This window comes from Oreochromis niloticus, linkage group LG20, assembly GCF_001858045.2.
Source record: "Oreochromis niloticus isolate F11D_XX linkage group LG20, O_niloticus_UMD_NMBU, whole genome shotgun sequence".
Classification (NCBI taxonomy): domain Eukaryota; kingdom Metazoa; phylum Chordata; class Actinopteri; order Cichliformes; family Cichlidae; genus Oreochromis; species Oreochromis niloticus.
In genome coordinates, this window is record NC_031984.2 from 8,248,572 (window position 1) to 8,349,876 (window position 101,305).

Consider the following 101,305-nt stretch of genomic DNA (forward strand, 5'->3'; position numbering starts at 1 on the left):
TCATTCCCTACGGTCCTCTGTCCGTCATGCTGGATTCATAGGCTACGTCCACACGTACACGGGTATTTTTGAAAACGGAGATTTTCCGTTTTCGTTTAAAAAAATAATCCCGTCCACACGTAAACGCAGAAATGAAGGAAAACGCTGCTAGGAACATGGCAAAACAACAGGTGGCGATATATTCCTAACCGTGTAGAAATGTTGGCCAATCAGAAGTCTAGAAGCCTCGGTAGGAAATAGTAAACAAAGATGGGGCATAGAAGCAGAACCGAGTCGTATGTGTGGAGGGACAGTAACTGTGTGTGTGTATGTAAGCATTTAAACACTGCAGAGAGTACAATTAACAGTATTGTAGAAATTCATTTCACCGAAACAATAACGTGGCGCACAGTGTGACGTCAAAAAAGGCGCACACCTTTGACGCTGCGTTTTCTCCGTTTTCCTCGTCCACACGTAAATGCAAAAACGGAGTTTTCGAAAATATCCACCCTGGCAGGCGTTTTTAAAAATCTCCGTTTTCAGTGACTGAAAACGCCGTTTACATGTGGACGAAAGGTGCAAACGCATAGAAAAATCTGCGTTTTCAAAAATACCCGGGTACGTGTGGACGTAGCCGTAATCGTAGAGCACGGAGCCATGGTAAGTTTCCTTCAAAGTTTTGTACATTACACTGTGATTAATGACGAAGCCAGATCACAGAAATATCTCACTCCTCATTAGGAGCAGCAGCAAAAACCAGAGTGAATGACCATTTAGCTAACAATGACTGTGCTAGCTAACTAGCTATCCAGCATAGATACACCAGCGCTCCGGAGATTTGACGTACATTGTGTCCACTTCCCAGCGGTGTCTTCTCACTCAGTTTGGCTCGGTGTTGGTAGTAAAAGAGGACTTTTTAAACATTTTACAATGAAAATTTCAAAATACCAGTTTAAATTTTTTTTCTACCACATTCTCACTATTTATTCTGCAAGCGTTCCTATTTTTACTTTCAACATATTTAACAGTTATGTTTTAACTTTGTTCAGTGGAACAAAATTAAAACATGACCTTTTTTAGACATGGTACCTTTAGCAGATGTTTCTTTTAATTACTGCATTTCAATGTGTCAGTCTAAAACCTGCATTTAAAAAGTAACTTTAAGTTAAATTTAGTGTCATTTAGTATCTTAAAGTCATTTGACCCTTCAATAATCTAAGAACTCAGATCTGGCAGATTTTTCCATCAGTGTGACAAATTCTAGCACAATGATGGCTCATTGATCAGTGTGTTATGTATCTAAAGCTTCATAAAGATCATTTTTATTTAAACCGTGTTTGCAACAGTAACATGTAGTAAAGGTAGGGGGACTCCTAGTGTTTATGTTGATGTGTTACAAAGTAACATGACTGAGATTTCAGTATTTGTAAAAAGATAAACTAAATGTAAATTAATTTTCTCTGTTCTGAGCTTTTGAGAGGAGGAATCAGAGAGAAATGTAAGAGTTTGTTGAAGAAAATCTGCCAGTGAGCAGGTTAAGTTCACAGACTGATTCTGTTTAAGTTAACCCTCTTTTGTAAAACAGAAAACCCTAAGTTTCCCTCATTTTGGAGTTAACAAACTCAGTTTTCACTAAACCTGCGTCCTGGACCTAGGTCCTTGACTGCCACTGTTTTTTCAATATTTTCCTCTTGTCATCATTCCCTTCCTCTCCTCCACTTTTTTTTCTTGTTCTGGTCAATTGTCTGTATCAGAAATGACTGATTCATCATGTTCAAAAGCATGTGGGAACTTATCGTCTTCAGTCTGAAGGCTTAATTTATGCTCTGCCCCGAAAACCTTGATGGAATTCAGGAAAAGGGCTCATTTTTAAGCTGCTCCTGTTGCAAATTTAACTAAATCTTCACCTGGTTTAACTATATGCCTTTCAGTTGATTTTAACCGACCTGGACCTTTTTAAAGTTTTAGTGTTCCACACTAAAAGTTCAAACTCATGTAAATCACCTTTCTTCTTCATTCTGATGCTTAGTTTGAAATTCAGCAGGTTGTCTTGACCATGCCGACGTGTATTGAGTTGTAGCCATGTGATTGGTTGTTTAAATATAACCAAGCAGTTGAAAAGTTGTTCCTAACAAAGTGGTTGCCTTCTGTGCACCATGGTATGTAATGTGTAAAAGTATCGTGTTTTTAAAGCACACCCGAGGCCCGGATCCTGTTTTAATAAGGTTTTTATTGCGTATATACGGGTTAAGGTTCATTGTGTGTTCTATGTAATGTAGCACTTCACAACACAGCAGGATTGGAAGAACAACCATCATTTCACCAAACCAATGATTTGCTTAGAAGCAGTGACATACTGAACATCAATTAATAATTTTTTTTTTTTATATAAATTGTCCTTGTCAGATTTGATTATTCACTATTAAAAATGCAGCACTGTGAATTTTTTAATCTAAATGGCTTCAGCTTCTACGTATGCGATACCCAATTTCATTTTATGTGCACGCTTTACTCCACAGACATCACTTCACAAGACAAGAACTTGTACATTTTCCCAGTATTATTAATGTGTTTGCCGTACAAATTAAACATTACTAATCTGTCTACAAACCAGCGTGGCTGCAGATTACAAACCTCCCCTGAATGCTACTCCATGTCAGACACATGCAACCTTAACATTAAACTAAAAAAACAGACGAAAAGAAAGTCTCCTCTGATACACCTACTCTATGCAGAAATGCATCATTCAGTATACCAAACATACAAATATAGTCAAGTTAAAGGCCAGTACTCAAACAATAAAAACACACAGACACGTCATTATACAGTACAGTACGCCGCTTAGTCTCCATTAGCTTTTGTAATATAGTACAGGTAAAACACACACATACATACAGTACATTCATAAATAAAACATAAAACACAGCAAGGTAACTTATCACAATGTGCAGACTTTTAAATTAAAAGAAAATGGTATAATTAAGTGAGGCATTTGTTTATATGTAAATGTGTCATTTAACCCATTATTTGATGAATGTGATGATTATTAATATAGCAGCATAACAGTAGAGTTCCACACAGCTTTCATAAAATCAAAGTATTAGATTGATATGTGACAAATAAATTACAGTCTGTAAGTAGATTTAGCTTTATCTTCTGCTTGTGTGCTCACGGCACGCTAACCTGTGACATATGACGCAAAGAAACCTCAAAGGTAGAGAATATTAAAGTAAAACTTGACAACGATTAAAATAGTAACACACTCTGGAGCTGGACGGGAAAAAAAACAGTTGAGTTGAAGAAGAAGAAAAATAATAAAAAGAGTCCGATCACAGTCGCCTGTGATGAGCTTGTGCTCGTCTCTAGTCGCGGTCTAAGTTTGGTCTTCATCAGTGTTCACAGGTAGGGATATTGGTTGAGTTTTCGCTGGTAAGCAACACCGGAGCGGTGGAAAGGCTGTGCTGCCAGCTGTTGTTGCTGCTGCTGCTGTTGCTGTTGTTGATGGTTGTTGCCGTACTGTCCTGGAGCAGACCCCCCGAGGGCTAAGCTGCTGTTCTTCTGAAGCAGAGCCAAAGAGGAGTAAGCCCCGCTTGCCCTGCCATGGCGGGATGTACCGCCCTGCATCTGGTCTACAGCCTGAGACACTGAGGCCAAGGCGGCAGAGGCCGGGTAGGCATACAGATTTGGGGTCGAGCCAAAGAGGGTGCTTTCGTGGAGCCGGTAGGACGAGTGGGAGGAGACGGGAGGGGGATATGTGGGCTGCCTCCTCAGGGAGCTACTGCTTGCTGTTTGCTCATGAGAAGATGGCATCACAGACTGCTGCAGCTGAAATGAAAGACAAGAATGGCCTCTGAAGTGCAGATTCAGTCTACAATACCTTTGGCCAGAGAATGCTAAGTAACGCCGTGCACAGAACATCATGCTTTTGAAAGCCATTACCTGACTCAGATTCAGAGGCTGAGATCTGCTGGACGCAGCGCGCTGATTGCGCTCGGTTGTGGAATCTCCTGACCGACCGGATGCTTGTGTGGATGCCTTTTTGGACTTTACTGAGCCACTTGTAGCTTGATCTAAAAACAAAAAAAAAAGACAGCCAACTGTTAGCACTCAGAAGATCAGAAAGATCAATAAAACATAAAATTTTTCTTTTTAAACTGCTGTTGAATAATCTTGCATTTCTCCAGTTTTGCATCTGTAGTAGCTCAATCATTTATGTGCTGCCTTTTAATAGGCTGGTTTGTGTACACATAGGTATGTCTAAATGTTTTTCAACCCCAAAACCAAAGAAGAATGTTGCACACAGTTTTCAAATTAAATGTGTCCCTCTGTTTGAACCCGTTTTGGACCTGAAGCTGCTGGAGCCTTGTGGGTTGTGCTTTCTCCAGGCTGGCTCTTTACTGAGGGCATGATGACTGCTAGAGACTTTGTAGGCTGAGAGGAGGTTTTGGAGCTCAGGGGGCTGCTGGTAGAGGAGTCTGAGTCATGGGAGTCGTGCACAGTCACACAGCTGATCACATTGGTTCTCTGACTTGTTCCAGAGCTGCACGAGAAAAGGAGTAAAAAGTTTTAAAAAATAAAGTTTTTATTAGACACTACTAAAAGTTAGGGGAAAAGAAAGCAGTGCAACATAAGGTGACCAGATTGAATACGAGGCTCACCAGGCGGCAGGAAACTTTGTATCATCCTCATCTTCAGAGTCGCTGTGAATGGTGATGATGCTGACGGCAGGGCTTGGTGTGTCAGAGATAACAATGGGCTGAGACTGGTCACCGGCAAAGGAAGTGCTGTTGACCACATTGGTGGCTGATTGTACTGAGGACACCGGCCTGGAGGAGAAAATAAGCAGCACACTGACAGTCTTAAATCAAATATAAACACATGCGAACAATAAGGTGAGAAATGAAAAGATCGACAGGATACCTGGGTCTGCTCTCAGCGTGTCGAGCCTTTGATCTCTTGCCCTGTTGGGATCTCGAGTGAGCGGCCCCTGAGCTGTGGTTTTGGGTCCCGGTATGACGGCCAGCGCCAGAGTCGTGCTGGTTAACGCTATCGTATTGGCTGCCATGGCGACCCCTACAAAATGGAGATATCACTTCAGTACGAGTAAGCAGTTACATTTGTGAGAGATGCTGTTCCATTTTAACTCGAAAATGAGCACAGAATAAACTACCTCCAGCCTGAAGTCTGCTGACTGTCTGAGATGGGGGCTCCCATGGGTGAGTCTGGCACCACAGCCTGCCCCGGGTTGTGAATGGACATGCCAGGCATCTGTTGCCATGTGGAAGGGATGAGGATCTGCTGTGTTCCTGCTGGCCAGCCCTGCTGTGTGAGCACATGTACACAAGCATGCTGAAAAACTGTAAGAAACAGGTGTTAAGTGCAAAACAGAAATCTGACAGAGAAGACTCAATGAGCACATGCCTCTGTCACTATGCCAGCTGAATAAAAAGCATCATGGGTTCAGCTTACATATTGTTTTCAGATTTATTGCTGTGTGTAGAGAGAGATGTATTTTTAACTGCTAAAAGGAAAAGAGAAGTGATCCAAGCAGCTTAAAAAGAAAACATTTCACATGGATTATGATGCCAAGCATTTATGCCACATGAATCTGGGCCGAGCAAACCTGAAACTGAAATGTGTTAATCTGAGATAAGAACAAAGAGCAAAGACATTTGTCAGAGCTTTCTCTCACAGCTTTCTTTGTAACAAGAATAATCACTAAAGCTTAAACACAGACATGCACTGCTGTCTTCCACCAGGTGGCACCAAAGGTCTGCTGTATAAGTAAGCTAGTAGGCTAACTTAATAGGTTAGTAATAAAGAGTCACAACTGTGTTTCCCACAATTACGTAGGAAAGAAGAAAAAACGGAAAGGAACTTGTCCCCTTGGATTGAAAACGTATGTCATCAAAGATTTCTTAAGCAAGACAGGAGGGTCTGGCTAGACACAGGCTTAAGCCAAAGGACCACTTAAGCCCCTTTTCCATTAGTACCTACTCGGATCGACTTGCCACGGATTTCAGGGTTTTCCATTTAGTCATAGTTCCTGGTACCAGGTTCTAAAATAGTACCTGTTCAGCCGCAGTTACAAGCAATCCGATCATATACTAAAAGGTGATGTTGTCAGACTGCACGCCACCAATTAGTTGGTCAGTGACGCCACTCAATCAAATGAGCATGTTATTCACGAAATTCAAAAATTTGAAACCTGGCAATGAGGAAAATGGCTACAAAAAAAACAACACCGTGGTCCCCCGAGTCTGACAAAAAGCCACAGACCGAGCAGCTGGAATATCATTGCCTCAAAGTCCACCTTTGTTGTAGGGTTTGTGTTGCATACTAATTACGCCAAGGATGCTCGGACACATTGCTATAACAACAACCACGCACATTAGCTGGTACTCGATTATAATGGAAAACCAGTCGATCCGAGTTGAGTCTTGGCAAGGCGATCCAAGTAGGTTCTAATGGAAAATGGGCTTTAATGAACGATAACATTAAATGATCTGTAATGCAACATTTTCTGTAAGAAAACTGTAGGCATTTCATTTTAAAGGTGTCAAATTTAGCTAGATTTCCTTTTTAAATCATAAACAAGTACTTGTAAATGTCACATGAGTAACACATGCTAGTAATTTAAGCATTTATAGTATCCTACCCCTGCCAGCATGCTGGGCTGGATGTGAAGAGACTGGGAGGACTGGTTCTGAGGGACTAGGGGTACTGAGTTTTCCATTCTCACTGGGTAAGCAGATGGCTTGTTGGAGGTTTGAAGACCTGCACAAATGTCAGATATAAAGACCTTGTCACAAAATATAGGTGGCAAAAGAGAGAAAACATAACTTTTTGTTTAAACTGTCCCATCATTTTCACCCTGGATGGTTGGTGGGCAAACAATAAGTGTCTGCTGGAAGGGTTCGGTCTGGGTGCAGAGCTGGGTGGGTCTGGTTTGCAGAGGAACTCCCTGCTGGGTCAGACCAGGGATGTTGATGGTGGCCTGCTGGTAGAGGCCAGGCTGATAGTTCAGCAGTGGGACATTACTACTGAGAGACAGGGACTGGCCTCCTGTAGAGGTCATCTGGAAGACACAACAAAGGAAAATTTTAAATTAATGCCTAAAAAGATGAGTTGAGATTTTTACATTTTTGTATGAGAGCTGCATTTACAAGCATACAATGTCAAATTCTTCAAGTGCCTAAAGCCAGGCTATGAATCAGAAATGGAAAAGTTTGTTTGGTGCATTCCTACATCTAGTACTTGTAAATAAGCTGTTTTTAAATGTCTCGCCGTTTGAATGAAAGAGTCTGTACATAGAAGTGTACAAGCTAATAAATTAGCATTGTTCTACAAAATAACCAATTAGACCTTCAACAGAAATGATGTGAATAATCTTAAGATCAAACTGTTCCTGAGGCAGTTAAGAGAAGATCTTCTCACTTGATTGTGCTGATTAAGTTGGCTACTGAATGTGACGGTGAGGTTTGTTGCTGCACTCGGGGTGTTGTTGCTTGCAAACATATTTTTTCCATTCTCAAAGGCGCTGCATCGGCGTTTACATATATCCATATTTTGGAAGCAGGACTTCACACTGTGGAATAAAAAAAATACATATAAATATATACATTTAAATCAGACAGAAGCTAAACAACAGTCATCACAATCTGTAGCTTCATTTCTTTATCCACGCAGGTCTTACTGTGAGCTGTGCGGGAAGTGCAGCAGGTGGGTCATGGTAACAAATGGGTGGTTCAGCGTCTTCATAGGTGTGATCCTTTTGTCAGCGTCGAGTGTCAGCATCTTCTTCAGCAGGTCTATAAACTCCCGTCTGTCAGCCTTCTCTGCCAGGATGTCTGTGCCCTCCAGGTTTGTCATGTTCACCTGCAGGAAGTCACAGCCCATGTGACATGTTCACAGCACAAAAAAGTACCTCCTTTCAACTTTTACTAATTATTTTTCCCTGGCCTACATGGAAAACATGAGTCTGGTTCTTTCCACCATGCTCCTTTAATATGCATAGCAGAACCTCTGGTAAGAAATACCATATTATTCCCAAGGTTGTTATTTAAGTAAAAGGGAAAATATAATGCTTGTCACATCGTTGCTCATGCTGTGCATCATTTTGTTTCCCTGCTCAGACGATTCAGTGTAGCTCCTGCCTTTCCTAAGCTTTTTGATGACTGAAGACAAATTAATTGATCTGACTGGGGCTTTACCTAGAACAGTGTTGTTGTCTATATCTAGGCTACAGTTTTTGTCATCATGCCATTTTGGCTGCTGTTTGGGCCATGTTTGTGAGGGTCCTACTTTGCCCCAAACGGGGAGCAACACTTAAAATAACTGCTTACAGCAGCTGTCTCTTAGACAGTATAGCTCCTCACCTGCATCATGTCATCCAGACAGTTGAAGATGTATTTTCTTGCCTCCTTCGACTTGATGCCCATCTCTGCCTCGTGCTCTGCAGGTGTCTGCAGAAAAAAGAACCACAGCAACACTTCAGTACATGAAGTGTTTTTTCTCGTTTGGGGACTCATATCTGTGTCACCTACTTTGAGCCTCCACAGCGGGTAGCTCGAGTCGGGGCCTCGGTTGAAAAAGCGGCTGGTCTTGGTTCCTGCACTAAGGAGGTACTCTGCTGGAAGACCCTGGGTCTGAGAAATGTAGCGAATCTGAGAGAAAACAGTGAAAAAAAGTATAAAATGGTGGTTAAATGATGGTTAAAATTAAAGGCACTGCCTCTTTGATTGACAGGTGTCCCAAGACAGGCAGCTGTGTCTGATTTTTATGTAAATGTCAGTGTGTATAAGGGTGCTGCAAATTACCTGGTCATACTCTGAGGCACCGGGATAAAGGGGCCATCCCAAGAACAGCTCAGCAATGACACATCCCAAAGACCACATATCGATGGCTTCACAGAAAGGAAGGCCCAGGATAATCTCTGGAGCTCTGTAGGCCCATCAAAGCCGGTAAATGTCAAGATCACAGCAAGTAATTCACAAGATATTTCATAGCTCTAGGCAAAAATACTCACCTGTAATATCGAGACTGCAGGTAAGTTGAGCATACAGCTTTGGAAACATGGCTCGCCGAGCCAAAATCAATGACCTTCACCCTGTATGGCTGCCTCAGAGGGTCTACCAGCATGATGTTTTCAGGCTTCAGGTCGGCATGGATCAGCCCCAGGCTCTTCAGCTTCATTAGCGCGGTGGCGACCTGCTGCAGGATTGGCCGGATGCACTTGAGCATCAGAGGGCTGAACTTGCTGTGCTTCAGGAAGTCGTAAAGGTTCTGCTCCAGCATCTCAAACACAAGGCACGTGTGATTCTTGTGCTGGAAACACTCGTACGAGCGGACAAAGTTGAACTCATCGGCATTTTCCGTGCTCAGCCTGCTGAGGATACTCACCTGCAAGTAGGAGGAAGATGATATTATGTGGTAATAAACAGAAAAATGAATGAGTAAGTAACATCTTCCTAAACAGGCCAAAACATAAAGGTTCACAGAATTTATCTTCAGTACCATCCAGTACTCAAACCACATATCAGCCCTATGGCAGAAACAACACATAGGATCAGAGAATCAGAGAAGTCAGTAGGATTCATCCACCAATTAAAAAATACAAAACAAAACCTGTACAAAATTCTGCGGCAATCAAATAGATTAGATATTTCAGTCAGTGGCCAAAGTTCAGGTTACTGTATCTGTACCCGTAGATGGATGTTGGCTGATCTCAACCATAACTGCATACCATGCAGCCAGACCACTAACACTGCTTACAATATAAAGCAAATAAAAGGAACCTGCTTTTGGCTGCTCCCATTTGCACAAGGGATCACCACAGCAGATAGCCATGCTCATTTGATTTGGCAGATTTTCATGCCGGATGCTCTTCATATTGTGTTATATTGTGAGCGCAAGTGTCTCTATGGACGTCCACGTGCCTGACAACTCCACAGGAAATACGACAGCTGTCCGTGACTACAATCAAGTAGAATCCCTGCCATGTATCAGTGCTTCAATTCGCTGTAGTCTACTCCTGAGGTAACTATTGATGTGTTATTAAAAACAAGGTGGAGGCTGATGCAGCCAAACAAGCTGAAACCAAAAGCACAAAGCAGGATAGCATTTATGATGTCACAGACACGCACCGCCATTCCCAATTTTCATAAACTACCTGTTAGTTTCCCAGGTTAGTCACTCACTATCAGCTGTACTTTGGCATTAAAAAGAATTTATACTCACACTACCAGTGAAAAGTTTGGACACACCTTCTCATTTTATGGTTTTTCTTTATTTTCATGACTATTTACTGTACTGTACAATATAAAGCGCCTTGAGGCGACTGTTGTTGTGATTTGGCGCTATATAAATAAAATTGAATTGAACTGAATATTTACATTGTAGATTCTCACTGAAGGCATCAAAGCAATGAATGAACACATGGAATTATGTAGTAAAGAAAAAAGTATGAAATAACTCAGAACATGTTTTAGATTTTAGCCATAATATGAATTCTAACAGCTTTCAAATAGGGCTGTCAGCTCTGTACCAACTTGACTTCTGCACAACACAACTGAATGTCCCAACCCCATTAAAAATCCAAGAAATTCCACAAATGAACCCTGACAAGGCACAGCTGTGATGTGAAAACCATTTCAGGTGACTCCATCATGAAGCTCACTGAGAGAGGGCCAAGGTTTTTCTGCGCCGTCAGCAAAGCAAAGGGTGGCTACTCTCAAGAATCTAAAATATAAGACCATATTTAGAGTTATTTATCTTTTTTTTTTTTTTTTTCGCTACATCTCGCTTAATATATTTGATGTCTTCAGTATGTAATTACAGTGTAGAAAGTAGTAAAAAATAAAGAAAAAACCTTAAAATAGAAGGTGTGTCCAAACTTTTGACTGGTACCTACCTAAACCTTAAACTGATGCATACCTTCATAGAAATGTAATTATACATCACATCCAGACAGCTTACAACAACTGGGCCCTGTCCCAAGACAGTGATTTTCGGAAAGCTATCACTAATTATTTTTTATAATAAAGAAAACTTTCCAATGTGATCATTTTATGCAATTCTCAGATTTCCTCTTATATAGAAATTTGTTTAGGAATTATATGTTAATAAAGGCTCCTTTTATCAATTTTAACAATATGTACTCACCTCAATTTGCCCTTGCCGAGCATAAGAGGGATGGTTCTTCAAGATTTTAATCGCCACTATCTCGTTTGTGCCCCGCTTCCAGCATTTAGCCACCTGACCAAAGGTGCCGCGTCCCAGAAACTCGAGCACCTCGTAACTGTTGGACATGGAGCACAGGATCTCGTGCTGGACCAGCTGATAGTCGCCCTCGCTGTGGGAGTTGCTGCTCTTGGTGGTGGAGGTGGAGTGTGCTATGGACTGAGCTGTGGTGGTTCCCCCGCCGCCGCCACCATTGCGGTTTGTGACCACAGGGGCGGAGAGCTCCTCCAGTATCTGCACGCTGTCGCTGCTGTCCACCTCCTCACTCTTCCTCTTCAGGCTGTACTGCTTGTGGTAGAGGTCGGACGGCTGGGAGGAGGACTCTGCATCCTTGATTCGCCGGCTGGAGGAGGAAGATGAAGAGGAGGACGAAGGAGGCCCGCAAAGGCTGCCCGTGCTGTCTGCCGCCCGCACCACTGTCTGCTCCCTTGAGCCAGCCGTTGGCGCATGGACCTGGTTGGAAGTGTACACTTGGTTAAAGTTGGAGCCGGAAGTTGAGGGTGCAGCTCCCTGGGTAGGGCTCTGCTGGTAGTAACCATTGTCTCCCAGCTGGCTGGATGCATCCCAGGAGGGGTTCTCCACTTTAAGTCTCTTTGAGCGAGAGTAGGCACTGGAGGACACAGAGGGGGAGGAGAACACCTGGAGCTGCGACGCCATGTCTGTGGAGGAGCAGGAAGTGGGTTCGTTTTGTATGAGAGCCTCTCTGTGTGTGTGTGTGTGTGTGTGTGTGTGTGTGTGTGTGTGTTCTTGTATGTTACACATTTATTTATGTTTAATTATGTGTGAAAGGACGGAAGCAGTTAACTGTTTTTATCCTCACATATGGCGCTACAACAATAAATCAATTAAAGAATTACCTAATTAGTGCTAAACATCAAAGGTGGTCAGTGGTACTATTTACGCTTGACTTTTGACCTACTTTAACCTCCTAAGACCCAAACTCTTCCACAGCATGCATTTTTAATTTCTCTTTGATATTTGGGCATATTGGGGCCCAATGAATGTAAAAACAAAGAATTTCCAGATTTTTTTTTTTTTACCTTATTTTTGTTTTTAAGAAAAATGAGAGCCACAAATGAGGATATTCATTTAAAATTTTGATAGAAAAGTAGCAGTATAATGTCCTCGTAAGTGGATATAAGGCCCATGTAGAGCAAAATTGAGTATTTTGGTCAAAATAACCAAAAATGTGATGTCCACATATGTGGACGGCAGGTCCTAGGAGGTTAAATCCCATTTGTTTTATATTTTCCTCTTCTGGAGCACTTGGCAGCAAAAATCATCCTGCAGGAATAGATTTCACCAAAGAAGGTAAATGATTCTCGTATAGTCTACCTAAAATCAGGTCTTGAAAAGGTCTTTTAAACCCAGTGACTCTTTTTTTTCCGAATTTGTTTTCTTTTTTGGGGGGGGGGTATTAATTCCAACAAGTCATTGGGATGTTATTTATGATTAAAGTGGACCTATTAAACTAATTTCCAGCTCTGTATTTTTATTCTTGGATTGTACCAGGGTAGCTCTCCATAATTCCTTAAGTATGAAACAACCCAATCTGGCTCCCTTAAGGCAACTTTCTTCTGATTGGTGGCCCCTCCCAAACAGCAGGTGGGTGGAGCTTCCAGGCACACAACTAGAGCTGTACTCTGCAGATGACCGTACATCACAGAGCCAAGAGCAGAAAGAAAAACTGTGATGATGAGTGTTTAGAGCAGAGTGGAGATTTTGACTCACATGAATTACTGGTACTTTTTTCAAATTCAAATAATCTGTAGGCTGATTACGCATGAGTTTCATCAGTTAAAGTTAATTGTGAATGACAAGTTGTTGGTAAATGTTAGATATTTGGGGGTGGACATTTAAATCTCCAGAACTGAAACGCGTATTTGATTGGTTTAATGAAATAAAATGACAAAAATGATCACATTTTCACAAGAGACCTGGAGTGAGCTAAATACTGTTTATTATTCAGATCTGTGATGCCTTTATTGCATTTATTAGCACAGAAAAGCGTGATTCCAGTGTTTTAACCCCATAGAAACTATCAAGCTGGGGCTACATCCAAAACCACTTAACCTAGACATCATTAACGTGTTTCCGCTAACTGGCAGTAACTAACCCCAGCAGCATTTTCCCAAACCTGACTGACAGTACCTGTATTTGCTGACTCTGCACACCGTTGCTTGTGTGATATTAAGGCCTCGTCATCTTCTCACCGGGCTCCGTGTGGTGCAGCAGCGGGTCGGCGAGCTGCTCGCTGCCTGCTCGGAGCTGGAAGGATGAGAGCTAACCGAGCTAACAGCCAGCTAGCTTTTTCACGAATATCTGAGTCATACCTGACTCCGATCCGCTGTCTCACATCGCGCGACAAACCCGCATTACGCTTGTCGTTTCTCTCGAAATGTCAGATAACATCCCGATGAGCACCGTCTCCGGGGCACAGCTCCATCATCACAGTCTGCTCGCTCCACTTCCTGTACTGCCGACGTAACCGGCGGCGAGATGTGACGGACGTCAACGGCCACGTGCGTCGGCTGCAGTCAAAGATCGTGTATCTCCCAAGTGTATCTCTCTGCCTTATTTTCCTATCTTTATTAAACCGATCTGGTTCTCTTATAATAACCCTGTGACTATATATGTAAAACTACATTAGTGACATTTTCCCTGTAGTTTCTCTCTAATAGCACTGGCTGAACGGTGTCTGTCCTGGGACAAGATCTCTATGTGGTGGAGGAGTACAAGTACTTGGCTGAAGTAAAAGACTACTACAGAGGCTGTATACAAGAAGGGGATAAGCAGGCTCTGTTTACTAAGGAAGCTGAGATCCTTAATGTGTGCTGCAAAATGATGGAGAGTTTCTATCAGTCAGCTGTGGGGAGCAGAGTGTAGTTTCCTGTAGTTAGTTTGGCTCTGTGATTGGCAGCAAATTGTACATTTCTGAAGCTGTGATAGAGGTGGACACTGAACAAACTGTTGTCCAGAGTCTGTAGTCCTGCCCACCCTCTGTGCCACTTGTACCTTCTCCAGCACTGGTGGAGCCTCGACGACCTTCTATAAGGTGGTAGCACGAGGTTGTTAATGTTGTTATTAACAGTTATTTATATTGTATTATTATTATTATTATTATCATTGTATTATTATTTTTATGACATGGAAACTAGTGAAAAATCATCAGATTAAGTCACTAATATCCAGTATAAATTTATAATTCTCTATGGAGGACCTGAGAGGCAACATTCATGGCTGAAAAATTAGTCCTGCAGTTCCTCCAGTGGTTTGCTGAGACTGGCTCCAAAAGGAGTTAAATCCCCAAGTTAACAATATTAAGAAAACAGTCAATATACACTGGATGATGATAATGATTATTATTATTGTTATCATTAATATATTGATTTGATTTACATTTAAATGTAGGAGTGTGGCTGCCTTCATTGACAGCTTCAGCCAACAGCTGTCAGAGAGGCCTCACCTCAGCTAAAGTCACTTAACTTGACCCCTTGACTGTCCGGATTTCTCTTTTGGTGAGTGAAATTATAGAAGTTTATATCTGTGAGATGCACTCATTACAGTTTATAAATGCACACTGCTAACTCCGCAATGCACCTTTTTGTCTAAATATGGTCACTTCTGGTTCTAAAACGAACAAACCCCACCTCCAGATGCAATGTTCAAAATATGATGGGTGATGCCACAGTGGCTACGCCTATCTTTTTTAAACAGTTGATGGACAGTTACCATGGAAATAAAGCATTAAATTATGACTTTAGTATTTTATTTCTTAAATAGCATTTTAAAACATTCCATTCTTTATTTATAAATGTATTTTTTTTTACCCATGGCAATTTAATATTGTTTTTGTACACCTTTTAAAATCAAACCATTTATTGATAGAGTATCATTAAACTGGATTTAAAAGAAAACATCTTTCACCCATCTATCCTTTAATGTTATTACTTACAAATATATTAAACAGAAAAATAATTTGTAATCAATTCATTTATCAGATATTAATTAATGACAAACTGTATTACTGAATTTTATAGATAGATAGATATACATATTTATATGTATATATATATAGAGAGAGAGAGAGAGAGAGGGAGAGAGAGAGAGAGAGAGATGGAGTTAGATATAGGTGTGTGTGTGTGTGTGTGTGAGACAAATCACATTTTAACCACTGATACCTTGTTATTTATTTACATTTTTTAAATTTAGAATTTTGTTCTCATAATTGAAACTTGTGATAATGCTATCCTAGCTAAATATTCCATGGAAAGGTGCCTGTAACTGTCATATTTACCTGGTCAAACAAAAATAAAGAGTTATTGGGAAATTAGAAATTATTAGCAGACATTTAGGCTTCACTGTATTTAAATAATTCCCTAATTTAAAAGATCAATTTGTCACACATTTCAACACAAGGAGGCGCTGTTGTCTCATCCACAAGGAAAAACCGAGTGAGTCGAACAGATGATGTTTATTTCCATCCATCTCTCATCTTGCCTTTTCAGATATATTAGCATTTTTATTTTTGTCTCTACAGCATGTTTACAGCATCAGAAGCACTGTATTTCATAGTGGTACACCACAGTAGACAAAAATACATCACCAAGACTACACCAGCATAGTCGATGCAAAAACAAAAGAAACAGAGAACATGTTTCAGATCAAAACTGCTTATCGAGATGATAATAACTAATGATATTAAATTTCTTATCCTTGAAATATAATAGGAGTACATGCATGCAGTACATATACAATCAAACATACTGGAAAGTATTGATGTAATGAATCAGCAAACAAATGATGGTTCATACAAAACAAGTGCTTATCTAACAATGTATTTATACACACATTTATTTGAGAGGAAAAGACCAGCAGATCCTCATAGAACAAAACCCTATCAAAATAAAAGTTGTAACTGAACTAAAATGCATTAATTTCTTCACTTTAATGAACTTAAAATGTGACTTCTATTTATTTATGCATTTTTTGTAGCTTTCTCTGTGGAATAAAACGGACTGTATAATATACTGTGATGGCTGAATTTATTCAGCAGCATCAGGCTCCTCCTCAGGGTCACCTCTCATTGAAATCCAGCTGTGGTGAATGTTTGGAAAGCTGCATTTTTCAAGTATTTTCTCCCTCTCTCGACTCTTGAAAGACTACCTGAAGGAGTGTCGGAAGTGCAAACTCCTTCTTTTCAGCTTTTCTGGGTTGTGGGAAGCCATGTGCGAAAATTCTCGGAAGATGTCAAGGTACGTGGTGTCTCCTGATGAAGAAAAAGAGAAAACACAACAGGAAATGACGGTGAAAACCACAGCCTGAGACCCGAAGCTCTTTGAAGAGTCAAAACATCTTTCTAAATGAAAGTTAGGAAGGAAACAACAGAGGAGCCTTCTGAATGAAGGGCCGAGGCACCATGAAGCTTCCCCTCTTTCAACTTTCCAAATACTGAGCCTCTACTTTTCCTGTTGTCATGGTGACCGCTGAGCCCACCACCGCTACTACCACAACAAAAGCAACTCAAGTCTTTTGTGTCCGTGAGAGCTGCCAGGCTCAGAAAATTAAAAAGGGGATGAAAATTCCTGGTTTTCCCAGCTTGTTTCTGAGTGAGTCAGAGAGTTCAAGGCTTCTCGTATATATGGAGGTTTCCTTTCCTCTATAGAAATTTCCTTATTGAGCTGGTTTTCCTATCTGTGTTTGGCCTTTGCTCTCAGAATATTTTACAAATGTTTGTTCCCACAGTCTTAAGAGAATTGGGGTAGTAGAAAGGATTTTGGTGCCTCTTTTTTTTTTTTTCTCGAATAATGAAGAGAAGGATTTTTTAAGTAGTACCACTTTATTAGGTACAGCTGTTAAGTTGCTTGTTCATGCAACTATCTATTAAGCCAATCACCTGGCAGCAACTCAGTGCATTTAGGCACCTAAAACTGGTCAAGATGACTTGCTGAACTTCGAACTGAGCATCACAATGAGGAAAAAAGATGATTTAAGAGACTCTGAATGTGGCATGGTTGTTGGTGCCAGCTGGATTGGTCTTAGTATTTCTTTGCTGACCTGTTGGGACTTTCCCTAACAGTTATTTCTAGAGTTTATTGAGAATGGTCATAAAAAGAGAAAATATCCAGTTATCCATACTATTTGATTATTTCGCCTGCTGAATTACTACATTTGCTCACTTACAAAGAAATGAGCAGTCTCTGATTTTTATGGTCGTCTCATATTACTGAAGAGAAATTGAATATCTACCAAAAATCCCCCCTCCCCCCAAAAAACACATTACATAGAAATTATAAATTTATTTGTTGGAATGGAAGAAGCTGATTCTGTGGACTTAATGTCCCGACTTAATGAGCTGAGATCAGGAGTATCTGTTATTGATTGACTGTCTAATCAAATACTTAAATTACTCAATGACACACAATTCAGTTTATAACTTTTATATAATGTGTTGTTGTTTTTGTTTGTTTTGTGTGTTAGATATATATCATACTGTTTAATGCATTAAACAGCCCCCCTCCAAACACACACACACACACACACACACACACACACACACACACACCACTTCAAATTGTAAATATATTAGTTATAGGATGGATATTTGCTTCATAGTTCTGTTTTGTGGTAAAGTTAGTAAACGTTTGTTAAAGCAAGTGAAAGAAGAAATAAAGCACAGAAGAAAGAGAGAAGTTAGTGATTAGTCAGACCTTTTATTTTTTAGTATCATATTAGAAGACACAAAGAGGAAAACATAGGTAGAAGTTAGTGTTAACACACACAAGTACTGTAAATTCTGAGATGCACGGTTTTTTGTTTTTTTTTCTTACAATATTCAAAGAAATTGTACAGAAAACAGTCAAGAGACAGGAAAAAAGAAGTACAGGAAAGTTAGAAATGGCCTGTTAGAAGTTAAAGTGTTAATAGTTTTTGCGTTTATATACACAACAGTCACTGTAGACACACTGAGCTGTACAACACCTAATCCTTCAATGGCTTAATGCTTTGTCGACGACATCGTTCATCTCGTAAAAACTGAGACCTTTTGGAAAGTGTTTTGGTGGTGTTGACACCACGTACTGCACAAAAAAGGAAAGGCTGAGAGACGGCATGTTTTCAAAGTGCTTTCAATCCATCAATGATGAGAAACAAGGCGGAAATAAGCGAGCTACTCTTCCTGTCAATGTCATATCGTTTAAACAGTTTTACCTGGCAAATAAAAGAATGGGACTGTACAAAAATTATTAGGAAGGTTTGTGGAGTCAGAAAATAGTTGGCGGCAAAATAGTTTCTCCAACTAAATTTACTCAAAGGGGCTAAACCAGTAGCTCTAAGCATTGGCATATTATACTGTCTAAGCTTATAACACTTTTTCTATAGTGTCTATAGTGTCAATTACAAAATAACACCATTAGAGTAAATAGAAGATTAACAGCAGTAATGATGCTGAAATTCTTTGCAGTGGATGGCGTTTTATGGTGGTGTTTTATAAACTAATCTGGAAATCATAAACATCCCTACTATAGTCATCTTTAGACAGTCCCAGATTGTTAAGATTCTCCATATAAAATTAAAATTGGTAAAAACACTTGTGCTCTCTAAAAGCTCTGCTAGCTTTCTTTGGTTTTATCTAAACCCCAACAGTCTGTAGCATTTCTGAAGGGAGTTTGTCAGTATTTTTATGTAGGCTTTAGATAACACACTCCCGCTAACTGCAAGCTAGCAAGCGGGTCAAACAAAAAGTGTTGAGCTGCCAGGTTCACTGTTCTTGTCACGCAGCCAACAGATGATTGCAGGAGAGGGTGTTCAGTCTGTTTGCATTAACTGATTTCTGCCATGGATGTCACCTCATGCACTGTTGTCGTGATTTGGTATTATATAATATGGATATTAACATTTTCCAACAATATTCAATGTTACATATTCACATATACTCGGTACAGAACTTTAAAAATAAGCAACTGGGCTTCAGTGGACCTGGGCATCAGCCACCCATGCAATATAAACTAACAAACAATATAAGCCTAGGCGTGACACATCTGATTACCATAAACAAACATTTTAACATACAAATACTGTATATACAGTAACACAGTAGTTTAGAGTGACTTATCAAAAACCTTCCAGTGCAGTTTCTCCTAAAGAATAACTCCACCAACAAGTGATTTTTATATCATATTGGGAACATAATATCGTTCTGTGTGGTAGTGGTGTTAACCCCCCCCCCCCACAAAAAAAAAAAAACTATATCCAGCTTAAAAAAATACCATCTGCCTTGCTGTTAAGCATAATACAAAAAAATACTGATTATCTGTACTGAAATAGTCATTGCACTATGGCTCTGAGAGTCCTGTCATATATTTTAAAAAAAGAAAGAAAAGTGCATCATTTTGCGTTTAATGAAAAATAAAAGCTTTACTTAATCGATCTTTTAATCACTATGCAGAAATAACTCTCACATCATTTTCTCTCATTTACAGTTATTGCAGCTTCAGTTTCCCCTCATGAAGTTATTTAAATAAAGAGTTCCTCCACTATTTTATTCTCTTATTAAATAATGGAGGTTAATTTTTGAAAAACTGATTTAGTTAAAAAACAAGCAGGAAAGAGAAACTGGCTGAACCCCCCTCTGGCTGTTTTTTTATTACTGGGAAACAAACACATGCTGGCTCCTGAAGGGTCTTTCCTCCTTTGGTTTCAATATTTATAAGATTTTTCATTTTAGTATATTTATAATTCAACCAATTTCCTATTACAGTGGCTACAGTGGCTCTTTATGTCATGCTAACTTTCATAATATAGTTTTTCAGCATTTAAATGAACACAAACAGCTGCCCCTAACAGCTATTTTGCTCCCTGAACCATCTTCAACTTGCTGGCTGACCTTAAAACGTTTATATCCATCAGTTTATTTGCACATGTGAGGCTGTGGATAGCATTCTGTGTACCATTTCACACTGTAGAGGTGCAAGTTTCTGGTTTGCTAATAAGATGAGAAGCTACCATATTAACCCCTAAGACCCAAACTCTTTCATTGCATGCATTTTTAATTTCTCTCTGCTATTTGGGCTGATCGGGACCTGATGAATGTAAAAATAAAGAATTATCTTTTTACCTGATTATGCTCTACAAGGGCCTGACATCCACATATGAGGACATTCGTTTTAAATTTTGATAGGACAGTGGCACTATAATGTCCTTGTAATTGGATATCAGGTCCTTGTAGAGCACGATTTAGTATAGTTAGTTAGTCGTTAGTAGTATTTAGTCTAGACAACCCAAAATGTGATGTCCACATATGGGGACGGCAGGTCCTAGGAGGTTAAAGTTGGACGCAGCTTATGGAAGTCTATGGAAGACATTGCTGTGTACTTTCCTCACAACTTTATTGGCTCAAACTATAGTTTCAAGTCATACTGAGTAAAACTTGCATGCAGTTAATGTTGTACATTATGGTCATTATTCAAACCAAAAAACTCTATATATGACTTGTTGTCTTGACCTTGAATTGGGAATAATACCATAATGGTATTAGAAACTAAAAGTTTATAACAATTTGACTGTGCATACAACAAGCTTGGGATTGACAAGCAGATCAGATTTTCAGCTTTAAGTAGATGGCGACCATGTTTTCAATCTGCATGTGTGGAATTATGGGATTTATAGCAGTATGTGCTGTTTGGAGTTCAGGTCCATAAAATAAAGCACAAACCTAATGATCTGGTAAAGTTTTGTTTCTGTGTACAATTCATGGGATGTACACGCTGACAACTGGAGACATCATATGTAAGTTGTTATTCTTACTGTAGTACATCCTAGCTCACTTTGAGGACATGCATAATTACTGGTCTGTTATCTGGAAGGTCAACATTCACACTGTGATCACAAAATTTACATGACCGGCACCCTCACTGATAAGTCTTAAGATTTCACACGTTTTGCTGTGCTGTGCTTTGTTTCAAACAACTTCTAAATTCCTGGAAAATCTTTAAAAGAAAATAGAGTGTGTAAAGTTAGCATATACCAAAGAGCCACGTGACAGAAAAATATACAGATATCCTCATCACTTTGATCAACATCATCATTTTTCCATGGCACACATCTCTAATACAACACCTCCATGTGTCTTGGGTAGTGTTACCATGTCTACTAGAAAAACTAAAGAGGCTTTTACTTCAGGAACCAGACGTGTCTAGAACAGGGAATCCCACAAAATATACACCCTGACCACATGATGAAATGAAACCTAATACTTTTGAGTTCTTTGGTTCAGAGCTCCCTGTATCCTCTGAAACCCTCAAAGTCCTAGATTGGTCCCAAATACTCTGCTGATGACATTATTTGAGGTCCAACAAATAGATTCCTAACGTTTCCCTGGCAGTGATTTGTCTGCTGCCCAACACCTCGCCAATTTATTTCTGTTTTTGGTCCAATCTGACCTCGTTAAAGTAGATTAGGAACACGGAGTTCCTGTTAGAACCTGAGAAGGGAGCGGCCGGCTGCCAGGTTTGCGGAGAGGAACATGACAGATGTAGAGAAGAAGAAAATTGGCTGGTAAAAAGTCTTTCAGACGAACATGAAGCCTAAGATCCCCAAACATGTGTCTTCATGCATCTATTGGCACCCCCTACATTAGTTAAACCTGACCTGATTATTATGAAGCTGCTATATTGAGACAGATAAACTCCTGAATGCATTTCTTATACTGCTGCTCAGTGGGGCTGCTGATTGGGTATTGACCTGGCTGTCCAAAGGGTCCTTCTGACTCCCGCATCTCATCGTTCATCCGGGCAAGACGCAGCCTGAAGATAAAAATGAGAAATCAAAGAGAGGAAGTGCAGAATGTTAATTATTTGAAAAATGCTTAATCGACTCTATAGTACGTAAGTAAAACAACATACAGTGTGACTATATCTGCGTTGGCTTGCTGCACAGCTATACTCAGCGGATCCTGGCCATCTTCATCACCATCGTTCTGTGTAGCTCCTCGTTTGAGGAATAAACACACCTGCCTGGAAGGACAAAAGAAAACAAGATCAATTATAACTAGACCTCATTGGTAATCATTTTTTTAAATATTTTAGCCACAAGTTAGGTCACATTTCTTTCACACTGGATGTATCTGTAAAAGTTAGGAAGGTTTAGTCTGTTTCCTTGTTGCAACCAGAGCCCACACAAAAACTAACCAAGGGCCGTGCTTTGAGAACCCTGGCACTATTGGAGTGAAAATATGATTTATAGCCCCTTTCAGTCAAACAATGGTTTTCCCGGGAGAACAACAAGCCTGAACTTCTCATAAAAGGAAAAGTCAATTCTTTTAAATCACTCATGCATGCCTTTTAAATAAGGTTCCTGCACGAGGCTCATTGTGCTGGACAAGCTTAGCATCCCTCCAACAAAGCTCGCTTTACTAAACTGTAAACCATGTGTGAAGTGGTTGGAAATGCAGCGGGGAGAGTAAAACTCCTCATGACTCACCCCGTGTGTCCCAGATACGTGGCATGATGCAGGGGCCCCCTCCCTCGCGCATCTCTTTGGTTGACGTCAGCAGCGTTCTGGAGCAGAAACTCACAGGCAATCAATGAACCCTAAAATAAAGCAGAAGTGAAAAGATATTTACATTGGATTATGTCATAATCAGATTTTCTGTCTAATGAAAGACCAATGTGAGAAGTTTTCAGACCTCTTCGGTCGACTCACTCACCCCAATCACAGCCTGTATGAGGGGCGTCTTTCCTTCGTCTTCCTCGTTTACTAAATTGACATCAGCTCCATGAGCTAGCGCTGCAGCCATGACGGGGAGGTTACGAGCTTTCGAGGCTTTATAGAGCAGGGCTCCGGGGTGAAGATCCCTTAGGTCCTCCAGGTCTGACGTCTCTGGCTCGGCCTCCAGCTCAGCCTCTCCGCTCGAGTCCTCTGACACCTCACACTCTGAGGACAGCGTAACAAAACTCAGCAACAGCAGCCAAATACAAACAAAAAAAGCAGCTCGTTACAGTTATTCCTCCCCTGGACTCACCCTCCTCTGTGACGCTGTCCACTACTGAGCCAAACACCAGGATGTCTGTACTACCGTCTGTACTGCCTCCCAACCCGCTGTCGCTGCTCAGACCTGCCGGACCGGGAGGCGCCACAACATGGACACATTAGTCACAGCTGTCTCTTTCAGGGCGATTAGTGTCATTTTAATGGTGCAATGGTGAACACACAATCCAAGCTCTGTATTCCCATGCTTTAAAATGTGTGGTACAAAGGTGTGAACATCACAGTAGGGAGTTGCTTACTTCGAGGCCCAGATCCCGTATCAAAGTAGGAGAAGAGGGAGTCCAGCTCATCGGGACAGAACAGAGATTCTCGTCTGAACTTAGCAGCTGCTGTGAGATAAAGAGAAAGAAAGCTTTTATATGGTGTTCAGTTTGTATGAAAAACACTGGAAAACTACATCACTAAGCTGCATTTCACCTGACATACCCGAGGAGAAGGTGGAGGGGGAGGTGTTTCCAGGCTCCTGTCGGTATCTCCGCCGTGTTTTGGGCACCGTCGTAGCGCTGTTGTGTCTTCGGCATTTCTTCACGCTCCACCGCCGCTCCGACTTCCTCTCCCCATTGATGAGTATCTCAGTGGAGCCCAGCTTCTTCAAGAATTTCTTCTCTACGTATTTTGCCTTAATCCAGGCCTCTTTTTCTTGCCTGAACAGAACCACATCACACACGACTTTTGATGTTAGTTCCTCAAAGGTCACATGTTTATAGATCAGATTAGCTGCACCTCATCAGCTCTCACCTTGAGCTGGATGGTAATGGTTTCTTCAGACCCTTTTCTTGGCAGGACCCTTCATAGATGTGGTTGATGACGCTGTTTCCGAGTTCACACATCAACTATGAGGAAATATGATAATGATTATGAAATTAAAGTAATACTTTGATAGTTTAGGAAATATATTGGGCTTTTTGCTAAAGGTTAGCTGAGATAACCCAGATCATTCTCTTGTCTTTTTGTAAAATATAAACGCTTGCTAGCTTAGCATAAAAACTAAAAATGGAAACTGCTAGTTTAGCTATGTCCAAATGATAACTATTTCTTGTTGTGACTTTAAGGCGGATTATATATTTAATAGACCATTTTTCTGGTCAGGAGCAATTTTAACACAAGATGTTAATTTGCTTCTTTAAAAAAACAAAACAAAAAAAAAAAAAACAGCTAATAGATGAGATAGCTCAAGTTAAGTGGAGCTGTTAAACCTTTTCCTATTTATACTGTTATTTGGTCATCTGAGCCTCGCTCCGGCTGTGAATGGTTTTCCTCAAAGTACGATGACAAAATTAACAATTGATGAGGTAAATCACAGGGTCTCCACTGGTTGGATGGCATCTTATCTAAGCAGAGTTTGTCCTGCACAACTGAAAAACTCACCATTGATTTAACATTTCTGTTTTTAAACTAATTAAACAAACAAAGCTCGTGTTGGTTTCAGAGATATATTTTGATATACTTTTTGTGTATTTTGACTAGTTGCCTTTGGACCAGCATTAATATAGTTGTATATTTTTCTGTAATTTCTTAATGAATTTGAACTTTCTTTTCATTATAGTTTCCAAAGTAGAGTTTCCAGTTTAGTTTTTAATTGTTACAGTGTCAGTGACATAGAAGCTTTTTTTTTTTAAATTGATACATTATATACAATATAAAGTGGGTTATTTTATAACAACCAACTTTAAAATATATTATGTTACGATATAAATACTTAAGTAATGGTCATGTAGATATCACACTCTCAAGAAACATGTTCATAAATGGTTTTGAAGATCAAAACAATTGCTGTATTTTTCTCTATTTAAGATCATTTTATCAGTGCTAACTATCCTTTACTTTTATAAAAGTCTTATTATTTTTTTTATTTCAGTTAATTCAGTGTTTTTAAACCATTTTTTCTACATAAGGTGTTCATTTTAGCTGGTTACAAGGACTCTGCTTTGGAAAAAGCCAAACAAATAGGTTCCTCTTTAGTCTGACATACTATCATATCTTATGTTTTTAATGTTTATGGAGGTGTGCATCCACGACGGTGTTTGTCTGTTTGAACAGGTACACTTGTGTTTTAATGTGTGATTTTATCCAAACTGAAGCCTTTTGTCACAGTAGGTTTTAACAAGTGCTATAAGACAGTGATATCCATTTTCCATCTTCAGGTTATTCTAGTAATGCATTAAAAACTGCCCCATGGCTGTTTAGCTGAGGGTAATGGTACCTTTAACAACTCTGGTTCCCAGGAGTCCAGTGTGAGTGAGCGCACCTTTGAGCAGTGAACTCCAAGACTCCTGCAATAGAAACATATTCTGAGTCCAGAGTTCTGTAGTCAAACTGTTTAGTGCTTAAAGGGAAAGAATTTCACTTTGTTTGGACTGTAAAGCAGCAGATGGCGTCCAGCTCGAGAAAACAAAAAGCAGTTTATATTCTTCTAATATGAAAAGATGCACCATGGCGTTGTGTGGCGACCTGATTTGAATCCCGGGCTCCTAATGTCATGCAAATCACTGTCTGGTATCTAGGCAACTGTTGCACGTTAGAAAAAAACTGCACTGAGCCACAAGAGGCCACGTCTGATCTCTCTGTGAGAAGACGAGTCCAAAGGAGGAGCATGAATATTCAACAGGTGGGCATACACACACACACACACACACGCATACACACATTCAGGGACGGGATTTGAGATTACATAAGCAGTGAAAATTGTGGCTGCAAAATAAACAAAACTCCTGAGGGATCGGATGCCTGAAAACGACCCTCAATGACGCCACAGTGTGATGTAATGAAACAAAAGTGCAAAGGAGGTGTTTATCTACAAACATGGTACCTCCATTCAGCAGCATTACATCATATCCAGCACTGAATTCAGCTATTCAATGGCTTTTTCACTCTGTGAAAACTCTCACTCAAGGCACGACTGATCCAATAAGCAGTGTCCTGCACTTTAATCTGTCAGCAGCGTGTGTGGCAGAACGTGCTCTCCCAACTTTAGCAGTGCAAAGTAACAGGCGGCTGGCACCTCTTCCTGTCCTCAGAGCCAGCAGCAGCCACACAGCACGAGGCAGGTTTAGAGGAAGCACTCAGATTCTTTAAGTCCACCCTAAAGATGCTTATCGTGCTTAATTGTGCGGTTTGACCTTGTAAGGCTGTTTTCACACTCGTCTTCTGTTGGGAGGTCAATATGACTATGATGAGCTTCCCTTTAATGTGACACTGGCAGACTCCAATGCCAAGCTAAAAGTGACAACCTACGGAAAATATGACAAAAACAACCCGGGACTGTCGAGCTGCTAGAATACTATCAGACAAGAATGAGTCAAGGTTCCTCTTCCAGAGGACTCAGTTCCCACGTGTTTACAGACTGTAGTTAAAAGAAGAGGAGATGGTATACTATAGTAAACATGGCCCTGTCCAAACTTTTCTGAGAATAATGCAGGTGTTTTTTCTACCTGTGGATGCCGGAGCACTCAATGCACAGCAGGATGCCCAGGTTGATTGAGGCCCAGCGAGGGTCGGCCTGACCGCAGTCGCAGCACTGCTCATTCCCCGGCAGACACTGGATCCGCTGCAGGATGGTCTCGCCCCGGGCACTGCGCTCCCGTGGCTCACTGGCTGAATCGATGCTGCTTGTGGATGGAGAGGCTGTTCTGTCCAGATGCTACAAACAAATCCTATCAGTTAGGACTGAATTTCATTAAATTTTAGTGAAACAAAGTATTATTTGTTATGATTTGAGAGGGAGTATGTGGAGTTGTGTCGATGTGAATTGAACTTTACCGATTAAACAAATAAGATAAAATGATTAACGGATCATAGAGCAACTGTGGGTGTTAGATAAATAGATTATAGTGGAATAAAAAGTACCATATTTGAATTAAAACATGGAAAAACATCTCAAACAAGCATTTTTTTCCCATTAATTTTGACTCACCTCTATGTAGTACGTGTCTGGGCTCTCTCTGTAGGCTGAAGCAATGCTAGCTTGAACAGCCTGAATCCACGATTGTCTTAACTTCTCAGACTCAGCCTGAAGCATACAGCTCCTGAAGGACGCCCACATTATATTCATGAATCAGAAAAAGGATTGTTGTAATATATTTATGATTACCTAAAGCACAGATTAAGAAAGGATAAAGTAAAGCAAGCCACTTGCTGATGCTGTACTTAGGCACAGCAGTGATTTGAGCAAAAGCGGTAATACTTGGAAGCTTGTTTCTGCCACTGAAAAAAAAATCTTGCAGTCCTCAAGTCAAGATTTATTTTATTTTTTTATGTCAGTTTAAATTTAGAGATGCTTAGTAATAATAATTCTTTATTTAAAAGGGACAGTGCAGTTTAACATAGTCCAAATATAAAACAGCTATTGCTAATTTCCAACCATGGTCCCTTGTTGGGCTTACTAGGGATAATTAGTAAAGTGGAACTTTGTGATATGTAACTTTAAAATTTGAGATAATAGCCTGAATTCCTGTAATTATGACTGAGGTAGGCTCTAGACCCTTGATGACCCTAAACTGGGTGGATGGATGGGACTGATTGTTGTCCAGTCATTTTCTCTTTCAGCTATAAAAGTCTCACATAGATGCGTGCTAATCTTGGCTAAGATTATCACAAAGCAACAACTTCTGATGGGAAAAATCTAATCCAAATATGGTGACTTCTAGCTCTAAAAAACAACATGGTGGCAGCTAAATTACTATGTTGTGGCTTCAAAATGCAAAACCCAGAAATCAATGGGTCACTTTGCTACAGTCTATGATTATTACTAGACAAATAAACATGAGACTGATGGAACACAGACACACTTGGTGGCGTCTCTAGAGGAAAAGTTACGGGATCACTATAGTCAGACCACAGTGATCTGAGCCATTGATCCCAGTATGGTTACCGGTTTATCATTATCATGGCATCGTGCTTATTTACTTGGAAGGGGAGACGACTTCAAAGCAGAACCTCCTCTCGATGTCCTCACATGGTTTAACAGAGCATAGCCGGAGGTCCTCCACTACCACCGTCAGAGAATCCTGCAAACACAAAACCATCTTCTTATTCCTGCTATCATCAACACAGAAAACAGCAGTTTTCCTTCTAGATCATACATTTTTCCTGACCAGCTGTTGGCTCCCCCTGAGGGTACACTGAGACCCGAGAGGTTAAATATTCAGGCCAAAACAGACAGAGCAGTTTTTATTTTATGTTTTTTACTCTCTGACCTGCTTATCATGCGTAATTCAATGTAGATCACCATAAACAGCACTACTAAACTCTCACAAGCCACATCATCCCTAAAGAAAGCTGACATGGACTGAAGTGGACTTGCCTTGAGCTTCTTCTGATAGACCAGCTGACTGTTTTGTATGGAGAACCACCGTCTAGACAGAGGGAGAGAAATAAAAACATTTGAAATCCATAAAATGCTAGGGGGATGCATTACATCATCACAACCTTGTTAAACCATAAGTATTTTACTCTTTATTATTAGTATTATAAAAAGTTTCTAAAGTAGGTCACCTCCTCTGTTTTTTGGATTATGTTTGGAATAACTGACTTAAAATCACGGAGCCAAACAAATCTCCTGTTTTATAAAGAGATTCTCTAAGCCTTAAGAGATACAGGACCTTGACATATGGTTAAAAGCTCTCATCCCAGAGAACAAACCTTTGAGCTTCGTCTGGCTCCGTCAAAGTTTGGCTGGCTGCTCTGACATATTCATCCCTCTATATCAATAAAATCTTAATAACACTATGAATTCACCTTTAACAGCTTCTGTCTCTCCTAATCTATCCTTTGCTTAGGAGAAAGAGTCAAGCAAGCCTCCAGCAGGTCCTGGTGATGTATTGACGTCACAGTTTGCGTGATTAATGCATTATGCATAGCGCGAGCTAGAACTGGTCCCCACTGAGGATTCGGTTAAATGCAGAGAACACATTTCCCTACATTAATAAAGGATAACATAAAACATTTACTATGTATTTATTTACAAATGTATTAACTATGACTATGCATCTAGTCTAAAATAATGTTCCTTCTGCTTAAAGGAAGGTGATAAAAATCTTCCAGGCTTTCTGACTAGAAATTCAAGATTTTATCCTCTTTAATTCAATCTGAGATTTTATTTTATAAGGACAATTCATTATATTTTCTAAATTATTTAATTAAAATGAACTACTAATAAATTCTAGTCCTATTAGTAAATAGAAATTTTCTTTATTTCTACTTAACCTTTTTCTTTCATGTAATTCATGCCTATTATGAAGTATTCTATTGAGCCTGCTTATTAATGCCATTTTGTTTGGTTGTGTTTATTGTTTAGTCCGTAACTACTCGTGTTCGTGATATTTTCCTAACTTTTATTATGTACTAAAACTACTTTCTATAACTTTGACATCTTTATGACTTAAAGTGTTTCCTTTAAAACGTCACTCGGTCTTCAGAGAACCGGGGTTACCCTGGTAACCAAACCTTTCTTTATTGTGTGACATATTGTATAATGTAAGTAAAAATGCTTTGTCAGATCTCTTTGAAAAGGAGATGTTTCATCTGCGTAACATAAATGTTTGTGTGGATTTTTGTAGTTACCTGTTCCAGGTCTTAAAGGCATTGCTGGCCCTCTTGAACAGGTAGCCCTCCATCACCACACCATTAGGAGCATCCACGTTAAACTCCACCTTCGATTCGTCATAGGAAAAGTCCTGAAGGAGAAGAAGGGCAAAATAAATCCTGGCTGTCACAGATGGAAGCCAAAGGCCTGTTTACTGCTGGCAGGGTGTCGTTTTAACCTGTTAATGGCCAAATGAGGAAAACCAAACATTTTCCTGTAGTAGAGGCTGCATCTGAGGTATTCCTCGAATACCAGCATACATACTGTATATAAACCATCTGAATCATCATAACTCGTGTGATGTAGAAATGGTCACGTGTGAAGCTGCATGCCTACTACCTCTGTGGCACATTGGGAACAGATGTGACTGTGATGCAGATTATTACATAAACACAGTGATTCATGTGAAATTAGCCTTCAGCCTCTTTCATGACTGCCTTTACTGCTGGCCAATGGAAAACAAAAGCAAGCAGGTATGCAGGGGTGAAGGCCAAGTCGAGGCCCTGAAGGGTTGGAGGAAGAAATCATTTAAACTTCAGTGTTTTGGTAACCTACATTCTTAAAAGTAATTTCATATGCAGCAGGACAGAATATTAACTTATCCAGTATTAAATTTCAGCTTTGCATGCATGCAGCCCGGAGAAAATAGCAGACCTAAGCATCAGAGCGAGTTTTAGGCTGTTTCTTGTTCAAATGTAGAGAACACATGAGCGTTTCTGCTGACACGACCCATGTAAAGACAACCTTCAAACTACTCTGCTGTTTCATAACAGGAGATATGCACACCATTAGCTTCTCGCTGCTTGTTTAAATAATAGAACAACTTGCTGCATTACACACGTCCCCGTTTTGAATATATACACATGAATGAATTCCAGAGCAGAGACAGAGACTTTGAGCAGAGTAACCAACAACTCATGGAGGCTCATAGGAAACAAAAAAAACAAACAAATGCACTTGAAAACTTAAAAATAAGTCAATTATAATCATTTTGTACGTACCTCCTGCCTAAGCTTCATCAAACAGTAGACATAAAATTTGTCCAACTCCCAAAACTTTCAAAAAGGACTGCACATGAGAAGTCCTTCAAAATCTTTCAAAACTCAAATCTGTTGCTTTCCGTTCCATTAGTATTATCTAACATTCTTAGTTATATTATATTTACAGGATAACAGTTTTCCACAAGAAAAAGGGAAGTTAGATATCCTTACTTTCGATGTAATTTTCAACCATAGTTACAATTACATGACAACACAATTTCAGAAGGGACAGTGGCACCCCAGAACCCCCCTTTTAGCCCAGCCCATGCACAGACAGAGAACGCTTCAGGCATTGATATCACAGAGTCACAGTCTGCTGCAACCAGTCAACACAAATCTCGGCTAGCACCTGAGGAAACTATCACATCAGCAACTCTTTAATATGAAAAACTCATCATGTTATTTCTTTCCACATCCTCCACCACTTCTCCAAGTTTAATGAAATATAGTCAGGTAGACTTACAGCAACTTTATTAAACAAAAACAGCAATGAAAACATACCTTTGATTAGGCTTCCACTCAACAACACACGCCAGAAACCAAAATGAGATGACAAAACAAACCTGCTACAAATGGGTGATGCAAAATTCCCATGCAAATCCACACTTCAAAGTTTGCATGAATTTAAGCTTTATCTGCATGACTGCATTTTCCTGTGCACGTCTGCCACTGTCCATTGCTCTTAACATGAAATGTATCAGAGACTGTGCCAAGGGACAGCTATGTTAGAGAATAAGTAAGCTAGAGATAAAGGGAGAAAGCGACAGGATGTTATAGCACAAAGCATTTACCAGCACTGCTTCCTTTAAAGTAATAGAAAACAAGAATAAAGATGAATAGTGTGCAAAACCACCTACCAAACTACGGTCAAATCGGCAAAAGATCTTCATTCTCAAATGCTTCGTATGCTCCAATAACATTAAAATGCACAAAAAAACTTGTAAAAAGGCTCCTGAAAAGTGGATTCCTCAGAGTAAAAGCATGTCTGTCTCCGTGAAGCTGCTCTCACGCTCTGTGCTGCTGCAGTCCGATGAGTAATTCCAACACTGACATGTGTGTCCTCCACTACAGCCACCTGCCTGCCACCCTGTGAGCTTCCAGATTATGGCTAATTACCATACAGCTGCCAATGTATCCCTGGCAGGGAGGCGTGGACTTTGCTATGCCGTCCTGTAGCTGCTCTTGACCCTCCAAAAAAGCAAGCTTCAACTCCCTAAACAGACCTCCCTTGCTGAAGAGGACCTACTGAGAATCCAACAGGCAGCCACCCAAGACCCCAAACAAATCCTACAACTGAAGGCTTGATTTACCGGCCACACTGACAGCAGTTCTGCCCACTTAAATCCCTGAAACATAACTGATAAACCAGCGAGAAATCAAGTCGACACAGCTTACCTGCACATCGCCGCACGCTGGAGGAAACACTGAATAAGCTCTGCACTCTTCGAGCTTTCAAATCCACAACAAAGATCATCTATTTTTAATGAAGCAACGTCACACAGACCAAAAAAACCCATCAGTGAATTATTAAACAAGCAGACGGCCTCAAAGTATTACGAGCAAATATGTAAACTGATGTGGAACAGCAGGCAGGAAAAAGAAAAAACAGATGGGAACACTGGATGATGAAGACACAGTGTCCTGATACTTCATCCACCTGCTGCTGCTGTACGCAGGTTGGTGTGCAAACCTAATACACCAAATGGTGAGCCCAGTTGGCTGTAGTGATTACACAGTCATCACTCATCTGCAGCATCCTTCTGTTCTCATTAGTACTACAGTCTGACTGCTTTCATACATGTAAGACATCTGCTTAGCCACTCCCCACTAATCCTCAACCAACCTGCTTGGTTTTTTCTACAAGTTTCCTGAACATCCTTTAAAATACTAAACTGATACTAAACAGTCTCCTGGAACTGATCTGTTGTGCCAACATGAAGGAAACTGCCACAACAAGACAACAAAGAACTGCACTGGTCAAACATTCAGGTTAATGCTTAAATTAAACAATGAGATTTAACAACATCCTCAATAGCAGATGTTGATGGATTAGCAGCCACCTAAATCCCCGACTGGGCTATAAAAAAAACTTTCCAGTGGAAATAAAGCTTCTCCCCAAATGCCTGGAAATGTGTTTGATGAGGTCTGAGTGTTTGGACATCATCTAATCTGAGAAAGGAGAAAAGTATTTACACAGGGCAGATCTGGGGCACCTATTGCTTCAAAAAAAATGTTAAACGGGACAAAAAAGAATGACCATTATTTCACTTTTTGTTTAGAATTTTAATAAGCCAATAAGTTATGAAACAATTCTTTTTTTGTCTTCTTTTTTTTTATTTAACAAGCTCTCGAGGAAAATATCATTTAACTGGAGTGACATAACCAACATACAGAGGAAAATATTTCATCACTACTAAATCACAAACAGCCATGTGGAACATCTCATAATTAAAATAAACTTGGTGATGCATAAGGGGCAGCAGGTAGAACTCCGCTGGTTACCTATATCTAGGATAGTAGGCAGAGCTTAGACAGGACTTCTCCATTAAACCTGTGGTTAAAAATGAATGGCTCTGGCATTTAGCTATCTGCACTGTGCAATGTGTACCCACACAGCAATAGTGACAGTTCTCAGCTGGAGTACTTTTAACTCCCTTTCTACCCCCCAGTTGCCCCTTCGCCCTGTGTAAGTTTACACAAAGCTTATTGCACATGCTCGGTGTGATGAAGAAGAAAAGAGACCAAATGACAAAGTAGGCCAATACTGATCTAAAAGCAGCTGACAGCAAAAGAGGCTGAACATCCTACGGCTGGGTCCATTCAATACATCAAATCATACTTAAGCTTCAGGGAAACTAGACATTAATTATAAGGTATATAAATGAAATAACTCAGGGAATCAGTTAAAAAAAAATAGAGAAGCTGACTGATTTATATTGTACAGGAGAAGCACATCCTGTGGTAAAATGTTAGACCGGTGTCTATTTTAGTACAGCACCATGATCTCTCTGCAGAGGCCCATGTAAGAGACAGGTTCTACATAGGCCTTTCAAGCTAACTTCAGTGTTTCTAATTGTTTCGTATAAATGATTCAGGATGCACTTCAGCTTGCCCTCAAGGCTTCAGGAGTCCAACTACAGCTGCAGAGAACTTCAAAGGAGTTTGCTAATGTTCCCTGCTAACACTGTGGGCTAAGCTGCAGCCGCCTCCTCTCACACTAAAATAAAGAGGTGCTTGAAGTAGAAAAACAGAATTCACATGGGAAGACAGATGAAGGCCTACTCACCTGCATGAGGGTCTGGGAGGAGATGGTGGCATTGGAAACATACGAGAAGAAGAAAAGGGAGGAGAGCATTAGTACCACCAGCAGCAGACTGGTTAAAATGAGGATAATAAGCTAATCTTTCAGGTTCAGTGCGTCTCTGATTATCCTCATTACTGGATTTCCATCACTTTAGGAACGAGAAACATCACACACCAACTGAAATAACAAAATGTTTTCATTCAGTGTGGTTTCAGCTTGTTTATTTACCACTACAGGCCCCTTGGTGATCAATGTTTGATGAAGCTTAGTGTCTAACAGATCAATAACTGGCCCCACATGCTACCCATCCCTTCCCTGTGGGTCTATCCTCAGCCCAGACCACAACGCCTGTAGGCTGACCAGAGCTGACTGACAGATGGCCACTGTTCCTGGGGTCCAGACGATCAAGACCCGTGCTGAAAATAAGGCTTTGTAAATTATTAAACATGCCTGCCATGCCTAACCTTGTCGATTTTGTTCTTTGGAACAATAAGAAAGCCAATAGTACTGACAATTAAAAAAAAAAAAATAAGGTAAGTTATACTCTATTTACTCCAAAAGTTGGAAAATTGAGTGTCACAGCAGACACAACCAAAATAAAACAGAAAAAAAGGCAAATTTTTGAGACAATTGATGATTTTAAAGGGGGAAAAAGCTCCAATTTAGTTAAATTACAAGTTTATAGAAAAATTAAAAAAAAATTAAAAATTTGTGAAGCAAAAATAAATAGTAACTCAAAGAAAATACAATAGCTTAATAAAATAAAGTAAGCAAGCCAAATAGTTCAACAAGGTAAAAAAAGAATACAGTAAAGAAGGACCTCAATTAAAATATGTTAAATATGAGAGCTCACTGAATAAAAATTTAACAATAAAGTAGTATTTAGTAGATACTACTTAATAGGATTGGTATTTTGTTATGAAACGGTAGAGTACTCTACTTAAAGCTGACAGTGCTTTGACTCTACAATATGCTTGTTGCCATGCAACCAATTAAACAAAAGACTTGATGAGATGAGATATAATGTTTAACCTGAACAACATTTTTATTTAACCTGTTAGCATGCTAATGTTAGCTTATTTTCACTAGTACTAATAGCAGTTTTTGTTCACTACAGCTAGCTAGTTTATGATTCTTTATTTCTGGTTTCTATTGCACTTTTTCATGACTGCTCAGCTACAAGTGTTTGCAGACAAGTCCACATCTTCTATACGAACTACAGACCACCGCAGCAATCTGCCTGTGATCAAAACAATCACAGGCGGTGTGGCTCAGCACCCTCTGTGTGACAGATTTCACCCATTTACAGCCAGAAGACACCCGGAGGATACAGTGTTGGTAGAGTCAAGTTTTTTTAGAGAGTCTTTTTATGGCACCAAAATACAACCCATACAGTCAGCACTTTACATGACAGCTTATAAATCAGTTTATAAAAGTGCTGATAGTTACCATTGACAGCAGACAACAGAAGGATTAATATCTGTTAAAACACTTAAATCTACCTGCTTTAATGCTTTAATCAATGCCTGGAGTTTGTTAGGGGGGATTAATCAAACATTTCTCAGCTGCACAAGTCTAATCCTTTTCCAGTCACAACAGATCAACTGGTCCAACTGGCAGACTGGATCTCAGAGGTGTGATATAGTAACAATGTTACTGGAAAGTCAGTTTTAGTAGTGTTTATTTTTCCTGAGTGAATTTGAAATATTTTATTTCAATTCATTGTATCATAATCAGCTTTTATCTATTTAAATTAGTTCATATTTTACTTTTATTGCATTTAATTTTATTTCACAATATTCTATTACATATTTTCTTATTTATCTCCTTCAAACTATTTTATTTTACTCCTTCTGTTATATGTTTTTGTGTGTGTGTGTGTGTGTGTGGGGGGGGTAATCTGAATTTCATTCATCTTTATATTATTCTGCATATTTGAGATTTTGTTATATGGCAGATTTTTTTTATATATGGCATGGCAAAAAGGAAAACAGGGGAAAAGGGACAAAAAAATCAAATCTCTGGGAAAAATTAGTAAGGAAAAAGCTGTAAGTTTACAAAAGAACAAGTGATACAATTGCTAGAATAAAGGTTAATTTACAGAGACAGGATGAGAAAAAAAAATGGCCAATGTATATGAAAAACAACTAACAAATTTGTGAGAAAAGGCTATTTTGCAAAAATAAAAGAAAGAAATAGGGAATTTTATAAGAAAAAAAAGGTTAATTTATGTGTGAAAACAGCCGAAATTACCAGGGGGAAAAAACATGCAAATTTCTGTAATAAACTGGGAAGAAATAATCTAGCATGGCATTTTTTTTGGTGAAAGATACTACACGATACAAAGCCCCCAGAGAAATGGTGTTGTAATGTTGGCTCAGTGATGAGCACAGATGCCAACATTACAAAGCAGAAGAAACAATTTTAAATGAAAACTCCAATCCAAGACCTCTGACCTGTGACATACTTTCTTTTAAAATCAAACTTAGTTTATTAACTATGTACACGTTCTATTTAATCAATCGAGGGAAAACAAAAAAAGAGGAACTCACCCTCTGCTGAATCGTTGCATGTTTGTGCTCCATTTCCCTCTTCTCCATGGCTGAATCAATCACCAGCTGATCCAACTTAAAAGTCAATTCACACAAAAACAGAAAAAAATCTGTTGTTTCAGGATTCATTCTGCTGTTAAATAACTAAAATATACTGTAAATACAGTCAGAGCTGGGGTGATTCAGATTAGCTGACTGTAACTGAGCCTTTTCGGGTAACCGAGAGAGTCACTAAGTAGAAATTGAAATTATGTAACAGGCTGGTATCAATAGTTAAAATGAGGACCAATCAATTCAGGGTGCCTGAGGAAACGAGCGGTGGTGAGAACAATCACACCTCTCACCTCTGCGGCCAGCTTCTTCATGTAGGGGTCAATCTCATCCAGCAGGTTGTAGCCCTGCTGGAACAGCGAGTACTGGGCGTTCATAAATGACAGCATCTGTGTGGGAAATGAAAATGAATTTTAAGAAGTGCACAAATCCTTCATGGTGTGTTGACTATATTAAAAGAATAAAATATCGGCTTACAGCATCTAGGATCTCAAATTTCTTCTTCGCCTGAAGGACATTGATCTGCAGAAAAAACAAAAATGAAGTGTTTATAATTAACAAAGGAGTGGTCATTAACCCCACCCACTGACATTTTTAATTGTAAAAATATTTCTTACCATGAATTTGCAAATATGTCTGATTTCATATGTAAATTCTAATTTATATAAATTAATAAAAGCCAGAAGATATACTAATACTAATAATGTTTTAATGCAGTCTAAGTATAATATGGTCAAAAATAACACCACTCTCCTTTAAGTCACTCAAATAAATTCACCTCAGGGTTAACATTATCTTTTAGATGAAGCCCTTAACATTAAATATTATTTGACACAAACTATTAAGTTAACGCCCTCTAGTGGACATTATTATCTATCTATAACATGACCAACAAAAACAAACACCAGCTGCTCCCCTGATGGGTTTGTTTCCTTCTCACTGCAGAAACAAACAGCCCTTATTCCATTTCCTGAGTCAAAGCCTTTGCATTGTGTGTCCCAACTGATGCAAACCTAAGTGATATTTTGTGCTACGTTTAAGAGGTCACGTCCATATAGAGCACATCTCCCTGCAGCTTTAACCTTTTCCGCCTGGAGACACTTAAAGTTAAAACTCAATAGAGTCAGATGTCTGAGAGCTGTGAGAGAAAGCTGCCGGCAGACAAACTGAAGAAAGGAAAGAGGGCACGACCATCGCAGCGATCGCTCTGAATCAGTCTCCTTTTGTTCCCGCGGGCAGTCCTGGTAAACGTGTGGGCAAAATAAGCCCATGCTACATGCGACCAGACCAAAGCATGCGCCAACCAAGCAGAAGGGCGGTGGCAGACGTCGCTGCAGGCTGACAGGCTACATGCTACCTCATGGCCACTTTCTAATTGTAATGGCAACAAGAGGCTGTCTCGGGGGGAGTCTGAAGGGATTACACTGCTTCTTAAAACTCTTTTTGGGTCACTGAAACTGAAAATGATGCTCAAAATTGTTGGGTGGGTCTAGTTTTCATGATTTGTTACTCGGTACATTCTTAGATCTTAGTCCATTGAGAGTATTTAGTATAACTTATATGTTGTATTTTTCTTTTTACAGTGTTTTTCTGACCTGTAGCACGTAGTCCAGAGCGAGGTGTCGGTAGCACTTGCGGGTGATGCTCAGCGCGCTAGTGGCTTCTTCGACCTCGTGAGGCTTGTTCCTGGGCGCCTGAGCGTTCTTCACCTGTGCTATTTCCATGTCCTCGCGCACCCTGTCAAAGTGCTTTTTTGTCTCCTTGAATTTTCGAACATCCCTGACAAACAAAATAGAACAAAATGCAAGTGAGACTTCAGTGCTGCAGGTTAACGTTACATCTCAAAAAACATATCTGGGCTGCAAAAGGTTGTAGCCTGTTCTATATTTAAACACTTAAAAAAGGTTTTGGGGGTAACAAGGACATGTAGGCCTTTTAAAGGTTGTGGAATACACCTTTTCCCACCTGTGTTGAATATTTTATACATCTAAATTTCTACAGGGATACTTCAGTAAATTGTAGGTTTACTTACTCTTTCACAAAATTGTGCAGCTGTTGCTTTACAGACCGCTGGGCTTGATCGAACAGGATCTGAAACAGGTCACAAATAAGACATTAGATGAAAGGCATTTATAAAACTTTTAGACATTGCTAGTTCGCATCTACTTGATTAGCATTTATCAACTGAGAATTTATTTATTTTTTCTTTGGCTTATGTCACCATAATGTTATTATCATGAGTTTTAGACAATTTGTAGATTTCATTTTGGTTCTAAGGAACCTGTGACAAGTAAATTTAACCAGACACTTTAGACAAGAGGACCAGAACCAGCCTGCCAAAGGGAGAGTATACATTCTGGCTTTTTCACAGTCATCTCATATTCAATTTTACAACAAAGATATCACCCATGACCAGCCATACTACCCCAAAGTAATTAATATATATAAACTAATAAATAGCAAAAATATTGACAATTATACAAGGGGAACCAATACATAAAAAGGTCCTGGCTAATTTGCGGGAAAAAACAGGAGGAAATTTACAAGACAAAAAATATTATAGAGAAAAAAAATTGTCAAAATTTACTAATGAATTATTTGCAAATTTACTAGAAAAAGATATTTCAATTTTACAGGAAATTCTTTGGCGAATTACAGTCAAAGAAATTTAATATATCAGAAAAAAAACTGCCAAAATTTATAAAACAATTCAAATAAGGATAAGTTTATGAGAGGAATGTACATAATAGATAAACGTTTAAACAGAAGAGGATTAGGCGTTTATTGCTGTTACTAATCAATTAAATAAGAGAAGTACTTTTAATGATTTACATTTTATCATTATTACTTTTTATTTCCTACTCTAACATTTCTTTCATCGGGCTGGCTTAGTGTGGAAAACGTCTCATTGCTCATCATCATTTTTGTAAATGCATCATTTATAAAATGTGAATGTGATTGTGTGTATGTGGTCCACAAAGTAAAAAGCGTTCAACAAACCAGGCAGCAGACTAATATTAGAATAACTGTAAATAAATAAATACATATTGAAAATGCCATACGTTGATGCTGAATCAAATTAGTGCAGCAAATGTATCGTTGTATTGCGTGATGTATGAGCTTAGTTCAAATTCAGGATGAAATGTAATGTAGCATTTCTTATTCCAAGTCTTTTGGAAGAAAGCAACAATGTTCCTATTGTAATATAACCTTTAAAGTAACCAGCAGAGGGCGACAAAGCACAGCTGTTTTCAAAAGATGCTCGTAAATTATGCAAATCAGCCGTTAATGCCAGTTTGAATGAATGGAGAGGCAATGATGCTGTGACTCAAACACTCCTGCTACAACACAATAACACGCTGCCTTCAATTTGGCGTTTTACATTCAAGATCCCTCCTCTTCCCTTTCAACCTCAGAGAGTACAGTCAGTCTGCAAGAGCTGCTGCTAAATAGGTCACTCGGGCAGAGAGGGAGGGAGGGAGGAAGTAAGCAAGAGGGAGGAGAGGAGGATTCTGGTACAACGCAACACTGCAGTGTGCATCCAGCACAGGGTACAAACCAGTCAAACTGCCAAGGCCCACGTGTCCTTACCACAACCGAGCAGTTAGACTGCTTAAAGGGTTTCACCCTCATCCTGCTTGAATAATTGGATACATGCGTTTTGGTGTGGATTAGAAGATTTGAGTTTGCCAGGCTATATAAATAGGCTTATGAGTGTTTTAACTCAGGGATTATAGGCGCTGATGATGGGAAAGACACTCTGCTATTGTTGTTGCTGTAAGCTGTGTATAGAGGGTATATGACAGGCTATTAGGGTCAATGATGGAAAAAAAAAGAAAACACTGTTTTGGTGGGTGTGCAAGAAAAATACAGTTTTTTGTTGTTATTTTGTAAATCTCTGACCAATACACCAAAAATAGTCCCATAGTTTCCGCTTTTTCTCTTAAATTCCATTTTCTTTTTAAAATTTTTTGCAGGATTTTCATTGATAATTGTACCATTGCCACAGCCAATTTTTTTTTTCCTGTAACATTTTTTTTCCTAAATATGTCATTTTAATCTGATTAAAAAAACATGAGTTATCTCATGAATTTGCCATGGTTTTTGTCACAAATTCGCCCATTTTGTTGTAAATTAACAACTTTAATCTAAAAAATTCTTTAAAAAAAAAAAAAAAAATGTCACAAAGATTCTACAAACTTAACTGTGGGTCAAATGGAAGTGGTCATTTTAAATGGATTCTCTTGTTGCCTCAAAGAAACGTGTTTGTTTTGATGGTAGCATAAAGCTGCATTTTATTGTTCTATAACCCAGTGTGGTTCAAATAAGCGTGAGAATGGAAGGACAGAGCAGCCCACACATTCGGTCGTCACGTCAGAAAAACATGCACTTTACTGCGATTTTACCATAATGCTAGTGAGGCTAGCTGGGGTAACTTTTCCTGCTTCTTGGAAAGTAAAATGTTTAAAATGGCACTCTGTTTGGCAGTAAACAGGTCTGATAGTGCATATGTGGTCCGCCTGTTTCCCTGAATGTATTTTAACAAGCTCTCAGAAAAGTGAAAGTGGTAGCTGGAAGCTTGGGCCATCAGGAGCTCCCTCAAACACACGATGCCTAAAACACGAAAATGAGCAGGGCAGTGGTGTATGGCGGTCATAAACTCTCCAGGGTTGGATTTGTTTAAGCGTCGAGCAGACAGAACTGAGATGTTGTGGGATCACCCAGCACACCTCTCTGATGTTTGTGTGCGGCAGGAGAACTGCTGTGAAACTTCCTGGCTTGGGGGGGGAAGTACAGCCTGTTGCATTCCGGAGCTATTTTTGTGGCAAGCTGACACCCTGGTTTCACCAAACCAACATGCATCAGGTTGTCACTGCATAATGCAAATTGGGCAGCGGGGGATACTGTATTGTAATCAGCTAAATTAGTAATATGGGGATCTGGGAACTGGTTATGATTTATGAAAAATGATGGTAATTTTTAGACTGGACATCAGAGGTTGATTCCTACCTGTCACACCTAAAAAACGATCCCAGTTTTCCATCACTTCAACTTTTGTCTGAACCTAAAGTCACAGTGTGGAGCTTCCGACTAGTAAATACAGAAAATGTGTTTTTTTTCCCCCATGTTCCCATTTTTGGTTTTTATATATTTAGAGATAAGATATTTCTGTTTTGATTGTCTCAATTGGCTCCACAGAAACACTGTTCATGGCCTTAAAATATAGTAAGCATTAGATAAGTTGGAGGGGGAGAAAAGGCTAGTAAAGATCAGAAGCACTACGGAAAAAAGCTTTGAGAATACATCATATTTTGTGGAGAAACAATCATTTACAGGGGAAAAAACTATGGATTAATGTAGGATAGCAATACTAATGTGTTTCATTAGTCTACATGGAGCAATGCTCCCTTTGGCATCTGTGATATAACAAGCTGTCACTGTTGAATATACTGTACATCCATATTTTGTATGTAAAAATGCATTTACCACGTTATATTCAAATACACACTGACTTCATTTGCTAATTACTGTGACAAACCAGCTAACAGTTGGTGGTAGGTAACAGATACTAGCTTGCAAGCTAGTTCAGTTTGCATAAATATGTTTTATTTAATTTACATTTTTGGGACATAAACTAAGAAAATACTTGGAAAGTGTAGCTTTTTCATTAAGCTTTTTAATACAAGTATACAGATGCTTTATCTTTTAACCATCAAACATTAGCCTGCTATACATTAGCATGTTGTTAACATACTGTCTGTCACCATATTGCCATCATAACTGTATTAACAAAGCTGGGATACAAAACACAGAATTACAACTTTTAAAATGTATTTTTATCCTACATTTCTCATAAGTTTAGTTTTCAACAGAATATTGAATTCTCTTTTTTCATAATCTTAGTCATATATTAAATTTTGGGGGTTTTTTTAATCTTATTTTATTACTGTTAGCCCTTAAACAGGCTGGTGCCCTGTCCTGGGTGTATCCACCTCTGGCCCTATGGTAGCTGAGATGGGCCCCAGCCCGCACACGGCCCTGAATTGGATAAGCATAAGAGAATAAATGGATGGATGGATGGATGGATGGATGGATGACTGTTATATATGACATTTTTTACTCACTCACATAATAAAGCCTTCAGTATGGATCTGTGGAACTTTTAACAATAATTGTTTTTATTGTAACAACAAAAACTGTATGATTTTATTGTCTATCGTTGCTTAATGGCGTCCCACCTGACAGACAAGTCATGTTAATTATGACAGAGTGCCACTTTGTTTTGACTTGAAATCTTCTTAGCAGTCAATTGTTGAGAGCAACAGACATTTTATTCCCATATTTGACAGATAAGCACAAACTGTAGAGTTAATGTCAAACATAAGTAAGTCCAAGAGTATCTGGCACACCTTCAGCATGCTGACATCAGAGCTAAGGAATGAGATGGTTGAAGACACCATTACAAAAGACTACTGTACTGACTATCACTTTTTTAAATCCCTTCGCTCATTCCACCAGCATGTTCAGACAGAATGATGTGATTTAGTCAGTCAAGCAATTATCTCAAGCCCACTCCATGCACAAGAACACCTTTGTCAAATCGGAGTGGGTAAAAACATACTGTTGTTTTTAGACTTTATCCAGGAAACCATGCATGCTTCGTGTCTCTGAAGGCTCCTGAAATAAAACCTCTCCTTCAACAACTTCCAACAAAAAAAGCTTGGATTTGACTGTGAAACTGCAAGTGCACTGGGTAACGACTTGTGACTGAGAATACTGCAGTTAATCCTCCTTTCTTATGGTCAGCAGAATTTACAAATTAATTTCATCTGCACATATTTTATTTACTATGAACCGAAATGCAGCATTTGAGGCCATAAACTCCAAGCTGGGAGCCAAAGGCTGTTTTCCCACATACTTCTATACAACCAGATTACATAAAAATTGGTTTAATTAAAGATGCTTTAGGCTGGAAATGTAGGGCAAAAAGAAGCACTTATTTGTATGCACTATGGGAATGTTTTTCCTTTTTGGAAAAATGATTTGGATTGTATATGCCAATGGTTGAAGTGTGATCAAAGTCTGATTTGTCCAGGGCACCAATAATCTATCTCCTTGAATGAGTTTATAATGAGAGCACTGATGGTGGGTCTCGTGACTTGTGCCAAACTAATCCTTTTGTTTTGGAAATAATTTCAAACTCTGACAATGAAACTCCAAGAGGTTGATTCTGTTCATCTGGACGTAGCGTTTTCAGTAGGAGAAATGTCTCGTCACTCATCCACTTCACTTCTTCAGTCTCAGCTGACTGCAAGTTTCCCCGACCTTACAAACAGTACCTCTGCACAATGACTGAAACTGAAACTGAAAATGTACTGTTTATAAGGTTGGGGAAACTTGCAGTCAGCTGAGACTGAAGAAGTGAAGTGGATGAGTGACGAGACATTTCTCCTACTGAAAACGCTACATCCAGATGAACAGAATCAACCTTTTGGGATTTACTCACCTGGATGATAGAGTATGCATCAAGACATTCTGACAATGAAAATGTGGACTGAGCAAAAGGACACTGTCGCTTGTCAGAACATGTTGGGAAGGCTCAGTTGTAAAAAATGGGACGGTCAGGGAGCAATCAGACAGGTTTTAGGAGTTATTATCGAAAGACAACGGAAAAGCATTTTGTGATCAAGTATGACAGCATGTATTAGATATTTGGCAAGTGAATATTACCCAGTAAATTACTGTACAAATGATCTTATATATTTATACCTTAAACCATGTCAGTGTCTTTCAACTTCCCTTTTTCTTTTAGTTCTGTTTTAATGTTTTGGGGTTTAATTCAGTTCAAATTCTGAAGTATAAAATTCAGAATCTGTAAGTTTTTTTGCAATCACATGCATCACCCCCTGCTGACCTTTAAAGAGGATGCACATTTATGGCACTTTCCAGATTTTTATACTGTTTAGGGTTTTTAGACATAATTTAAAGCTACAACCAGCAGCTGGTCACCTTATCCAAACCTCTGGAAACAAGGAAAAACAGCTAAGCTAAGGCACCAGTGAAACAGGTCTAGAGACCAGTGAGTGACCCCTTTATCTAATTACTTTTGTCACTAAGAGGTTACTATGGTTGTCAAAGGTTTACATGGAAGCTGCAGACTGCTCACACTTTCAAACTACTCATGAAGCAGCAGTAAAACTGTAAAGAGTACCACCAAAACTGGGAATGTACAGATTTGAAGTGTGTTGGTTGGAGCAGTAAGGCACTGCTTTTATTTTGAAGGTGAATGTTATCCATTTCTGGCTTGTGTCTCAACCTTTCAACTTTCGCTACAGCTCAGAGAGTAATTGTTGAAGTTCTGCAGAGAAATCGGTGATTTCCATGGGAAAAAACTGCAAGGTGACCACAGCATCTGCTAGCAACCAAAGCAAACACAAAGAGGTTTTTGATGCAGCACCCTCTTTGGGACTGATTTTAACTCGTGCCAGCATCGTCCGGTAACTACACACTAACTGGTTAGGGAATACCATTGTTCCCAAGCAACCAGAGGTTGCCAGGTGGTCTCTGACCAATCTCAACCTCTGTGTGCCTAGGCCTAAGAAGTAGCTTTTAAATAATATATCCCTTGTTAATTAATCCACTTTAAATATGCTGGTGATACTATTTTCTTAGCTTTAACAGGTGAAGACATTAAGACTATCTCAATTTTTTCTGTTCGTGTGCCTTTAAAAGCATGAAATGGATCCATGGGATGGATGAAACACATCACTGAAAAAACAAAGAAAGTATATTTGTTCAAGAAGACTGTTGCTGCATAGCATGGCTGATAAATAAACAGCTGTAAAAACTGATCTTAAGAAATTGAAGCACAATATAGATCTAGTTCTGCAGCCTTATCTAGAATAATCTGGTCTGCAACGGCCAAAAAGGAAATCAAAACTACTCACAAAAATTAGAGGCAGAAATCTCTGCAAAACAAATGACCACAGTGAGCCTTACTGCTATTTAACTTCATTTCAATGTAGATCTACGGACCGCAAATCTCATCTGTTTTTGAATTATGACCTCTTTCCAGTGCACAAAGATTCACTCACATCATATTCTCCCTGTGTCAGCCCTCCCCCCTCATGTCTAATGTATGTTCAGAGAGTCAAACATGAGTCAATAATTTATCAAGTATTCAAATGGAGCTTTATGGCCCAATTCTGTTGATGCTGCCGCCTGTGAGAAAGAAAAATCTGTTGTGAAAACTTTGAGGGGAAAAAGAGTCTCAGGATTGAAGCTATATTTGGCCTGCTGGTGACATTCACACAACAGAGCCTGTTTGTTCTGTTGTGTGGTACTGGTACTGGCAATAAAACCAAGCTATCAGGAAATGGAAGGAAGCGGGGCCAAGACTCTTTTAAACTCGTCCCGTGTATGTGCTCAGACGCCGTTTTGTATTTCCTTTCTGGGTTTTAAAGGCATCCGAGTATGCCTGCGACAAGGGCGGCCGGCACTCAGTGGCCACATTTGTTCCATGCCAGATACAACGGTCATCATTTCTTATTCATTGACGCTCTGCTGGAGTCCCTTGACTACATGAGCGTCGCGCAGTAAAAATCACACACAGTGTCGTTTCTGAATAAAACACAAAAAGACCAAATAAATTAAAAATAAATGTCCCTAAACATCATTCTCATATCTCAGGGGATTCCCTCCTATCACAGGCTTTCTGCAGGATTTTAAAAAACCAGCATGAATCAATGTATTAAGATCAAACAGTGCTGAAATGATGCATTATATCTGCATCATTTCCTACTAAAAGTAGGCTAAAAGTAGTCTATTCATTAAACTTAACAACAAAACAAACAATAAACTTCTTTTAATTTAAGGGGATTTTCCTGAACTTTAATTATACTTCAAATGAGCAAATGAAATAAATAAATATGGTTAATTAAATCTGCCACAGTCTGGTGGGGAGTGAATTTGGACTTTTATGGAGAAGCAAAAGAACAGGATGTGCTGAAAGGCAAAACGGGAGATTTATTGAAAAACAGACTGTGGCACAATAATCGTTTTATCAGCACGCCCCAGAGCCTCTTTGGTGGTAATTCATCAATACTGCTTGAACTATAACTGGAAACTAGAGCGCTTGCTTTACCTAAAGTGTTGTTGCTTTCCCACCAATTCTACAAACTCATATTCAAGTATCTCATTACAAAGATTACACATTACAAAACGTATTCTTTCGTAAACTAAATTTAGAAATGAGCCCCTTTCTTTTAGATGGCCGACAAAGTTCATCTTGACCCTCCTTCTGACTCCTTATGTGTACTTTTTTTCGTTTCCCACAGGTGTGAAAAGTGTGGCTGAGCTTACACTCCAGTGTTTGTATTTGGTGAGAAGGTCATGAGGATCAGGCACAGCAGCAGGAGGTTAACGGCTGCTGTGGGGATTGAGGTTGTTAAAAGAGAGTTAATTGAGCTTAAAGCACAATTAACAATTCCACCTTCATATTCTCAGACTCTACTAGAGGAGCTTTGCATGATTTACAGTTTAAAATATTCCTTCTTTATCTTACACTGCCTCCTGCCAAAAGAAGATTTTAACTGCTGGTGGATGGAGCTAAAGGTTGGGACTCTAAGATGACCACAGAAGAAAGCTGTTGATCATTGGCTCACAGGGGTTACATGAACATATCCTGACTGTATTATTTGAAACTTTGGACATCTCTAAAATGCAACGTTTTTCTGGCATATGAAAAATGTTGGCTTTCGACCAAAGGGAAATTACCAGAACTGAGATAGAAAAATATTTTTAACTCATATTTTCTACATTTGTCCTCATCAAATGGCAAAAAAAAAAAATATGGAAAACATCTCTTTAAAGCAATGTAAGATAGACCTTTTGTTAAAAAAAACTGCATTTACATGCAAAGTCACCCATCTAAAGGCCTGGTTTAAACTTGGAAAAACCATCATTTATATAAGATATCTAGGAAAATCCTTATAGTTCCCCTTGAATAAACAGGAGAAATGTATTTGCTGTCAAATCAAAGGTTTTGTTTCTGTAATCTCAGCCTCTAACACCGACTGCACTGTTTCTGCCTGGAAACACCAGGAAATGGAGATGAACCTCTTCCTTGCACTTCAGTTCATTTCAGTTTCACCACAGTTTCTGTCTACAAAAGCAAAAATATTTTAAAACTTTCTAAATTTATAACAGCTTCTAAGTTTTTTTTAGAGTACCTATACACATAGCAGAACACAAAATAGTGATATAGTGACAGACATCTATACTGCACACACGCCTGTAAGACACTGACAAGCAGGTTTATAGGCTATACAAGGCTTCTTCTGTCAAGCAGCTGTTCACCCGACTCAGTCCATTAACCCTCCATTTGTAATGCTGACCTTCTTCTCTGCTTGCTGATCAAGAGTGAAGGAAGAAGAGGGAGTCGCTGATTTGCGACGACACATCTTTGCTGTGTTTCGAAAACACAGACATGCTCATCACTTTATAGCATGGTCAAACACGCTACACGCTCAAGCAAATGGACTATGGAGTCTCAGAGGGGCTGGGTGGAGGAAGGAGGTCGGAGTCTTGAAGGCGAGGAGGGGAAACAACAGGTATAAAGGTACAAAGGTATAAAACTACCTTTTAGTTCATCTAACACCAAAACTCCCTTAATTAAACATTCACTAACTATTCTTTTGAGACATGAATAAAATGATATTCATCGTTTTTCCATAAATGGATATTTTTAGGTTAGTTTTCTGTAGTGTTTATCTGGTCAGTACCTTTAATTTACGGACTGCAAATACCTGAAATCCATTTTATCATCAGCACTAACTATAACCTCAGCAACAAACACTTTAGAAATGTACCTGGTTTGTTGGTTGAAATCTTCTATTAAACACAGGAGTTTCTCAGTTAACAGAGACACTTTTTCCTGTTGGGATAAACCTCCTCCACATCAGTTGTTATGATGAGGAGTTCCATAAGAATCAATGATTGCACCCCTTCTCTTTTTTCTATACATGATGCTCTCAGAGCATATTATAAATATATTTAACTCTGAATTTTGCAACCATGCTCAGCAAGTCTCCCTTGGATATCAAACGCTGCTTATATGTCCCATTTAATAGATATGGGAAATATCCTTCTTGTCAATTCCTAATACAGTTTTCATTCCTGTAATATCAGCCTTTAACCCCATCTGCATTGTCTCTTCTAGTGTATCCACTCAGAATTTTTGCAGGGTGGTATAAATAATATTAAGACTTGTTTGGAAATCAAACATTCTCTGCATCAGCCATTATGACATATGGAGTTCCACACGAATGTATTCTGGGGCCTCTTCTGTTTTTTCTATTCAGTTTCCCTGAAGATTTGTGAACTGACCTTGTTTGTCATTTATGATTTTATTTTCCTCTGAATCTAGATGAAAATTAAAAAAAAAAAAATTACAGCTAAATGACTGCATTCATTAAATCCCATTTATGAAAACACGGGTTAAAAATATAAATGAAATAGCTCTTTCCCAGCTCAGAACGATCTCCAGACTAAAATCCTTTCTTTTAAATCCATCATATTGTGAGAAAGTCATAGTCATGTCAAAGTCAAGTCCTTTTTTACATTTAGACCGGACTACTATAATACTATATACTACTGTATACAGGAAGCAGTGTTAGCAACCTCCCACTGCTTCCTTGTGCATAGTATAAAGTGGTGGGTTTTGTTTATTGCTACTTTTTGTCTTTAATCCCCAGGTCTGCATCCTATTCTTGACCAGAGTCGTAGTTTATATATCAACTTGTATCAACAGTGACTTTTTTGTTTTTAGATCAAAGCTGAAGACTTCACTTCGCTGACCTCTGCTGACCTCTGGGACTGTCTGAATGCAGGACAGCTTGTTATTGCGCCACTGTACGCAAGCAGTGTGAATGTCTCCATTGTAAGTTTAAATGTGCTACATAAATAGAGTTTAGTTATTTATTTCTTATTACATTATGACTTATTTGTACAAGCCTAAAACAGTTAAACACGGCGGTGCTTCACGACAACATGAGGAACTGAGGAGTTAAGGAGGAAGAGTTATTTAGACATTACAGGTGCCTTTTCACTGACCTGAGAATACATTTTTTTTTTTTTTTTTCACCTTTCACTTTTTACCAAGTCTTTACATTATTTAGATGTCTGGCCAAGTTCAACATCTTTTTAAAAAGCATTACTGGGTGTTTACACACCATCAAAATCTTTAAATGTGGTTTAACTGGATTCAGGTGTATAAATATTTAATAAATTAAATAAATACTATTAAATGCGATAAAAAATTGCTTTATAAAGTCAGATAAGTATGTAATGCAGTTTGAGTTCAAGTATTTCTGAGAGGGTCTGCAGAAAAACTGGACAAAAATCCATCTATTTAAAACCATTGAACATGATTTGATCATTAAAACCTTGAATTAAACTACACATTTGATTGCTTACTTGTGAGTGAGAAACCCAGGAGGATTTCTTTATTAGACTCACTAAAAGGAAATGAAAAGTACCTGCCAATGGGAGATTTTCATAACCTGGCAACCGTAATTTTGTTTTTATAAATGGCCTTTAAATGAGCTGTAAAGGATAATTTAATTATTCACTAACCATTAACACAACCTTTATTAAAAGGTGCCCCGTTGGTGAGTATTTCCATATAAAAACAACCTAAGGAGACACTGTCAATGTCTGCCCTTCAGTGTGTGCTGTATATACTGACATTAATGTAGCCACAGATGGTTTCAGTGACCATCAGTATTATAATAAAGGGAATAAAAGGACCTAATGTAGCCTTAAATGCCAGTTAAAATTAGAATGATACCATTCTGTCTCAATATAATGTATGTAGAGTGCATGGCTGGCTTACCATGTGGTAGTTTATGATCTCTTGGAGGCTTTCCCCACATTTTTCCAAGCACTCCTGCACAGAAAATAACAAAAACCAGTCTTTAACTACACAATACATCCAGAAAAATTCTCATAATAGTCTCACGCCACAATAGTTTCATTTTTGTGAATAAAAGAAGCAAATAAAATCTGTCAGAAACTAAAACCATAATTTATATGAATTCTGCATGGAAGAAAATGAAAAGATCCACAAAGCTAAAAGTAAGTCAGAGCTGGTTAATGTCACTGAGCTGTACCATGTACGGGAAACAGAGCTGTAATTGCAGGACTGATTCATGCCATTTATTTTTATTCGTTTACAATGGAAACTACAAATATGAACAAGGCTTTAATAAGAAACTCACAATTAGTCATACAGTTGAAGCCAAAAAGGCTTTTAATAGTACTTAATGTCAGCAGCAATGAAAACAGTCCAAGACGCCGGAGCTGTGAGTCGAGCCAAGAAGTAAGTTTCCAGGCCTGATTTGATCCTCGCTGACTAATCTGTTAGTAATCAGGTTTGTTCACACAAAAACAAAGCTGCAACGCTAATGTCCGAGGAGAAGGAAACACCCTGATTTTTGAGGCTAAAACCTTCCACAACTGTATCCACTAAAAGACAAAGCCAATAATACCACATTAAAGTCTGTGATGGATAAAACCAAGGCTTTGTTTCAGAATCTCACCGAGATCATTACATCCTTCTTGCACTGCTGAGACAGATCCCGGATGCCGTTGACAAAAAGCTTGTTGGCGCTGACATACGCCTTTCCTGCTTCGATCATTCCACTGCATAGCTTCACCAGCTGTGGACAGAAGACAGACGAGGGGTTAAATGAAAGATGTTGAAGCTTTCAACACACGCATCATATTAGCAGGGCTGTAATTCCGCTTAAGGAGAAGGACGATGGGCAGGCCTTGTATATCAGAAAAAAAGAATCGGTATAAGGCCAAGGCCTTGTTAAAAAACAGGATTCATTTAAGAAGGACAGGTCATTTTAACCGCTACTGAGCAAGTCTAGAATGGTCAAAAATAAAATAAATAAATAAAAAGATGTTTACAGCCTGGTACAAAAATCAAGGTTGAATTTTTGATACTGATCCATCTGGATACTAGAGTCTGAGGTATAACTAACTTCAGTCACAGGTGTTGCAACCGCGTGTTCACTTTCACAATCCAAAGGTTTTAAAAGCGACAGTGTGACGGCAACTTGTCAATCACAACCCGTGAGCCAAAGACCATATCTTGGGTAATCCTCCTCTCAAATATTGACTGAAATTAGCAAATAGGCCTATAAACAGAGATTTACAGAAATCACAGGAGAGGACTGTTTTCCTATAAATATCCTATAGTAATAATAACAATAATAATAATAACAACAATAATAACAATAATAATAATAATAACAATAACAATAATAATAACAATAATAATAATAATGGATTGCATTTATATAGCGCTTTTCGAGACCCTCAAAGCGCTTTACAATTCCACTATTCATTCACTCTCACATTCACACACTGGTGGAGGCAAGCTACAGTTGTAGCCACAGCTGCCCTGGGGCAGACTGACAGAAGTGAGGCTGCGATATCGCGCCATCGGCCCCTCTGGCCAACACCAGCAGGCGGTAGGTGAAGTGTCTTGCCCAAGGACACAATAATAGTTCCAATATCTGCTATTGTAACTTGACTCTCTGCAATATCACTCAACCCAGGTCTAAAAAAGTAAAGTTTATTAAACAACTTATGATGGATAAACTGCAAATAAAAATATGCTATTTTCCCTTAAATGCTCGTCTAGCAAACCTCAGATGTGATGAGAAAATCCCTGCTGATGCAGTTGCACATGAATGGGGATGCGACCTGGCCAGCCAGCAAGCAAAATTAGCCTTTTCTTGTCCATCTTTCAGTTTCTTGTAAACCTAGCGGAGCATTTAATCTCAAGTTTTATCATTTACAAATATGCTACAAGTGTCTTTTTATCTATTTGCTTTATTGCTAACCTATAATAATTCAAAGAAGGGGCACTGTTTATTTTGTATGAATTTGCTTTTGGTTATGTTAATTTAAGTTTTGACATTTTAGTTACATAAAAAAAAGAAAATTCTGGATTGAAATCTTGGCCTGGTTTTCATATGGTGTTTCCCAATTGCACAACAGCGAATGACAGTTTTGCATAAAGTCATAGTGAGCTTGTTATTTGGTGTAACTGAAAGTCTACGAAAAGTCAACATTCTTTCAACTTTAAAAAGTCATCAGTGTGTCTTTCCTCCCAGGTTTTGCAATGAAGACAAGCCTCCAGGTATCCATGAAGAAGAGTGTTGATGAGTTTGAGCAGGGTTAGTAGAAAGCTAGTTGACATCTAAAGAGCATATTGAAATTACAATGTTAAAATAAAATCATGGCAGCGGCATCGTGTTTGAGTGGTTAACGCTGTCGCATTACAGAAAGGTTACTGGCCCAACCTGCAGGTCAGCTGGGGCCATCTATTGAGTTTGCCTGTGTGGGTTTCCTCCAGGTGATCTTCCCACAGTCCAAAGACTGGATTGAGGGTGTTTGGTTAAGCAGTTGAGGAAATAAATGATTAATGGACATTAAAATTAAACTGCATGTCCATGCATGTCTCTCGAATGTAAATAGAGATTACACTTTCTCCCATGTGTCAACACCTATGTGGTAAATAGAAGTCTGCTTAACATGAGGCTCCGTGTGACCTGGTACGATTCACGCTTAAGGCCAGCGGTTTTTATAGCCCAACATCACATGCTCCGTCGCTACACTCAAGCTTTTGTTTCTCTGCGTTTTCAGTTCGTCATCGCACCTGAGCCCCAGACGGGGATGGAGTCATCCAGCTGCATGTGTGCTGTCTATTCATCACCTGTGTTCACATATGGTAGTGTGTGCAGGTGGGCTCCGTATGTCAGCCCCTGACATCAGCTTGCCACCCTGCACACATGTAAAAGAGCCGATGTTATCCAGGACTGGATAATGGACAGCAGACACCGGCAACTCAGCATGAATATTTTTGTGCAATTCCAAGAACATTTTCTCTGTCAGCAAATTTTCTCTGTCTGCCATAACGGCTGCTTTGTTTAGCTTCTGGTTTCATGAGAGGAAAATTAATCTCTTCTTATTTTTCACTCTGTGTTCTAATGCCAGGCTTTCTGCTTTTCAGCACCCGTCTTCTCCAGCAAGACTCATTTCCTCCCAGCTGCTAACCAGACATGAATCTGATGTGGCCCTTTCTTCGGTTTATAAGCAAACTCACCATTAGCCTACCATTATGACTGAAAACAAGGCTTTACCTATCCTGCAATTAATAACACTAACAAAAAGCTTGCTAGTCTGCAGAGCTCCCCATAGATTTGCAAAGAGCTTTGTGTAGAGATAGACTGAACAAAAGACTAAAATTGCTTCCTGGTCTTAAAAAAAAAAAGAAGGGGGGGGGGCGCCTCAAAGTCCCTTAAACTTGTCTCTCCCAAAGGTCTTTAATGGCCAGAAGGGGATAACTTCAGTGCCATCAGCTCTCTTACTCTGTGCCCTCTTTAAATGCTTTCCTGATGACTCTAGGTCCATAATCGCTACTTTCAAATCATACTGAAGTCTATTTTAAATTCTGATTATGATGGAGTCAGAAAGGAGGATTTGGTTCAGTTTCACAGTCAGCTCCACCCCTTATTCTAAATATCTGGTTTTAAAACAACTAGATAGTGCAGCAGAAACAGGTCAACACCTCATCACAAACCAATGGGAGGCGGTAGCCGAGTCAATCTTTCATGCGGTCTATGAGTCTCACACAGGCCTAGAAACCAGTCAGTGTGTTCTCCAATAAGCTAGTGAGTGGTTGCTGGCTAGGTGTAACTGTTCACAAAGACAGTACCACATCAAAAATCTCCTTGAGATTGATTTGCTGCAGTCACCCGTAATTTGCCATCAACTCACAGAACGGGAGTAAAAACTGTAACACAAACCACAAACAGATATTGGTCACCATCAAAGTAAAAGCTGTGCCTTACTCCTGCAATCCAACCTTCCAAAACACGTTGGTTGTAGAGTTGTAGGGTTTCAAGGCAGGTCTGCAATGTAAACTATAGGTGACCTTAGCAATCGCAAGGTTTTCCATGCAGCACCGTACACTTCTTTACAACTAATCTGACCCAGTGACTGCCAGCAATGTCCAGTACTCACTTCTCAATCAGTAAGGAATTACACACTTTCCTGTCCTTTAGTGCAGCGGTCCCCAACCTTTTTTGCGCCACGGACCAGTTTAATGTCAGACGATATTTTCACGGACCGGCCTTTCAGGTGTCACCGATAAATACAACAAAATAAAATGATACGACCAAGACAAAAACTGTGGTATTTTGTAAATATAATAATAAATGCAAATTCACTGTGTAATTGTGTAACTTTATTAGCAGCGTCCTCCTGAAATGCGCCAACAACACAGAGTAACATCCTCCTCTCTGCACCTTAATGCTCTCTGGTCGCTATGGTAACGCGTAAATATTTCTTTCAAAATAAGACACACAACTACAACATGGGAAAAGACCCAGGAAAACCAAGTTAACGATTAAAAACCCCGAAAACCATAAATTTCACACCCAAGCCTTAACTTTCGCGGCCGGGTACCAAACGACTCACGGACCGGTACTGGTCTGTGGCCCAGGGGTTGGGGACCGCTGCTCTGGTGACTGTTCTCTAGGCCAATGTAACTAAGACCTTAAATTACTGTTTTATCATGTGAACATTTGCTGGACACCAGAGATGGGTAATCCGATTACTTTTTTCAAGTAACAAGTAAAGTAAGGGATTACTTTTGCAAAAAAAGTAATCAGATTACTGTTACTTTCCTGTTAGCACGCTGCGTTACTGTGTTACTAAACCGCGATTTTGTTTGTGAGAGTGTCTCATGACAATGACGTACAAGCGTGTGATGCCTGTGGCAGCAACAGACGTGTGCAGATCAACATGGATAATATGGAGCGTGGGAGAGAGTACGACCATGTAGCGTTTAATGCTTGGAAGTACTGACATTACTTTGAGTTTGATTCCGTAAAAAGTGACAAAAACATTAGCATCCGTGAGTGTAAGTACAAAAAAATATTTTATTTTATATGCTGGAATATGCAGGAAATATGTTTAAATGTTAAACAAACCTTTTTCTACCTATGTAACCCGAATCTTATCAGCTAATATTTATGTAAATATTTAGATTCACATAAGAAATCTAGATCTGAAGTTAGCTTTTTATTCAATTTATTATTTACCCATTTTACTATGCAGTTTTATACAACTGATGATCAAATTTCAGTGCAAAAAACACACATGTAAGCTGTTAAACACCCCCGCTTTCCAGTATGTTGATGGTTAAATGCATCTTTGTGAAGACCCTGGTAGATGAATATTAAAAATGACAGGAATGCCTGTGGACTGGTATATGAACTAACAATGAAGGTTTCCAACAATGATGGCAGTAAAAGAACAAGCTGATTAGTGCTGCCTCTTTCTGACACATGCAAGTCAGAGTCAGGGTTAGGGTTAGGTTGAGAACAGCACCAGATGGACCTGTGACAGGAGCATTACAGCTGGAACATCTGGCCGCCTCATTACAGGGCAACTGCACGCTCTGAAAACCATGCAGTCTGATGTTTTCTGTAATCCCCATCTTGCACTGCTGCCACGTCACGTTTCAGCAAACCTGAGCTGAACTCTTCAACTGGGCCGAGCAACAATACCCCGTCCATTATGCTAGCAATGTTAGCACTAAGGGATTAGGCACTGCACAGTGATATAATCCTGTGTGTAATAGGCAGGCCGTGGCTAAGGTCTGCCGCAACTCAATATAGTGTGACAAAATGTGGAAAGAGACCAAAATTCCTCTTTTTCAGCCATTAGTTCTGCAGTATTTCTACCATTCAGGGCTGCAGTCAGTGTGAGAAACACCCTGTGAATTTCACTGGGTCCCATATGTTTGTAAGGATTCCCTCATTAATAATTAAAAACATAAAACATGGGATAGGCTTCTTTGGCACACTAGGTGGGCTTCTCCAAATGTTTCTAATTTACAACAGTTTGGTTTTTTAAAGGGGAAAAAAAGATAATTTTATACTTTGCAAATGTGCAAACAGATATTTATGCTAAAAATATAGTTGAGATGATCTCATTTAGCAGATTTTTTTTATTTTTTATTTGGTGTTTTTAATAGAGACAGCAGATAGCTGAAGACATGTCAGTCAAGTCATGGTTGGTGCTCTAAAATTTAAATTTCTATTGGCACAAGTGTAACTGATATTTTGTATCGGCAGTGTCCAACATAACAGGCCCGTAGCTCACTTACTTCAAGCTAATATTTTTAGATTACAACCTGCTGGATTGTTCCATAATAACAGCATGACTAAAAAGTAGATTTAAATTTGACATTATTAATCATAATCCGCAAAATATTTAGAAACAAAAGCTTTACACCAAATCTGTGACTCTCAATTTGATGGCTGTCGATGACTGGTTACCCTGAAAAGTCAAACATGTACTGGACTACAAGGTGTGGGAACAGTTAACACACCAGTTTTATTTAAATTTATAAAAAAAATATTGGGTGATAAAAGAAACCAAAGATTTATAAAAAAAAATACAGATTCAGCCCTGCTGCAGTAAGAAGGAGAGAGGTGCATGCACGGCTGTGTAACTCTGGATGGCAGCAATGTAAAAGATGCTTTGCTTCACTTTTAAACTATCCAAACAGGCGGTTCTGATAGTTTAGATTTTAACATAAATATTAACAAAATATTGACTTTTTAGTATAAAAATTTTCCTTGTAAGAAAAAAGAGAAAAACAGAAAATAACTTTAAATTTAGGGGTCTGATTACAAGAGCTCAGCACAACCTTTTTATGTTTATTATCCTCTCTCTCTCTCTCTCTCTCTCTCTATATATATATATATATATATGTATATATCTATATCTCTATCTATCTTTATATCTATATATCTATCTATCTATCTATATCTATATCTATCTATATCTATATCTATCTATCTATATATATATATATAAAAGAAAATGTCTTTACAAAGTCTTTCAGAAAAATCTGCAATACAGATTTCCAATTTAAGAGGTTCAGATCAACTTTTTGATTGGTATTTTCTTCCTTAAAATTCAATCTTTACCAAAGCTCAGGTAAAGGCTATGAGGGACTAAACATTACCATAAAAAAGCTTCATCTCAAACTGTAAGATTGGACGATTTCGCTGAAAAACATGTTGCCAGTGAACCTTTAGTATCAACAATCTTACAGCTTGCCACACGTGTCACTTAACGCCATGACCTCATTATGTTTGATTTCCTAAAAAAAACCCACACACACCAAAAAACGTTGGTGCCCCTAAGCTTCATAAAACCGGACTGGCTTCTTTAAGGCGGCACGTCTTTTGCCTTCAGGTGTGCTCGGGGCTGAGTTTCTGTTTCATTTATTCTGAACACGTTTTTTAAAAAGCTATTGAAACTTGGCCTGGTTTCTGTTTACTGCTTATAGAGCAAGAAAAACAAAGCAAGTACTGACAGCGTGGACTGAAAAAACTGAAAACATTATAGAACGCTTACTTTGTTTATCCAATATTGTTTTCAGTCTTTCATTCGCAATAACTTCTTTATGGAAAGAAGCAAAGGAAAGACACCAATACAGGTAAAAAGAAAGCCCGCAGACATAAATATTAAGACAATATGCACTACTTTTTTTCCCCTTTCACAACATCTTACAGCATCATCTTTATATGTTAACTAGTTAACTATGTTATCTAGAAGAACCGTCTTACCTTATCTAGTTTTGCCTCGATCTCCACCACCTCTGTTTCCACCTCATCAATATTCGCCCTGAAAAATAAAAGCAGGAAAAATCCGTTATTACACGTGTGGTAATGTGTAACAAATTGAATTATGTTATCTCATTGAAAAACAGTTGATCTGCAATATTCTTATTATTCCCCACATTCCCAGAAATGAAACAGAGTTTTGCGGAGCCAGGCGAGACTCCGGGTGTGTTTTTAATGAGCGAGACGCCATCCTGGGAGCAGTTCAGCTCTGTCAAAACAAAGTGATAGACATGGTCTCTCCACAGTGAGGGGAACATAGCTGTCTGGCTCATCACACAACCCCCAGTCCACCTACTCACTGTCAACACTGAAACCGCACCCAGCCGCATCTGGAGCTCCCCTCTCCACCCTTGAGAGACGTGTGATTTACACCCAGAGGCAGCATGACACAGGCCTTATGAACACCACTCTCAGGCTCCTCCGCATGCTGAGGTCATGTCAGAGTATGTGCGCTGCGAGCACGTCTACGTTCACCGCCCTTATGTGCCGCTCATCTGTTACAGTATGTGCTTCCTGTTGCTGATGGTTTAAATATGATCTACAGCCAGCTTCTTCATGCAGTCACATCTTCCCATTTTTAGCGAGAACCCCAGGGATGGAAATGTTGGTCAGTCGGTCAGACTGGATCTTTGTTCCAGGCAACACAAATATCCGAGCAGCTGTACAGTTATCTATGAGGCACAGAGCACAAACTGTAAAAACTTGGCTTTGCCGCCAAATACCAGCAGAACTAATTACACCCAAATTCTGTGTTTGCAGATGGCTGAGCACAGCTGATTTGTCCTGTTCGTGATTTTAAAGCTGGGAGAACTGGCTCATCCAGTGCTAGTGTGCAATCTGGAAGTGCTGTGTGTTGAAGTTTTCCTTCACTGTTTAATGATAAGGACTTCTTGGATGCCTGGTTGCTCAATTTAACCACCTTTACAAGCAAATGTGCATTACTGTCCACCCCTGAAGGCTCAAAATCGGTTGAGATGGAGGGCAGGAGGTGTCAGAGCGAGGGAAAAGAAGAAAGATGTCTGATCATTCACACTTTTTTCACACACTTGACTCCTTTTTCAAAATTTTATATCAGTGTTGCATTACGAATCACACAGCAGCTCCATCAGATTGCAGTCGTGGCTGGCAGAGTACACATCTCCGACTCATTTCTTCCTCTCTGGCCACTGGTGGATTAGTCCGCTTGGACGAGCTCATGGGATGGAGGATGGCACATGTTCTCCAACCCCCACAGCATCTACTCCCACCATTTCCCTTAATATGGAACCGAGAGGATTGGGGGGGAGAAATGCTCCAGAGAGGAAATGTCTGTCAAAAGTTCTAACTCATGCAGAATGGAAACAGGCATTACCTAAATAATCAATACTATATTATTCCACAAGTGGACACGTGCTGTTGTAACCTCAACTGATCTCCTGCTGAACGGCTCTGAGCCCAACCACGCCCAGGGATTATCTGCCAGTAAGCGAAACTGTTTTCATTGCTGATGTCATTTTAGAGGCTGCTCTTTTTAAAAATGTGATAGTGCAGCGCTTAGCAGGCTCTCGCTTTTCAAAAGGCTAGTTCTCCTCATGTATTCATGGCTCCAGCAGTTCTTGGGACTGATTTTAATGTCATGTTTTATTTGCAAATGTACACAGAAGATGAACCTGAAGGAGAAGCTTTTGATTTACCAATCCATCATGTTGTAACCCTCAACTATGGTCATGTGCTCTCAGAAGTAACCAATCTCATTATTTTGGAATAACCAAAACAATGAGGCTGTTGTGGGAAATGTGATTATGTACTCATGATTTCATATTTCCATTGTAGGTGGAGAGGATTAGAAAGCTATGCTTAAACTTAGGTGATTTTGTTTAGAGTGCTGAAGTGGGGAAGACCGCAGGCAGGACAGTTGAAGGGTGTGGTACAATGGGCGGGACACCGAACCCAAAAGACTGTGTTGACTTCCGGTTGTGAGCCAGACCTCGCTAGACGTAGCGGAGGTAGGCTAGTTAGCTAGGTCTCCAGATCCATCTGTATTTTATTTATTTTAAGCGCAAATAAAGACGTCTGATTTTCAAAGTAAAAGTTTCCGCCTGATCGCTATCATCAAAAAGAATCTGTGAAGTCGGCGTACTTCAACACTGTGAATATAAGAGTCGCTGTTTCTTCGAATCCTAATCAGGAGAAGACCAGAGCTCGCTGAAAAGATTGTATGTATAATTTTGTCCAAGATTCAAGATGGATGAAGGATGGGTGGGTAGCTATTCAGATGATCCCTCACATGGTGAGAGTAGAGGCTGTGGTTACAATGCAACCACGGTGGTTATCAAGGTCGACCACTGGGCTTAAACTGGTTTGAAGGGCTGGCCTATTTTGCATTATGGCTTTATCTGCAGCTCGTTATTTAAATCCACACATTAACTGATTATTGGATAAATTACAGAAAAATACTGGGAAAAAATGCCTATCACAAAATTTACAACAGAACATCTGAACTTTTCGATGATATAAACCAAAGAAGATTTACTTCTGCTCAATTTAAGTTTTTTTCTTCTGTTCACGACATACAAGGCAAGTTCAGGATCAAAAATAGGTCGGAAAATTAAAAACAACGTGCCATTTTTTATATCCTACTGCTGTCACTAGTTCTGTGTCTACAGTTTAAAACTAAATGTCAAAACTGAAAATTAAAAGCTGAAAATACCTTCTGCTGGCTCACCTGCAGCACCATGATAGTCCCCACACTTTTGGAAATCACAGGTTAGTCAATGTAATGTTTGTTGGTTTTGTCTAATAAATAAAAATCTGTGATGTTTAGCCCTGACGGGGGGTCAACTTAGGCCAGGCTTTCAAAACATTGGCAAAAACCCTGATCATGGAAAATGAAAACCTCAGAATGTTTGGCATGATAACAAATGACTGAAACTAAGTGTTTCAGTTCCAGTCTGTTGGGCAAAGTGGAAAAATCCTCTCAAAACATCGTGTACACAAACATAAAAGATGCCACAAACATTAAACCTCAGTTACGCTGGTCTAAAACCATAATGTGAACAATGTGTGTCTTGCAGTGATGGACGAGTTTCGGCGACAGAGTGGTGACACCCCAGCGCCGTCCCAGATGTGCAGACTCCGGCTCGCAGGACAGCTGCTCCCTCCAGGCTGTATCCCCCCACTCCCCCTTTTTTCCCCTCAATGCACACACCTCCTATAATACATGCACATGGAGCCTCGGGCCCATAGCCACAGCAACCGTCTCTTAAGTGGGCCGCAGAAGTCCCTGATGTGCTTGTGAGTTGACCCTCATTCACACCAGGAGGAGCAGGGAAGCCAAATAGTCCCTTACGCGACTCATGACAGGGCCGGAGCGACAAGAGACCACCTCCATTAAAACCTCATCGGGAGCCCATTAAACAGCAGTACATCCAGATGTGGTTCACACAGACGCCACCGATCAACTCACGTAAACACGGCGGTCCTTAATGGCTGATTAAGACCCAACAGCAACACCCACAGTACATTTAAAACACGCCGTCTAAATCATTTATCCAACACGAAGCCGTGTAGTTAAGCCGCGGTGTAAAAACATAATAAACACAGAGATTGTGCTGAGCAAGCCGCAGCTCTGGTGGTTTCTGGCTGGTGGCGTGCTGACTGGGCATCCAGGGGGGAGGCTGAGGTGCCTTTTACTGGCCCAGAGTCACAGAACACCTCTGTTTCTCGTTAATTCGAGAGCCACTGCACGTCTAACCGGTTCCACCTGATGCTAAACGGAGCTCTTTTGAAATGCTGGAAGGTAAATAAGCGTGATGCCCGTGCTGGCCAGCTGTTTTGAGGTTTAAAGTATCTTCTCAGGGAAAATGTTTTCAGTTCAGACAGCAGCGGTGGAAAATTTCAGTCACATCCTTTATTTAAACCTTTAATATCAGGTTATTTTTGTGTCCACCTTTGGGTTCTGAGGTTAAGATGTCAGTTCAGCTGGTCTCTAACTGTGTCTTAGTCGTGTACTGAGGTTATTTGGAGCTTTTTATCTCAAGAACAGCTGCTGCAGCAGAAAATGACACCTTAAGAGCAGAGACCGTGATCCAAAACAGGAAAACAATAAGCTGAAATGCAAATGCAAGAGCTGCAGATTGAAGCGATAATTCTCTTTACTACAACCTTTCTCTCTAATCATATTCCACTGAAAACATTACATAAACATTACAGTGAAATAACATGTTTGTTACAAGTAAATGAAAGGAAACAGTCAGATTAGTAACATGTACATCAGAATCATTCAAAACCTCAGCTGTCAAACGTGTGGTTTGGGGACCAGAACCAGTCCACCAGAAGTTCTAATTCAGCCCAATGAAAACTACAGGAAAGTTTAATTCGCAAGGCTGTGTGAATCCCACACCAAAAGCAAAACAGACACACAGGACACCGAGCGAAACAACACAAACACAACCTGTTTGAACAGGTGAGTTTTAAGCTGCTTTTTATAGGTTGTCACAGAGTCACGGGTGCAAAGAGAGAGTGGGAAGCTGTTTCAAAGTTTGGAAGTTAACCTTTGGAAGTCCCCATCTCCCTCAGTTACACAGAATCACATTAAGGCCCTTATTCAGGGATCTGAGAACCTGGTTTGGAGAAAAGGGGGAACCGAGATTGTAAACTGAAACCTACATCCAACAGGAAGCCAGCGCAAAAGTTTCAAAGATAAGGTGATATGCAAAGATTTATGACAGTAAGTTAGTTTAAGCCTGTCAGTTTACCTTGTGATGATTGTTTACTGTTGCTATGACAATCGCAACAGCAAGAACATCAACCAAAATGTCAGGAACGCCTGCCATCAAGCATTAAACAAACAGTGTGAATCCTGACTGTTACAAGCCTGGACATTTAAAGATTTAGACTACCTAATCCACAAATCACCACATCCCAACAGCTCCTCTCACGAGTGGTGGGTCCCCAGCAGGATGGACTCATTTGAAATGAGCCCTCCCAACCACCACATCTCTCAGCTGGCTTAGAAACACCTATTTACACATGTAATATGAATAATATGCAAGATCTTAATCTGTCAGTATAAAAATGTCTTCAAATAAATGTGAGAGAAAATGTATTTTTACAGGTGTACAGAAGCATAACAAAGGAATGGAGATACCTTGAACTTTAGTAAATCTGTTTAGTTTTGGCTGCAGTGTGTGAAGCTGTGTGTGATGCAGTTGAGCATTCATATCTGAGAGGTGTTTTGGAGAAGGACACTGAGGCAGAGCCACCTGGTGGTCTGGGCGGACAAGCAGGTGGGATGCTAAAGAGACTGCAAACACTGGGTGCATGTAATGACCCCTAAAATTCAACCAGACCAAAAATCATCTTCCAGCTGGGGCAAAACCTGCGGCTAAACCTCCAGACAGCAAGCCCACTGGGAGGATGAATTAGCCACTGAGTGATGAAGCATTGTCAGCACACAGCTGTGCAACAGACCCACTGTTATCTTTGAGTGATCCTCAACAATCAGCACACTCTTCAGCATGTCCGCATCATCATTCAAACCCTAGTGAACCGCGGAGGAAAGGTGGGGTCGGATGAAGGAGTGGAAACAAGGGACTGGAGACGGCACGGGAGTGTCTGTACGTCTGCCTGAAGGCTCGGTGATGGAGCACTTTCTGTCTGGACAAACTGCATTTTGTCATAATATTGATTGCTTTAGTGCCCTAATTGAGGCTGGACTGCATGGCTGAATGGTTGATTATTGGAGGAGGGAGGGTGAGTGTACTCAGCATACCCCCTTCAGCTACAGCTTAGGTTATTTTTAGCCGCATGGCTCCTAATGCCCTCTGCCCTCCCCCCCCTCTTGCTCTTCCAGACCACTCACTGCATGAGCTAAAAGCAAGATCACGGAGTCACCTCTGGCTATGCCATGCTGACCATTAAATATAAATCTACACAGTCCATTTTCAGAGCTCTAACTCAAAAATAACGTCCCCTCAGAGATGACTGGCAGGACTCTCAAACTGTGGATTTCTCCCAATGCTGGAGCACTGAGTGTCCTCTACTGCAGCCTTTCTAAAAACCAAAAACACTGAAGCTAGAGATAATAAGATGTTCTATTCTGCAAATTATAGCTTTTCCTTTTTAAAATTGGTTTTTTATCTGATGTTATTTCAAATTTCAAAGACTGCTTTGTAAAAATAATGCATTAGTTGGAGAAGATGATGAATGGCTAGACGGTGGTCAGACACCAGGTTTTTTGGTGAGTCAGTTTCTAGTATTTAATTTGTATTGCATCTCTGTTTAGCAGATCTGAATCTGTGCAATGCATCAATACAGTCGCTTCAAACTAAGATGACAAAAACCAGGTGGTATTCATAAGGGCTCGCCACAGCAGGTATGGGCAGTAACGCGTCACTGTTATCCGATTACTTTTTTCAAGTAACGAGTAGGGTAAGAGATTACTATTGCAAAAAAGGTAATTAGATTCCCGTTACTTTCCCATAAGAATGCTGCGTTACTGCGTTACTAAAACCATGATTTTTTTGCGAGAGTGTCTGATGACAATGACGTAAGCGAGTGCGACGTTTGTGGCAACAGCTGTGTGCAGATCAACAATGGATAATATATCTAGTGCGGAGAGAGTATGAGTACTCATAGAGTATGAGTACTACTCAAAGTAAGGTCAGTAAGTACTGACCTTACTTTGAGTCTGATTCCGTAAAAAGTGACGAAAACATTAGCGTCCGCTGTTCACTGCGTGGGAAGAAAACTTTTTACAGCGAAAAAACCCCTTAACTTCCGAGCAAGCACCGAGTGCACTACCACGGAATAAGAAATTCACAGAGAAACTCGCGGATTCTTCCACTGACCGCTGCGGCACACCTGCACCAGGGCAAACATCCGCCTGCTATACAGGTGAAAATAGAGCAACAGGACCGCTGAGTCTTTGATTTTATTTATTTTCTGCTGTGTTTCACTTGCATTTATTTGAAAGACTGAGTGTAAACACAAAAAATTATTTTATATGCTGGAATGTGCAGAAAATAGGTTTAAATGTTAAACAAATTTCTTCCAGTCAGAGAATGTTGCAGATAATTTAATTTTTGCTTAATGCATAAAGTTAAAAGATTAAAACTAATAAAGCCAAGTTTTAAAAAGAGACTTTTCCATTTGATTACATTTTGTATGATGGATTATGCAGAAAAAGTAGAATTGAGCTGAAAGATCTATCGCTTTATCACCTATTCAGGTTGTAAATCGTGTTTTTAAAAAGTAACTAAGTAATTAATTACTTTTGAAAATAAGTAATCAGTAAAGTAACGGGATTACTTTTGGGGGGAAGTAATCAGTAATTAGTTACTGATTACTTTTTCAAGTAACTTGACCAACACTGGCAGGTACCTCCATATGTTTGATTTAGCAGATGTTTCGCATGGGATGCCCTTCCCATCCCAAAGGGATGTGTCTCCTCCCATAATAAAACCAAGGGATCTTTTGCTTGTTAGGCCATATTACCAAGAGTCAAAGCTGTAAAATGGAAATCCACAAACTAATCAGTGATGTCGTGGTGGTTAAACCTATCATTTGTTTACAATTACTGAACTAAACTGACAAGTACACATACATGACCACAGGCACAGTTTTGTCTGAACATTTTCTCCTTTTCATGAATCACCATGTTGGAAGAATGCTACATTTTATCCTGTGATATGTTTTTTGAGTTGGGACTATTGTTGCTTTGTGACACATAAAGCTGAGGAGGAATAGAAGCAGCCAATGAGGCAGTCGAGGTAAGCAAGCAACCTACAGCTATAACCAATGATGCAATCACCAACCAAAACCCTGTGACCTCCGTAGAGATTTTTGTATTCATACAGTTGGTGTCACATTTATTTCATCTTTTACCAAGACTTGTGCTTTTCTACGGTCTGCAGTAACCCAATCCTAATGCATTTACGGTGCAGAAGGAGTTCAGATGTTTGCAGTAAAACCCTTCCCAACATATGTTCAAAGCCCTGACTATTGTTCCATAAGCCTTGCCTTTATTTTCCACTTGAAAGCTTAGATGTGTCACTCATACTTAAACTGAACGGCTTTCTGTTCTCCGACAGCTCAGCTCAAATTTCTGCACCAGACTGTGCCGACTGCGTCGCCGCATTAAACCCCCAAACCCTCTTCAGGAACACACATCTGTGCTAATGGCTTCGCAAAAGTGACGTGTCTGCTGCAGCGATAATGACTCATTTATGCTTCAATTACAGCATCGCTGAAAGTAGATTGATTTACATGTACTGGATGTGTGGGCTGTCACTGGGTTAACGTGGATGTATCCACATAGGAGCATGCCCAGGGCATACTCTGCAAGTGAAGGGAAGCGTTCACCCCCACCACCAAATATCTGTTTGTAGCCAAAGAGCTGAGTGGCAACATTCACCAACTCTGGCAGACAGACTGCCCTCCAAGCCCACCCACTCATTTAGTGGGTTAATACAGAGACCACCAAACGATTTCCAGTCTCTGATCTTTGCCTCTGTGTATGGAAACTCGCTGGTGTCAAGTTCAGGGAAGGATCGGACCATTAAAGTGCAATTAATCAATAAAAAAATAATAACAAACGACTATGTTAGTCGGCTCAAGATCAAAACTGATATCCGATCCAAATATTGAATCCCCAGATTCAGTCCATCAATATTAATTATATTGAGTTTCGTTCTTTGAAAACTTTGTTTCTATTCTTCACTGTCAAAAAAGATGTCAACAGTGGGCGTTGGAATTAAGAATGTTGGTGTTTCTTTAGTTAAAAAGACCAGATTAATCATTTGACATTGTTGACATTAAGCAGATTTTAATTTAGTGAGTGTGAGCTACTACTTTTGTTTTATTCTATTATTTTACTGCTGTAAAATCCAAATTCCTCTGCAGGTATCACATTTTTAAGTTCAGCAGGTGAAGATAAGTATTTTGCTCCAGGGGACACCTGAACTAACAGATCCAGCGGGATAAGCTTCAGGATGCTGGTTATCTGGGATCGCAGGGGCTCAATGAAGCCCAAAGAAAGGCAGACTGAGTTAAAGCTGCTCTGTGAGTGTCAGAGCCTCTCATATGATCATCTATCATCCGTTCCTCCCTTATGACTTCACTGTAAAGAATTCACCAGAAACAAAACTCTGATAAGATGTCAGGAACTTATCACACTGTATGCATGTGGAGCCCAGCTGAGCTCACTGCTAATAGGCCGCCATCAGATCTCCGCTGAGACCACTGAGAGACGTCTGGCCCGGAAACAAAGGCCAGGAGAAGCAAAAGAGAAAGGTGAAGAGATAGGGAGGATATCTGGACTGCACACGACCTCTCCAAAACCAACACCTGATGTTTTTTCTAGCCAGACTCTACTCGCAGCCAGTTGAGTCTGGCTGCGAGTTAAGCGCTCCACCTCAGATGACCAGTCTGCCTGCTGTGGCTGAACTTTTGCTCGTCTGCTCCCTCCACCATCACCACCACTTCCTCCCTCTTTTCCTCCGTCTCTGCCAGACCCATGCCAGCTCTCCCTCATTCGTGCTTGCGTTGGCTGTGTGATACTCCTCCGAACACCACAGACCACAGCACATAAATCCTGAGGGAAGCAGCACGAAGCTTGAAGCTTCTCCTCAGAAAGAGATCGAAAGGCACTGCGAAAAATATTCAGTGTAGAAAGAAACTAAGGAAGCTTCAAACAGAAGCATTAACGACTTTTTGAATGCCAACAGTAATACCACAGGGACTCATTTATACTAGTATTTGCATTTTTTATTTTTTTATTTTTTTATATAAGACCATCTCACTGTCAGAAACTATAAATATTCACTGTTTCTTTAATATTTTTTTTAAATTCTGAAATGGCAATTACATCTTCATTTGGTCCCTCTGACTCCACAGGAAAAACCACAGGTAATTAAAAAAGTTCACAAAAAAGCAAATACAACTTTTATTGCTGGTTTTTGATCCAGCTGTGGTTAGAGACGGCCATCTATCATAATTTATTCTCCAAGTCTTGGTGAGCGATCTCGTCTACAGTGATGATATAAAAGATAGATGATGTTGCCACATCCACACACAGTCTAATGGTCTCACAGCTCAGAACACATGCACACTTTTTATTTTAAAACATACAACTTAATACCACTTTATCCTACTTACATGATATCTATTCACTTCTATCTGCAAGCCTGCCAACATATGTGGACCACCTGTAAATCTGTTTTAAGACTGTCTAGTTTACAATGTCACATTTTTTTAAAAAGTGAAAAATATGATGTAAAACCATAAAACTGAGGTGTTAGTGTTTATGTGTTTGTCCCATATCTATTTGTATTCAGTGTGTTAGCTTCTCCGGTCTTCATTTTTGGTGAAATCTGATTTAAATCATCCTCTCTTTAGTATCATAATGGTTATTTTCAGACTTCAAACATTTCTCTACAAGGCCTTAGAAGGTTTCATACAACATTTATACTTCTGACAGTGAGTAAACTGGCTTCATCTGCCAATTTACTGGAAAAACAAGACTGCAAGAACAAAAACGCCAACACATAAGCCAATCAAACTTTGCAAGCTGTGCATGACAGATTCTGATTTTTTATGCTCTCTCTCTTCCGTTAGTCTGTTAGTGTCCTGCTGGACCTTGAAGAATGCGTGCATATTTTCAGAGCTTCCCTTGGCGAGAGACTTGAGCTCTGATGCTGTCCATCGGCCAGCTGATCACAGGCAGCAAAGCGACAACGTAAACATGCAGGGAAACACAGAGCAGGGGATAAAATTCCCACATAATCTCAGCAGATGAATCCCATCTTCTCAATGCTGCACGACAACAGAGAGAGACTCTTCAGCAGAAACATTCAAATCAAGCAACACTCCTGCAGCCAAGTGTTGCATTTATATCCTGCCAAAACGAAGGATGAAACTCAGTATGCATCTCATAACGAAGTATGAGATAAAATAAAATTAGAGGGCTAGTTCGGTGTTTTAGGATTTTTTTTTTTCCTGCTGCTTTTGCCAGGCTTTAGATGATTTTAAAGCCAAGTCGTTTTGAAAGCCGTCTTTCCTTTGTTCCCTGGTTTCTCCTCTATTTTAACACCCTCAAGTTTCTCTTTCCGTTTCTCCCAGGAAACTCGCATAATTGGCTTGACTCAAATGATAATGATAAACGGCTACCTAAAGTTGTGAGACTATATATACACATACACACACTCCAGTCACTGCACACAATTATAACCATTTACCAATGTAACCTGGCCACCCAAAGCCTGATTAAGTGGACGGCTCTGGACATATACATGCTAGTTTGACCATGAAAGAATTATTTTGCTATCTTAGCTACTGCTTCATCACTTCACCTCCTCTATCTGCGAAGAGAGTAAAGTGAGACTTTATAGAACAGAGACTATACAGTTTTATCTTTAAATTCTATCATTTCAATTCCACTACTGTAGAAATAAAACCCAAGCCTTTTTATTGTAGCTCAAGAGGTACAGCAGCTTATCTACTAATCGGAAGGTTGCTGGTTCGATCCCTGGCTGCTCCAGTCTGCATGCTTTGGGCAAGATACTAAACCCTGAATTGCTCCCGATGTGTTCGTCGCAGTGTGAATGTTAGATAGAAAGCACTTAGGCTGAAAAAGCATAGGAAAAAGTGCTGTTATGAATGAATGAGGCACATATATAAAGTGCTTTGAGTGCTCAAGTAGAGTAGAAAAACACTATTTATTAAGGAGGATGTGTACATTACCAAAAAGAAACTTTTCTTTTTGGCTTGCCACAATTAAATGAACACCATTGAGCAATAGCTAAAATGCAAGCTCTGCCAATTAAACCATAAAGTAAAGGCAAATCAAGCGTTCTCTCAAATCTAATCATCACTCGTTGTTTGGCTCAAGAAGAATTCACATGCAAAGCAAAACAACTACCTTATTCAGTGGCTGAAAATACACTACAAACTGCCATATAATTAATCCAATGTCAACAAGATTAAGGTCCAATAAACCCGATGAGTAAAATGGTCATACTGAATGAAGGCCATGTTATCAGTTCATGCATTATTTTTCCAAAGTGGCAAAAGCTACACTGTATGCAAAACATCTGAGCACCATAGCTTTTTTTTTAAAGTAGGTTTTTTTGTTCTTAAAGATGCACTGAATTGAAGTTAAGGAGGATCAGGTTTATCCTGATGCAAAGATTTGAGCGTAAAAGCAGTGTTCTGTTTACAACCTTTTGTGATTATCATGATTATGAATCATTTCTTCCAGTAATTAGCCACAATCATGCAGCCCTGCTCTTCATAATGAAAATAGATCAAATGATTTCAAACTTGTTATTAAATCATCAGATACTTGCAGAGCATGTCAAACCTCCTGTTAACAGTGGAAGAAAAGTCAGGAGATCACTAACGTCAGTACAAGTCGTCCTCTGGGAACCACAAACGTCCGTTTAATATTTCATGGCAATCAAGCCAACAGATGTTGAGATATTTCAGTGGACCAGCTGTTAACCAATTACACTTCCAGTATAACTATGTAACAGGCAATTTTTTAACATTTGAATGTAACACTTGCTCAGAAAGAGCTGCACCTTATTCACACTTAAGAGGAAGCACTGACTGCCAAACCCGACCCCGCCGTGACCTCTGAGCAGCTGCCCTCGGCCCTCCTCTGCAGCACAGAGGCAAGAGCAGGGCTCGTCTGCCAAAAGGAACAGGAACGTCACGGCATATCTCCTCCGTTTGCTTCACAGCTGCACAGAAAAAACAGCTGAGGAAGCCTTTCCCGCTCTTTCTGAAATCACGCTCGCTCAAATTCGTAACCGTCAGCTCGAACACATCGGCGATGACGCCGTGCCGACACACTCCTAACAAAGACATCTACACATTTTGGACTAAAGGAAAAAAACATGTTAAAGGCATTCAGAATAATTACCATATGATAAAAGGCTCTTTCATGTACAAAATATGCAAATATGTCAAGTACAGCTGCTTCCCTCTCATTGAAGTCATCCTCTGAGATTCTTCTAATAAGGAAAATAACATTTCCATTTATAACTCGTCTGGCTCGCGGATTTGCGCCAGAGAGAAATGGCAAAACATCTGGATTATCTAATTTTAGCTTCTTCTCAGACAGATTAATGTTAGGGTACACAAACCTGAGTTATTAGCTGGATTTCAGAGCTGAGGACTTGCATCAAGAGCGTGTGAAAGCACAGCCCCGAAATCCACAATTATAACCCTGAAAGTCTCTCTCCTGTTACATCGGAGTTGGATCCGTGATGGTTTTCTTTCCCGTGTCAGCCTTTCCACTAATATTTCAAAGCTTTAACTGCAGGTCAGCTTTGGAACAGACGTCTCCTGCACAATATCTCCTTTCATTCTGCAGTCAGACAGCTGGATGGATTTCAGCACTGACGACAGTCAGGAGAGAGTGTCTAAAAGCAACATCACATCTCCATCATGCATCTGACTGTGGATCTCTCGCTTTTGCCTTTACGAAAAGCATCTTTTCAGAGACTCCTGATCTATTTGGATAACCTGAAGGGAAGCAGTCAGATACCGCGTGTGTTCACTGGTACTGCTGAGTAAGCTCAGATTATTTCCAAATACATGAGCAATAAGGAGGCTCTCGAACCTACCAGCGGCTCCAGAATCAATTTCACTGATAGAGGCTTGGGCTTGTATATAAAGCTGATGATGGTACAAGAAAGTGAAGCCAGACTAGGCCCAGTGTTTCTCTCAAACAGACTTTACTTGGGCAGGCTGGACGGGTGTATTTTGTGACTCATTTTAGCATTTCTTTCACCTGGCTTTTATTCTGAAATTTGATTGCTAACAAACTAGTTCCAGAGTTTTTATAGTTTGGCATTTTTAAATTAGTATAGTTTTACTGTTAGTTTTAGTCTCCTCAGTTATTAATATATAACTAAAATATTTTATGATATCTAATAACCCCGGCTAGCTCCAGCTCTTCCTATCTCATGTTTCCCCGCAAACTGGCTGGACACGTAGCTACTGTTGTGCTCATCAATGTCATTGGGTTGCTGTCCAGAAAGTTTATCGCCCTGCAAACGGTGCCTCTCTAACATCGCCAACAGTAGTTCTTATTCTGCGAGCTAGCCCGCCGCCCAAACCAGAACCTGCAGCAGGTGAAGCGCAGCTCAGAGAGGCTTCAGAAGTGACTACTTCCTGCAGTTGGGAGCTGTGCAATAAACACAGCCCTGTAATGCTTTATTTATGTATTTAATTTTATTTAATTTAATAATGGTACACTACTCTGTTTTTGGTAACCATTGTCCTTGATGTAAATATGTAAAAATTGTGTATGTTTCTGTTCTGTGTCTTGTGTACTGTTTGTTTATATATGTGTCTTTCTTGCTGCTGTTACACCCAAATTTCCCCTTGTGGGACAATTAAAGGATTAAAGGATTATTCTATTCTATTCTATTCTCTTATTTATACTTCTGCACTCAATGTATGTGGGTTGTACAACACAGCCCACACAGATGGCAAAAAGCATTGCCAGCATTTATACTTATGCAGGATCTTCTGTATTGCTCTACAGTTTTGCAGACAAAACATTTGTTGGCAGTGGAAAGTGTCTGCCCCACCCAATGTCAAACAAATCCACTTAAGCCACTTAAAAAAAATCAAAGATGTTTATAACTACAGAAAGTTTAGCTGAAAGAAAAGAACAAAAAAAATAAGATATAAGATATATATAAGATATATATTATACTGTAAGGTGCTTAATAAAGGATAAACCATCTGTATCATTTTCAAACCACATGAAGAAAACACAAAAGAAATGTATAAACCATAAAAACTAAAATTAGTCTTTACACACTGTACGACACATCACACCTTTAAAGCTCTTAAAAACCTCTGGAGCTTTGTGGCTAGGAACCCATTAGCTTCCTAATAATATCCCTAGTCTTTAGTGCCTTCAGATAATATCCCTAAAGCATATAAACATAACAACAGACTCAGAGAGGAAGAGAAGATGAGGTCCATCTACAAATGCAAGCACCAATTTCAGCGTCCGGTATTTACAGTCGATTTGGAAGCAGACATGTTTCGAACTTCCCGCTGACAGCGAAGTTCTTGGAGAAGGGAGACAATGAACGGGAACGGAGCCAGCGAGTCCCGCGTGACCTTGACTTGTTGCAGGTCAGTGGTGAAGCTATTCTAGGGATTTCATAAACAATACACTCCTACTTTGCTCGCAATACATGAGCGCACAACAATGCAGGTTTCACTCTCAGCGCTGTAATGGATAAAACACAAGTGTGAGAGCAAAACCACCGCTGCGCGCCGACGACCAGAGCGAGTGTGATGCAACAGCCTGCAAACACACTTCAGCAAATGCCACAAAGAAATTAACACACCACATTATCTTTCTGTTCTTCTGACGCCGTGGTCCGGTGATCCCAAAATGTAAAAAAAATAAATGTGAACAGTTAACTGTTCCTTCACAAGACAGAAGGAAGCTGTAATAACCATATAATATTTAGCCTCCAGTTTTTAGCTTAATCTCGCAATTGCAACTCTACAGTCTAACTTTCATGAAAGTTCACACCCATGTCCATATTCAAACTATAAAGATTTAGGTTTCTGGTTAAATACCACCATCACTTTAAAATCCCATGTAGAACACATATCACAATGTAATGAATGGGATAAATGGGATCTTTGCTGCTCACCACAGTGAATCATCTGCATGTCTAGCATCCTCCCCTGCCACACCAACCCTCGGTATGTCCTCCTTCACTACATCCATGAATCTTTTCTGTGTTTTTCCCCTTTTCTTCCTTCCTGGCAGTTCTAAATTCAACTTCCTTTGCTCAGTATATCCACTATCCATCCTCTGCACGTGTCTGCCTCTTGTCCTTTTGTTACTGCCACCGTCTCCAAACTGAATATCAGCAGGTCTCAATAGCATCTTGTAAACCTTCTCCTTCACTTTTCCTGCTATCTGTCGCAAAGGAAAACAATCCATAATTTTGTCTGGGATCGATTCTGCATATCAAACTGAAGCTACAGCAGAATCTCCACGCCTAAGTGTGTACCGGGCAGCCCTTTATCCACTCAGCTCTTATTTAAAGTTCAAGAAAAGCTTCAGCAGAAAGATGGATTTTTAAGTTCATATACTGCTTCATTTTGAAATGAATTAATAACTGTGCTAATTGAGGTTCCAATATTGACCAATATACTCATAATCATTGGTGATGGTCAAGCAACCAGAATGCCTGGCAAAAATCAATCTCCAGAAACCTGGTTGGAAATAGTTGGTTTAATTCTAGACTGAACTGGTGGAAACACTCTGATCAGCTGCTAAATCGGCTGACTTAACCCCTTCTTCTTTGGATGGAGCCCAACATCATTTTCTTGTATTCAGCTGAAATCCTGCTGCGATGAAGATTAAGTGGAGTGCAGGTTTAAAAGTGTCACCACTGCACAATTAGAAAAAAGTGGCTGCAATTAGCTTTTTAACAAACCAGCTGGGTTTAGCCACCATGCACAATGCAGCGCCTGCTCTGAGGGTGGGAAGGGGGTCATACAATTAGGCCACCACAGCCCAAGGGGGAAATGGCAACAGTCACGTAGGGGGAAATGTGACACAGATTAACCCTTTCAGTGGAACTCCACCCCTATTTTAGGAGCTGGCCTACAAGTTCTTCCTGTGCATCATAAAGGGGAAATGGACAGCCTCGGATTGAGTGTTTATTATTACATAGGAGGCAAGAGGATGTGTGTGATGTCACAAGAGTATTGTACAAGCGTCTGGGAAGGAGGGACAGGCCAAAAAAAGGTCAGGATATGTGAGCTCTGGGATGGCAGCATAGGTTTATACTAACTCAGGGTGGTCCGAGATGACTGCAACACACAAAAATGTCAATGAAGATATTTGGGATGCAGGAGACTAAAGAAAGACAACACACACACACACACACACTGAGAGGCCTGAGTTGTGAGAACCGTCCTGGACAATGTTCCATTGAAGGGAGGAAGACAATAAAGCCTACAGATGTGCTGCTTCTCTCAGCCTTTTTCTAGGCAGCATACCAGGCTGTCAGAGTAAAATACCAGCACAGAATAGCTCACAGAAAGCCAAACCTACAGTGCAACACCCTGACATTTTGGTGAAATAGCTGAAATCCCCCTAGTGAAAATCCCTACACAGGCGTGATGTGTCCGGCTGTGACGGGGCTGAGCTGGGAGTCTACCCGGCATTTTTGTGGGTTAAACATGCAGCTTGGCTTCCACTAGAAAGACATACCAGACGTGTGAAGCATTCAGCTCCTTCCTGTCTAGAAGCTTGAGAGATGGTGCTTACAGAAACAGCAGCTTCGATACGGCTTATGCTCACATCCTTTTCAGGCTGTACAGACTTTAACTGGGCTATGTGATGTCTTAGTTTTAATCCAGAGATCCACAAAAAAAAGGATCAGCTTATTGACAGACAGTCAAAGATAACAGGAGAGCTGTCACTTCCTGCGAGGCTTCCCCCAGGTGTTTCCTATGCACCGTGTCAGCAACATGCCCCTTACGTCACTCTGGACCCTCTTAACCTAACCCTGCCCATGAACCTGAAAGTTGAGGTGACCATCAGAAGTGACTTAACCAGACCATGACACTGCCAGCAAGGAAGCATAGACAAAGGCAGGCAGGGTACAGGGTTTGTTCCGCTATTCAGATGTGGAAAAGTCACACAGACCCGCAATCCAACAGCAGCAACCAGTATGCAAAGACAAAGATGAGAATTCAGCGAAGTGCAGCGTGGTGGGACAGCTGTCTGCGCTCAGTTAACAATGCAGAAACAAGGCACTGAAAACGGCCCCCCGGAGAATCGCAGCATTGCCAGCTCTGCCAGACTCAGAGCGAGGAAAGAAAAGAGCAGAATTACACAGTTTTGTGAGAAAACGGGGAGAAAAAAAATGAAGCCGAGTCACGGCTCATTGGCCTCTTCGGCAAACCCAACTCTCCGAGGAGAGCCGCAAACAAACATGGAAAACAGTGAGAAAACAATGAAAAATGAGTAAAGTGGAATGCAAAATACTGACTGCGCTGTTGGTTTAGCAAAGGTCAGTGAAATAATGTGATACAGTTGGTGGTTTAGTGACTGGAGATTAGGTGGGTAATACAACAAATTCTGCAACAGAGTCAGGGTTAGAAGGTCGTCTGACGCCAGTAAATCTGACAGGAGTCAGAGAAAAGCACAACTTTTAAACATTTCTACATTTTTCTTCATTATCAAAGCTAAACCAGTGATAGCGGTCAGTGCATTAATGCCAATGGCAGGAAAACTGAGACCATGATTAGAGATGAGCTGAAAAGAAAGGATTGAGTATTAAAGTCAATTTTTAAGCTGTGCATTTGCAAGCTGCTTTGCAACCCACCACTGGCCCAGCTCCTATTTCACGATATATGTGATTTAGGCTACGTCTACACTAATCTGGTCGTCTAAAAACGCTCCGCATCCATACTATCATTTTCAGTCGTTTCCGAACAGTTGTTCATCCACACTGAAACGACTGAAAACGCTTACGTTCCTGTATTGCGCATGCGTGAAACCTAAGACGAATCGACCTGCCTCATTTCTGTCCGCCATTTATTTACTTTCCAGCTCTTTGAAACGTTGCAGCAAAATGTCGAGGAAAATCACCGAGTTTTTTTAAATGGACTGACAATGAGGTGGAGTGTTGCTGCGAGTATCACAAAAGTACAAAGTTGCAAAAGCGAGTGAGAATTAAAGAATTTAAAGAAAAGCTATGTGGAGCTTGTACAAACTGATATTAATCTTTAATAGGGCTGTCACAATTGAGAGCAAACAAAACAACTGCAGTATAATGCCCTCCGACATCTTAGTTTAATTGGTCACATGACTGCATCATATGACTGAAATGCATCATAGTTTCGCGACACGAAAACGGCGTTTTCAAATGTATCTGCTTTGGAGAGCGTTTTCAAAACGCTCCGTTTTCCTTGACCAAAAACGCCATCTCAGTGTGGACGGGAGGCCAAAACGGAAAGAAAAAGATGCGTTTTCAAACGAAAATGTAATAGTGTGGACACGGCCTCAGGGTGTTTTCACACCTGAAGTGTTTAGTCCACTTAAATCGAACTCTGGTTTGTGTTCCTCCTTGGTGCAAATGTGAACACAGTAATCACATTCGGGTGCAGACCAAATTAGCCACACCAAAAATTCGGTGTGCTAAGATCTGTAATAACTAGCAGCTAGCCATGAAATGAACATTAATTCATCATGTTCTCTAATAATCCAGAACACAGCACCTTCTTTCTGTATTTACTATTGTTGTTCCACTGCACAATCTTGCATGGTTTGTGGTGATGCATTTTGGTTTGCTAGGAGTTCATTTGGATTTTTTTCTGTGTGAAAACAAACCAAGTCAAGGGGAAAGCTGCAAGTTTACAAACTCATTAACTGATTTGGAGCCAAGTAAACAAGCTATAGGTGTGCTTGGTCTAAATCTAACAAACAGAAAACCAAAAACAATAATTGCAGGTTAATCAACCACAAAATGAATCAACTAATCTACACAAAGCCAAAAAATTCATAATGATATAAAAACAAAACTACAAATCCTCACTTTAAGGATTTGACAGTGTGTTTCTTCAGTCACAGCAGTTTTGCTGAAGTGCAAAAAGGAAAACTCCGTCTTCTCCTTTTGCTCCTCGGTGGACTTTTAAGTTTTATTAATGCTGGAAGATATTTAAGAGATTTACGTTGTGACTCAGAGCTAGGTGTCATAACCGAAGACTCAGCAACATCCTCACACACATTGTCTCCCCAGCGTTTTGCCCTTTATGCTGAACCTGCTTTCAATATTTCAGCAAACTGACGCACTTCCTGAACCTTCCCCAGACCCTGTTCTGGTCCAGGCGTGACCAGAAGTCTACCCCCGCACACATGGGAAGGCAAGGGAGAACGGAAAGGGGAAGAAAAGGGGAGAGTATGAGGCAGGGAGTGAGAGGGATGGAGCAAATCAAAAACAGATGCTTGTACACGTGTGATTCAGCATTGCAAATCTGAGCTGAGTCGAAGCCCAGCAAATTCCTTCAGCATCTACTTTTCACACTGTCGGGGTAACAGCCTCGTATTTGCGTTGGATGTGCAGTCACTTTTCATTCCTCGGGTAGCGACAAACAGCCACAGCTGCACTGTGAAATTCCCACTACAGTCGATAACATTATCCTATGTAGCTGTGAGCTGATGTTCACACACCTGGAAGCCACGCAGCCAGGGAGGCTTTCCATGCAGCCCGGTCATCAAGGGAGCCGTTATAGAGACATGACATTAAACAGAGAAAGCTGTCCAGTCACATCTTTCTATCTGTCCTATTAAACCTCGGTTAAAATCTCTGTAAAGCTTATTTTATGTGTAAAGAATTCAGTGGTGAAAATCCCTAATATGGGTTATCATGTCTGCTTTCTGTGAGTCTGCTGACAAATGACGCAGAGCCATAAGCTCACAGCCAAACCCAGAGGACAGCTCCTCACATGCTGCTGCTTTCCACTGGAGGGCAAGTTTTTAAAAAAAAAAATAGCATATCAAAAACACAGCTGACGCACGACAGGCCACAAGATCGAAGCAGGTCAGCCGCCACACGCTGAGGACGTTGGGTCTTTCTGATTGTTTGTCATTAAGAGATCAGTTTTGGATGTCAAAGCATATTTTTATGATCCATCAATCATGGTCAAACATGGTGGTGGTAGTTTAATGTCTGGGGTTGCTTTGATGCGTGAGGATCTGAACAATTCGTCATAATTGATGGAACCAGAAAGTCCCTCCACGAGAATGTCGGGACATCCATTCGTCCAAGTCCACCTCTGAATGGCTCAATACAAAATCAAGGTTTTTAAGTGGACCAATCACTGCAGTGTTTGGAAGCAAATCAGATTCAAATGCTTTGCCGTGACCTTAAACAGCTTGTTTATGCTTAAAAACCCTCAAATGTCGCAAGACTAAACAATTCTGCAAAGAACACTGGGCCAAAATTTCTCAACAGTGTTGCGAAAAACTCTTTGCCAGTTATCGCAAACACTTGATTACAGTTCTTGCTGCCAAGGGTGGCACAACCGGTAATTAGGATTGGGGGTCAATTAGTTTTTAACACAGGGCCAGGTAGGTTTGGATAGCTTAATTTATTTTAATAAACGGAATCATCATTTAAAAACTCTGGAAAATTGCTGTAAATTGTTCAATAAGTGTAAAATCTTCTGGTTTGTGCAAACAGAACTATCACATTCAAAAGTGCTTTATCTGATTTAAATGAATCACTGGAAAGCAAAACAACCTTATTGCAGACTTTGTGTATTCAAATCAAAGTGGCTGTTTAGCATTCATTAAACTAATTTTCCAGCTGCTAAGTGAACTCCAGAAACATTTCTTCTTTTGCTACTTTTCTCCTCCACAAAGCCCCAGAAACTGTTTTTTCTTTTTAAATCTAAGTCTTTCCACTTAAAATTGCTCAATCCATGAACCCCAGCAAAGTTGATCTAAAAATGTGAGCTGTTGTTCACATTTTAAACAAACTGAGTCGTCTTTTCTCAAGCTTTTTACTTTTCAGTCTGTCCAGTTCTTTCTTTATTTTCTTAAAAATATTGTTGGGGCAGAAGAACTGGGAGAAAGACCAGTGGGATGAAATACAGTAAATCAGAGTGGATTCAAACCCATGCCTCTACATTTCTCTTATGGCATATAGGTCGCCTTCTCAACCTGGTAAGCTAAACCAGCACCCAGCTAGTTGGTTTTAAATACATTTGATTTCTGAGCACATCTTAGAAAACAGCTTAAACTGGCTGCTTAGCTTAAAGTTTGGTAACAGTTAACCAGATCCAGATATTACAAAAGGTCCACAAAGTTTAGCATTTCAGCATTTAATTAGGACATATTTAATTTGCTTAAGTTGTCCAGATGCTGCCGTGCAGGAACTTCATTTAGCTGTCGTGTAACTGCTATTTCTTGAACTGAGCGGATGTCGAATTTCGAATAACCCAAAATAAGACAAACCCACTAACTGGCGATAGTGGTGTTAAGCTGTGAGCTTCTAAGTTGAAAGTAAATGGATTTGGTTTGTTTCTTCTGACAAAAGCAGCATGTTTTTATGCTAACTGGCTGCAAGGCACACTTTCGTACATTGAGCTTAAACAGACACCCAAAAGTGATGCTAATCCTCTCATCTTACTCCTGGACGGAAAGCAAACGAGACCATTAATTCCTTTAATGTGAAGTGAAAGCAACAAAAAAAAGAGAGAAAGAGACAGATGAGAAAAGAGAGGAAGAAAAAGCCACACCGCTGTCCTGACAAATTACGCCGGCCTGTGCTGCAGTACATCCGACAGCTGGAATTCACAGTGTCATTAATCCAACAGGAACGTTAGCCGGATTATTTATATTAACTCAAAGTTATAGTCCATTTCAAACAGCGCTGAGTCACACTGAAGCCCAGGAAGAGCTGAAGGTGAGTAGATTAAACTAGTGCATATTTCTCTATTGCTAGTGACGCCGGTTACATAAGTTTTCACTGTTTCCCTTAATTTTTTTGGATGTTTCCCGTCATGTTTTTTCTCTTTGCCAACAGTTGAACAAAACACATGATCCGGACTGTCTCTGGGCAAATTGGATCCCTTCTCCTGCATATCAGGGGAAAAGTGGATTTTCTCTTGAAAATTGTACAAGACATCTGATATCTGCAGGCATAAAGAATTAGCATCAGATGTTCGCCACCCATTACCATAATCCAATCTGTTGGGAAAAACAAATGCCAAGTTGTGAGAGGTTCTGTTGACCCACACTGTGAAGTAAGACCAAAGGCTGGGATTATCAGCATAAAAAGCTGCTCAGTGTCTGTGTGATACTGTGCTTACTGGCCCAGCTCTTGTTTTCCATCTCTCCTGGCTCGCATTAGTCATTGCTTTTGCCACGGGTTGCGCAAGGAATACTAATGCCAATTTACTACAACTCATCCATCATTTAGTTGCCACAGTGCTGATTCAATGTCTGCAGCACAGCACGCTCAACCTGCGGAAACACCGGACGGCTGATCTGAAAGCGAATCGAGAGGAACTGAGCAGCTGTGAGGTCGGGCTATTAGATTTCATTGCACTTGATAAACTGTCTGTGCTCTTGGTCTCTCCTGGCCGTGCATCGGCTCCGGGCCTTTGTAATCTCTCGGGATGTCCATCAGAAGCAGATTAGCGCAGCATTCGGTATGCGGCGCCCTGCTTTTCACGGCTCTTTGTGTGCACAGTGTGTGAAACGTCTTGCTTTTCATTAAAATGAAATGAGGGGGTCAGACGAGCGGCCTCCTTCGACACAAAAGGCACAAAAGGGGTGACATCATCTCTGCATCACAAATAGGTTTCACCAGGGATTCATTTCCATTTACACAAATCATCAATTAACTTTCAGGACTTAGACGCAGCAATGGTCTAACCTAGTTATGCAAGAGGGGTTGGCAACCTTTACTATCAAAGGAGAATTTGGGGCACATTTTAGCCAAAAACTAAGAATCAAAAACCAGAATCAGAACACATATTTATCCTTTTTAATATATACTATTGAGGTCTGTACCATCTCAGGTGGCTTTGACGCGCAATTCAGTTGGTGAAATATTCACTTTCTCCTTTGACTCAATGTGTGACGAGCAAGAGGCAGGTCTGACTGCGAAACCACACCCTCAGTGTCACCAGCTAATAGGCACGTGATTGACACATTACCCTCCTCTCTTTCTTTCTTTACTAAATATAAAGTCTTAAGCAGTCAGTCAAGTTTTAAAGAGACCCATTCAGCTGCTGTGTGACCTTTTCCTTTTCACAGGTCGTCATTAGCTGCCTGACAGCGACACATCTAATCACAGAGTAACAGAGCATCCCTCCGGCTTATCCACCATGGCACCAACACTGCGTCAAGTTCAAGGACTGTGTGCTCGTATTTGGCTTATACTACGTCTCCACCTCTCACAGTAACACTGCTATCCAACTCCCAGTGTGAGGAGGCATCATCAGTTTTTACAATTTGCCCATCTTTATATTCACTGAATGGTCTGAACTGGTGAAAGAGACCTAACATAAAGAGACCTCTATCAGAACATTTAACTTTTAATTTAAGACCAAAACTTTTAATACCACAAGGAAAACAAAATCTAGCTCCCTCTGTGATAATAAAACAACTTTGAGCTTTTCTTCAATAAAGCAAAAAAGGTGATCTCAGGTCACCAGCAAGCACTGCAAAAGCAATCCGTCTCCTGAGCTCTGTCTTACAGATGTGTTTATCTGCTGCTTTTGTGTTTGCAGAGACATATTTCTCCTTTAATAATCCACCTTCCTGCGGCTGCCCTCCTCATGCTTTGGAGCCTGCAAGAGCGCTTCATCTGGTCTCATTTCAAAAAGATAAAAGCCTCTCCAGCTAATAGCGCTGCACATTCCCAACAGGAGGGCAGCAACGATGCAATTATAAAGCCATATTTCCCTGTGTATCATCAGATCTGTTTTTGATGACACCATTTGGATGTTAAGCCTGCAGGTGTGTCACCTCGATGTTGAGTTTTTGAGCGGGCGAAATGTGGGGCAATCCCTGATTAAGACACGCATCCAACCTACTGCTCTGTGCTGACTTAATCCACTGTCATTTTCATTACCTGCAGCACGCAGAGCTGCTGCCCTTAACAAGACGGTGAAAAAAGCTGAAAGCAAACGTCACTGAGCTTTCTTGACACGTGAATCAAGCACATAGACTTAAAATTAGAACAGCAGAACCACCTTACATTAATACTGGGGGAGCTGGCAGAAAAGGATCTAATGTACGACTCTCACAGGGGAGTCATTAAACTGAACTTCATGTTTCCGCATGAGCATAAATATACAATATGATACACGAGAGACGATGTAAATTAATAATAAACTAAGGTCGTGTTAGGAAATGGAACTGACGGGGAGCAGGTGGTTATCAGCAAAGCGTTTTTGGTTTTTTTCCTTTTACAATAATGGTGCGTTCCCCACCCTCGACTGGCCGGGAGTCACCGTTCTGGGAGGAGCACTCATGGCTGAGCAGAAAGGCCACTGACACAGATTCAAGATGGAAGGAGGTCAGTCGGAAATAGAGCAGAAGCAACAAGACCATGCCGGAGAAATCCCTTCCAGCAGCTGGAGACGTAGAAACACAAGCTTGCAAAACACAAAGATGATCCGTCACAGTCGTGAACCGAGACTGGCCCGACGCCTGGATTCATCGTGACACAGAGCATTTAAGATGATTCTGATGCCATTAAGAATTTAATAAACCTTGCAATTATAAAGATTTATTAATTCATGACAGAGCAGCAAGAGCAGACCCAGATATTTTAAAATCAGGGTGCTGAAAGGGTCTTTTCACATGAGTCAGTATGCATCAGGAATATCAATCAAACACCAGCTGAAGAAGCAGAGCTGGTGATACATTTAAGGCCATTGGTGACGGTTACTTTCATTTAACTTGCTGACTAATTTCTCAATTAGCCATCTGTTCTCTAAAATGACAAAGGAACTGTGATCATTTACTAAATAAGCTGCTATAATTGATCACAACTCAACACGACATCTTCAAACGCATCAAATCTGGGACATAAAGCAAACGCTTACAACAGCTAAGATCAAGGACTGACTAAAAACCAATGAGCAAAGCTCTATATGGGCTAACACCAACCTAACATGCATGTGTTCGGACTGTGTGAGGAAGAGAAACTAGACAGGCATGTGGAGAACGAGCAAACTCCAGCTCCAGCTCTTTTTTAAAATATATTGCATAAAAGCAGTGAAGCTTTAGTGCACTGGATATAAATTTGCATGCAGTTACTACACTGCGGAGTCGTCATCATCCTTAGAATCAAATCCAAATCACTGAGAACTTGTTGCTCAGACTATAAAAGGATCTGCTAAACAATTTTTTATCATTTACTAAAATCTCTACTAAACCGAGGCAGTTAATTCTAAAAGACTGTGACATCCTCTCTGCCCTTATCCCGTCATCTGACTGTCACACATTCATCTGTTCACTCGTTTTCTCACAGACGCTGTGAGACTCAGAAGCAGGGAGCGCCACAGGTCACTGGCCTTGGATTCCCCGCCTGCCGGGGCTCTCTGCTCTACTGTGACTCAAAGCGAAGCTCCTCATCACGACAGCAGCCTTGTCTTAGCTCGCCGCCCCCAGCTGTTGACATGGGAGGGGAAGAAGGATCATCTGGACTCTTTGCCCTGGGCCATTTTGACGCAGAGAAAAGAGTCTGTTTCTCAGCGGAAGCAGGAATCTTGCTGGACAATAGTCATATTTTTCTGAAGGACTGGAAGCTCACGGGAGCGGACCCGCCAAAAAAACCCGCCAAATCGCAAAACAGGCATTAATGAAACATCCTTTAAGCTGACATTTAGAAAGTCTAGTGAAATAATCACCAAAATATTTGCGATTATAATTTCTGCCATCGTCAAGCAGTCGTAATGTGTGAGAAATACTCTGATCAAATTTATTTTGTGAAAAGAATAAAGGAACACTCATAACTGCCAACAAACAGCGACCATGTGTTTGACTCTCAGCTCTCTCAGTCTGAGTGTGACGTCAGACTAACACATCAGTGAGGAGAAAACAGCTCAGACGTTGCTCGTTGCCAGTAACATGCCGGAGTAAACACAAACAGAGGGAATCGTGCTGCAGTGCAATCCTCACAGACCGGTCCAGATGTGCAGAGCATCGCAGGCTGCGGTCTCACATCTGTCCTGAGAGTGAAGGCACCATTTGTCAAAGAGAATTTAATTCTTCATATTCTTTGATGAAATGAAAACTATGTGATATTTGTGTCTGATAGGACTTTCAGATGTGTCGTGTTGGGTGATTATAAACACACAAATGTGTGATTAAGAACATTCACAGCTTTACGTCTTCACCAGTGTAGGTGCCAGGTATAAACAAACAACAGCATCTGAAAACTGTGTGTGAGATAACAGCTGTACAGACTGTAATGTCTCCATCTTTTCATCTTTCTCTTTGCCTCATGCAATCCAGAAATAAAGAGGGAGGCTGTCATCAATGTTGAGCAGTTTGGAGACAAAGTTGGAAACGCAAGGTTGAGATGGTTTGGACATGTGCAGAGGAAATATAGTGGGCAAAGGATGTTGAATATGGCGCTGCCAGGAAAACCTGGATGATGTGAAGGAGGACATGCAGAGGGTCGTTGTGACAGAGGAGGATGTTAGAGACAGAGTGAGTTGGAGACAGATGATTCTCACTGATTCACCCTTTAAGAGAGATGCTGAAAGAAAAAGAAAGCTGCACCAAGTTTGTATGATATGTTTTTCTTATTCTAAACTCGCAATTTTTGTGATTTGTGATTTCCACGTCACATTTGCATTTGAACCTGTTTAAATAACAGATTTAAACACAAAAATTGAAGTTTGATCCATCATTTGTCCAATCAATCCACTGCCCTTATATGTCCGAACCATTTCACCCTCGCTTCTCTAACTTTGTCTTATAAAATGTACAAAAACAACCTGTTTTGGTCTTTGAAACTAATTACCCACCTCATAGCATCTTCAACAAAGAAAGGAAGAACAAACTGGTCTCCTCATGTCGGTAGTCCACAAACCAGAACATTATGTCACAGTGGTTACGTACATCTTTTGTATACAGTCTATGTATGTATTTCAGGTTAGGCTACTTTTCTTGCCAATATCTTATAGTGTGAAAACAGCACATTAAAGTGGAAGAAGAAGAACCTGACTGTCTGCAGTTTTTGCTCCACTAGGTAATCCATTAATAAGTCATCCAACCTTGAGCTGGGAAACCGAGAAGGCAGCCAAGTGTCAGAGATAATACTTCAAAACTTATTTCCTGCATGATTTTACACGTGTGGGAGGCAGGAATGAATCACGCAAGTCCCAAATGTAAAAAAGAACCAATTTCCCTGCTGCTTCCTCCCAGTCATCCACCTCCAGGGTTGTTACATAACACTACATACTGTAGCTCCGCTTTTAGCTCCACAAAAGAGCCATTTGAATGGTGTCTGAAAACACTGTTACAGGCTTCAGCGCCTGCGAGAACATGCGTTTACTTTGCTTCTTTCAGCATCTCTTCTAGTCATTTAAACATCCTGGGCAGCAGATAAAAGACTCTTCACGCACTGTAAACTGGAGGACGGCTCACTTATGAGAACATCCCTCTGCAGCAGGCAAGGAAAATCTGAAAACATGTGCAGCATGAAAAGGGGAGGAGGTACATTTTCACTCCATATCGGCAGATAGGAGATAACTTTATCCACCCATTCATGACACAGTGAGGCTTCTCCGAGCTCTGAATAATGAGGACAGTGGCTGTTTAGCATGCAGCTTGTCTCGCTGTGGCCTCGCCGCACTGCTTTACATATGAAACGAGGAGGGAGAAGGTCGTGATGTGCCTTCCTCCGGCTCCAGATGGGAGTCATTAAGGTGCTGCTGCCAAGTCGGGAAGTCTTTGATTTGGAAGCAGAGATTTTATCTCAGGGAGCAAACAGTAAAGTTCAGTGAAGTATATTCACTGTAGTAGACTTTTAAGGTACTTTAAATGAGAATTTCCATTTCAGAAGGAAGTGCTGCACATTTATCAGAGAGATTTCACAATAAGCTTTTAAATCACAGCGTACTCTATGACAAAGAATCCCTGTTATTACAGCTGAGGCCCATAACAGTAAAAAGTTTTTTTTTTTTTAAATTAGATTAGATAGGATTACACAAAAGTTGAAGAAGTTTGTCTGTGCAACTATTTGGTTTTTTTGCTTAGCACCTTTTAACTACCCATTCTCTTTGTGCACCTTTTTCTGTAGTCTGACTTCACATTTTTGAAAATCTAGCACAAAAGAAAATCAGATCACATCATGTTACTGCATCATGTCCCACATAGCCTTGTTGCATACGATTCGCCTCATATACAGGCTTTCATGAATCAACAGAAATTCAACAAGTTGCATTGATTAAAAAATCTGCAAGAGGCAAACTAACTTTGCAGGATTAAAATATATTTTGACTGCATTTGACTGACTTCAACTTGCACTGTCTTTACTTTGATGTACTGGTACTTCATCTCTGAGTATGTCTAAGTATCTTTCAGCACTCACTGGAGGGAAAAATGACCCTGATTCCCCTCCCCATCTGACCGGCTCTTGACTCTGTTGGAAGCACAGGACCAGGTTTAGATGTGGGTGTAGAAAATTCCTTACTTATTTATGTAACCTTTGGAGGACCCCTGTCAGGGGCTTTGGTATAGTCTGTGTGGAAACCTTCAGTTTCCTCTGATCCAGGGATCCCCTACACAATCAGACACTCTATTCGATCATTTACCTGATTGCTGTAGTGAACGTTTGCTGCTTTTCTTTCTCTTATAAGAAAATTAAACTATTTCAGACCAGTAATCAGCTAATGGGAACATAAATGGGAAGGAGCTCATTCATTATGGAAATCAGTACAGATGATGGCAGGCTCTTGATTAATTCTCGAAAGCCTCGCAGTTTTTCCACCAAAAATATTTAATTGCTTCAGGGGTGGGATAATGATTTCTTAGATGTCAAATGGATGCTAATGAATTGAAAACTGGCGCTGTGAGCTCAGATATCAGGAGCGTCAGAGTCAGCCCATGTGACAACTCATGTGGCTGCGTTGCTCATCGTTATCATCGTGCCTACTGTAAGAAACGAGGCTGGGAAAAAATGCGCACAGTCTGAATGACGCTCCAAACTGGGATTGTAATCTAGCATGTAGCAAATAAAAGTGCTGATCACTGTGACAACCAGCGTGGCGCATTTTATTCTGAGAAAACACATGTTAAGATTTAGGGGGAAACACCAGCAAATATGGATAGAATTAATGCGTTCAACAGTTCAAGGAGACATTTAGGATACTGAGTTCTCTGCTCTCACCTAAACCGGGGGGAATCTTTAATGCAGTCCTCAAAATCCACCGTCATCTTGGGCTGGATTGGAGTTTTCCACGAGGTTAAAACACGGATTTCATCTCCTGGGAGGATTAAAGTAGAGATGCAAGTTAGTCCACAGCGATCCTGTCTGCGTCTCCTGCTCCTGCAGCAGACCGTAGCTCGCTCAATCGCTCAGTCCTGCTCTGCTGATCCGGAGCCGCTTCACTCAGTACTAAACCCGTTGATGCCTTCAGCGGCTCCTCACAAACTCGGATTTTAGAGCTTCAAGGTGCTGAAAAACACAGTCATGTGGTTTTCATATAGAAAGAGTGGTTTAATTTAAACTTGGGGTACTACTTAAATATTAATTATTATCATTATTATTATTCTTATCAAATATAATAAGAAGAATAATTAGTAAATTAGTTGTAGTAGCGGAGGGAATGTTTCAACCAACTTTGAAAGGAGGAAGGGCAATGATTTGTTCTTATCTCCTAATTTTGATTTGCTTATACAATTGACAACAACAAAAAAACGAACAAAAAAAAAAAAGACCTTTTCTTCAGTTTCAGTTGTTTTCAGTGGCAGAAATAGGCTTCCATAAATTGCTAATTGTGGAAATTATAAGTCGTCATGTAACCCATGCAAGTCATATCTGGTAACCACTATGTATATTTATTGAATTATATTTATATTATTATCTTAAATTCAGAAAGTGACATGTAGCCAAACAGATAAATGTAGCAGATTCAAAAGTGAAATATTTACTGATAGAAGAAATTTAAAAAAGAAATAAAAAAAATTAAAATGTAATCACATGGTGCAGCACTAGAGGAAATGCACAGTACTTTCCACCACTGTGAATAGTTGCAGCTTTTAGTTATTTTTCAGATTTTCTGTAATCTAAAAATAAAATTCTATGTAAATGAGAACTTATAGCTACAGAGGTGAGACTGACTCAGCAGCAGCGATCTACAGCATCATATTCATGTAACACTGAATTCTTTTACTTGGTCTTCTCACTTTAGGCAACATAAAGTCCTGTAGTGCAAAATTCTTTATTAGGTTTTAGTAGCAATATTTGCTGCTAAGCTCAGTTTTCACACAAATTCAGTATCAGTTCAGTTTCAAACTGTTGATGCAGTAAAATATCTACACAGAACTGTATTTCCCTGAAAGAAGCCTCAAGGCTATTAGGTCTGAACACCATGCAATAGCTCTGAAGTTCATCATATCATGGTCAGAGGTTTATAGTAGATAGTAACAACACTGTTAAATTAAGGAAGTAGCATTACCAAAATGTATGTACAAATTTTTATGTAAAGCAAAATATACTGAAAATATCACAGATCTTCTATGGTTTCACGGCTGAAAAAAAATAACCACTAGAGTTTTGTAGAGAATAAAAGATTGTCTAAGGAGATGTACCCGATTTCAAAGTATATGTTTTCTTTTTTTTTCTTTCTTTCAATATCAAAATGTAAATGGTTACAGTAAATTTGAAGTTTTGACAGCTGTACAATGTTGTTTCAACAGCAATTCGTAACAGCTTTACTATGTCCGGTGTACTTGAAAGCAACATCGTAGATCGCTGACGTCGCATTCCAACTTGAATTGAATGAACTAGACAACAATGCTCCCGCCAAAAAGATGGCAACATTTTCATTATTTTTCTATTAAAATTGACAAAAAAGGAAAAAGAAAAACAAGAAAAATTGAAATATGTAGGTAACTGTACCTAATAACAATGATAATGTTTATCTTAATCCAGTTCTCAGACTTCCACAAAATCCCAAATGTTGGGCTACTTTTAAACACTATCTAACAAAACTAGCTTAAATAAAGCAAAATAGATCAGTAAAATACAACATGAGAAAACAAAATAGCTTAATAAAATTAAAACAATTACAAAGAAAAGAAAGGAGTTAATTATTTAATTTTTAAAACAATCTTTAATTAATTAAATAATTACAAATATAAAGTAAAATATACTCATCAGGAGTTCAGTAATTCAAATCTAAAGAAAATATGATAAAGATAAACATAAGTTAAAAATACATAATAATAATAATAATAATAATAATAATCATGATGATAATAAAAAGCTAAGTAAGTAAAAAATATAAATAACACAAACTAAAACTAAAAATACATATATAGTAAAGTATATCTGTGTTACTAACTGTAGTAGAGAAAAAGTGCACAACAAATGTTAGATGACATTACAGTGGATATTACAGTACAATAGAATGTAAAGTCTCTTGGCCAGTGCAATAAATAAAAATAAAAATAAATGAACATTAAAAAAAACTGATAGTCCTGTGTTATATGTATATTCATCAGAGAAGTGGGATGAAAGTATTTTTATATTCTCTGGTGAGCAGATGGTGAATAAGCAAACGCCCACAGTAGGTTTGGTTTTAATCTCTCTTAACTTCCACACTTTTGATGAATTATGGTTTGTTTTCATATCAAGTCATCACATTTGGTCAAAGCTGCAAAATCTCTATCATGTAAATTTAAAAGAGCACTTTACAATGGCCTTTAATCCTGTATCCCACAACTTCATTTTTTCCCATGCAGCTCTTAAATGACTCTCTGTTAAGTACTTCCACTTCCTAAGCAAGCCTATTATAAATTCACAGGAAATGGGAAAGCTTGGAGAAAGAGCGTCTGTTTGGGATTTCTCTGCAGGTTTACTATGCACCATTGTTCCTCCTATCCTGACTTTAAAAAGGCTGCCGCTCAGGCCATGAATGGAGATGATCTCACTCTTGGGAAGAAATGGCATCATCCTTTAGCAGGAATGACAGAGACATCAGCCTTTGCAAAATATTTAATACTTTTATTGGCTGGTCTTCAAGCACTTTGGTTCAGAATGAAATACTACTGTATGCACTGCCATGAACTTCAGTACAGACATTTATATTCTCCAGATAAAGAATCCTACTGCTTTTGGCAGTTCTGCCTATTCATGTGTTATAACAATGACATTAACATTTTTATTGATTGAGTAAATCACATGCATGAAGTCCCCCCACCCCCAAACAAAGAATAAATATATATATATATATATATATATATATATATATATATATATATATATATATATATATATATATACATATATATGGTGGTCGTCTGACTTTCCAGCTTGAAGCATGTGTTTCCATTTATCTTGTGGAAAATCTGCTCTATAAAAAGTATGTAACTATGTAATAATAGTCACATTCCCCACACTGACTGGTGATTCTTTGACTTTTTGTTGAGTAAGACAAATAATTAATTGATTGAAATCTTACCTCAATTTTATCTCATCATTGGACTGGTACCATACTTTTGAAGATATTCGTGGTCGCCAGAGGTTGGTCCCTACTGACTCTGTGACTCAATTTTAGTTTGTCCAATAACTTTAAAAGAAATAGATATCTAAAAGGACATTAAGCTGCACGTCACATAGCAGGAACATGCATTTAGAAATGTAGACATGGTCGAGACGACCTGCTGAGGTCTGAACTGAGCATCAGAATGGGGAAGAAAGGTGGTTTGAGTGACTTTGAACATGCATTGTTGTTGGTGCCAAATGGGCTGGCTTGACTATTTGAGAAACTGCTGATCTATTGAGATTTCCCCAAACAGGGTTTAAAGGGTTTACAGAGGATCTGATAAAGAGAAAATATAATATAGTAGTGACTGTCCCTTGTTGATGCCAAAGGTCAGAGGAGAATGGTCAGACTGCTTCAAGCTTCAAGGAAGGCAACAGTTACTCAAATAACCACTTGTTGCATCCAAAGTATGCACAAGAGCATCTATGAACACACAACACATTGAACTTTGAGACAGGTGAGCTATAGCAGAAGACTCCACCTGGTGCGACCTCAGGACAGGAAACTGAGGCTACAGTTCACACAATCTCACTCTGCCTTGTATTCATGGTTCAGGCTGCTGCTGGTGTAATCGTATGAGGAGTATTTTCTTGGCAAACTACCATCACATCATAGCTAAAATGCTATAGCCTATCTGAGTTGCTGACCATGTCCATCCCTTTCTGACCACAATGTACCCATCTTCCATCTTCACACCATGCCAAAAAGCTCAAATCTTGAACATGACAATCTAATTATTTCTAATTCCAATTTCTAATTATTTCACAGGTTAAGAGTTTGACAAACAAAATGTCTAAAGAGTTGATAAAATATTATCTTTTCTTATTATTACAGCAATCTTATAGTCAAGTCGATTAATATAAATTTAATTGATTTGTAAAAACTAATCGGATTATACTTTACAGACTGTTTAAAAAAAAGATGTAGTTACAGTTTCACTGTTGTGTATGTGTAAGTTTCTTTTGCCTTGTAAATTTTGAATTTTTACTTTTTATGTAAAGCTTACTTCGTCCATCATGCTTATAAATATGATTATTGATTTTATCTTCTACTTCAGCTTGAGTAAAGAAGGTTTCATGGTTCATGAAAGTCCTCGTCAACTTTGTCTCAGTTTTCTCAGTCCTTGCCCCCGAGCTCCTTTTACTAATCTGAGATCAAAGCACTCCCCTCCTTCTGAAGCTGTTGAGTCAGCAGTTGGCTGATCCCAAAATGCAGACTGCTGGAGAAACTTAACAGCAAACTTGGTAGCACACATATTTTCTAGACTGTTCTGGGTTTTATTATAACATCACACGATCTTGGTAGGTGATGCATATGAGCACAGGCTTTCCTTTGATTTGATATTAAGTGGATAAATGCCTGAATAAGCATCCTGGCCAACCAAAGCACTACAGTTTTTTAGAGTGTGATGAAGCAATAAGTACAAATTTAGGAAAATATGCTTATTAAAGTTCTGTCCTAGCTGGATGAGAGGATATCCCTATTAAATGTTATTAAATATTAAGTAATAGCCTCACCTGCATTTAAGAAGATTGAACTGAGTCCTGTTGCTGTTGTTGTTGTTGGTGTGTGACTGACAGCTGAAAAGCTGTGGCCGAGTATTGTTGAAACAGCAACCGAACCGATGAAAACTTCTGACGATAACTGTATAAGCTATAATCTTATGAAACCTTCATAAACCTTCAAAAAAAGCAAGAGCAATAAAACCTCCAAAACCTTTAAAATAGGGCAAAGGCACCAAATTTTGCCCCACAGTTGTCCAAGCTATTTTCATCAGATGTGATTCTCTTCTTTTTTTGTGTGTCCCACTGAAACTACATGGTTCTAACCATGATTTTCCACAGGTCTTGTTAGCCCCAGATAAATTGAGCAGGGACAACACCAGGATGGCTGCATGAGTAATCCTTCAGTGGCTGTACCTTTATATTTTAATTAGAGTTATGAAAGTGTATTGACCTTAATCTAAGATAAGTGCATTATCCAAAATGTCAAACTATTCTTTTATGATTTGGATGATGAGATTTAGGGGCAGATTACAAGCCATCATATCAGTAGTAGACTCTTCATGTTTCATCTCCTGCTGCCTTTGTTGCCAACTCTGTGTGGCATGTACCGGGAGCAGGGATGAGTCCTGCCTCTGTGCAGGGAGGCAGGGAGCCGTCGGCTCCCATTTTTGCTTCCATCGCAGACTCGCTCTTTGCAGACATAAGCACCGCTGCGGCATCTCCAGGAGAGACATGTGGGTCTCTGGGATGCTGACCTACTTTTTCTCCCCTTTTTTGGTCTGCCGGAGAGAGTCTCTCTGCTGAGCACACAGCTTGTAATACTACAGATGAGACATGTACAAATGCCGCATGGATGTTTTGTATTATGCATGCATGTCTTCTCAGCGCACTTACTTAAAATTTTAAATTCATTTTAATCTTGCACTAGAAATGCTGTGCTCATACTAATTGCATACTGGCATGATGTATAATACAGTATTTGTGTGTTACTGTCATTTGGCTTCTTTATCCAGTGTAAAAACAAAGAGGTTAAAACGGAATTTTGCAGTTTGATATTTTAGGCAAAATGTCGACATTTTTTTCAAATTAGACATAAAGATTGATAGTATGCTTACATTTCTATAGGAAAAAAAGCCAGAAAATATGATAAAAAAATCGGTGGCACTGGCTGCCCCTGAAATATTACCCAGAGAGCCAATCAGCAGCTGAATTGTAAAACATGTTATCGTGGTGGTGATTTGTGCTTGCTTTGATATTAAAGTGGTAGGCTGTATTTTTGACCTTTCCGTAAGTCATCGTATGTAATGTGAATTATCGTGGCATTTGTTTAGTGTTGTCATCGGATGAGCACAGACATAGATTGTGTTAACGCTCAGGATCGAGCCTTTAATAAAGCTGTGAAACTAAAACCTGTGGGGAAATACAACCCTCTTAAGTCTCATTTAACGCAATGTCAGCAAAACCTTTTAGGCATGTTTTTATCTGACTTGACGGGTGATTTCATACATACAGTTGTTATGTCCCAGTGAGCACTGAACTTACAGTGAAGGCAGATATGTGACATATGACCTTTGTGAGTTTGAGGCGCTCTTTGCCAGAAGCTGTTTACAGTCACTCTGAGATCACTGCTGACTTATTTAACAGTCCTGCCAATGCACATTAACCCGGGAACCTGACATCTCAGCCCGAGTGCTTCTCTCTGTCACCTCTAGATGTGAGACACCTCCCTGCATGTGTTCAAATCCATCGCTGTTGTTCAGGTAAAATAACATGGAAGATTTTCAGAATTTGCTTTATATTTAGACTGTTCTCTATTAAGTACACAATGACCTATAAATGTGGATCACTTACAACCCACTCAAGAATTATATTACAAATTTATGGACACGAACAAGTCAACACTACAGATTCGTCTACGACACTCTTCAATGCAGCACATTGGGCAAGTTCTGTCTAAAAGTATAATATTATTATTTCAGTTTCTCTATAATTTTTGTTTATGTTATTCAGTCCCTGCTGTAGTACTTAAAGGCTACTTTAAATTTAGTCTTATTCCTATTCATGTCATGGTCTACGGCTTTTGTTGGGTCATTTTGAGCTTTCTGTTGGGACTGCTTAGTTCATAGTTCTAGTTTCTATTCTCTAGACTCTGTTTAGATTTAACTTCGTGCTACTTCTGTAAACCGGTTGTAGGGGGATGCGAATCAGTCACTGGATTCGTTGATGTTTCTTAACATACTCCAGAGAACATTAAAAATGAACTAAAGCTATCACGATTAAAAAAATAGGTAAGACTCTCTGCATAAGAAAATGTCTATGAATTGTTTTAAAGTGTACATGAAACGCTACATTATTAATCTCTGGCTCTCTTCCACAGCATGTCCTTTATCCTGTCTTCCTTCTCTCACCCCAAATGATTGCAGCAGATGGCCCCGCCCCTCCCTGAGCCTGGTTCTGCCGGAGGTTTCTTCCTGTTAAAAGGGAGTTTTTCCTTCCCACTGTCGCCAAAGTGCCTGCTCATTGGGGGTCATATGATTTTTGGGTTTTTCTCTGTATGTATTATTGTAGGGTCTACCTTACAATACAAAGTGCCTTGAGGTGACTTTTATTGTGATTTGGCGCTGTATAAATAAAACTGAATTGAACTGAATGTACTAATGACTAATTTACACCACGGAGCTCAGCTCTCAAAAACTGATACAGATGTAACACTGTTCATGTTGCTGGATTTAGGAAATCAGTGCTTAAAATTAAAGTTTTAAGAACATGTTTAGCTCCACCTTCTGTCAGGACAGAACGTGACATCGTGGGTTGGTTGTGGTCAGTAGACTTATATTAGTTTATGTTAGCTGACTAGTAACAGAAAATAAGGACACTAAAACTAAAAATCACTCTAAGGGGATCACTTTTGTATTCAATTCAATTCAATTTTATTTATATAACGCCAAATCACAACAACAGTCACCTCAAGGTGCTTTATATTATACAGTAGATCATATAATAATAGATACAGAGAAAAACCCAACAATTATATGGCCCCCAATGAGAAAGCACTTTGGCAACAGTGGGAAGGAAAAACTCCCTTTTAACAGGAAGAAATCTCCGGCAGAACCAGGCTCAGGGAGGGGCGGCCATCTGCTGCGACCAGTTGGGGTGATATAACCAAAGTTAAAATGGGGTGGTACATTCCTGTAATACCAATATATATCATAAGATAGTGCAGTGAGTCAAACTAACCTTTATTTAACCACATACATGATTAAGAGCAGATTGGGTATAGGCTCAAAATTAAATATTAGAAGTTAAAAGAACAGCAGCAAACACCTGGAAACAAATGCACCCACTGGTAAAACATTGCCCTCTGCTGGTGAAGGTTTAAGTGGCGTTTTGCAGAGGGTAATTACAAAGAGTACCTTTAAGAACATAGCATACTCAAAAACAGAGTTTCAGTGAGTAATTAGATGATTTGACCTTGGTTCTATTGCATGCTAATCGTCTTAGGGTAAGCCTAATTGCTTAAGGAATCACAGGCTTTACAGTGCAAAGCCCTTTAGTTCTGCAGCTTTTCATCTACTGCAGTCTGTTGTTCCTGTCAGTGATTCCCCGTGAGGGAGAGAGTGACAGGATATCATTACTAGAGGAGAAGGTGAGTGCTGGGTCAAGGATGGAACTTTAAACAAAGGAAAATACTCTTCAGGAAGCCTGTTTCACTGAGTCAGCTGGACTTAAGTCAGGTATTCCAAGCGATCCACATCATCACCACAAAGTATGAGGCCATCAGGGACTGGGGTCATCAAGAGTCACAGGGGTCAAACACTGTCATATACGTCATCTCAGCAGAAAAGCTGACCTCTTTAGAAAAAATAATTATTGCACTAGAGCTTGGGTCACTAGGTAGCTATTTCATATGTTTTCCCTGTGCCCATATGGTTCCTCTTCAGGTCTTCCTGTTTCCTATCACAATACAAAGACATGTGAATCATGTCAATATGATGTGCACATGCACAGTTATGTCTCTCTACGTTGGTCCTATGATGGGCCAACAATCTGTCCCTACACCTTACTTCACCCCAAAGCCAGCTGAGAGGCAACTTCATCATCAGATCATAGAATCAACAGTCTTATTTTAAATCCAGAGGTGAACATTATTTCTTGTGCTAGACTTGTGTAGAATCATTGAATTAAAACTAAAAGTCTACATTTCCACTAAGTCTTGATTGCTGAGATCCACTGTGGTGCTCTACAGAGGCAGTATTACAGAAATTGTGCTACTGTCCAAATACTTATGACCCTAACTGAATAAAAGTGTAGCTGCTGTTTTAAAGTGTCCTTTTGATTTTGAATTGTTGTATGCCACTAAACTTTCTTCAACTTATCAGCATAAAATCAGAAATCCTATTGTTCAATCCCACAAACCGTATTAATATCACTGAGAGTTCTCTTGGCCCCTTGTCTACTAATGCAAAGCTCATTGCCAAAAACACAGGAGTTCAGTTTGATTAACTTTGAACCACAATAAATAAATTAATAAAACCAATGTTTTCAAACTCAAAACTGGAGAAAGTCATTCCAACATTTATTTTCTCAAGACCTAATTATTGCAGCTCCCTCGTCTTTGGCTTGAACGAAAAATCTCTCTCTCCTCCATCTGGTTCAGAAAGCAGCCGCTCAGCTGCAAACTGATTTTTGGAGACAGTGTCACATTTAGGCCCTTCTGGCAAAAGTCAAGACCATGTTTTTGCTATCAGAGACCCTTCACTTTTAAACAAACTGCCCGAGGAGATTAGGCTTGGAAATTAAATAAAACTCCTTTAAATCACTTCTTAAAACACATTTTTAAAGACTTGCTTTGATGTGGTTCCACATGTTTCACTTGGGAAGGGGATGAAGCAGCATGAAACTCAGATAATGGATGAAGTGGACAGTTTTCAGTGATTTCAACAGTAGGTTTCAAGTTTCGGGTTCTGTTTTAAGTAGCAAATTTTAAAACAACAGAAGTTAGACCAAATTGCTTTATAGGTACACTCTCATGCAAACTAAAATGCAAAATAATAAATCCTTAAAATCTATTTAAAACTTCACACATTTCCAGGAATAAAGATGTTCTTAATCTATAAAGAAGATTAACAACCCTACAAGGTTGACCCTACAGTAACACATACAGGGAAAAACCTAAAAATCATATGACCCCCTATGACAAAGCACTTTGGCAACAGTGGGAAGAAAAAACTCCCTTTTAATAGGAAGAAACCTCCAGCAGAACCAGGCTCAGGGAGGGGCGGCCATCTGCCACAACCGGTTGGGGTGAGAAAAGGAAGACAGGATAAAAGGCATGCTGGCTTATCACAGCACACAGCTGCAACATGTACCCAAGGGTTTACAAAACATAATTAAATACCACCATACCTCTGCTCAGGTGGTCAGTGCCTCACCTGGTAAGAGCTGTAGTGGGTTGTGACATCTCCTCCAGACCTCAAAAAGAGGAAACTGCATTTGTAGGTCATGACATCACTTCCAAACAGCTGCATAAGTTTGTGGAATTATCACCAAATACCTACGGTAGGTAGTGGCATCATCTCGAGACAAAGTGCTGTGTCAGTTTGGGCATCATCTCCAGACAGAGGCAACTGCTGCAAGAGATTGTGGCATTTCCCTCTAACAGAGGCAGCTACTGTGGTGGGTCATGGCATCACCTCCAAACACCAGTAGGTTGTGGTATTATCACCAAATAGCTGTGGCAGGTTGGGCATCAATTCTAGACAGAGGCAGCTGCAGCAACAGATCATGGCATCGCCCCAAACAGCACTAGCTGGTCATGGCATCTCCTCAAAACAGAGGCAGCTGCTGTGGGAGTTTGTGGTTTCACTGCAAACAGCCAATGCAGGTCTTGGCATCATTCTCAAAACACAGCAAGCACCAAAAATAATTGAGGGCTGTCCTCTAAGTGCCACAGTCAGCTGCCGCTGCCACGTTTTGACCCCATCTTTGCCGCTGCAAAGCCCTATGTAAGACAAACACACAACCATGGTGGTCCCTCAAGGCAGTCAGATAGAAGGGTCTCCAAGCCTCTAACTATATTTCCAGATTCTGAATTGAGTTGCTGTGCAAAATAAAGGAGGTCAAATATCTCTGGGTCTTGTTCACAAGTAAAGTGACATTGATGTGTGGATAGGTGCAGCGTCAGCAGTAAAGCGGAAGGCAAAGCTTTCCAGCTGCCGTCCTTGTTCCAACACTTATATAGTCACGAGCTTTGGGAGAAAGAATGCAGACGCCAAGCGCCAAAATAAGCTTCCTCTTCAGGGTGGCCCTAAGAGACTCTACGAGGAGCAGAGTTATTTCTCCTTTTTGCTGAACACTGTCAGTTCATGCCTCCTGGTTGCTTTCCATTGGAACTTGATCCTTCCAAATGGTCAGATACCTGAGGGTAGACCCAGAAGATAATGAAGAAATACTACATCTCCAAGGATGTCTTAGCCTAGATATTTAGAATAAAATGTATGAATATGGATTTGATGTTATGAGAGCTTTAGAGGCGCTGCTAGTTGGATTTTGTTAGCTTTTAAGAAAAATGTTTCATGAATAATGCATGTAGCTGCTCCCCAATGAGCCAAAGGTGCTTATCTAAGTAAGGTTATACAAACAAACAAAATGAGTGCTTTTCTGTGTACATTTTGTCTAACGCACCTCATGACATCTCGGTCAGTATATTTCGCCCATTTCATCAGTTCTGCTCAGCAAACACGCCTGAACAATGTTTTTGTTTTTCCCTGCTCGTTGTTTTGGGGGGAAAGTAGGGCAAGAAGAGCTGCAGGCTCTTCACACACACACACGGATCAAACGAACATGGATACATGAGCTCTAATAACTTCACTCTGATATCGTCACAGTGGAATGAAGTAAAGGGATGGCTAAGCAGGTTATGTTAGTGGAATGGTTTATTTTTTTTCTTCCGTCTCTGTGACTGTTTTCACGTATTCTGCTCTGAGGACATCAAAGGATGGATTTAATATCAAATGACCACATGGGTGTGAGTGTGTCTGCAAGATTTTGAGGAGACAGGGAGGCTGGTGTTGCTAGGTGATGGCTTGGTGCTACTGAGGGAGGCGGGATGAGGCACGATCAGAGGAAATTCTTGCTATTGAAGTCTGACTCTCCAACACCTCTGCTGGCTGAGGTCCACCTGACTGATGTGCCCGTGAGGTGCTCTTAAGAGCAGATAAGATGCACTTTATTTATCCCAAAATCAGGGAATTCCTTTGTCACAGCAGTTAAAAATGAACCATAATATGAATTTAAATACAAATTTTGAGTAATAATAAACGCAAGAAAGAAAAAAAGCACAATTTATAAAGGCTTACTAAATGTAGTGAAAGCAGAATAGCAAATATAAGATGACATTAAAATTGTGCTTTTTTTCAGGTTCTTTTTTAAAAAACAAAACCTTGGACTTATTGAATGATTTAAATTTACATACATGAGTTTTAAAACAGCCCGTGAGTTCAGGTCTGAGACAAGTGGTTTCAGGTCATAACTCTGAGCCAGCTTTCGATCGTGGGGGCGATCGTGGCTCAAGAGTTGGGAGTTCACCTTGTAATTGGAAGGTTGCCGGTTCGAGCCCCGGCTTGGACAGTCTCGGTCGTTCTGTCCTTGGGCAAGACACTTCACCCGTTGCCTACTGGTGGTGGACAGAGGGCCCGGTGGCGCCAGTGTCCGGCAGCCTCGCCTCTGTCAGTGCGCCCCAGGGTGGCTGTGGCTACAACGTAGCTTGCCATCACCAGTGTGTGAATGGGTGGATGACTGGTTGTGTAAAGCGCTTTGGGGTCCTTAGGGACCCCAAAGCGCTATACAAATACAGGCCATTTACCATTTCCTCTGATTGGCTGTTCCTAGCGTACAGAAGGTGGGTGGAGCCTCTGGTTTCACTGT

At 39.9% G+C, this 101,305-nt stretch overlaps 2 protein-coding genes across 6 annotated transcripts; both read right to left on the bottom strand.

Annotated features, from left to right (window-relative positions):
• Positions 1–2,189: 2,189 nt before the first annotated feature.
• hipk1a (homeodomain interacting protein kinase 1a) lies at positions 2,190–13,720 on the bottom strand. Of its 2 annotated transcripts, none has more exons than XM_005448406.4 (16): positions 13,372–13,720; positions 11,143–11,879; positions 9,008–9,381; positions 8,799–8,922; positions 8,526–8,645; positions 8,358–8,444; positions 7,676–7,857; positions 7,417–7,567; positions 6,853–7,057; positions 6,638–6,756; positions 5,150–5,298; positions 4,900–5,052; positions 4,638–4,805; positions 4,326–4,519; positions 3,919–4,049; positions 2,190–3,804 (listed from the first exon to the last, which is right to left on the bottom strand). In XM_005448406.4, the coding sequence occupies exons 2-16, from the start codon at positions 11,875–11,877 to the stop codon at positions 3,376–3,378; spliced, it is 3,321 nt and encodes a 1,106-aa protein (XP_005448463.1). In that variant the 5' UTR covers positions 11,878–11,879; positions 13,372–13,720; the 3' UTR covers positions 2,190–3,375. The 2 variants fall into 2 exon arrangements, with proteins under 2 accessions (XP_005448463.1, XP_005448462.1); XM_005448405.4 differs by having other exon boundaries at positions 5,150–5,301.
• A 1,955-nt stretch (positions 13,721–15,675) lies between these two features.
• On the bottom strand, positions 15,676–88,712 carry acap3a (ArfGAP with coiled-coil, ankyrin repeat and PH domains 3a). 4 transcript variants are annotated; one of them, XM_019349974.2, is made up of 25 exons: positions 88,493–88,712; positions 58,524–58,581; positions 51,396–51,515; positions 50,690–50,743; positions 38,828–38,886; positions 38,391–38,574; positions 37,273–37,317; positions 37,089–37,184; positions 36,745–36,819; positions 34,175–34,186; positions 29,827–29,939; positions 28,568–28,619; positions 28,171–28,271; positions 27,179–27,290; positions 26,697–26,905; positions 25,469–25,538; positions 24,004–24,098; positions 23,692–23,909; positions 23,505–23,591; positions 23,240–23,332; positions 22,925–23,151; positions 22,699–22,808; positions 22,122–22,232; positions 21,961–22,022; positions 15,676–16,489 (listed from the first exon to the last, which is right to left on the bottom strand). In XM_019349974.2, exons 1-25 carry the CDS (start codon positions 88,537–88,539, stop codon positions 16,383–16,385), a joined length of 2,517 nt encoding a protein of 838 aa, XP_019205519.1. In that variant the 5' UTR covers positions 88,540–88,712; the 3' UTR covers positions 15,676–16,382. The 4 variants fall into 4 exon arrangements, with proteins under 4 accessions (XP_019205519.1, XP_013131266.1, XP_005448465.1 ...); XM_013275812.3 differs by having other exon boundaries at positions 23,240–23,341; XM_005448408.4 differs by having other exon boundaries at positions 23,505–23,594; positions 88,493–88,711.
• Between the last annotated feature and the right edge of the window lie 12,593 nt (positions 88,713–101,305).

What these genes read in the sequence shown, in the direction of transcription:
- hipk1a (XM_005448405.4), bottom strand. Translation starts at nt 11,877, where the DNA reads ATGGCGTCGCAGCTCCAGGTGTTCTCCTCCCCCTCTGTGTCCTCCAGT. An exon ending in CTCGGCAAGGGCAAATTGAG is followed by an intron (nt 9,382 to 11,142) that starts GTGAGTACATAT and finishes TCCTACTTGCAG; the next exon opens with GTGAGTATCCTCAGCAGGCT. An exon ending in CTGCAGTCTCGATATTACAG is followed by an intron (nt 8,923 to 9,007) that starts GTGAGTATTTTT and finishes ATGGGCCTACAG; the next exon opens with AGCTCCAGAGATTATCCTGG.
- acap3a (XM_013275806.3), bottom strand. Translation starts at nt 88,539, where the DNA reads ATGACGGTGGATTTTGAGGACTGCATTAAAGATTCCCCCCGGTTTAG. An exon ending in TGAAGAAGCTGGCCGCAGAG is followed by an intron (nt 36,820 to 37,088) that starts GTGAGAGGTGTG and finishes TTGACTTTTAAG; the next exon opens with TTGGATCAGCTGGTGATTGA. An exon ending in CCCCTCCACCTTCTCCTCGG is followed by an intron (nt 23,595 to 23,691) that starts GTATGTCAGGTG and finishes TTTATCTCACAG; the next exon opens with CAGCTGCTAAGTTCAGACGA.